The sequence below is a fragment of the Panicum hallii genome, chromosome 2, assembly GCF_002211085.1.
Source record: "Panicum hallii strain FIL2 chromosome 2, PHallii_v3.1, whole genome shotgun sequence".
In the NCBI taxonomy this organism is placed as follows: Eukaryota; Viridiplantae; Streptophyta; class Magnoliopsida; order Poales; family Poaceae; genus Panicum; species Panicum hallii.
In genome coordinates this window covers 41,319,173-41,453,701 of record NC_038043.1, presented here as the reverse complement: position 1 = coordinate 41,453,701, position 134,529 = coordinate 41,319,173, and the positions used below count along the sequence as shown (strand labels likewise).

Here is a 134,529-nt window from a genome sequence, read left to right as displayed (position 1 = left end):
AGCATTAACCAGACTTTCAGAATGCCGGTGCAGCGAATGAGCCACTGCATAATTCACCTCCTGCCGCAAAGCTCTGGTACGATCCTCGGACGGGATAGACAGATCCACTCCATCAAGAGCACCCTCAGGTGAAAAACCTCTCCACCTGATACCATGGTTGCGAGTTCTCTCGAAAGAGCCGATGAGATCGGCTTCAAACTGAGCCTTGATTTCGTCGTACCTTTGCTTGTGCTCAGCAGAAAGCTCCTCATAAGAGATCGGATCCTCCCTTGCCATCTTGTTGACTACCACTGACGGAGTCAATGAAGATGACGAAGTCGATGAAGAAGGTCCCACCGGGCGTGCCAGAATGTGTTGTCGGTCAAAACCCGCCGGCGGGCAGCGACAGGCAACACGAGGAGCCGGGAGGCTTCCGGGACGGCTGGTGGGCCCCGGTCCCTCGGTCAACGGCCCAGTGATCTGGCGCGCGCCCTGGCTGAGAGTCGCTAGGCGTGCCACCTGACCCTACACCCGATCAGGAAGGTGTGACGTGTCGAACTCCTGCATACACAGACATGCGTATAGATCAATCCGAGCCGTAATCGGCTCATTACCTCCTCCCCGGTATCGGCTATGAAGAGCCGATTGCGTCAATACCGGATCGGATCTTTGGAACAGGCAATACGGAAACTGGTATGTATGTATATATTTAAATAAAACTTGCTTCATAAATGCAATCTAATCCAATCCACAACAACTAAGCCCTCACTACACGATCGGAACATCCTACACGTAATTGAGCCTAACAGATACACAAGAGCATCGACAAAACGATCTAAACAGAGAGCAAGAGAATAACGGAAAGCCGATTCCCAAACAACCTCTATTCAAGCACAAGCCGATACAGAGCATACTACCGGATCATTCAATTCGTTTGTAAGGCCTAATCGTGCACATATTGAACCAAGCTTCTAAATACATAGAAACCAGCCATAACAGATTGGATCTACTGACAATTACGAAACAAGATAAAACCATCATACCCACGATTAAGTACGATGATCAAACATGCGAGAACGATGCATAAAGCACAATGAAAGCACCAAAAGAAAAGATTATTCAACGCATGCTAAGATAAATAACGCTACTCGCCATCCACAAGGCTTCAGCACGAGCAACGTATAAGCGAACAAGCAAGGGTAACGCTACCCCGATCACGCAAGACGTGATCGGGGTCGCGTGGCGCTTACCCGATGAAGAACCCTAAAACAGGGGAGGCGATACGCCGAGAGTTGATGATGATTGATTCTCTTTCTCGTTTATTCATGGTACATATTTATAGTCCGTAGACTTGTTCTCTTTAACCAATCCCTAACCTAACACGACACGAATCTTAACTGCTTACTCCTAATTTACGCGGCCTTATGGCCTCCATCTTCCACGCGGGCCCAACTCGCAAGCTTTGTCACGACCGCCTTCCAAGCCCATCTTGCTCCGTGGCCCACTTCTGACCTGGTCAAAATACGGTGATAACACAATGTGAATATTTTATCCGGAAAAACATCCCCATTAGCTGCAAACTAGGGAAGAAAAATAAAGACACTAATAATGATGCAGACATCGTTCTCGACACGAAGAAGGAAATATTATGGAGAGAGGTGAAACTGCACTTTAATTTTCCAGAGGACAAAGAGAAAGTCTTGAAGGATTGGGTCATGATGAAGATGGCTATTGCTTTCCAGACATTCAAGAAAAAACTTAAACAAAGACTACGTCAAAAAGGGCCCCACGCTAGAGTTTAAGAAAAACTACAAGAAGCAACGTCCTTTTTTGTATGAATTCGTGCAGTTTTTGTTGTTCGAGGAAAGCGAGGAGCGAGCAAGACGGAACAAAGACAATGCGAGCAAGAAGAAGCACTTCCATCATCTTGGCCAAGGAGGTTATTCTTCGGCGATTCTGAAATGGCAGTAGATGGAAGAAGACCTAATGGCAAGAGGAATTATACCAGCGACTTTCAATTGGCCATTGCGAGCAAAGTATTTCTTCTATGCTCATGGAAGCATACTAAACATGGAAGATGGATCGTTCGTGACTACCTATCGAATAAGAGAAGCGGCTGACAGGCTCGATACGGCACTAAAAGCTGTTGTTGAAGGCACTTTGAAGCCTGATAGAGAGAAACATGAGTTGGCATACGCTCTTGGGACACCAGAACACATAGGATGTGTCCGAGGCATGGGCATAGTTCCATGGAAGCATGGCTTCAGTGCAGATATCGACACTTATCGAAGCCGATTGCAGAAGGAAGGCTGAACAAGAAGAAAAGATGCGTGCCCTAGAAGAACAAGTAGCTTCAATTGAAGGTGCAATGGCAGCTAGCCAACGACTACAAGAAGCTCCTTCAGCTCCTAATATGCAGAGCAGTCCCGGCTCTCAATGCCGTAGTAGCATCACTTCCACGCAGCATCGGCTTAGAGCATAGGGCCAAGATCGCCAATGCCAACACCCAGCATGGGTCCGCTGTCACCACACGCACAAAGGGACCCCAGCATGGGTCTGCCATCACCACCCGCACAAAGGGACCCCAGCATGGATCCGCAGTCACCACCCACTTCAAGGGACCCCATCATGAGTTCGCCGCCACCTCCTAAGGCGAAGAAGAACCTAGCTAAGAAGAAAGAGAAGCCTCCACCTCCGAAGTTAGAATATGAAATGACTTAAGAGAAATTGAATGAGCATGTGAGAAAGGAGGTTCGAGAACAATTTGTGCCAAGGAAGCCTGAGCCGAAGCAACCAGTGAATCCAGCCGGCAAGAAGTTCTTCATAACCATGTGCCAACCAAGGGCGAAAGAAACACTGTCGGACTACGATCGCTCAATCACAAAGTCTTATCAGAAGAAGAGTAATTGTCGGGGCAAAAACATTCCCCAGCTCGGAGAACAACACCAACAATCAATACCTCCACTCCAAGTGCTTTCAAAAGAGGATGAAGCTACGGCCGAGTTTGTGGTGGAAATAAAACTCATAAAAGCTCAACTCCGAGGGGAGGTTCCAATCCCGATTCACCCATGGGCAGGAAGAAAACCATTTGTAATGAGGGAATCTCTTATATGGCCTGAGTTGCTGAACATGCTACCAACGAGAATGCATGAGTTGCATGAATGGTACATGAGGGCCACTGCAGATGGAGACGTAATGTTTGTAGCTCAAGTTAAAGATAGCGATTTACATCGGGGGCTAGCTGATGTATGGATCGAGTTTGTGAGTCTTTGGTTTCTATACCATCAAGACGTCCTGAACAAGTCCCTCGTCAGTGTAATTCTTATGTAAGTGTTTTCTCTCATTTCTATATTATAGCTCAACTACTTATGTGCTTTCTCATCCCCTCTTTTTTTTATCGTGTAGGATGAAGGTGAAAGAATGCCGAAGAAAGGGGTACTATCACATCGGCTTCATGGACTCGGATGTTATAAATGAGAATAGTGTAAACAGATGGCCAAATCGGATCGAGAACAATGTATTCAGGGTCTTGGATAGGTAACATACTTGTACATTCATTCTGCTGCCGTACAACTTCAAGTGAGTACTTCGACTCTGTTTTCATCCCCTTTTTTTGTATCATGTAGGATGAAGGTGAAAGAATGCCGAAAAAGGGGTACTATCACATTGGCTTCATGGACTCGGATGTTATAAATGAGAATAGCGTAAACATATGGCCAAATCGGACCGAGAACAATGTATCCAGAGCCTTGGATAGCCAGCATACTTGTACATTCATTCTGTTGCCGTACAACTTCAAGTGAGTACTTCAACTCTGTTTTCATCCCTTCAATTTAATAATAAGTATATCCAACACTTAATCTGTATATATATGTATCAATAGCTTTCACTGGAACTTGCTCAATATCGAGATTGATCGAGCCCGAGTTGTGGTGTTCGACGGAAAGAGGACACCAATAACACAATATCAAAACTTTATAGACATCATCCAGAAGGCATGGGCTCGCTTCATCAAAAAGCACATAGGTGTCGTAGACACACTGTATGATCTTTATATCAAGACAGACTTTTTGGTATGAATACAATTCGCACACCTAGTGTCATTTCTTTAAACACCATGAATATTTCATAACCCATCTATATATAGCGTATGAGATAGGCAGAAGGAAACAATTTATGTGGCTATTACGTATGTGAGTGGATCCACGACTTTACCGGCCCAAATAAAATGACGCAAAATGATTTCGATGTACGTATCAAATTAATAATAATTTCTTGCATTTAATTATGTACATGTATGAATTTAAAATAATGATGTTCGCATGTGATAGCTTTGAAAAATGAAAGAAGGCCTCATCGAACCGGAAAGAGTCAGGGCAATTCAAATCACTCTGTGGATTCCTGATGGATAGGGTGATAAATCTTGCCGGTGAATTTTATGCTGATCATAGGATAAGCGTGGGTCAATTGGATGAGAACAAGAAAGACGATGAACAAGAGTAATATTTAAAGTAATTATAATAAAACAACTTATGTGGCTACTTGTAATATTTGTAATATTTGATCTCAAGTGTAATATTTGAAGTGTATATAATATGTATATATATATATAATTAAGATATATGTAGTCTTTGCTATGCGAGATATGAATATAAATATGAATGCTAGCTATACGCAGACAGATACGGATAGAATACGAAAACGAATATCAATTAAAACTAAAAAGGAAAAGGAAAGAAAAAAATACGCAAATAATAAAAAACAAACTTAGTAACACCAGCCGATACTAAACTGCCGCTCCAACTGCTGTGCATGGCGAGCAATTTAGTACATGCTGGTGTTACCAACCGGTACTAAATGCGGCATTTAGTACCGGGCATTCGGGCCCAGTACTAAATGCATATCACTTTAGTACCGCCCAGGGGGTACCGGACGGGGAACGGTACTAACCGGGGGTTGCCGCTCGGTAATGATGCTTGGATCTGTAGCTCTGCAGCAGTGTGCGTACTCTACCCTAATGAATTGGCAGATCTTGGGATCGTATCATTGGGGTCTCGTTATCGACAGTCATTTCACCCAACAAATTGATCGAAAGAATACAAATTTGTTCAACGTGCGTGTACTTTTTCCATTTTCTTGGGAACACACGCCACGGTGCATGCTAGGCTACAAAAGGCAACCAGAGATTTGTGTAATGAGCCCAAAAGGTTTCCATGTGTGCAACGTAAGGAGAACCTAAGTATCTCGAGGCCTAAAGAATATACAATTGACTCCATTTTCTGGTAGGGTAAATTTGCTAGAGGATACACTACTACAATAGAGGTCATCACTGCCGGACCTCCGACGGGAAGCGCCGTTGGAGTGTTGAATATTATTCAGCTCGCAGCGAGCTCAATAGACCAATGCTACACACACCGCATTATGGTAGCTGCATGTACCATTGCATGCATATGACCGATAGATCATCATGACCTTAAAAGGGGGGGCAAAAGTTTGTCTTGCAAGTATCAAATTAAAATGCCCACACACCAAAGACAGAGTGCTGATGAGAGGTCACTGCGCTCTCGAGAGGGAGCGAGGATGCCCTTTGTACATGAGGTAAAGAGTGTACCATAGGTGGGATTGGGAGGCACTGGAATTCGAGGCTATCCGGGGAGGGTAGCAGCTGCCGCCCATGTTAATCTGGAGTCCCGTTCGACGGAACAGCAGAGGTCCCAGTTCTTCAGTGTCCTCTGGCCCATGAGGGGACTAACGAGATGATGTGTTCTCTTTCCTTCGGCTTAGCTGCACTGAATCGCTAGAAAGCTGAGTCTGTCCTCTGCTTATCTGGGTGTGCTCAAGCACACCGTACTGCGCCGACAGTCCTAGCTCCACCGTGGCATGGACGCGGCCATGGTAGCGCCTCACGGAGAGCTGGGCGTGCTGCATTTGTTTCAATTGTGGCTTTCCCCTATGCTACCGGTAGCGCTTGCATGCTTGGTGAATTGAACACTGCTAGGATGCGCACTTGGACACCCTCGCATGGGGCTCACGCGTCGTTAACTCGTTGTATGCACTGCTACGTCTCTCTGTGATCACAATGCAAGCTCCATATTGTCTCTGGGAAAATGCAAAACCGACATTTTTTTCCTTTAGCAAGAGTAAAAATTCTGTAAGCTTTAAAGAAATAGTACCATGACATAGGCACATAGCCGGAATAAAGACTATTTTTTTCTCTCGAAACACCATTGTTTGTCCCGGTTCACCAAATCTCGCAAGATTCAGTGCCAAATTCAGATGACACGCTAAACACGAGAAATGTTCTTAGAAGGAGAAACGCTTGTGTCTTGTGCGTGGATGATATGGAGGAAACTTCGCAGCATTGGTATTATTAGTGGAACACACACCTGAACCTAGTGCACATGATACAAGAGGCAACGGATAAAGTGTTAATCAGGCTTTTCTTCAATGAAATGTTTATAGTTGCCGCAGCCCGGTGCATCTGGAAGCAGAGGTACAGCTTGATCTTTGAAGGCAAGGTTCCAAGCATGGGGTCTTGGAAAGCAGCCACTATTACTAGCTAGGCATGAGTTATCCTGCATTTACCTAGGGTAAAGTTTGAATTTCAACTCCCTTTCTTCGCATGGCCACATGACCTGCTTATAGTTATAAAAAAATATGATTTTTTATTTTACTGGGTGGATTGTTTCCCCACCTCATCAGTGTCGATGCTCCATGCTGCCAGTCAGATGCATGGGATGCTGATGATGATGGATGTGGCCATGATTTATCGTGTGCTATCACCATAAATTTATAGCATGGGTAGTAATTGTATTGGACAAAGTGGTATATAAAGGAGTAGGTTTTCTTAGGTGGACAAGAGAAAATAAAGGTCTGGACTTAACAAGAACGTGACTTCGCGCATGGGACATTGGTATGGTGGTCATATGTAGACTGTACTGTATGTGTCTGCTGAGCTTAAAAACAACATGTAAAAAGGTTATAAAAAGACAACGCAAAAGGAAGCCATCCATCAACCAAGCAACAAAATGCGCACATATGAGTGGCTGGCTGTGTACCCTCAAGAGGGAGAGGGGGGATGCCCATTGTAGACGGGGTGAAGAGTGTATCATGGGATTGGGAGGCACTGGAATTCCGGGCTATACTGTATTCTTGATAGTGGGTTCTCTTGCTAATCTGGAATCATGCAGAGCTTCGGGGACCAAAGGATACAGTGCTGCAGAATTCTCTGGTCCAACCACCATGGAGGCATTAGTTTCCGTTTCCTTGCTCTGATCTGCGCTGTGTATCTCCAAGGAGTCTGCTGATCCTGTTCTATGCTTTCCTTGCCTTGCACGATTTGACCATCCTGAAGACTTCCGTGCCGCGTGCGAAATCCTAGCTGAGGCTCTATACTTAAGTGTTAAAATGAAATAATGACCATTTATGCTATGAGCCTGTGATGTATTATTATATTACGATACAAGATAGAACAAGAATTGTACCTATTGCTTGAAGACACGCATAATATTCACTTGAAAAGCATCATTCTTTTAGTGTTTCTTGAAATGAAATCTTCAATGATACATTCCATAACCAATCTCTTCCAACATGTCACTCTCAAGTACTATTGTATCATGTATATCGTGAGTAGAACTTCGGTACATAGCTTCAATATACAAAAGCACTGTTGTTCTATGGATGCAACAACAACAGTCATCCAATCCGATAGTTTGGGCCTGCATGTAGCTACTTATTATTAAGCCAATTTGGGCGGCCCTGACAGGCAGGGGCGGAGTTAGGGGTATCTGTGGGCGAAAACTTGCTGCAAAATCAATAACAAATCACTGTCACACCGGCTGGCTCCACCCCTGCTGACAGGTGGGGATCCCGTGCGATCGTACAGCCCGCACCTGCTCATGGATGAGCCTGTTGCATAACCACATTATAATCCTCTGCCAGTCCTAATGGTGGCTTGGAGGCTGCCATGGCGCGTTGTATTTGTTCTTATCATGGTTCCCTGTCAGCACCGTTGCAGTAATGCACTTAATTAAGAAACCATTTCTTGTTGGTTTAGAGAGAAAATAAAGGTCCTCAGGGAGCATGCACGTGACTTTGCACATGAAAGCGTGTTATGGTCATTTATGGCAGCTGAGCTTAAAAGACAGCATAGAGGGGTGTCAACCAAGCAACAAAATAGGCACATCACATATACACCAACTGAAGAGTGCGTATGAGAGGTGGCTGGCTGCGCTCTCCAGAGGGAGAGGGGGAATAATGCCCGTTGTGTGCAAGAGGTGAAGAGTGTACCGTGGGATTGGGAGGCATTGGAATTCCTGGCTATGCAGCTTTGGTAACAATGGCGGCGAATGCTGTTCTGGAGTCCTGCGGCACTGGAGTCCAAAGATACAGTGCTACAAAATTCTCTGGTCCAACCACCATGGAGACATTGGCTCCCCTCCTTGCACTTCACTGCACTGTATCTTCATGGAGACAGCAGATGATCATGTCACCTGTTGCAACATCCTAGCACAGGCACGATATGATCGTGCGTGCCAGGCCTTTGTAAATGGTGGCTCGCGTGGTGCCTCGCCGAGCTGCTGGGCCTGTTGCATTTGTTCTTAGCATGGTCCCTGTACTGTCGGTGGTGCATGGATGTTCAAGAACTATGCAAAATGGCACGATTAAGACACTCAGATGTGGCTCCCTGCTCTGCTGTCCCAAGCTCTATCCAGCAATGCTCAACTAATATTATTTTTTCCTTCTGCAAGAGTAATAATTGTTGTGTATGCTTCCGTAGCAGAATGCCATGGCTTGTACGTTTTTCCTTGTTCATCAAACCTCACAAGGTTCAGTGCTAAACACATAGGTTGCCTATGAGGTAGTTACTGAACTTCTGCGCAGTAAGTACTAACTGATCGAGGTGCACAAAGAGTTATCCATTGCCATTGGTTCCAATCATCCAACAAATGGCCTAGCTGATAAAAAGATTTCTCAGATCTATAAAGTAGCTAGGGTTGTGCACAAAGACAAGGGGAGAGGAAGAGGACATGGGGAGGAAGAAGAGGTCGCAGTTAGACCAGATCATATCTCGGCTTGGGGCAAGTTTGGGCTGGGCCAAAAGAGACCTGACATGTTTTTCTGCGGGCCTGAGCCTGACCAGAGCATTGGGCCAAAAATCATGGCCGTGCCAGCCCAATGCGTGTTTCTACGACCCGTCGGCTGAAGTACTCAGATCTGTTGCCCGTCTCGAAAGAGAGAGGAGGGCGCCATCGGCTGTCGCGCAGCCTGGCCGGCGCTCCTCCGCCCCGAGCCGCTGTGCAGCCTAGCCGCCCCATAGTCGCGCGCTCCGCGCATCTTGGCCGCCACTCGCGCCGCGCCGCGCCGTGCCGCACCGCACAGAAGAGACAGGGAGGGCAGGGGCTTGCATTGCCGGCGTGGGAAGGGGGCGGCTGTCCTGCTGCGTGTGTTCGTGCGTTGACGGCCAGGGGAGGAGATGGGGCTGCTGGGTTGGAGGAGGGATAGAGAATTGAGAAATTAGGTTATAAACAACAATTTATATGACACTTTGTTTGGTTGGGCCGTCAAAATTCTATGTGCAGCGGAGAATGAAGGTTTTTCTTCGGGCTGGCCTGTGGGCTAAAATTGCAGGCCAAGCCTGGCTTGAATTTCTATCCGGGTCAAAAAAGTAGGCCCGTAACTTGCCATGCACTTTTCGGGTCGGATCGGATCGGGTTTTTTGAGTGGATTGTTCGGGTTCGTCGGGTTAGGCGGCCCATAATCAGGTATAGTCGCAATAATCGAGCATACCAAGAGATGTTCAGCCGCACTTAGGACGCAGAGGTGTCAGTGGAGGTGGTGATGGTGGCCGCGGAGATCGAGGCAACAGCGATGGAGTGGAAGTTGCAGCTACGGAGCTAGAGATTCAGAGATGCGGAAGCGGTAGCTGCGGAGAAGGAGGTGACGGTGTAGATCGGGAAGAAGGCCGGCTCGTCATGAAACTCACGGCAATGGCAGCAGTGCCCCCGCCCATCAGGGCATCTCTCGCGAGGAGAGCTCGAGACTCGGGAGGGAGACGGGGGAATGCTCCACGGCTTGTGGAGGTGAGGCATGTTTCCCGTGGAAAGGAGGTGGGTCAGGCATGAGAATCCTGTCACATGGTTTTCCAAATGCCCGGTTAAGCTGACCCCATGGCCTTTCCACCCTGGGAAAACTCCGGGATCCCTGCGGGGATTTTAGTTTCCAAATGAATCTCCTAAGAAAGCATCCGGAATGTATGCTTGGAAAAGGTGGATGCTCACGTTGTATAACAAGACTGATCACTTCAATTTTGTACATACAAGTTCTTAATGAAAATAATTTGCAAGTCTATTATTAGGCTGCAGCTGTATGCATGCTCTTTACAGTATGAAAATTGTTTATTAAGGAACTACACATATGGCTTCTCTCTGTATGTGCTTTTGGATACATGTCTTTTGTGAACATTTTCCCTTATGGTCACATTTAAATTTCTTAATTAGTACTATCCAAGTAGTAAATACCAAACCAAAGTTTCCTAATTGGTTTGGTATTTCCCTTATGGTTTGACATTAGGCCAAGTAGTAAATACCAAACCAAAGTTTCAACTGATAACTGAGAAAGTTACACTTCACTTCAAAAACCATAGGCTACTGGTTAGAGAAATTAAATAAAGTTTGGAGGCAGCACAATGCATGTCAGAAAACATGTGATGTCATCCATGAGGTGAGGCCGCTGCATGATGTTGAAAGGCTTTTAAAAGGGACTGGAGAGAGCGTCCACCAGCCAGGCAACAAAAATGCGCGCGCGCACAGAGACTGGAGCGAACCGGTGAGAACTGAGCCCAAGGAGGGACGATGCCCTCTAGGGAGGATTGTAAAGTGGGATTGAGTGGCACCAGGACTCTTGATACAAGGACCGTGTAAAGATGGAGTGCCCGTATTAATCTTGGTTCCTCAAGGATGAGTTGAGAGATAAGAGGTAAAGTGTTCTACCAATGCTACAGAGTTTAATGGTCCGCTACAGAGTTTAGAACATCTGTCGTGTACCAAATCAGAACTAGAATGTCGAGTAAAAGCTAAGTGGAGGCCAATGACATTAACGATGGCTCATTGTGTAGCAAAATTTCGCTGAAACGAGTTTGGCTTACGGAGAATAAGGAAAGTAACGAAAACATTTTGTAGCGCGTGGTCTCTTTCTTAACATTTCCCTTCTTCAATGATCGATCCCAGTCCGTTTCCAATATCTGGTCCAATAAAGATGCTCCTCGCCTCCATTGTCCAGGGCTTGCACTGGAGAAGCACAATCGTGAGCCAATCTCAGATAACTTAGTGGCACAGAAACTGCCTTCCGGCAGCGTATGCAAATGCATGGCCTATGAGCACTCTTAGCAGGTTGCACACTTAAGACAACCTCACATGGCCACATGGGGGGCTCGTACTATCCAAATCCAATGTACAATTGCACAGCTCCACTATCCCAAGCCCCTGTAGTGTTCTTCGTGACAATGCACATAGTAGTGTTATGTTTTACTGAAGAAAAATTAGGAGCCATATTGTACTGCCCACAACCAGATTAGCAAAAGTTACCGAGATTATGCCTGTAGGTAATTGCCGGTGTCAATAATATAGTAAATCATTTCCAAAATATGAGGATGATATTTGGGTGTACTCTTTAGGATTAGAAGGCACGAGGAATGCATGTGTACCGAATTTCGATGCTCATAGTACTTGCATTGATATCTATTTCCTTGGATGACCATACCTTATACTATAGATAGATACTAACAAAGTAATGTTCAAATATCCCAAAGCCATTTTTTCCATTCTACTACATGTCATGGGCATTTCTCTTGTGCGTCATCTTGCTTTGCCGTGTCCGATGTCTCCTTTGCACCTTTCCAAATTCCTTAGAAAAATGATATCATGCATTCTACTACTCACGAATGGTTTGAACTGAAAACTTGGGTTCTGTAGTTTCTCTCATAGTTGTTTCTGTTTTATTTTATGTGGGCCTTTGGCCTTGTACACATGTAAATAGCTTTTTACATCTATATAGTGAATGACCCCAGTAGGGACATTTGGTTCATAAAAACATGAACGGTTTGAACTATGTGGTGGTGGTTACGAAACCAAGTGAGGAACATAATGTGGCTCGATGTATTTACCTGAGTATTGAATGCCTACATGGCTCTTAGCTTAGACCTTGTATTTATAGGCTCCGGAGAGGGCCGAGGGTCATCTCGATCACATTTTTACCCCTGGTGAGCCAGTACAGAGGTGGTAGATTCTTGGCATACCAAAGTAATATATATATAGCAGTGTGCTCTCAGTGCGCGGACCAGTAATTGTGATCTTCAAAGGTACCACAATGAAGAAGGGGTACATTATTCAGCCAAACAGGATGTGGGTTGTGCAGCGAGAAGTGTTCGCTCAGAGAGGAAGTTAGATGGGTTGAAGTGTAGTGTAGGATTTGGAGGCATTAGAATTTTAGGCTATGCTGCTGCTACGGGGACTACTGACAGCATGAATCCATGTAGCTCGCGCACGACGCTCCGGAGCACTACGAAGATTCGAGGGGTGCGTGTAATATCCTGTATTTTAACGAGATGTTATATGTTGAAAACTGGGGATTTTCAAAAAAAAATTTGTGTGCAAGTGCTAATTAGCTAGAAAACTTAAGGACTATATCTCTTCTACCCCGAATCTTAGTAATTAAAAGTTTCCAAAGTAAAGACATAATAAATGATAGTGTGACCTACTTGGATTTATTCGAAATTGAATTGTTTGATTTTATTGGGATTGGATTTAAATTGAGTGGAATTTAAATTGAAGTGTGCCCTTCAATTTAAAATCAAAAACCAAACTAACCCAGCCACACACACATCTACACAAGCCAGCCCACCTAGCCGAACGGCCAAAAGGCCGAACTCGGCCCGTTACACATGCGTGAGCCGTGCGGCCCAAACCAGCTCAGCCAGCCCAACACCATCTCCCCTCCGGCCTTATTCGCCGATGCCGCCTGAGCAACTGATGGGTGGGTCCACCCGTCAGCTTTCCCCAACCTCCGGACGCCGCTCCGCCCCGCGCCTTCACCCGCGCCCGCGTGTCCGCGGTGTTGCGCAGCAGGCCGACACGCCCACGCGTGTCAGAGCCTGTCGGCTCTCGCTCGCGCGTCGCGCCGAGCAGCCCCGCGCCCCGCTCCGCCGCTGCCGAACCCTAGCCTGAGCCACCGTGATGCTGCCGCGTGTCCCCGCGCCGCATCCCATCGCTGCCCTTGACATCCAGGCCACCTCTCCAAACCCTAGCAGTCACCCATAAGAACCCCGCTCAACCGTCGCAAAAACCCTAGAACCCCTTGGGGATTTTTCCCCTATCCGCCGCCGCTAACCGAGAGAGGGAGTGAAGAGGAGGAGGAGGAGCCGAGGAGGAGGAGGAGGACCGTTGCTGCCGGAGCATCACCAAGCTGACGTAGCTGTGCGGCACGGCATGGCCTTGCCTCGTCTGCATCAACTCGCCGATGCACCGAGCCCGACCCCTTCGAGCCTTGACCTGTGAGTGCCGCCGCCGTTCCCCATCACCCTCTTGCTACCGGTGTGCCTCGGCTGCCGATGAACCCGCCGTAGAGCCCTAGGACTTCTGCTCGGTGAGCATGTATGACGGGTTCCTCCTCAAGCGGAAACAACTTGTCTTACTAGATCGACAATTGATTGGTCGTCATCTCAACATGGAGGTGCAGTAGCACAAGACTAGCAAGCTGTTACAGTCTGAAGGTGCAACGCACGAGAAACCACGTGTTTGTCACCTGCCCGATCGGTTAGGTTCGCAACCACGGTTGACCAATTTTTTCTTTTACGAATTTTAGCGATCTGTGACTAAAAAAAATGAAAAACGAAAGAAAGAAAACCCTAGTTTGCACTACCAACCATGATGAGATAAACAAATTTGGCAAAGCAAGGTTAATGTGGAAATTTGTTTTTGATCTCTTATTCTTTCTTTTGTCGGAAACTGCTATCTAAGTTGTTCCTTCGGACATATCTTAAAAACGTCATTTGCTCCTTAAGCAACAACTACTAAAATCTTGCCTTGCTGGAGCTAAGCACATGGAAGGACACATAACTCGCTGAAATATTTGATTCAGAATGCTGATGTATTTTTTCAGCTTAGTGAAACTAAGCTAATACTTAAGTAGGAGCTATTCGCTGGAGTTTGAATTTGTTCAGGAGTAGTAGAGACGCTTAGCTGCCAGAACTACACTCGACAAATTGAATTTAGAATTTGGGACAAGGAACTGTTGGTCAACTCGCTCACCATGGAGCTGCTCCTTTATTTTTTGCAATCTAAATACTCTAGTCGATGACGAATACATATACTAATAATAACTGGCTGGAAGTAAAAAAAAAAATCCGACATTATAATTACGGAAAAGCTATACACAGAGCGCTCAACGTTTTTTATTATTGCAAAACCCACTTTGCTGGCTCCTGGATTAGAATCGACCATCGACAACCAGCTGGGCCACGCATGATTCCTCAGTTATTTTTCTCCGCTCTTGGCAAATAAAAAGAAAAGGCTGCGAATAGATAAGACGATGGCCAGCGCTCCGTCATTTGTGTTGGTGCCTTCGTTGGTCTGGGTTCCTGGATGGGCCTTTAATCCACTCTCGTCACACTTCCCATATGGGCCCATGGCCCGTATGAACCTCCACGCCTTTTTATTTTAACATAAAAAATGGTTTAGCTGTCGACTTATCGTCAGTATTTGCAGTTGGTGACAAATGTTTGTGCTGTGATGGGCAGATGGCCGGACTTTAGTTATGGCCATGTACTACTTTGTGCATGATTGCACGGAGCAGTAACCTTGGCCTTTAAAAGCTAATACTAGAGAGAGGAGCGTCGTCTTCTTGATGCAGTCCAGCAGACGAGCTGATGTGCCCAAAAGATGAAGTGTAACTGTGTATTGTAGGATTTGGAGGCCTCGGGATTAATTTACTAAGCTTGATCACTATAAGATGCCCGGAGAGGTAGCGTCCTCTTCCGATAAAGAGGCCTGGGAGAGGGGCAAGCTAAGGAATAGAGGTGGGCATGTATTCTGTGAAACCGAGACGAAATAACCACGACGTGAAGTGAATTTAGTATAGGATTTGGATGCGATAGGATTTTAGGCTAGGATCATGCTGTATGGAGAGAACTCAGGGGGTCCGTACGTTCAAGTTCTTCCATATGCGACGTTTTGATGGCTTTATGCTCAAGCGAGCTGAAACAGATCGATCAGTCAATCGCAACTCGCCTCCCTTTTGTGGACGGGGGGTTTTCATCTCCTGTGCGTTGTTCAACAAAAAGAGAAAAAGGGAAAAAGCATCTTCTCTGCATCCATGAGTTTCTTCTTGCTGCGTTAACAATGCTTGTCTATGAACCATGGTCCGGTTCAGGCTTAATTTTCTCCAAAGAAAAGCGTCAAATAACACAAAGCTCTCGGTAGGACATTGTTGCATTTTTTATTACGTGGCCAGTTTCTCTTTCAGCTGTGGTAAAACTTCAATTAGGAGAGGCATGTGAACCCTGAAGCTGTGAAGCTGAATAATATATATACATGTGGTTGTTATATGAATGTAGGCCCTTGAACAAGACAGCAAGTTACATTTGCACTATAAGAGGCAGTGGAAGACATGGGAAATGAGATGAGGCATTGCTTTCTCAAAACATGAGCCATGGGCAATCATAGCGAGGTCCAGTTTTCCAATAGCAAAACCATTCAATTGCTCTGTGTCTCCAGTGTCACTCTTAGGACAGGGATGGGAGCCGTCCAGAACTTAGCTGCCTCCGACGCCTTCAGAAGTGCTGCAATGTGGCGGTGTTAAAGCTCCTCTGACCTCTGTTTCATTGTTGTTCATCACTGAACGTACTTTTCTGCCTGTTAGCATCTTCTATCGCACCAACCAGCGCTGCATTCGCACATGTTCTTCTGGTTCTTCGGCCTTGGGCTGCTCCCTGCTGCTAGCTGTTGTTGCAAATTTGCAACAGTTGGAAGCCTCCATTTTGACACGTGTTTTCTTAATTTTTCCTCCCGTTGTGAACCTGTCTGTAATCATCTGCATATAAATAATTTGACTGCCAACCTAGTAATATAGACGTTCATACAGGAAATGTTTTCTTGATGTTAATTAACGTGTATACTTAGGCTTAAGTATTTCAATTATTTGGTGCCATATTGTTTGTTCCTGATCGTTTCTATCCTGGATCAGATATCCTCATCTCCCTCATGTCTATGTCTATATATATGAAAACAGATGCTGCACACGTACGTTTTCAAGTGTATATCAAAGCGTACAATCCCATCTGGCAGACTGGCACAGCGCTTGCGCTTGTGCTAGCCAAGGATGTTGCAATGCAGTCTGCAGTACGACGGCAAACTGAAACAACATGTATCATAAGTTGTTATTCTAAACCTGTTTTCCCTTGCATATAATCTGCAAAATAGAGCGTCTTGTTGTGTGCTATGTCCATCGACATAGTAGATTCAGAGATTGGTTGGCTGGCAATATAATCAAGGCACAGGATGCTCCAGTTGGTGTGAGCATGTGTTAGTACTTGATTGCGCGGGCAGAGAACCCGGGCGTTAAAAGCCACGGATCAGAGGACGCAGACAGACCAAGACGCTTGTACTAGCATATAAGAGATTTTCCAGCCATGGAGATGATTCCCGGCAAGAAGGAAGCTATGGAGTTTTATTTGGGTCACGAGTAGAATGTAGGATTAAGGGGCACCGGGAACTTACGTGAAGCTATAGAGCTGAGAATCTTGTCGAAAGCATGATTGTGTTCGAATGTGTAACATCATCGACGCTCCAACCAATAAAATCGCACCACCGCCGACTATCTACACCGGCGTTGGCGTTGACTGACGTCGATTCCATTGCTTGGTTATTCAAAACGAGAAGAGAAGAAAGCATTAGTCGATTCAATTCATAGCCACCTGGTCGTTAACCTGACTGATTAGGAGTGACATTTTACTGGAGATAGGAGTCTGGGACTGCAGGGAGCCATACCCTGTCTGCCTCGGATCGAATCAACCAGCATTTTGTATGATGTACTCTGTATTCATTTTATTCTTGAGTGATTGAATCACGAATCCTTGCGTGTTAAAAAGAAGGAAGGGGGTGCTCAAATCTTTTTAAGGTTGAGCTATTCCAAATATAAAGCACCAACTGAATCAGTTCAGGTAATAGTGAAGTTTGATTTCACACAGCAGACTTCCAGATATGAAGAGTTAATGAAAATTCACTCTTAAGCAGAGCGTTCAATATCGGTTGTTGCAAATGGACAGATATCTGCACCCTGGATGACATCCAGGTCAATCTCCCTTATGTTCTACGTTTTGAGAGGTTACCATTGTTTATGCCTTTTCTTGACTACCACCTGAGGCACGCAGCATCATGCCTATAAAATGACTTATACAAGCTCAAGAATGAGTAGAACATATAGATCAAAATCACTAGGTTGTCGCCAAGACTTGAGAGCACAGGAGATAACTGAAGCAGCCTCTTCTAGGAGGTTGCATTATTGTATCTAGCAACTGATCAATCAAGCCTAGTAATTAGTAAAGTCGTCCAACAAAAAGGAAGCTCGGCTCAAGGCTTTAGGAATGAGAGGCATCAGTAACTCAAGACGTGCAGTTGTGTACCATCCACTGTCCTGGAAAAAAGAGCCCCGCTAGCTTTTGTGTGGAAGCAGGAATGCGCACATGGCACAGGTTTGTCAATGACTTCAGGTGGGAGCAGGGTCCGGATGAAGTACTGTCTGCAGTGATCATTGCCTGCGTGAGATCTGGAGGTGCGAGGGGGTGCGTGTAACATACCGTATTTTTACGAGATGTCATAGGTTGAAAAATGGAAGTTTTCAAAAAGTATGCAAGTGCTAATTAGCTAGAAAACTTATGGACTATATCTCTTCTACCCCGAATCTTAGTAATTAAAAGTTTCCTTTCCAAGCTAAGGACATAATAAATGATAGTGTGACCTATTTGGATTTATTCAAAATTCAATTGTTTGATTTTATTGGAATTGGATTTAAATTGAGTGGAATTTAAATTGAAGTGTGCCTTTCAATTTAAATTCAAAAGCTAAACTAACCCAGCCCACACACACACATCTACACAAGCCAGCCCACCTAGCCGAACGGTCAAAAGGCCGAACTTGGCCCCTTACACGCGCATGAGCCGCGCGGCCCAAAACAGCCCAGCCAGCCTAACACCTGCTCCCTGCCGGCCTTATCCACCGACGCCGCCTGAGCAATTGATGGGTGGGTCCTACCTGTCAGCTTTCCCCAACCTCCTGACGCCGCTCCGCTCCGCCTTGCACTTTCACCCGCGCCTGCACGTTCGCAGTGTCGCGCGGCAGGCCGACACGCCCACGCATGTGAAAGCATGTCGGCTCCCGCTCGTGCGTCGTGGCAAGCCGACCCGTGCCCAGCTCCGTCGCTGCCGAACCCTAGCCCGAGCCGCCGCGATGCTGCCACATGTCCCTGCTCCACGCCATGTCCCATCGCTGCCCTCGACGTCCGGGCCACCTCTCGGAATGCTAGCGGCCGCCTATAAGAATCCCGCTCGGGTGCCACAAAACCCTAGCACCCCTTGGGGATTTTTCCCCTATCCGCCGCCCCCAACCGAGAGAGGGATAAGAGGAGGAGAAGGAGGACCACCGTTGCCGGAGCCCAGCCAGCCCAACACCCGCTCCCCGCCGGCCTTATCCACCGAAGTCGCCTGAGCAACTGACGGGTGGGTCCCACCTATCAGCTTTCCCCAACCTCCCGACGCCGCACCGCTCCGCCCCGTGCCTACGCCCGCGCTCGCGCGTCTGCAGTGTCGTGCGACAGGCCGACACGCTCACGCGTGTCCGAGCCTGTCGGCTCCCGCTCGCGCGTCGCGCCAAGCAACCCCGCGCCCCACTCCGCCGCCGCCGAACCCTAGCCCAATCCGCCGCTGCCCCCGCTCCGCGCCACATCCCATCGCTGCCCTCGACGTCCGGGCCACCGCTCGGTACCCTAGCGTCCGCCTATAAGAACCCCTCTCGGCCGCCACAAAACCCTAGCACCCCTTGGGATTTTTCCCCTATCCGCCGCCGCCAACCAAGAGAGGGAGAAGAAGAGGAGAAGGAGGAGGAGCCGAAAAGAGGAGGACTGCCGCCGCCGGAGCCCAGCCAGCCCAACACCCGCTCCTCGTCGGCCTTATCCACCGATGCCGCCTGAGCAACTGACGGGTGGGTCCCACTCGCAAGCTTTCCCCAACCTCCCGACGCCACTCTGCTCTACTCCGCTCCGCCCCACGCCTTCACCCGCGCCCACACACGTTAGAGTCTGTTGGCTCCCGCTCGCTCGTCACGCCAAGCAGCCCCGCGCCCCGCTCTACCGCTGCCGAACCCTATCCCGAGCTGCCGCGATGCTGTCGCGTGTCCCCGCTCCGTGCCGCATCCCATCACTGCCCTCGACGTCTGGGCCACCGCTCGGAACCCTAGTGGCTGCCTATAAAAACACCACTCGGCCGCCACAAAACACTAGCACCCCTTGGGGATTTTTCCCCTATCCACCGCCGCCAACTGAGAGAGGGAGAAGAGGAGGAGAAGGAGGAGCCGAGGAGGAGGAGGACCGCCGCCACCGGAGCATCACCAAGCTGCCAACCGTATGCCTACGGCGACGTAGTTGCGCGGCATAGCATGGCCTCACCTTGCCTGCATCAACTCGCCGCTGCACCAAGCCCGACCCCCTTCGAGCCTGACCGATGAGCACCGCCACCGTTCCCCGTCACCCTCCTACTGCCAGTGTGCCTCGGCCGCCGATGAACCCACCATAGAGGCCTAGGACCACCGTCCCGCGTTCTTGTGCAGGAGCCCGCCGTCGCTTTGAACCTCTGCCAGAGCCCGACGCCACCGCGGTCCGGTCCGCTGGCGCACCACGCGCGTCGTGGCCGTGTCGTGGCCTTGGTCCAACCGAGAGCTCGTGCACGCGCATGCCTAGAGCTTGACTCATAGACTCTAGCACCATCGTCACCACTTGCCGCCGCGTCGTGCCATGGACCTGGAATGCCAGTGCTCCGCGAGCAAGGCACGGCCATGCTGCAGCCCTGGACTGCCAGGAGCCCATGCTTGAGCGCATCCTGAACCCAAGTCGGCCGCAAGGCCAAGGCTTTGGCCTTGCCGAAGCCTCGCTGCCGTTGCACCCGGCCCCGGAGTGTCGAAATGCCTAGTGCGCCTGCACGCGCACCTCGCACGGTCGAAAGGCCGGGCCTTTCATCGCCCTCGCCATGCCCCCGGCACGCCATGGCCACGCCACGGGCGTGGTGACCGCGTACGTCCCCGTGACGTCGCGGTCTAGACCGTGTGGGTGCCTTTGCGGGATTTTGTCGAGCACCCCGCGAGCGCACACACACGCACCCTCTGACTCGCCGCACACACGCACGCATCGAACCGCGCCGCACCGGATCTAGCCATCCCCACCAGATCCGGCCGTGAGACTGACTAGTGGGACCCACGTGTAAGAGAGAGAGGAGGAGCGCGGACACGTGGGCTAGAACTGCCAGTGAGAGAGAGGGAAGACAACCGTGCCGAGCCGTGTGCTAGCCCGGGAGCCGCAGGCCGAGCCGGCCTGTTAAGCGAGCCGGCCTTCAATTGCAGGCCGAGCAGGTCCGGTAAGCCAATCTAAGCCGTGGACCTTGGGCCGCGCAAGCCGCCGGCCCATTAACCCGATAGCATTTCTTTTCCTTTTCTTTTTTTGATTTTTACCTGAGGGCCCCACGTGTCAGCCTTTGGGTGACGCTGACAAGTGGAACCGCTGATTGGTGGGACCGTGGACCGGTTGACTGGTCAGCGTTGATCAGTCAATGCTGACGTCAGCAGGGCCCACTATTGACGTTATCCAAGGACTGACGTCACCAAGACACATGGCACGCTCTAGTGCTGCCACATGGTACTGACTATGTGATTTTAATTTCCAAAAGCCTTTATCTTTTTCAGAAATAGATTTAAGCTTGAAAAATTCATAATAAATCAACCGGACCTCCAAAATTATGAAACTAGTTTCATAATTCCTCTAAAATTATGATCTACCCAATAGACTAGGCCTTTGGGTGTTTTGGATCTTCCTTTGTACCTTTTTGTGCGCTTTTGCACTTTGGTCCTTATCATTATCGATAATTACGACTAGGACCTGCCGACGAGGAGTTGACCGACGCCCAGGACTTCCAGGAGATGTGTGAGGACTACGAAGAACCACCAGGTTCACGCCCATCTATGACTTGAATACCTATTAGGCATTGCTCGCTAGAAATGCTATCGCTTTACTTTATGTTACAATGAGATGAACCTGCATGACCCTTCTTGTACCAACTTCCTTGTAAAACCTAAGTTACCTTGTTAACTGAATTGCTTTGGCCTCTACATGCATGTGTAAGTGTTGGGATGGATATGTTACTCTTGGTGTGAGTGGAGATCACTTGAGGAGTTGGCGGATAGGGTTATAGTGGGGGCGAGCATGATTTAACCTGATCCTCGGATCGGGGGCTTGGGGTGTGTATTTGGGCATACCTTATGGAGTATCTGTTGCGGGTACACTTTTTAGTGGATACATGAGGAGTTTGGAGGCTATACCTGTAATGGGTGCTACTGCGGACCATTGCAATGGATACGCCTTATGGCGAAGACGCTCGCTTCGACAAGTAAGGACTAAGTGGGAGTTACCTACGATTTTGTGGGACTATATTAAGCGTGCACACCACTAACCTATTATGCGGGTGGGTCCGGCCCGAAGCTAGCAAGTGCGGTACCAAGCCAGTAGGAGGATAGGGTATCGGTGCAGGGGGAGGAGTTGCTAACCTCACGTTCCCCGAGACGCAGGATCTTGCGGGATCCAAGTGTAGGAGGCTTCACATTCCTGGCGCGACCTCTTGCGGGAGGATGCGCCCAAACCCAGGAAAGTAGAATGGTGTCATAACCCCTAGTTCTTGTTGACTGGTGTCTCGTTGTTCAGTTGGTTGATCCCCGGCTGACTGCAATTCGAGTGGGTCCAGATGTACAATCTCTGCAGAGTTAAAACTATACGTATAGCCGCTTCCGCGGTCATGGACAATCCTACTTTCCGTTGCTCTTACTAGAGTAGTGTTACATGTTTTCTACCTCCCTCTTGTTGGCTTTATCCTGTCCCGAGGGACAGCTGAGATATGAGGAGTGGGAGTCCTCACATCAACTTGGTGGAAGAAGGTTTGTGTAGCCCGGGACCTCGGATGCCAGGACCGCCTGTGTTTCAAGTATTATGGTTGATGATGATCTATTATTGCTTGCCGCCGTGCATAGGAAACCCTAGCCTTTCCTTGGTTATTTTTTATACCTTTAGAAAGTAGGCCACTTAAAGCTTGCATCCAGATGGTGACGTGAACCTATCCCATTCCTTGGAATAGTTTGGGTAGATGCAGGATACGACTCGGACTACGACAACAACGATGACGGATGGGATGATTGAGGCTCATGCTATCATCAAGTGCTCCCCGTGGGAGGAGATCAAGAAGAAGATGAAGGTCCGGAAGATAGCTACCGCTTCCGTTTTCTCTATGTTTCGGTTTAGCCCAAGAGGTTTGTAATGAACCTCGTACTACAATCCTATGGATTATGTAATAATTAAACCCATATAATGACTTATCCTGAGTATGGATGTGATATTCGACTGTTATGTATTCTGTACGCATTTGCCTTTGCTTGTTGATTCTAGGAGCATTTGCGAAGGTGGAGGGATTCGGCTTCTCGTCCCGAGAACCCGGTTCGTTTTAGTGCGGTTTATGAGCCTCGGCCAGCATGAGAAGACGAGTGGTGGCCAGTCGCCTGACCTCACATTTCCTGTCTCAATGGCTACCACCGTGCATTGGCTGGTCCCAGCATAGTTTCAAGCTTCAGCCCTCGAGAGTGTCATGCCGGATCGTACGGGCGGTTTATGTAGATATCTGAGGAGGATACGTACGACACAAGCCGAGTAACATGCAGGCTTGGCCTCTTCCTTGCCATCTGATGATTAAGATAACATATAAAGGTTTTCTAAGCCACTATACGGAAATATTTCATTACAAAACTCCAGAGGAGGTGGCTTTTACATGTATTTGCTTCAATGATGTTTTGCATATTTTTTCATGGCACAGAACGAGAAGTTCAGATCATTATAATAGCGAGAATCTATCTGCATTTCCGTTGGTTGTTTATGCATCCAATATTGTGCGCTGTTTCACAAGCACAAGGACTTTTGGCAACAACAAAGCATCATTCAACTCTACTCTTCACCAAGTATATATGTACTATACTCAAGTCTCAAAACCGGGACCAGTGTTTGCGAGGCAACAAAATGGCAGAAAAGACGTGCCGTCCAGTGCCATGTGCTTGAGTTATGTGCATTCGCAGTCACTGCGTTATTGCACGGACAATGAACTTCAGATTAAAGGGCAATGCAACCCTTCAGCCCAGCACTGTTGTAAACATTATAATTTTTTGAGCTTGACACAGAGTGTGTATGTAGCTATGAGATAATATTCGTCTTTGGCATGGGAGGCTTTGGGATTTTTTATTATGATTGTATTTTGCCATATATATCCAAGAGGCGTCGGTGATCATGATGATTCCTCCTCTGAAGGGCGACACACGATCTTGCTCATCCCAGATAGAAACTGCGCAGCACAGAAGAAAGGATTAGGCAAATGGCAATGGAATATTTAATTTTAGGCAATACAATTGATAATGACAAACGGAAAGTTTTACAGGAGATTGTCTTGATTCTTCCTTCTTTATCTCGTAATGCATTTCACCAGTACTACTATTTGATTGTTGCGAAGGTGCACGAATTTACAGTCGGAAATTTCTCTACCAGCTCCCCTGCGCTGCACAGCCTGCTCACCAACCCAGGGCCAGCTGTGGGGGGGGGGGGGGGGGGGTTGGTCGCCGGGGGCCATGGACCTGGGGGTCTAAGATCATATAGATAATTAGTATATATAATTTCTATTTGGTATAATAAGTTATAATAAGTCTTTGGAAATCCATCACAACCCTCATGTGGCCATAATAAACCTCTAAAAGCCGATCACAAACCTCATAATGGTTATTATTTTTATTTTTTATTATACTATTGTTATATTTTATGAGCTATACATATATTGGAAAGTAATTTTTATTATTCGTACTATATATTGTAATTTTGTAAGCAAAAATTAGTTCAACGGATCCTTATCTTCTTGCTTGCCCAAGGGCCCTTAAAATTATAGAGCCGGCCCTGACACCAACGGTATAGTCGTCTAGAGTACCTGGGATCCAGTTCATGACAAATTTCTGGGGAAAAAACAGCAGAAGTGTGCTGATGAACTACATTTCATTATCCTTGAAATATCTCAAAATGAAAAGATTAGGCATAGGTTGGCCTAAAACACGTTGAATCATTTTTTATGTGCCTGGAATCAACAGCAAGAACTGAGAATCTTCTCAATTTTGCTCTAACGCGATTGTATGTACCACGATCCACATGTCACGGTCTTAACATGGCCCTAACTCTAACTTCATATATACTATGCCTTAATGCAAAGATGCGTATTTCAATGTAGGAAATCCACTTTATTTATGCAGAGCATATGTATTTCACGTGGCCATTTAGTTTGCTGGTGTACCTGTTCAGCCAAATACTTGTCCAGAAGCAGTTATAAGATTCCACTTCTTGTATAACTAAAATTGTTTTATTCAGTTTAGCTGATGCACCGGTGAGAACCATTTGTCAGAAATTGGGCTCACTGCAGTAAAGTAGTTTGACCTTTATTTGCAAGATCGACTCAACTACGCTGCTAATTAGTTGCATGCTAGCTGGCGTCGATCGAGCTGGTGGGTGCATTCAAGGACAAAAAGAACCTTGCCAAAGAGTTTCGATCTTCACATAATCCACACAATTCCCTGATTATTTTCCATCATCTACCAGGCCTGCAGCTGTGTGCAAGACAAACACCCACATCTGGAGGCATGGGATGCGGTTCTCATGATCAACGACGAACAGAATTAAGCATCATGGCCTGAGGTTCAAAGAATCGATCGACGGCCAGCTTGTGCTGTATCAATGCTTGGTGCCATACTGCCATGCATGGACCTTTTGGCCAAGAATGGTTGAACAAATAATGATAGGCTTTGCTTCCTTTGATTTATCCTTACAGTTGCATTCGTTCCCGTTTCTCATGCAAATAGCTGATAATAATAACGGGGTTGTGTGCATTCCGTAAAGGCTAAAATAATATATATATTTTTCTAGAAGAGAAGTAATTCCTAGCTAGTGCAACATGAGATTTCCTAGTTCCTATCATCTAGATTATTTCAGAGAACGATTTGACTGATCATGCCAAATCTGTAAGGTCTTGTTCGTTTAATCCCCTTTCCAAGAGGATTGAGGAGGGTTTTGAATTGTAGAGGTTTTAACCCCTCCCAATCCCCTTTGAACCGAACAAACCTAAGGTAATAATTTCGTTCCACCCACAGCATAGTCTTGGAATATAAGAGAAATGTATGCGATTCTAACACCTTTTGTCATTATTGTTCCACAATTATTTCAGCTTTCCCTTCAATGCGTTCCTTCTGACAAAGTTTTGGCCTTGGCCCAAAAATAAATAAGCTTTCTTCTTAGTAACACCATGATGCATTTAGTCAAGTCAACGTACAAGTTGGACCCAACGCAACTACAGTTTGGTGTTGTTCAAACATTCTTCTCTTCAACGTATGTCACCGGAATATTCTAGGTCTTCCTGAAAAATGGAAAATAGTTGACAGATATATATATGACCAGGCCGTCTGGTCCAGAGGTAGTGCTTATAAAATGACCGTTGCAAGCTCAACAATGAGCAGCATAGTATAGGATACAGATCGCCAGTTACCGTACCAAAAGGCCCTGCATGTTGAGTGCGGGTGAGAGAGCACAAGAGCAAGTTACTACTGCTCGTCGCCAAAGAGATTTGATCTTCATGGAAGATAATGAAGCATGAGAAGCATCAGGAACAAGAAACGTCCTATTTACATTTCATCTTCAAGACATCCAAGACTTCCTGGCGCGCCAACTTTCACCAGTTCTTGGGATGACTGTACTGGTGTCGAAGCAGGCTGAACTACTTCACACTGCCAAACGTTTGGTCCATGACGAGATACGTGAGCATGTCACTCGGGGTTTGCCAGTGCGACCCAAGTGTTTGGAAGAACCGGCGCGCCCAATGTTGAGTGCGCTAGAAAGGTGCAAGGTGGGAGCAAGAATATACTCATGGGCGGAGCTAGCATTTCGATATAGGTGGGGCAAAGTACATAGCATGAACCTCACCTATGGCACACACAATGTATATGCAACGCAACCCACAGCCTCTACTAATTTATCCTATGGGCCATCGAATTGGTTTAATTGTGCATTGTCGATCACTTGACTAGTTCACTTAGTACCTTAGGAATATTAACAGATCGACGCGAATCCTTGGAGGAAAATGGTATATGTTTTCATGAATATTTGATTGAACAATTCAACTTCAGAAAGTTTGATTGTGCATGTCTCATTATCGACAATGTTTTCAGGCCGTCAGCTGTCACGTTCTATGGCCACCATCCAACTTGGGTTGGAGTTTCTCCTTTGGAAGTGTAATTTCCCAACTCCAGAATACTGAGTCTCTGTCACTACTGCTGCTGCTGGGTACGGCACGGCATTGTGGGACTTTTTTTTTTGATCGAATAGCCGCATCATGGGACAACTTTGATCAGAATCTCGGATTTGTTGGCTTCCATCCATGTCACTAGGTGCCTGCCTGCAACCATTGCGGAGCTCCAAACCAGGGGCTGTACGTGTGTGCATATGTTCCTCGGAAGGCGGGTCCCCCTCTCTGCAACTTTGTATCCAGGATACACCACAAGGAATAGCAGCATATATAATGGGTCGCCACACATGTCCCTCGGTGGCCTCATCAGCATTTCCTTGCATGACTCGTCAGATCAATGATTTTTTTTCATTTATTATGAGTTAAAAACATAAGCCTCTATAAATCTCCAGAGGGATACAGGATAGTGTATGCCTTATTAGGCTAGTTGCAGTAGATGTATATATTATCCGTGCATGCCGGGAATACCAACCATCAGGCAAATGGTCGGAATGATCAAACAGATTGATGTTGCCGAAATCCAATAGCGAGTTGCTCGTGGAACCTATATATAGGCTTGTGAAGCATCAGGAACATATGCTGCATGTAATTTGATGATAGAACTAGATGGTATGGCACATTTATTTCTGCAAGAACGACTTACGCTCGTTGTTCTTATGACGTTTATTCCGCTCCTCCAAATTGAGTAGAGTTCCCTTATCCGAGGGCTGCTTGTGTTTCTCTGTTATGTGATCGTGTTTTATTTGCTCTAGTTACCATTTTTATTTCTTGTTAATCTGTCCTAGTCTAAAATCAATCGTGGTTCCGTTTCTCTGAGTTATGCACTGATTGAAATGGTACCATGATCCACGTGTTTCATCAGATGGTCCCAACTCGATACAGCAGGGTTCAATTTTTCCAAAGAACAGAAAGATTGCTGCAGTTGTGCATAATTGCATACGGAAGTAACAAAATCAGGAGATGCACCAATTTGCCCTTTTATTATGGCACTGTTCAGAGCATATATAGCTCACTTGAACAGTTAGCATGCTGAGGTCTAAGTCCAGCTTCTTCTCTCTGATGCAAACCAGATTTTCAGATATGTCATCTGTTGGGGCTGTTCAGGAGTCCAGGAAGGGGCAGCGTGGATAAAAGCAGAAGAAAGTGAATACGAGAGACCACGCCACACAAAACAACAAGAGCACTATAGCTGTACATCGGGCCGGGCCGGCCCGGCCCGACTCTTAAATGGGCCGTGCCAATCTATAAAATACCAACCCGGCCCAGCACAATTACAATAACGGGTCGTGCCGTGCCGCCCATCGGGCTGGCCTCTCGGCCCATGGCACGGCCCGTACACTCTTAAATGGGCCGTGCCAGCCCATTTAGCACGACAGCCCGTTAGACCCATTAGGTCTGTCGGGCCTTTACAGCCCGCTCATCTAACACATGATTTAATTATTTAAACAACAGAATAGAAGATGTATATAGAAAATTTCAAACATATAGCACTCAACTCAACCAGAAAATATTACACAAATACACAATCAAACCGTCCAAAATAGATCACCAAATAGTTTAAGTGATACAAATTGCCCAATTCAGTTATGGGTTGCCTTAATGTTTGGCTGCCTCATTAAAACCTTTCTAAGTAAAAACTCATATCAACTACATGAGAAAACCTTAGAAAGGAAAAGAGTACAGCCAACAACCCACTCTTAGTTGGGCTTAAGACGGCGCTTCGTTGATGTACAAGTCCTCGAATCCAGAGAGAAGCTCCTCATTCTCCAAGTCATGCTGCTGCCGAGATGCTCCAAGCTCCCAGTCCTTCAAACATGAAAGCATCTCCACCATCTCGCATGTCAAGCTTCGACGCCGCTCTTCAATTACCCCGCCAACAAGAGAAAAGGTAGATTCTGAACTAATCGTAGACACAGGAACCATCATAATATCTTTAGCAAGGATAGATAGTACCGGGTATAAGCGCCTGTGATCACGCCACCAGCTCAAAATGTCAAAGTCATCATCAAAATCAGAAATAGGATCACTATCAAGATATGATGACAACTCAGATGACTGAGAGGCAAGCAGGGGGGTTGTAGCAGTAGCAAATGTAGGTGAAGGTGAAGCAGATGTATTAGTACAAGATGATGGGGCTGAACCTCCACCAACTGCATCAGAACCAAAAATCTTCCCCCAAACTTTCCTCTTCTTTCCAGCAATATTAATTTGATGTTGACGATGCGACTGAATGTTACCAAATTTCTGCTCATACTTAGCAAACACTTTAGAAAGCTCAACATGAACAGATTCATAATACCAAGAGTAATCATGATTGGTAAGCTGCGAAATAAGAGAGAGTGCCTTATGAAAGCCTCTAATCTTAGCCCTAGGGTCAAGAATAAAAGCAAATGAATACAACATAGGAATAGTCCTCCAGTACTTAAACAACTTAGCTTTCATAGGCAGTATAGACTCCATAAGCAAAGGATCATTCTCATATTTATTCAGATGAGTAGCAATCTCAATAATATGATGTAACATGATAGGAGCAGTGGGATAGTAAACACCAGACATCTCAACGGTAGACTCATAGAACAATTCAAGAAATGAAAGCAGAGTTTCAGCAACATACCAATGATCTTCAATGAGAAGGGTCTGACCCATAGCCTGCTTATAGTGAGTATGGATAAAAACAGAGAAGGTACTCTTGTAAGGAAGAAGGTGCTTTAACATGAGATAAGTGGAGTTCCATCTCACATCCATGTCCAAGCCAAACTTTCTAGGACGGACACCCATAGCAATACAATAAGATTTGTATGCAGCAATCCTTTGATTAGATGAATTCAAGAAAGATATGGCAGTTCTGAATGCTTCAAGATAAGGTTTCAAACGCTTCAAACCATATTTAACAATCAAGTTTATAATATGACATGCACATCTTTGATGCAAGAAAACAGAACCAATGTATCCAAAGAATTTAGGAGTCAAAGAAGTCATGGCATTAGCACTAGCAGGTGCATTGTCAAGAGTAAAAGAGAAGATCTTATCAGTCAACTTCCACTCATCAAGCACAAAACCAATTTGCTCAGCAATATTAGAACTAGAATGAGAACAATCTATAAGACGCAAGCCAAGCAACCTCTTCTCTAGTTCCCAATTAGAATTAACAAAATGAGCAACCACATTAAGATAATCCTCCTTAGCATTACCATTCCAAATATCAGATGTAATTGCAACAGAAGAACATGCATTTAAACAGTCCATAAGCAAAGTACGAGATTGATTGAAAAGCTTAGCAACATCTCTAGTGGTTGTCTGCCTAGAAACAGGGACAAACCTAGGATTATGAGCACGTTTGATATAATCAACAAAAGCATTATATGCACCAATGCCAAGAGGCAGATCTAACCTAGCAATCATACGACATAATTCAGTACGAGCAAACTCAGCATTGTACTCCCAATTTCTAAGAGAACCATCAGAACTAAACTGAAGCACAGATTGAGACCTTGCAAAATGATCAGCCTTCTTACTACATGAAGCAAGATGCCTAATTAAATGACCAGTACCATTAGTAGAAACACCAGTAAGAACTTTCTTGCAGAGGGTGCATTTAGCACCAGAACATACCCTCTTACCATTCACCTCCTCAAAGATCTCCTCGAAGTTGTTCCAAACGTACGAGGTGCATGCCCTTCTCCTGCCCTTGCTCCCCCGCCCCTGCTGCGCTGCCATGCCGGAGGTCACCGTAGCAGACGGTGCCGTCGGTGACAGCGTCGGCGTGGACGACGGGGTCGATGTGGACAAGGGCACGAGGTCGGCGAACTCGGAGGGGATCCATCGGCAAGGTCGTGGTCGATGTCGGACGGATCGTTGTCGGCATCAGCATCAACAAACGTCATCCGCGGTGGCCAGAACCGGGGTACACGAGGTGGTGGAGGATGATCCCCTAGGCTCGGGTTGGCCCGCGACCTCGATGAAGAAGCCATCCAGGGGGCTGCGCCCGCGCGGGGGGCTGCCGGTGCCAGGGGGCGCGGGGGCGCGGGGGGCCGCCGGGGGGGGGGGGGCGGGCCGCAGGGGGCGGGGCCGCCGGTGGGGCGCGGGGGCCGCCGGACGCCGGTGCCCGGGGGGCGCGGGCCGCGGGGGGTGGGGCCTCCGGGGGGGCGCGGGGGGCGGGGCCGCCGGTGGGGCGTGGGGGGCGACGGGGCGGGGCCGAGGGGCCGTCGGGGGCCGGGGGGGCGGCGCGGGGGGGGGGGGGGGGCGCCGGTGCCGGGCAGCCGGGGGGCGGGGGCACGGGGGCGGGGCCGCCGGGGGAGCGCGGGCGGCCGGGCGCCCGGGCGTGGCGGCGTGCGGCGGTGCGGGACTGCGGGAGTGCGGGAGTGTGCGGGTTAGGGTTAGGGTTCTGGGAGTGGATGGGGGGGCCGGGGGGGCGCGGTTTATATACGACATGGGTTTATTGGGTTGGGCCGTGCCTTATGGGCCGTATCGGGCTGTGACGGGCCGCAATTCACCGGGCCGTGCCGTGCCGCCCATCGGGCTGTCTTCTCGGGCCTGGTCCGGCCCATCGTATATCGTGCTGGGCCTCTTTTGGGCCGGGCCAAAATCACCGGGCTGCGTGCCGGCCCATTTAGCCCGGCCCAAATGTACAGCTATAAAGAGCACACGAGTTGCGGAGTTTTTGCATCACGGCTGACTAATAATTAAATGATCAAGCCACCAGGAGCAGAGCATGGCTGCATTATATTTGGCCCAGCAAAAAACTAGCAGCATGCAGCTTCCCCCTGGATACATTCAGGCTTGAGGGGCATCGGGAATCTACCACGCCCAGTTAGGTGAACCCATTCGTGGCCTCTGCCTGGGATTAACTGATCATGCGGTGGTTTCGCCCTTGTGTGCCTGTAGATCAGGACAGACTGTAGAGGCACAACTGCACATTGCAGTATGGCTACATGATGCTTGCACAGTGCTTGCATTGTATAGGCATGCCGCTACTCTAGGAGATCCACGGTGCTGCACCAGAATTCCGACCATGCTGCTGATGGTAGGTCCTACTGGTATCGAGCATCCTGAAGATCCAAGGCAATAATAGCTTGCTGTTCATCCATCAAGACGTAGACAACCATGACCCGTTTGCATGTCATTACAGAAATGTTTAAGAAGATATGTAACATGAAGTCTATGAGCATATTAATGTGCATGCTTAAAAAGAAGGCTTATTTAATTTGTAGTTTGGTCGATCATCCATCTGAGTGCTTGAAGGATTACATTTGCACACATCAATCTATAAATATACCCCTAGTGAAATGAGAGAGAGAGAGAGAGGGAGGGAGAGAGACGCAGTGCTCATAGCTCAAGTTCAAGAAGCTCTGCAGCTGAGTACGGTGACTTCTTCATTACCAGTAAAAATAATATTAGTGCAGAGTAGAATCTCTTCTTCCTCCATGTATAATTTAGGCTTGGGTGACATCGAGAAGTTAAAAATATCAACTTTTTTATTTCAGTCGAGCGTCAAAGAGAATACCTGCGTCTCCAAATTTAGCAACAGAGCTTCCTTTAAGATGTAAATTAAAGTAGTGTGGTCCTAACATCCGTCTTTTTTGTGCCATGGTAATTCGGTTGTGTGCTTATCGGTCGAACCTTGCCCTGTACTTCAATTTCTGTTTAGCATCTTCAAGGTGGCATATGTGCCGTTCGACAGTTTGCCATTTTTTGGTGCTCATATACTCTTTAACCTAGTATATCCGGTCCATGTGGCATAAGTTTTTTGTGCTTGTGGTGTAAGGATTCAAGTATGATATGTTTGCCTTCAAGACATTGAGCATGCTGCAAACATGAAACCGAGCTTGCAACTAGTCAATAGAGATCATACATGGACAGATGAACCACCTGATGACCTTTTTATAAATTTGGTTAAAACTAAACCAAATTTTACTTAATGAAAAATTAAAACGACTTATAATTTTGGAACGGTGGGAGTAGCTAGTATTCCATTGGAGCTATACTATTGTTGGCTGGTAAAATAAAATGCTGGTTAAGATCAGTTTGCCAAGTGACCATTTCCACTAATACAAAAAATTTGGTTGTTCTTATGTGGACAACAATAGAACTTGATATGTCAACGGTACCCAAACCAACCGACATCACAAATTCAAGTGTGTACCAAGGCATCTTCCAGTAGTAGGCACTCCCTGCTATACATCATATCACCAAATGTTAGTAGGACTTTCACATACCCTCAAGTCAATATGAGCCATCCAATCCTCCTCATCTAATATGGTTTATATTGATCTACGTGCAATGCTCGTCTTAATGCAAATATCACAAGTATCATTTATTTCAGAGTACCATATGAATTGTAGGGGTAGTATTGGGAACAAAATATAGAATAATAAATATGTTTATCTGGTAGGCCAAAATTCAGTGTTCAATTCGATCGGTTTCCATCCATTTCGTGATGCCATGGTCATCCAATTCATTTTCTTCTCATCCCTAATTCCTGCTGCCAATATGAACTCCGCACTTTTACTATAGCATGAAGTGAAGAACAGAAAGGTGTTATCGACAGAGTTCAGAGAAACTCTGAAATTTGACCCTGTACCGTAATACTAGCAAGCTCAGCGCCTGTTGCTATTTTACCCTGGGAGGAAATTTCCAGTGAGAAATAGTGAAAGGCTACAACGTCCCCCTCTTTGTTTGCTTGCCGCGGTGAAAACATATATGAACCGTGCAATTTGCTTCAAAGTAGACCTGATCATCCATCGGGCCGGGTCGAGTTAAAAGGAACCAACGGATTTTTTCTTTCGGCCTGAGCTCAGCCTGACCCGACCACTGAGCTGGATTTTTTGGCCCGAGCTCGACCCGATATGTGGTCAGGTTCAGATCGGGTTGGGTCAAACCCAACTTTTTGTGCATAAATTTTGGGTTAGGTCGGGTTGTGTTGGGTTTGAGATCGAAAAATCCGACCCGTGCATGGCCTGATTTTTGTGTCGGGTCGAAAATTTCAGCCCGAACCCGGCCCACACATTGATCACGTTGGGTTTTTTTCGGGTGGGTCGGGTTGGGTTTGTCGGGTTGGACAGCCCATAATCAGATATACTTAAAGTGAGTTATATAGTTAGTTTCAGGAATTCATAGTGTTTCCTTGCCAATATAATATAGAGTCCTGATGGCTCATCAGCCTTCAAGAAGGCTTTGATATGCTGCAGCTCGGCATGAGTGGAGTTGGTAGGATTCAAACCTGCAAAGAAGTACAATCGTTACTAAAAGGATATCAATTAAAATATGGACCAAAAAAACTACAAGTCAAAACTTAGCTCGAATTATCTTGGTTTTAGGTTTGTAGTAAATTCGTTGCGAATTTAAAATCAAGTTCCAATAGCCAGTTGAGGCCATGCTATTTTGGCAGCAGTGGCAATCAATTGCAAGTATTGTTGTTTTTTCTCGCGCTATGCCATTATTGTTTTCTTTTGGTTAGTGCCGGCAGCATGGTTCACCCAAAAGATATAATTTGTACGAGATGGTGCGCTCAATTTTCTTGGTTTTTAGTATATGTGAACTAATAAGCCCATGTGAAGTGTAAGCCTGAAACCTCACTCAGGCTTAGACAAGGGCTAGCAAACCTAGCTAGATGGGCAATACATAATCTTGCATTTTGCGATGAATTGATCATGGAGAGCTTTTTTTCTTTATTTTAGGATCATTTCTTATCCAAATTCATCATGGGGGCTCCTATTTTTTGTTGTAAGTGCAACAACTTATGCTAGGCTAGTGACTAGCAATCCATTGGATCATACCCTTTATGTTAGGATTAATCATGCATTTTGTGATGAATCGATCATGGAGAACATTTTTCTTCATTTTAGGACCATTCCTCATCCAAATTCATCATGGGGGCTCCTCTTTTTGTTGTTTGAGTGCAACAAACCGGCGGTGATGGCCTTATTGATCTGCTGGTGATGGGGACGTTGGAGTAGTGATAAATTATTTTGCCTTACCTTAGTTTTGATACATTCCCATATATCGGCTGCTTCTAAACTAATTCCGTGAACACTGTCACTCCATATTCGTTGTCATCACACCTGCTTCTAAACTTGATGTTTCAGACAAGGAAAACAAGAAGAAAACTTATCTGGAGGTGGGTACTCTTATATTATATCTTGGTACATAGAGATCTTCATTTCTAAGACGAAGGTATCTCTCTTTTGGGCACATATCATCATAGAGGCCCTGAATATGATGGGTAATAATTTTATTTATACATAAATGTACACGAGGAGATAAACTATAGATATTCTAGGTTTGTTAAAAGTAGGTCAACATTATTCCATCAACCTAGGTCAATAGCCGCCGCTACGTCAAAATACGCTCAAAGTCTTCTGTTTGTCGAATCGCATAAGCAGACGAGAGAGACATTTAGATTCTTTGACCGCGGAAGGAGCAATCGGATCAAAGTCGTTTGGTAAAAAATAACCTTTGAATTCCAGATTCATGGAGCCTCCGTGTACTATGCCATCGATGTCAGAGCGCGATCTGTGAAAACCATGAACCTGGACTGAACTTGAGGTGATTAGCGGGTGCAACGTTTTCAACGCCGCAGGGTTGTTGCTTGAGTCACTACTGCATGGTTGCTGCAGGGCCAGTCTTGATGTTTCCAGGAAGCACGCAGGCAACTGCTGATGACGATTGCGGGTATTCGGCCCAAAGCAGAGAGCTTTGCCAAAGTCTGTGCAACCTTTGGTGAGTTCAGAACCATGGTGAGTGTTGCAGTCGGCTACTTGACAGATCATTTTCACTTGGAATCTGTTGCTCTTCTTCACCAACGTCATTTCCTTCTCTCTTTTTTTTAAACACGGTACAGACGCAGACACTCACAACACGCATGCACTCTGTGTACAAACCAGCGGCATGGGCACCGAAAGACAATAGTGATCGCAAGTTTATTTAGTACTTGGAATGAACACCAGCAACAAGCGTTGCCATCTGTATAGGAGCAAAACTAATTGCTAAGTAATCGTTAGAGAGTAGAGACCATTCTCTCTCCTTTTTTTTCATTTGCTAAACAGTGATGACCGTTCTCTGTCAGCTCATGTGGTATATCTATTGGGTACATATATAGAGGTCATACATGTTACAAACCATCTTTATTTCAAACACAACATTTGGTATTCAACACACGCTTTGGTAGATCTTACATGTGACAGAGAACAAATTTATTTATACAACACAAGTAGGATGCCATAGTCTCTCATGGATAGTTTGCTACGAAGCTACATATCACAGTCTGAGTAGGATGTCGTCGAATCTGAGCCCCCAGCAATGCATGGAGTAACCTTGGCACTGGAGGCATTTCTGGTTCGCATACTCCCTCCAGAAACTGCACCACCTCAGCCATTGTGGGTCGATCAAACTAACTATCTTGGATACACCAACATGCAACTTTGCAAACCCTCTCAACTTCCTCTATGTTCACATCACCATGCAAGTTTGCATCCACAAGGCTCAAAATGTCTCCATGGAGAAGCTTGCGTGCAACTTGAACAGGATAATAGTTTGCATTGTCATCACTGCATTCATGTTTAGGAGAGTTCCTCTTTCCTGATATGATCTCTAGCAAGACCATCCCGTAGCTGTAAACATCGACTTTGGGGGTAATAGCTGTTCCACTAATCCATTCTGGAGCTAGATATCCGAAAGTTCCTCGCATTATAGTCACAACACGGCTGAAGTCCCTCCCTCGAAACTTTGCCATACCAGAGTCTGCAATTTTCGGAACAAAAGATGTGTCGAGAAGTATGTTTTGTGGTTTGATATCAGTGTATGATGCAGTCTCGACAACCATGATGCAAGTATCCAAGCCCTCTAGCAACTCCAGGAGCTATTTGATATCTAACGTTCCAATCCAAAATTGCACCATGACTTTCGAACAGATGAGAATCCAGGGAGCCATTTGGCATGTGTTCATACACAAGTAACCTCCTATCACCTTCACAGAAAAATCCGATCAATTTCACTACATTTATATGCTGGATGATTCCAATTGAATTCACTTCTGCCCGGGATTGCTTCTCTCCTTGTCGGACACCATCGAGCCTTTTCACTGCAATGGCAACCAGAGTCACTAAGCCACCCCTTAAATACAGAACCAAAACCACCTCTACCTAGCTTCTCCGAGAATTTTTTTTGTTGCATATTGCAAGTCAACATATCTGAATGCAATGATGCGAACACCACCCTGATCATTGTCCATTTTGTGAATAGACCACTTCTTGTTTCTCCTTCTCCAAATCACTACTAGAAATATGAAGCCGGCCAAAGTGGCAATGCTTGCACCTACGACTGCTGCAATGATCATTCCACTCCTATTCCTTTTCCTATGCTGCAGCTCTTTGGCGGCAAGGCGAAGGTAAAGCATTTCTCCATTGCCATCAGTAGCTACATTAAGTAACTCGTCATGCCAAATAGAGCAGCTGTCTTTGCCGTAAGAATATGCAGTGCAAGAGCAATTACTCAAACAAACTTGTGCCATTCTGAGGCAACCTAATGCCCGGCATAGAGTAGAATTTGTCTGTCATACCTGTCTTGTTTCCACCGCCGCCGCCACAATTCAGTGGAGTGTTTCTGATGCACCCGCCTATTCTGTCCTCCATCCCCCAATCTTCTGGTGATCTTACGGAGAACCCCTTCATGCAGTTGCAGAAAGGATGTGCATTAGAAGTGCAGGCCGTGAAAGGGCCACATACAGCATACACATCACATTGATATCTTGGTTGGTCGTTAATTGTGAACCAATCCTGCCCGGTCCATGCACGCACCTGCTTTTGCCCAGTGACATCCAACACATTTATTACGATTGCATTCTCATCCAATATGGTGTAGGTAAAGTAAACCTCTTGGCAGGGCCGGCCCTGGACAGGTGCGGGCGGTGCCCCCGCACCGGGCCTCTAGCCAGCAGTGGACCTCCTGTTTATATTACACTTAATACATATATTAAGCCAGGCCTAGCCCACGAGGCCACGAGCAGCCAGCCATCAGGCCTTTGCGGTTCTGGAGTCATCAGACCACGAGGTCCCGAGTCCTGTGCCTTAATAGGTGCCTTTTCGGTTCTGGAGTCTATACCACGCTAGCCGCCTTTGCCCGTTCCTAGCTTCCTGCGCATACGATCAGTCGATCAGGCGACAGACGACGGATCACGGACGACCGATCGGATCCACGCCCACGCCGCCGTTCCTCACTCCTCAGTTCCTGCGCCTGCGGCCTGCCATGCTGGCGCGCCGCCTGCGGCCTGCCCACCTGCGGGCCTGCCTTGTGCTTGTGCGCAGCGCGCGGCCTCCGGCCTGTCTGCTGTCTACGCAACTACGCCCAGGCCTGTCTACGCCGTTCTTGCAGCCCTGCGGTCCACGATCGAAGGTGTGATATCCAATCCAAATCAATCCCTTATCCCTATCTGTGTTTCTAACTATATACGCAAATTTGATTCGATTTTAATCATTGATAATTGTAGGATTAACATCAGTACATCCATGTGCAAAGAGAACTTATTGTAGTGATTCCGAGGCTAGTACAAAGAGTGATGCAAAAAATTTATTTGATCTATTTGGTAACTTTGAGTTCATACTGGGTATGGTTATTTGGTATGACATCTTATTTTCTGTAGATAATGTGAGTAAGAAGCTACAGTCACCCTCCATGTGCATTGACTCTACCTTGCAGCAAATTGAAGGTATAATGCAATACTTTCAAAACTATAGGAATGAAGGGTTTCAATCCAGCTTGGAAATTGCAAAGGGACTAGCAACTGAAATGGGGTGTACAACCATCCTTTCCAGTCAAGCACCAAGGTACTAGAAAGAAACAATTTGATGAATCTGATTGCAGTGAAGAAATATTGCAGGCTGAGAAGGATTTTGAAGTCAATTATTTTCTGGTCATGGTTGATATGGCGATATCCTCATTGAAAAACAGATTTCAAGAACTCCAAGTGTTTAAAAATATATTTGGATTTTTACTAACCTCAAGAACCCTGAAGTCATTGGATGATGTTGAGCTAACAGATTGTTGCAGTAAATTTGATAAAATCTTTTCTTTTGGTAATTCATCTGATGTGAACTTGAATGATCTAATATCTGAATTGAAGGTTTTGCAACTTACTTTACCCGATAGACAAATGTCAGCTATGGAGATATTTGAGTTTGTTACAGAAGTGGACAGCTATCCTAATGTTGTTATTGCTTATCGAATCTTGTTTACTATGCCTGTGACTGTCGCATCAGCTGAAAGAAGCTTTTCGAAGTTGAAGCTATTGAAGAACTATTTGAGGTCAGTAATATCTCAAGCAAGATTGAATGGTTTGGCAACCTTGTGCATTGAGAAGCAGCTATTAGATGATATTGATATTGATTCTATCATAACTGACTTTGCAGCTAGGAGTGTTAGAAGAAATATTTTTAAGTGATCTTTATATTGTAATTTTTCAATTGCTTTTACGATTTGCTATATAGTTGGAATTGATATATAAATTTGCTATATTTATGGTAATATTTGTGGTCAATGGGGCCTCCATTTTTTTCCTGCACCGGGCCACCAAATTCCCAGGGCCGGGCCTGCCTCTTGGTCATTGTTGACTAAAGTAAAGTTGGATAGAGAGGAGCCTGCAGACATCTCCGGTATTGAGCTGAAGAATTTACCCTTCCACTCCCCACTAGACCAATATTCAGTAGATGAGTTCCAGAACATGCATCCTGCCAATTCCATCGAGGTCCATCTTCGAGGAGTATATACCTGAAGATAGATCAACGGAATTCTTTCTTGAAACCATATAGCGGTTCGGACCTGTGATCTTGTTCCATCCAATCTTGGCACCTGGTAGATGGGTGTCTGTCGGGTGGTCAAAGCTCTCCCAGAATATGTGTGAAGAGTTGGAGGAGCTGCGTAGAACAAGGTTGCCACTGTCCAAGAGTAAAGCGACGCTTGTGTCATTGGCTGTAATGTTTGCCTTGGTAGACCAGATGATGGCACCCTGAGCCAAGACAACCAGGTTGCCGTCGCTGGCAATTATGAGCTCTGGAGAAGCCGGACCCGAGATCGATCGGATGATCCCTGTTGGCCGTCCACACGGGGTTAGCTTGGGAATCTTGTTGAACCATATGCCGAGGTACCAGCTGGGGAGGTCGCTGGTGCCCATTTGGAAGAAGCCAAGGGCAAACTTGCCATTGCCGGAGACAAGCCTCTCGTCGCTGGCGAATGAACGGCCGGGTGAGAGTGTGTCGGTGGCATTGGAGTATGAGGGGATGTGCTGCTGGGAGAAAAGGAGCCAGCAAAGGGCGAGGAGGAGGGGACGCATGGCGACAGGAATGGAAGAACCGAGATCAAACCTGACAAGTTTGCTAGCTACCTTGCCGGTATGAGGAATGATGCTTGGTTGAATGCTGTAGCTTGTAGCTTGGCTTTAAAGACTTGGAAATGCGAAAACTCGCCGCATGGTCTGCAGATTGTCGACAACTGATGCTGCAGGAATGAACATGCTTTTCCAGTGAAAACGAAAATACATGTGGAAGACGGGAGCTGAAGATCAAAGTCATTCAAATGTACAGCCCGATCAACGAGCAACAGTCATAGATGTACTTCTGTTCCGCGAGACAGATCGTCCACGGCACGGTGACAACGAAACGTACGCTAACGCACAGTGTTACAGAAGTTAAACTGATGGATTAAGCTTGGAACTTTTGATAACGACCACAAAATATATAGCAATCCTCTGTTTCTTCTTTCTGTGCCAGGGTGTGTGCGTCTATCTGCTTAGGGTCCTTTGTTGAAATCAGTTTTTTTTAGAAAAGAGAGATGTTCCGGCCTCTGCATGCGCACACAGCCAAAGTTTTACAGTATCATCAGCTTACAAGCTGATCAGAAATAAATAGGAAAAAAGTATACAAAGGATATGAAGATATAAAAGCAAAGTCTATTATTGCTTCTCCATCCGTTCTTGGCAAAGATATCCATGGCAACAACATCCTGTTAGCGTCGTGTTTCGACTACTTTGACCGTGGATCGACTACCGCGTGATAGAGTTTAAAGAAATCGAGTAGATCTAAAACAAGTCGAGTGCGAGAGAGATGGAGAGGAGAAAGGGCACGGGAGTTATACCTTCGTGGCCCTGCATCGCGGGAGTTGCAGAGGGGCCCGCCATCGAGCGGGCCCGGTGATGCTTGCGGTAGTCAAGCTTAGGATCACGACCGAGGGCACGGGGATGAAGTCGCAGTGTTGACGACGGCCTGAGGTGGGTCTTCCCGCCGCTGCTGCGCTTTCTTTAGATCGGCTAGGGTTTGCATTGTCGGTCAGGTGGCGGCGGCGAACCTCTTCTGCTGTGCCGCTAGCTCCCACCTTTCTTTTATAGCGCAGTGCGACGGGGGGCCACCAGCTACAAACGAGCTGGAGCGCCCCCGATCAGGGTGCGGGAAAGAGGAGGCCCATCGGGCCTGTTGGGGTCTGAGGGTCCCTGGGAGATCAATCCAACACATCCAACACCTTACTTGCTGTACGGACAGTCTCGCTAATGTCCTCACGCTGTAACTGGGATAAAAAAACGCACCCAGTACGCTCCCATAAGACAGCATGCACAAAGGAGGTGAATCTTTTTTCTCAAAAATCACATCATTACACGTACACCAAATTGCCCACATAAGAATATCTTTGTTGAAATCGGTAGAGTGTCAATATAATCTTCTCTTCTCTTCTCTTCTACTAAAAAGAATATCTAGGATTCTTGATCATATTCCTAGTGTAGTAGTGCCTTAATAATTTGGTAGAAATACTGCCGGGTGTGTGTCTATCTGCTTATGTCTTAGTGTAAATAAATAATTTGGTTAACCAATGGGTAAAGCAAGGAGGACAAAAGAACAAATACTGCTTGTCGACGTGGTGACGACCTCTTTTTGCTAGGCTATATGACTGATAAGAAATGATGTTTTTGACAAAAAAAATTAACCTAAAAATTATTTTCAGTCCTATTCAGGGAACATACTGTCTCCAATTTTCAGTTCAGTTCACTAAGTACACAAAGGGTCTTTCGTCCTCCACGTTTGTCCCGGCTGCTGTTGAGCCTAGGACTAATGAAGACTTTAATCCCGGATCCAATAGCTAGGCGCTGGTAGGGAGCAGAGAGATGCCTTTTGTCTCGGTTGGAAATCTCCAACCGGGACTAAAAGATAGTATTTAGTCCCGGTTGGTGACCCCAACCGGGACTAAATACGTTCACGGGCTTCAACCTCTCTTGTTTTATTTAACTCCAGCTTCTCTCTCTCCTCCATCAACCTTATCTCTTTCTCCCTCAACCACTCCTCCCAGCGACTGCACCCTCAAGCTTCCTCCCCCTCCCTCCCTAAGCTTTTCCCTCCTCCCTTCCTCCCTCCCTTAGCTTCCTCCCTCCCTCCTCGAGTACTTCAACTCATGTCCCTTAGCTTCCTCCCTCCCTCCTCATCTCGACTAGAAACTAGTTGGGAACAAGTCTTAAACTACTCGGCGACTAGCTCTGCACGGTCAACAACTAGTCGGAATCAGCACCGACTAGTCGGCTTCGTCGACAAATCGCCCACGGATCAAAGCTACGCTTCGCCGCCTACTTTTTGTGCAATGCACACTCTCTCCATCGGCAATCCTGAAACCCCCAAACCATGTCCAGATTGGTTTGAGGCGGTTCAACCCAGGACCCTCTCCACATTGGAAGAGGATTTGGATCATCTACCACAACTCGGAGAAGGAGAAGCCACCGTGCCTCGGGGGGGCTATTGTTTCCGACAACTACTTAGATTCAGCTACTCATATGACCCAGAGTCTGGTAAGGGGATCAGATTGGTCGGGCAGGTTTGGACATCGGAAGGGTATGAAACCCTCCAGGTTTCTTAAATCAAGTCCACCACGATTTATTACCACACCCGGCGAACTCCCTTTTCAAGAAGGCAGACCCCTCCTCCCTTCCGATGACGAAGACGAGGGCCAAGCAGACCCCTCCTCCCTTCCGATGATGAAGACGAGGGCCAGGTGGCGCGGAGTGCCAAACGCTTCGCGCCCAATCGAGAAGTTTTCATGATTCACGCCAGCGAGGACTTTGAAGGCTTAGAGCGGGTCCAGCTAGACGACTACGATGACTACCTCGTTGATCCACTCGACGAAGACGTGGACGTAACAATGGATAGTGAATCCCCAGACAACATCAAGGTATAAGATGCAGATGATATTCAAAAGGAATGCCGTAGGCTCATCAATGCGAAGTGCGCCAAACGCAGGCACCGCGCGGTCGAGACAAACCAGCATGAGAGCGGCAACTTCTACGACTCCTCCACGGGCGACATCTGCACTATCATCAACGCTGGTCGGGACACCCGCAATGCAATCATTGTCAGGCAGCAGGAGCGCGAAGAAGTGGAAGCCTACAGCCCCACCCATTATTAACTCCCTCTCGACTACCTAGAGACAACTCGAAAGCGCAAGCTAGAAGCTGGGAAACAATCCACTCGTAGAAAGAAGACTCTCAGTTCAAAGGAACAATTTGAGAAAACTCTCCACCGGTGATGCCCCTGGCACCCGAAGAGCAAGCATTCCATGTTTGAATGCCAAACCCTTCGGAGGGCCCTGGGAGCTCCGCCAAAACTCCGAAGAAAGGTGACGGGACTACTTGAATAATTGAAGCGTCCCCCCATCAGGGAAGACTTAAAAGTGTGAATTTATCAGTCCCAGGAGGCTGATAACACTTTTATTACAACAGATGGTACATCACCGTACAACTCTTCGCGGTAATGGGCAATGAAGCGCCACTATCGCGAGGATTACAACTAAAACCCACACCACTACACTAGTTACGAAAAGAGGATCATCAGAGTCTTGCGCCATGCGGAATCCAACGGTGGCCTCAACCACAGGCAAGACTGGGTGCAGGACGAAACCCTACTCGTTGTCTTCGGGTACGTAGTCTGGGTCTTCCACTGTAAAAGTAAGAAAGGGGTGAGTACAAACGTACTCAGCAAGCCCAATCACACCCACGGAGGGGGTATAACAGAATTTAATGCACAGGATAATCCAAGGGTAAGGTTATGGTTCATTTGCGGAAAACACAGTTATATGCAGGGGTTCGATTTAAAAACATTTCCAAAACAAATTTTCTAGTTCCAAGGAGCACACGGTGTTGATCCTTACGGATCCAAGTTTTAAACTGCTACCGGACTCCCCGTCCGCCGTAGCACACGGCACAACTGCCGGACACTTTTCCAAACGACTCACACCAGCTCAACCATTCCCAGAGAGAAACACTAGTTATGTGACCACACCATAACTTGCCCAATACCGTGGGCACGACTATTCGAATAGATTTTCAACTCTGCAGAGGTGTGCAACTTTACCCACAGGTGGGTACCACAGCACGAACACCTTAGTGCCGGTGCAGATCCCATCAAAGCCCTTACCCACCTTAGCTAGACCTGACTAGCCACCACGGGATCTATCAAGGGGTCATTCGACCTACCACCGAGGTTTAACCGGGGCATAAGTCACACAGAGCTTATCCCGTCTCCTTGATCACCCGTTGCTCCCAGCTCTCCTGATGGCTATCAGACTAACTAGTGGGGTTAGGCCAAGCCGTTGCCCATACAACGGTCAAGTGGTTTGCACGATAGGAAGCTAGGTGAGACGACACATCAACTCGGTCCTTAGGGGTGACAAGATGGATATCTCCCTTCCACGCTCAACCACACAGGTACGAGCACACCAACGGCAATTCACACAGAAATGCCATCCATCCCGTCTAACTCACTTTTCAAAACCGCACTTTATCCCTTCCCACACGCACACACACTTTCTTTGCAAAACCAGGTGGTCAAGGTATGGTTGTCACAGCAAGGGTGGCTATCCTACCATGGTTACGGCACGCAAAACCATGCAATTTTTATAAAACAGGCCATCGGGTTGTGTTTATAAAAACTAGGACAAAAACATGCATCAAAGGGCGGAATTGAACTTGCCATCGTCAAGTCCTTGCGGGAAGTCCTGGTCGAAGCACTGTCCCTCGGGTTCGGGGTCGCGGAACTGGTCCTCGTTCGCTTGGTCACAGTCGGGACCTTCCTCGTTCACTCCGTGTCCTACGACGCAAACAAACAAACACACAATCAAGCACAAAAACTAAAAGCTTTTATCGCTGAGTTTGAATCGGAAATAATTTAGTTACGGAGGTAGGGGTAATATTTTTGGGTGATTTCTTAATGGCACGGTTAAAACTATACTAGAAAGGGCGTGGTAAATTTCGGGTCGATCGGAGGTTGTTTCGCACATAAAATGACGAGTTAAAGGTGGTTTCAGGGGGTTAAACGGGGTCCAGGGGCTTGTTTGTAAATATCTAAAGAGGGCAGGGGCTTATTTGTGAACCCTAGAAATATCCATAGTATGCAAAAGGGTGTCGGGCGTATCTAAGTTTATGTAATGGAGGGTTCGTTTTGTAATATTAGATAGAACGGGGTTTCTTTTGCGAAAGGGCGTGATTAGGAGGGGTTTCTTTGGGAAAACAGGGAAGCAGGAGGGGGTTTTGGGCAAAACTGCCCCCTTTCTTCTTCCCCTTGCTAGCAGGAACAGAGGAGGAGTGGGGGGGGCGCCGGCGGCCAATGTCCGGCCGGCCTAGGGCCTAATAGCGGCTAGGGGTAGGGGGAGAGGGAGAGGGGAATGAGGGGGGCCCATTCCCGGCCTCACCTCGGGTGGGGCGGTGTGAGATGGCCGGCCGACGGGAGGGGGCGGCGGCGGCTCGGGAGCACGGCGGGGCGGCGTTAGGGCGGTGGAGGCGAGGGGCTGGGCGGGCTATGGCGGTGGTGAGGTGCTGGGGGTGCCCCTCGGCCCCTTTTATAGGTGGCCGAGGCGGTGGGGCGGCGGGCTCAGCCGGCGGCGGTCGCGGGCGGCCATTAATGGAGTTTGGCCGCTCGCGGCCGTCGCGACGCGGCGTGGCGGCGGGGCGCAGGCGCCGAGGGCACGTGGGGGGGGTGCTGTGCGGGCACAGGCGCGCGCGCGCGCGGCGGAGCGGGGTGCTAGCGGCGGGCGGCGCGGCACGCGCGGGACCGAGCGCGCGCGTGCGCGCACGGCGCGGCGGGCGGCGCGGCACGCGCGGGACCGAGCGCGCGCGTGCGCGCACGGCGCGGCGGGCGGCGCGGCCACGCGATGCACGCGCTGGGAGCGCGCGCGAGCGAGGGCGGCCGGGCGCAGGGCGACGGTGTGCGAGGGAGGCAGGGGCGCGCGTACGGAGGCCGAGCAGGGGGCGGCGCGGGCTGGGCGGTGCTCAGGAGCAGAGGAGAGGAGGAGGAAGGAGAAGGGAGAAAGGAAGGAAGAAAGAAAAGAAAGAGAGGGAAAAGAAAAGGAATAGGAGGGAGGAAAAAAAAGAAAAGAGAAAAGAGAGAAAGGGAGGGGCGCGTCGGCGCCGATCGCGGCGGCGACCGCGGTCGGTCGGCCACGCGCGTGCGTCGTTCGCGTGCGGCGGGATTCGCGTGCGCGATGCGCGCACGCTGTGCGAGGAGATCAGCGAGGGGGGGAAAGGAAAATGCGTCGGCGCCACCCGCGGCGGCGGCCGCGACCGGTCGGCCACGCGTGCGCGGCATTTGCGCGCTGCGCGGGGGGGGGGGAAACTAATCGCGCCGGTGCTAATCGAGGAAAGCGGTTGCGCGCGTCGACAAGCTACCAAACGGTGCGGGACGGGACAGCGATCCGGTTAGGGCTAGGATTTTGACGACGAGTGATTTCTAAACGAAGTATTCTAGCGCGTGTTTTAATTTGGTGGATTTTCAGGGCGTTACAATAATGATTTACACATAAATTAAGTACCCGATTTAAGGAGATTTTATGAGGGTCTTTTAGGTGTTTCATTTGTTTAAACCATTATTTTGGGACTATATCTCGAAACAAGGGGTTCTGTACACCTAAAAGCACCTCTTTTTACCACTTAGTCAGGGTCGCCATTTATGTTTATTATTTGGGTTAATCATGACTCTCTCGCTAAACTCAGAGAACCGTGTCACAGCTGAGCCATGCGACTGCCAAAAGTGGTCTCCTCATTTGGCAACGACTAGTGGAACCCGTTAATTAGCCAAATAAAGCACCTACGTGATTATCTATCAAACACTACCAGTAACCCTCATATTACTAGTCCCTGACTAGTTTTCTATGTTACTGAAGAGGCATTGCTCCCAAACTTCCAGTAATACTCTGTTTACTAGTTTTCGACTAGTATTACGCTAAGTTTACTGAAGGGGCCTTACTCCCATACGACCTCGCCAACCGTCTCGGCGGAAATCAATTTTTTCGACTAGAAGCAGCCTGAAGCACCCATACCACCCACATGGATGTCAACCATGCAATTGATGACTTGATCCACAACTTGGAACCCCTCAAACCGAATCCGCCTCGGTCCGAGGTCCTGCGCCACAAGTTCTTCTCTTAGTCGGAGGAGGATTTGGATCGTCTACCACAAGTCGGAGGAGGATTTGGATCATCTACCACAAGTCGGAGGAGGATTTGGATCATCTACCATAAGTCGGAGGAGGACCAGCCACCGTCTATCTAAGGGCCCCCGTCTTCCCTGACTACTCAAACTTCATCAACAACACACCATCCTTATCAAACGGCCACCAGGGCCTAAGGGCGCCTCCAACTTGGTCGGGCGGGCTCGGGCATTGGAAGGGCACGGAGTCCTCCAAGCTACCCGGTTCAGCCCACCTTTCTGCGCTTTCAACTTGGTCGGGCGGGCTCGGGCATCGGACGGGCACGGAATCCTTCAAGCTACCCGACCCTAGCCTAGTTTTCTGCATCATCAACCCCGACAACCTGTCGGGCCTGGAACTATTCCAGGAAGGCAGGACCCTCGATTACTCGACGACTACATCACCTTCGCGAGGACACCCGGCGACACGCCGATGACTACTTCGGCTACAAAACTAGCTGGGGGTGGGACTCACTCCATCAGTGACTAGTTGGAATTGATTCTGGCTAGTCAGATCTCATCAACAAACCATCGTGGCTCCATCAACGAGCGATACGGCTTCGTCGGCAATCACCCACGAATCAAGATCGATAACTATCCATGCTCGTCTAGTTTCTACGCTCTGGGGCTGGGCGCAACAAGGCGGCTTCCCACGTGAAGAATGAGACCCGATTCAATGAGGTTATAAGGAGATCTTTAGGGAACTTATTTAACCATTATCTTGAGTTTTATCTCGAAACAAGGGGTTTTTCCTCGAAGAATTTGTTCAACCACTCGGTGAGGAAATCAAGGAATTTCCTCAAGATAGGCTTTTGTCCGTTCATTCATATTTCAGTGCCATCTTGGCCCGCCCAAGGAATTCCTTCAGGCTAGCCAAGACATCTTTGCACAACAACCACTTTCGTAGCAACGCAAGTGAAGGACCTCGTCATCACTTCCTTTGGACCAACCAAGACATTTTCTCATGGCAACATACGACTTGTCTTGTCCTGCCCAAGGAACTATTCAAACCCACATGAAGGACTTCGTCGTCACTTCCTTCGGGCCAACCGTGATGTTTTCGCATGGCAACATGTGAATTCTCATGGCCCATTCAAGGAATCATCTTCAGTTGGCGACTAGAGATCAACACTTCCAGTACAACTCCGTTTACTGGTTCACAACTGGTGTCCATACAAGTTTACTGAAGGGGCCTCGCTCCTATACTTTCACTACAATTTCATTTACTAGTTCACGACTGGTATCCGTGCAAGTTTACTGAAAGGGTCTCGCTCCCATAGTTCCAGTACAACTCCGTTTACTGGTTTATGACCGGTATCCGAGAAAGTTTACTGAAGGGGCCCCACCCCCATAACGCTCAGATTACTAGTTTACGACTAGTATTCTATGTTACTGAAGGGGCCTCACTCCCATTCTTCCAGTACAACTCCGTTTACTGGTTCACGACTGGTTAGTAATGCTTAGATTACTAGTTTTCAACTAGTATTCTATGTTACAGAAGGGGCCTCGCTCCTATACTTCCAGTACAACTCCGTTTTACTGGTTCACAACTAGTACTACGTAGAGTTTACTGAAGGGGCATCGCTCCCATACTTCCAGTACTACTCCGTCTACTGGTTTACGGCTAGTACTATGTACAGTTTACTGAAGGGGCATCGCTCCCACACTTTCAGTAACGCTCACATTACTGGTTTCCGATTAATATTCTATGTTACTAAAGGGGCCTCGTTCTCATACTTCCAGTACAACTCCGCTTACTAGTTCACGACTGGTATCCGTGCAAGTTTACTAAAGGGGCCTCACTCCCATAGCTCCAGTAATACTCAGATTACTAGTTTCTGACTAGTATTCTATGTTATTGAAGGGGCAGGCATTGTCGGGTTTTATCCGGCTGCCCACCAAGGGGTATACCCGAGGTGGTAGGTTTTAGGTTGGGACGCGCCGAGATCAGGAACTCGAAAGTGCAGACAACACAAGATTTAGACAGGTTCGGGCCGCAATATGCGTAATGCCCTACGTCCTGTATGATGGTTTGTATTGCCTTGATGTTGATCTGGTGATCTTATGTTTTTTGAGAGGGGTCCCTGCCCACCCTTATATATCCGGGGGGACAGGGTTACATGAATCCTAGCCTGATACTAGCTCAGGAGTCGTACTCAAGTACAACTCGAGTAGTTTCCTTCTGTATCGACTAGTTCTATTCCGCATGCGAGTAGAATACAACATAAATGAGGTACAGGACATGTCCTATCCCCTAGTCCAATACGGACTCCTTAATGTACACAGCCCCGTGGCCCCAGGTCTGACAAGCCCCCGAGCTCTTCGTAGCTGAGTGCCGCAGGCTCTTCGAGTACTTCTGAAGTAGTCTTCGACTTCTTTCGCAACTCTGTGTTGATATCTTTCTTCGAGTACTCCTTTGGCTGCATCGAAGCTATGAGGTGCTCATGCCCCGAATTCCTTCTTTTACTTGGGGTGCGATGAATAATCGCACTCCATATGGAGTAGCCCCCGAGCCTTAGGTTGAATCAAAGAATCAAGCTAAGGGTCAAATTAGTCTTGAGTCTTCTTCTCTTCTTTATCCTTCGAGTACTTTCGAAAAATAAGTAGTTGACGCCACGTGTCCCACAGCCCCCGAGCCTTGAATCCAAAAAACTTTTTGGAAAAAAGGATCCCAAAGGTCGTGGCAAAAAAGAGTTCCTTTTGAAAAATAAGGTCTAAAAAGAAGAGGCAATTTAGCAAAAAATTAGACTCGAAACCCGAAAAACCTCTTTTTTCGGGAAAACTAACCCAGAAAAAATGGTAAATCGAGTAACGGCCCAAAAAATCTGCTAAAAAACTACCTGTATCCAATTAATCCCATTGCGCGACGCTTCATCTTTCACACAGTAAACCACTGCCTGAACGCTGGTTATTTAACCCCGCAGTCAGTTAGGGTTTTTCTTGTGCCTTCAGATCTGACGCCGCCAGCAAAGAAAAAACAAAACCCTAATTAGAGCCTGACCCGCCTGAGCCCTTCCGCCGCCCAACGTAGTCGAAAAAACTTTCGAGCCCACCACCGTAGCCCCCGAGCGTTGTTCGAACAACTCGTGGCGAAAAAAGGGTGGAAATGGCACCGAAAAAGATCAACCAGAAAGACTTGAAGGAAGCGCAGGCGGCGACCAGCGAATGGTCAATTAGTAAGTGCTCTCGCCAAAATCTTGCGAGTTTAGTACTGGGAGGTCTGCTTCAAGAGAGGGATCTCATTAATTGGCGCCTTCCTCTTCGTGATCCCTTCCCAATGGAAAACGTCGATGAGATTGTTTCCTTTTGCTCTTTTTCTGAACGGGGATTCGCCCTCCCCACTTGCTCATTCTTCCGCGGTCTTCTCTACTTCTATGGGATTGAGCTGCAACACCTCAATCCCAACTCGATCTGCCATATCTCCATCTTCATCCACTTTTGTGAAGCCTTCCTCGGAATTGAGCCCCATTGGGCGCTTTTCCGCTATCTTTTCCGCATGAAGCCCCAACCCACCTCAAAAAATCCGTCTGCAATTGGGGGTGCTGGGATCCAGCTTAGGCAACACGCTAGTGACAAATACATTTCTTACAAATTTCCTTCCAATGTCCCTGGGTGGAAACAGCACTGGTTCTACATTACGAACCATGCCCCCCAACTCCCTGTGCGATCCGGCCGGCCTCCTGTTCAACGCAGCGAGTGGACATTGGAGCCCAGTGAAGCCGAAATGGACCAAGTAAAAGAGCTGCTTGAGTTGATTGCCGCTCACAAAGAAATGGGGGTAACCGGGGCGTCTGTGATGCTATCCTTCTTTAAACGTCGAATTCAACCCATCCAACAGCGCCATACCTTAGGGTTCGAGTACATGGGTACTGAAGACCCATCCCGTATGTGCGCAGAAGAGCTTGGAGATGATGCTGCGCTTGTTCGCGTCAAGCGAATTCTACTGGATGTGGATGCTGTCCCGTATGTTCCAGTAGGGTTCACAGCCCAGAATCGACCACCAGCAGTAAGTATTCGACTTTCTCGACTTCTTCCCTTGATCTGAAGAGTTGATACTAACTAATTGTCGATTTGTCTTAATACAGGAAACATCAGCACTATATCGGAGTTACCCGCCACACCCCGATCTGCCCCGGCCTTACCATACTCTGCCCAGTGCTGCCAAAGCGCAGAAAGAACAAGTTGGCAGCTAATCAGCTACGGGCAGCCGGGCAGCTGGGGAGAGGGTGCATGCCGACGACTCCTCCGGATCATCCGTGGACTGGTCGGACGACGCACCTCTCATTCCCCGGCGACGTCGGGATATGAGGAAACGCAAAGCCAGCGCCACTGACCTTGCCGGGTAAGTGTTTGTCGAAACATGAAAACTGTCAAGTTGTTTTGCTGAATACTGATGACAACCCTGTCTTGCAGCCCCTCGTCTTCTTTGCCTGACTCCCAACGCCAAAAGATAGCGGGAGTGCCCCCCAGCAGCAAAGGTGCACCAGAAGCCGAGCCCATGGAGGGCGAGAGGACCGATCCATCGCCTTCTGCCGCAGGCGATGTGACAATTGCCGTGGCAGGCACAATATCGGGGCGGCTCACGCCCTCGACCGAAGCAGCGCCGCCGCCGGCAATACGTGTCACAGACATCGGCATGTCCGAGCTGCCAGCCCCCTCATCCTGTACACCGACTCCTCCAGCCGCGAGTACCGTGATAAGGAAGCCGTTGAAGCTGGTATGGAGGAAGCCGATAATGACACGATCCCAGATGTAAGTAACGCCTGGACCTTGCCCTTAGTCATGTGTAAAGATCACAGTAAAAATGTTGTGCTTTTGTCGTAAGCAGATCAACAGCTGCGGTGACGCCAGAACTCGAGTTGGCGCCACCAGTCCCCGAGCTATCACCTGGGCGACCCGACGCACGGGAGCTAGCAGGGGGGGCAGACATAATCATGCTTGATTCGCCACTGCCCAAGCTCCAGCGTGCAGAAGCCGAAGCCCCCGGCAATGAGCAAGTCGAAGCTACGACTGCCATTCCCGCCGACGATGCGGGTAAATGATCTCACTGCCTTGTGCTACAATCACTGCTACTTTAACGCTTGTCCTTTGCAGGGACCTCGCAGCCGTTAACTTTGGAGGGTGCGGGTGCTTCTGGCGAGGTACCCGAGTTGCGGACCCCTGTAGGAGAAAACACCAATATGCTCCCAGAGATGCACCTCCCAGGGGATGATCTGAGCCGCCTACGCCAAATGATCAAGGCGATCGACTCATTTGCTCTGGTGAGTAATGGCTGGACCACTGGTAGCTGTAATCGATATTCGCTGACGCCCAAAAACATGTAGGACATGAACCAGAAAACTTCATCGAAGCTGGAAGAGTCCACCAGGCGGATCGATGAGCTGCTGCAGGAGCGAGCCGGCTTTGAGCAGAACATTATCGAGCTCCAGGGCCGACTCAAGGAACAGCGGAAAGCCCATCAAGGTATGTTGAGCTCAATTCTCGGATTCATACCGGTAGTCAATAACTTCATGGTCTGAAACCTGCTTATCATCGCAGAACTTAAACAGCTATTAAATTATAAGGAGGAATTGCTTACTGATTTGAAGAACATGCTATATCGCCGCGCAGATGAAGTCGAAGGTCTGCGAAAGGTGATGGCCGACACGGAGAAGCAACTAGTCGACTGCCTCCAGCAGATCAAGACTATGGGCGAAGAAAAAGAGCAGCACCAGAAGGAACTTGATGACTTGAAGGTGGCCGCCCAAGAACTCGTAGAGATGGTGGATCCCCAGGAAGACGGTGCGGAAGATGAGCAACCACTACTTGACCGTCTTCGTGGGGCACCACAAAAGATCCTTAATTTCGTTACCGAGGCTGCCACATCTTACGTGGGCCATGCCCTAGGCCTTGTAAAGTCCTTCTGGCCAAAGGCTCGGCTAGAAGTGCTCGCGGATGGAGCAGCTGCAGATTGTTCTGATGAAAACTTCCGCGAGTATTTGCTAGAGGTCCGGCCTGTAGCTGAAAAAATTGTAGGGAACATGGTCCAGGATTGAACCGTTATTATTTAAGACTTTTGTAATATAAGAAACCTCTTTTGTTCCTTGGTAGCCTTATGTGCAGACTGATAGCCCCATCTGCTTTGAAGCATAGGCGTGCTACCTCTGAGTGCAGCGACTCAGAGAGTAGTCGATGTAGCCCTTCGCGAGAGCTCATCGGGTTAGCTGGATGCGATCCTGCCAAAAAAAGGATCCACTCGGACCCGGAACGCGCAGTCTATGGCGCGATGACTAGGATGCTCATGGCAAACAGTCGAAAACTACCCTTAGGCGTAACCACCGCAGGAGTAGCCAAACGAGTTAGATAGAACCCGAACCAGACGGGCCTAACCAGTTTGAAAGAAACACGAATAGCATCGCGACGACCCATGTGCCACTGGCAAGTAGTCGTTTTTATAAAATTGAAGCGTGGCCAACAGCCGCCATCGCTGTATTCAAGAGTTTACATTTCGGGTTGTGTGGCACAAAGCCGCCGAATCGACCCAGAAAAGTAAAACTTGACATGAATGCATACATAAATTGGACACGAGTCTGCCTAGGGGTAGAACCGTCGCAAGTGCTGGATGTTCCACGAGTTGGGTACATCCTGACCATCGGGGTGCCGGAGTTGATAAGATCCTGGTCTTGTAACCCTCTTGACGATGAACGGTCCTTCCCATCTTGAGTTAAGCTTGTGCAAACCCGATTCATCCTGAACGCGACGAAGGACGAGGTCGCCAATACTAAATGACCTTTCCTTAATGTTGCGGTCGTGATATCGCCGGATTCCCTGTAGGTAACGGGCTGACTGAACGAGAGCAGAGCAGCGAGCCTCTTCAACAGAGTCCAACTCCAGCTGTCGTGCTTCGTCCACCTCGCCTTCGTTATACATCTCAACCCTTGGGGATTTCCACATGATATCTGCTGGAAGAATCGCCTCGGAGCCGTAGACAAGGAAGAACGGGGTCTGCCCTGTGGCCTTGGAAGGTTGAGTCCTGAGCCCCCAGATGACATGTGGCAACTCGTGAATCCACTTCCCGCCCTTCTTGCTGTTGGCATCGTAGAGTCTCTTCTTGAGACCATCAATGATCAAGCCATTTGCTCGCTCGACTTGCCCGTTTGCCCTTGGGTGGGCCACCGATACGTACTTGACCTCGATGGACGAGTTTTCACAGAATTCCCAGAACTGGTTGGCCGTGAAGTTTGAACCCAAATCGGTGATGATAGTGTTGGGGAAACCGAAACGATGTAAGATGTCGGAGATGAAGTCGACCACCCTGTCTGGAGTAAGCTTGGCAATCGGCTTGAACTCGATCCACTTAGTGAACTTATCGATAGCCACCAGAACATGAGTAAAACCTCCTGGCGCCGTAGTGAAGGGCCCAATCATGTCGAGGCTCCAGCAAGCGAACGGCCAGGAAGGTGGTATGGTGATGAGGGTGTGGGCCGGGACATGAGTTTGCTTACCGAAGAACTGGCAGTTCTGACATCGACGTACCAGATCTTCGGCGTCGGACACGGCGGTAGGCCACCAAAAGCCGGCTCTGTAAGCTTTGCCAACCAGTGACCTTGAGGCGGCATGGTTACCACATACGCCCTCGTGTACTTCTCGCAATATATCCAGACCATCTTCTGTTGTGACGCATTTCATGAGCACTCCGGACCGTGCGCCCCGCCGATAAAGTTTGTCCTCGACTAGGACAAACCCCTTGCTCCGTCGCGTGAGGCGGGCGGCAACAGCGCTTTTGGGGTCCATCCCGGTCGGTAAGAAGAGATCTCGGAGGAAGTCGATGAAAGGTCCTCTCCAGTCCTCACCAACCAGCAGCACCTCCCGTGCTGGTTGTACGGAGCCAGTGGTGGAAACCGGTGGTGAAGGGCTGATGGACGGATGCGTCAACTCCTGAACGAATACCCCTGCTGGGACTTGAGCTCGGGTTGATCCCAGCTTGGATAGGGCATCGGCAGCAACATTGTGTTCCCGCAACACATGATGAACCTCTATGCCAGAAAATTTGTTTTCTAGCTTGCGGACCTCTTGTACATAGGCTTCCATGGTCTCCTTGTTGCAGTCCCACTCTTTGTTGACTTGCTGAACGACCAAAAGTGAATCGCCGTATACGAGTAGCCGCTTGATCCCTAGTGATATCGCCAAACGAAGCCCGTGAAGCAAGGCTTCATACTCGGCTTCATTATTGGATACCTCCCAGAGAATTTGGAGGACGTACTTGAGTTGTTCGCCTCGTGGAGAAATGAATAAGACTCCGGCGCCGCCGCCATCGAGCCTGAGGGAACCATCGAAATACATGGTCCAATGTTCTGGCTTGTCGACCGGTCTTGGAACTTGATTCTCCCTCCACTCTGCCATGAAGTCGACTAGAGCTTGGGACTTGATTGCAGTGCGTGGCTTGAAGTCGATCGACAAAGCCCCCAGTTCTACTGCCCACTTTGAAATACGCCCCGTGGCGTCCTGGTTATGTAGGATATCCGCCAGCGGGTAGTCCGTGATAACGGTGATCTGGTACTCATCGAAGTAGTGACGTAATTTCCTTGAGGTGATCAATATGCCATAGAGAAGCTTCTGGACCGCCGGGTACCGCACCTTAGACTCCGAGAGTACCTCACTGACGAAGTACACAGGCCTCTGCACGCCAAAAGCATGGCCTTCCTCGGAACGTTCGACAATAATGGCACTACTGATAACATGGGTAGTTGCCGCAATGTAGAGTAAAAGGGTCTCACCCGGTAGTGGAGCCGTGAGGATGGGGGGTGACTGTAGGTGTTGCTTGAGATTCTGCAAAGCCTGCTCGGCTTCCTCTGTCCAGTGAAACTTGTCCTGACGCTTTAAGAGTTTGAAAAAAGGTAATCCTCTCTCCCCGAGCCGGGAGATGAATCTGTTGAGAGCTGCCATGCACCCTGTAAGTTTCTGTACATCTTTGATTATGGCAGGTGCCTCCATATCAGTGATGGCGGTAATCTTTTCAGGGTTGGCCTCAATGCCCCGGTTACTAACTATGAACCCGAGCAGTTTTCCTGACGGAACACCAAAAACACATTTAGTCGGATTAAGCTTCCATCGGTACTTCCTTAGGCTGGTGAAAGTTTCCTCCAGATCCGCAATGAGGCCCTCGGGGCTTCGAGTTTTCACAACCACATCGTCCACGTAGGCCTCCACGTTTCGGTGTAGCTGATCGGCAAAGCACATCTGAATTGCCCGCTGATAAGTGGCGCCAGCGTTCTTCAACCCAAAAGACATCGTCTTGTAGGCATAAGTACCAAACGGGGTGATGAACGCGGTCTTGATCTGGTCTTCTTCCTTGAGAGCGATCTGGTGGTAACCTGAGTAACAATCAAGGAAACATAACAATACGCAACCTGCGGTTGAGTCGACTACCTGATCGATGCGAGGGAGCCCAAAGTGATCCTTTGGGCAATGCTTGTTGAGATCGGTATAGTCGACACACATTCTCCATTCTTTGTTCTTTTTTAATACAAGGACGGGGTTAGCTACCCACTCTGGGTGGATTACTTCTTTAATGAATCCAGCCGCGAGGAGTTTAGCTATTTCCCGTTTGATAGCCTCCCGTTTATCGGGGGCAAAACGACGAAGTCGTTGCTTCTTTGGTACAGCCTGTGGGTATACATTAAGACTATGCTCGATCAGCTCCTTGGGCACCCCTGGCATATCCGATGGTTTCCATGCGAATATGTCTCGGTTGGCCCGCAGGAAACTGATGAGCGCGAGTTCCTATTTGTCGTCCAAGCCTGCGCCAATAATGGCTGTCTTGGATGAGTCCCCTTGTTGGAGCTGGATCGTCTTGAGAGCCACATCGCCTGTCGACTGGACGCTCGATTGGCTCGCCTTCTTTGTCGGAATTTCCAGCTCGGCTTGAGAAAGTTGCTGTGCGGCCGCGAGTACTTCGTCGGAAGCATCTGGCACGCGGGAAGTCGATGCAAACTGGATGGCTTCTTGGTTGCAATCATAAGACTTCTTCAAGTCACCCCGGAGCGTGAGCACGCCGCTGCGTCCTGGCATCTTGAGAAGTAAGTAGACATAATGTGGCACCGCCATGAATTTGGCGAGCGCCGGCCGTCCCAGTATAGCATGGTAAGAAGATTCAAAGCTGGCCACCTCGAACTTGATGAACTCGGTACGATAGTTCTCCCTCGTCCCAAAAGTGACTGGGAGAACGACTGTTCCAAGCGGGTGCGCGGCATTGCCGGGGACAATACCGTAAAAAGGAGCTTTGCTCGGAGTGAGCTTGTTGGTAAGGTCCAGACCCATCTTCTTCAGCGTGCTAGCGAAGATAAGATTGAGTCCACTCCCACCATCGATAAGAACCCGAGTAAGCTTGACTTCTGCGACCACGGGATCCAGCACCAGTGGGAACTTCCCAGGCTCGGAGAAGCTAGTCCATTGATCGTCACGGGAAAATGATATGGGGACCTCCGACCATCGGAGTGGTCGTGGTACCGCTGGTTCAACTGACAGGATCTCACGCAGCAGCAACTTCTGTTCCCGCTTGGAGCAAAAATCCTCGTCACCGCCAAAGATAACATTGACGGTCTTGGAGGCATCCTGGAACTTAGGCGTCTCAGATTTGTCCTCCTGTTCCTCGTCTTCGGGCTCTTTGCCCGTCGACTTGTTTTTCTTGCCGTTTCCAGGAGAGCCGAAAGTACGCTTGAGCTGAAAGCAGTCGATCGCTGCGTGTTTAGAGTTGACACACCACGGGCACTTCTTCTGCAGAAGCTTTTCAAACTGCTCCTGCGTGGTCGACTTCTTGCCACGCGAAGGGCGTTCCACAGCCGCGACGAGATCGTCTGGCTTGCGTTTACGGGACGGACCCGAAAAGTCCTGCCGGCCTTTGTCAGTCCGGTTGTCGTTGTTGCGCTTCTGGTTGAGGTCGGTGCGTCTTGGGAACCTCTCGCGCATCTTTTCTTCTTGTTCGGACCAGTCGTGCATCATGTCGCGTAGTCCTGCAACTGTCTTTGGCCTGTTACGCCCAAAGTCACGATATATACCTGGGTCAGTGAGGCCGTTGTAGAAGCAGTCGATGATGTCCTCTTCTGAGATGTTGGCGATGGTAGCCCGCACGTCGAAGAAACGGCGGGTGTAGGATCGGAGGAGTTCATTACGCTCCTGCTTGCACTGAGCAAGGTCGTGCCGTGTTCCTGCTCGAGATATGGCCCCCTGGAAGTTATCGATGAAGACCTTCTTGAGGCCTTCCCAGGAGTCGATGGAATCGCTGGGGAGACTTTCCAGCCAAGTCAACGGTGCAGGTTCCAAAGCCATCGGAAAGTAGACGACCTTGGTAGTGTTGGAGCCGCCAGCCACCTCAATGGCAGTAGAATAACAGCGGAGCCATTGCTGGGGGGCCTGCTTGCCGTCATACTTGGTAATGCCAATTGGCTTGAAACCCTCCGGGTACTTATAGTTGTTGAATCTCGTAGTGAACGCGGGGAAACGATCGCTGCAGTCAGCATCGTCTCGCTCGACTACCTCGCGCTCCCGTCGTCTCGAGTCGAGGACTGATCGGGCATCGCGCCCCTCATTGATCTTCTGACGAAGATCAGGTTGGTGACGTGGGGGATTGGGCTGCCTCGGGTTGTTTGCCGGAGGTGGCTGTCGCCTCCCACCGGTGATCTGGCTTCCACCCACGCCATCATTGTTGTTGCTGCGTTGGGGTTGCGGGCGATGACCCGTTGTTCGACTTGGGGCCTGGCTTCGGCTGTCTCCGACGTGTTCGCCCCTGACGAGCGATGCCGGAGCCTGTTGGTCCAACTGGACCCACGCCCGTTGGGCGTAGATGAGTGCTTGTCGGACATTGGGATCGTTGCTTCGCTCGAGTAGTGCTGTTACCCGAGCAATGTTGGCCACAGGAGTCCTGAAACCACGTTCATCTGCCGCGGCGAATTCGGCGTCGAGTTCGCGCTGTGCAGAACGTATGCGCTCGTTGGCGCGCCTTCTGCGAACCGCACGAGCTCTGTTCCTTGCACGTCGCGCGTCGCGCTCGGCGTCGTTCTCGTTCTCGGCTTCTGCGGTGTCTTCATCTTCCGATATGCCGTCAAGTGCACCAATGGGGATGAGGGCGTCGTCGTCCCCTTCTTCAGCCATCAGGACTTGACGAGTTGCGAGTTCTTCGGAAGGGGCTTCGACTAGCTCAGTCGAGCCCTCGGATATGGCGGCCAACGCCCTGCCCTCTTGAAAAGGCAAAGGCTCCAGATGGGCTACCAATCGGTCTTCATGTCCGAGTGGGTCGGACAAGTTCATCCCCCTCCAATGAACAATTCGTCCTTCGGAGGTGGTGGTGATCATCAGCCCGCAAGCGGCCAGGTGATCCTCAGCCTCCCGACTTGCGGTGGCTTCGGAGCCTCCAGCCTGGAGCAAAGAGTCCAAGTCCTTTTCCAACGTGGAAAAAGGAACAGTAGAGACAGACGCTGCCTCGGTTTCCCTGGCAGAGTCAGAAAACGGCAACTCGTCGAGACTATCGACAAAGTCGTCGAGCCTTGCGGCAAGTGTTTTTAGCTTGAAGGTGTCGTCGACGGTGTGCCGACGGAAACCGCCTGCGCCGTTAGCGACGCAGACCCACGAGCCAAAAACGAAGGTTGTGCCCTCAAGGAACACAGGACTGGGGAACTTAAAAATCGCCATCGAGTTCTCCAGCGGATCTCTGATGCGCACCCCTACCTGGCGCGCCAGCTGTCGGGTTTTATCCGGCTGCCCACCAAGGGGTATACCCGAGGTGGTAGGTTTTAGGTTGGGACGCGCCGAGATCAGGAACTCGAAGGTGCAGACAACACAAGATTTAGACAGGTTCGGGCCGCAATATGCGTAATGCCCTACGTCCTGTATGATGGTTTGTATTGCCTTGATGTTGATCTGGTGATCTTATGTTTTTTGAGAGGGGTCCCTGCCCACCCTTATATATCCGGGGGGACAGGGTTACATGAATCCTAGCCTGATACTAGCTCAGGAGTCGTACTCAAGTACAACTCGAGTAGTTTCCTTCTGTATCGACTAGTTCTATTCCGCATGCGAGTAGAATACAACATAAATGAGGTACAGGACATGTCCTATCCCCTAGTCCAATACGGACTCCTTAATGTACACAGCCCCGTGGCCCCAGGTCTGACAGGCATCGCTCCTATACTTCTAGTACTGTTCCGTTTACTGGTTCACGACTAGTATCCGTGCAAGTTTACTGAAGGGGTGTCGCTCCCATAGTTCCAGTAACACTTAGACTACTAGTTTACAACTAGTACTCTATGTTACTAAAAGGGTTTTGTACCCATCAGTAACGCGCAAATTACTAGTTTCTGACTAGTACTCTATGTTGCTGAAGGGGCTTCGCTCCCATACTTCCACTACTATTCCATTTACTTGTTCACGACTGATATTACGTACAAGTTTACTGAAGGGGCCTTGCTCCCATAACACTGTGTTTACTAGTTTCCGGCAAGTTTTACGTATGTTCGACTACTTTGACTACTTGTCTCGCCTACAAGACTAGTTAAATCAACTCCGACTAGTCAGCTTCATCGACAGTTCAAGATCCAGCGGCACCTTGACCAATGCCTTTGGGCTGGCGCCATCGACTACTAGGTGTATCTTGTGCGACTCATCAAGCTCCCAGGTTCATGGGCTGGATACGACACAGCTCTCAGCGAACAAGGTTTGATTTGAATGGTAATTTAGGACGCTTTTTGGTGAAGTTATTTGTTTAACCTTTTTTCAGGGAAGTTATCCGAACAAAATGGTTTTCAGATTTCTGAACCAATTTTCCCATCTTAACTATCAAATCTTTACCGTCATATATTGCATGCCATGATTCTTTGGATCCTTTATTCAAAACATTGAGGATTTAGATTCAAGGCTCAAGGGCTGTAGGAATACGTGTCATCAGCGACTTATTTTTTAAATCTTTTGGAAGATAAGGATAGAAGACTCAAAACTAAATTGACCCTCAGCCGGATTCTACAAGCCAACCTAGAACTCGGGGGCTAATTTATATGGAGCGTGAGTTCAATCGCACCCCATATAAAAGAAGACTTGAAAAACTACTCGGGGCATGAGTACCTCACAGTCTCGATGCAGCCAAGGAAGTACTCGGAAGACACCTTCAAGATGGAGTTCAGGAGAGTTCGAAGATGCTCTCAGGAGTACTCAGAAGCCTGCAGTACTCAACCACGAAGAGCTCGGGAGCTTGTCAGACCTGGGCCCACGGGACTGCGCACATGGCCTACATCATGAAGGGTGGGACATGGCCCACGCCCTACACCAGTTGTAACTACTCATAGCGTAGTAAAACTACTCATACAGTAGTAAAACTAGTCGAAGACAATAGGAAACTGACCGAAAAGTACTCGGGTAGAACTTCTAAGCTCGTATCTGACTAGGACTTCCATGTAACCCTATTCCCCCAGACTATATAAGGGCGGACAGTGACCCCCTCCAAATATCATATCACCCGATCACCACCGAAAGCAATACAAACCACACAGGACGTAGGGTATTACGCTCTCGGCGGCCCGAACCTCTCTAAATTTTGTGTTCCTTACACCTTCTAGTTTCTGATCTTAGTGACACCCTACCTACAAACTCACCACCTCGGGGGTATCCCTTGGTTGGCGTGGCGGTAAAACACCGACAGGCGGGGACGCTCGCCGCCGTGGATGATTTTTTTCTTTTTTTACTTTTCTGAAATAAAGATGCACGTGGGATTGTATGGGTTGTATCTGTCTTGTGATGGATTCTTTGAATGATTTGCGGAATCTATTGATTTTGTATCGGTCAATTCAATATTTTGTAATTGATTCTTTGAATGATTGTCAGCACTACTGGTGGCGGATGCAAAGGGGAACGGAAGGGGATGCGAGCGGCGTGGACGGCCTGGCCCGGCGGGCTGTGCGGCCAGACCTGGCGAGCAGCGGCGTGGACTGCCTGGCCAGCCCCTACTGGTGGCAGCCAATTTTTTTTGAAAAATTACATTCGTTCCGGTTGAATAGCCGCCGGGACAAAAAGGTTTGGCACATTAATCTCGGATTGGCAGTCCCAGTAGGAAAACCGGGACTAAAGCCGGTTCCCAACCGGAACTAATGAAGGACTCTGTACTAGTGGTTGCAGCGAAATGAAGATCAAGCTGTTCATTATATATGTGAGCTGCATTTTAGAGACAGTAGCAGCACTACATTTTTTTGCCTACCATGGATGGCCATTTAGTTTGCTAACTGGTTATTACATTGGACTATTGTGAATTTGTTTTCTGGGTGTAGCATTTCTTTATCACTTATAATAAGAACGGATTGATTCCTTGTCTTCCGGAAGGCTGATCACTTGATCCCTACACGGCTACTCCGTACACACCAATCGTGGGAACAATGCCCCAGACGAGCAGCCAGGAGGCCAAGGTGGTCCAACTTAATTCATTACGAGATGTATGGTATTTCAATTCAAGGCATGGAGTACAATGGTGTGATATTTTTTCACCATTTGCCAAACAAATATTTTTCACTAGTTACTCATAGCCTAGTTATATTTATGGAAAGCGCAAATTGAATGAGATAAATTTTGAATGTGCCAACGTGCTTACAAATGCGTCGAGTCCTACAATAATAGGCACTAACGTGCAGGGGTGGAGCCTAGTTAGGACCATACTGGGCTCCGGCCCCTTGCCAATCACAAATTTCTGAAAAGTTTAGCATATATGTGTTGTATGCATGCTAATTTTGCATGGCTGCATACATATCTCACACCCATCTCTCTTCGATCGGATCTGCTAGAGATGCGAAAATTAACTTAGCTAATGGAATCTGTGAAATGCTTTGCCAACTGCCTCCCATGGTTTCCTATCACGCTCCGCCGCTGCTGACGTGAGTCATGATTTAAGTGGGTGGAGAACAATACATGGTGCAATTGTATGAGTCATGATTCGTGATGACTACACGCAGGCCATGTTCTTTCCTTAATTTAGTGTACGTAAAAATAATGTGGTGTACTATATGTATATGATTCCATGATCACATAGAACAAATATATCTGCAACCATGAAAGGCAACTAAGAGACAAGGAGTAGAGGTCTAGGTAGGACATAGCCACATAGGAAGAGGGACACAAGGTGGGGATGGCATATTGCTCCTTGAAATGTGAGGCATATGGCGCAAGTTATATAGGATTGGTAGGCACGAGGAACTCAATTATAGGATTCTCAATTCTAAAGGAAATAGTTGCTGAGCTCTCATATGCAGGAGCAGAAAAACATTGGCCAATTTGGTGATAATGTTTTATTCCTCATTTCAGTTTCAGATTATTTGTGATATGCTTAATCCCTTGTCAGTGTGAACCAACTTGAAGTTATCAAGCAGTTTTTATGTATATGCTAAAAGATTCCGCATTTATAAGAATGGAAAATATGTAGTACTAATAAAGTAATAGTGCAAAGAGCTGACTGAATTATTACTCTTTCACTACCAGAAAAAAACTATTTCGTGCGAGTTGAAAACCATCATGAAAATGACAACAATAGTTACAAAAAATATCTGTGGCGGCTGACTGTCACACAAAAACCTGCGCGTCTCGTTCTCTTTAGTTAGTGCCGGCAGCACCACTTCACCCAAAAGGGTTGGCAGTTAACAAGAGATGGTTCCTCGATTTATTGGTTGTCGATTGAAAGCTCATGCATCTGCCCATGTAAAATTTTTAGACCGGCACCAGACTGAATCATAGATGGATGACTTGGTAGCTCGTACCATTTAAACCTAACTGGGTGATACACTAGGCACTACTTACTACTTGGATTCTTCAGGTAATTAACTTTCAAGCCACCCAAACCAAGCTCCCGGTGGTGTGCTGTTCAGGGAAGCAAAGTTCATCATCTCCACGCAATTGCTTTTGTTTCCGTTTCTTAAGCATCATGTAATTTTAATGAGTGCTCATGAACTTGCTCATATTAGTTTGAGTTGGGACTTCGACCAATCCGGGATGTGTTTGGATCCCCTCCCAAATTTTATAAATAATCTTGATTTATGGTCTCACTGAACTAATTGCGAAGTAATAAAACTGCAACTTTTGAGCTTTAAAAAAAGTTGCGAAGAACAATTGAACTTAATAGTAAATAGTCCAGCTGCTCTGCCATCATCTAACAACTCGCGAAAGGCACCGTCTACAACGAGCCAGTGATTGATGTTCACTAAACGGAGTTGCGTGAACTTATGGGTTGGTTTGTGACTAGAAGCTGCAGCAGAGTGCATGTGTTCTTAAATGGTTGCGGAACGAATTACCAGGGACCGAAGCAATAAAAGGCGATTGAGATGTCAAAGCGCCGGTTGGACTTGGCAAGAGGAACCCAACCGTGGGATGTCAAATTGCTTATGGAAATTAGGAAATACTAGGTGGATGTCGCCGTATATCATTGGGAGGCTTCAAGAATCCAGTTGAATTATGCAACGCTCAGAACAGTAAGAGTGTGCTCAGCGTCTATACCAGCTATCAAGACTCTACTTCAGTTCAGAGGTTCAGACCTTCAAAGAAGATGCTTTCATCTACTTTCAGTTGTGTACTTGTCATCAATTTATGTATAATATGAACAGGACTAGTTAACCCGCTTTCCACATACTTCAATAATTTTTTTCATATGTTGGAACAATGGGCACAACAAACTGCTAGCGTTCTAATGCACAGAGATCATCCCTAGTTAATCCAATTGCTTCAGTGACCTCCACTGCAATGCCAACCACAAAACAATTTCCAACTCCAGTCAAGTAGAAACAAGAACATGAACTTGCTAATAGAACCAAGAGCAATGCATAACTCATTTCAATGCACCTCTGGCAGGACAAGACACCATATGGACAAGCTAGTCATTCAGGTACATTAGCGGCTAGCACACTACACAGGAATTCAGCACGGATAGAACTCCACTTTCCAGCCAAAGATCTACCTAGAAATTCAGGTATCTAGCTATCATGATAAATAGGCTTCTTAACATTTGGTGTAGCAACAGGGACACAACACCACTAACAGTGGGCATCAGTGCTCCAGGTGGAAAACACACTCGGTCAAACGCTGCAGTTTGCTTGCGTCAAGCTTCTGGTTGGTCTGAACATTTGATCTCTTGACAGTAAGCATCTTGGTTGATGCATCCAAACTCCAACCATTTTTCCAGAGCATCTGCAATGGGGGAGTGGAACTTGTTATAATCTAATTTAAAGCGGTTTAAGATCAACTGCACTAGCATAGGTAAAAAAACTCAAAAGACTATCCATATACTCCAACTAAAGAAGGCTTTCTACCACAGTAGTTCAGGTAGCTTTCACATTTACAAGCATACAGAAATGTTTCCCCAGCATTACTAATCTGTGATGCCGATAAACTAAATAGTGCAAAGTGCTAACTAAATCTCTAATCAAACTAATGTTTACCCGTAACAATTAAAAGATGATGTGAAAAAACAATGCACTACACAAATCAAGAAAAATGAAAACAATAGTTGATGTGGCAATAAACTATGGGCTAAGATGGCATTTAGTGTCAAATGATGAGAACTGAGAAGGTTTGTACTTAATCATAATGGAAAACTTTCTCAATCATGGTAAACCTGCTTTCCACAACATGATTAATCTACTTAGGGTCACCAAATTGCATCAAGTGACCCAACAGAAAACAAATCACTAACACAGCTGGAGAAAGGAACATCAATGCCGGTCACAGGAAGCTTTAGTGCCGGTCCCTGTGACCGGCACTAGCGTGACAGTCGTCAGTGCCGGCTACATTGACCGGCACTAAAGGGCGAGTGTTAGTGCCGGTCCGAAATACCAGCCGGCACTAAAGTGCCCGACCCCGCCCGGCTCCTGGCAGCAAGGTTAGTGCCGGCTGGTATAACTGGCCGGCACTAAATCTTTTTTCCTATTTATCTTTTGTTTTTCATTTTTATACGTACGGCTATGCGTATTTCTACCGTATGCGACTACATAATCGTACTTTTTGCATTGCACAGTAATATTAGGACAGCATATTACACTAATATTATATATATATTCATCATGTATGGAACACTTAGGAGTTCAAAAGTACTTGAGATATTACAAATTATTAAGAACATCAACTACAGTAATTTATCAGCTTCCCCGTCGTCGGATCTTTTTTGGCGACGCTTGTACGGACATCGCCATAAAATTCGCCCTTAGAATTTATGACTTCATCGAGCAGGAATCCGCATATAGCTTCTTGAATTGCCCTGATCCGAGCCATTTTAATGAATTCTTCTTTCATCCGCCAATGCTGTCACATTTTCGATAAAAACATGAGAATAAAAGATAATGAATTAAAATGATGAGCAGATGTGATTGTGCTCACGTACATTGAATGCCTCCACTGTCATTTGCCCTTTTTCACTTGCAAAAGAGTTGATCCACTCACATACGTAGTATCCACATAAGTTGTTTCCTTGTTCCTGTCTCCAACACTATGGACAAATGTGGGTTAAGATATAGAATTTTTCTGATGTTTATTGCGAATGACATTAGTAGCGAGAGTATATTCATACCGGAAAATCAGTCACCCAACAAAGAGGCTCGATTTCACCTATGGGCAAGCCTATGTGTTTGCGGAGGTAGCGACGCCATGCAGTATTTACCACCTCGATGAGATCTTGGTACTTTGATTTATCTTGCCTTAACGAGTCGTACACCAAGACCTTGTGCTCGTCAATCCGAATACAAAGCAATATCCAATGAAAGCTGTGCATATACATACGCATAACCAATTAATATTGATTATAATAGTTATTAAATAGTATTATTAATACGAATGGATTGAAAAAAAGAGGCTAACAAAGAACGACTCACTGATGGTTGTATGGCAAGAGAATGAAGGGACACATGCTATTCTTACTCAACCCCCTATATATAACATTGACTATTTCTTCAGACTTTTGCTCTACCATTTTCTCGTGTATAATATCGGGGTCGAAGAACCCGACGTTATGGAAGTTCTTCTTTCGGCAAATTTGAATTTTTGACCTACGGGACACAAGAAAAACAGGGATCAGTCAACACACAAGGCTAAAAATAATGAAACGAGAGACAATACTCACATGCACCATACACTCACGAGGGACCTGTGAAGGGCATCTTGATGGTATAAATCGTAAAGTACTTCAAACTCGATATATACATCATCTGCCCCCGCCAGAAATGCTCATCTTTAATCCGAGCTGGGAACATCTCTAATTCATTAGCTTTAGATTGCACGGCATACCATTTGTGTAACTCGACCATTCTCGTTGGTAGGAATGGTAGCAACTCTGGCCATATCAAAAGTTCACCAAGTACAAACTTTTTCTTGCCGCGGGCATTCTGTAGGGCCTTTCCAAGCAACTGAGCCCTTGTTAGATCAGTTTGCAATATCATCCGAGCCATGGTCAACGAATCTCTTGATTCATCAGGACATTCTTCACGCGGCACTATGAACGGAGGGATCGATTGTTTGGACTGCTCTCCGAGCTGGGGAACGGTCTTTGCATTGATCCGTCGATTCTTGGGGTTCTTGTAGCACTTTCTGATCTGCCGATCATAATCCGAATCCCTTTCTTTCTCCTTGGTGGGATCTTTAATGAAGTGTTTAATGAAGTGTGCCTTTGCAACCGGATCTATTTCTAGCTTCTTGTTCGCAGCCTCCCTCAGTAGCTTGCGCTTCAGCAAGAAGGTTTGAAACGATTCTTCTGCCTCTTTCTCTTCTGGAGCCTTCGCTTTCTTCTTTCTTTGCTGCTTATGAGATGGCTGGACCGAAGGTACCGTATATGCCTTCTGTCGCTGACTCTGATTCTGTTGTGCGGCTGGTGATGATGCCGATATTGGCTCGCTTTGTGCGGCTGGTGATGGCGGATCCATGCTGGGGTCCCGTGCAGGCGATGGAGAAGGTGGGCCAACACTAGAATTCCTGTCAGCTGGCGTTGGTGATCTTTGCCTTGAGCACCGAGCGGAATCTGTGGCTGCTTGCACCAATCTTATGTCGCGCTTTGGCCACGCAATCCATGTGTGTACGGCATGTTGTAGTTCTATTTCTTCAGAACCTATAGGGATCGGGAGGTCCAAGTCTTCCCAGCGTTCTTCAGTAATTCAGTCAACAAAGACTCTGGCGGATCCTTCAGGAATTGGCTGGCAATGTATTGTCCTGCCTTCTTCTTGGACTTCCGCATAACCCTCAGCACAAACTTTGAGCTTTTTCCCATAAAGAACCAGAAGCTCACATTGGGTCCTAACGGGGATGTCGTCGATGGGGTCCCTCGTCCTGTCGGCACCCAAATTAGGGTGCTCTGTGGAAGCAACACTGCTACGGCGCTGAGAAGGGGTGCTGAACTCCACATTGGCAGCTGGTTGGTCCGAGCGTTGCCCAACTGCTGCCTCAAGTGACATTATCCAGTTTTCTAGGCTACAGATCTTCTCTGCCACTACTGCCTTGCTTCTGCATCGGCTTCGGTAGGTTTTGAGATCTCTGGAAAAGCCATATTTCCATGGAACTACACCCACGCCTTGGGTCCATCCAGTGTGTTCCGCATTCCCAAGAGCGTAAGTCAACTCGTCATTCTCTCTGTTGGGCTGGAAGGTTCCTTCTTCCGTACGCCTCATTGCATCGTCAAGTCTTTGGGCAGCCTCTCTTAGTACGTCGCTAGTCACAAACATTCCAGTGTCGGGGTCTAGTGTGCCTCCATGAGCATAGAAGTAATACCTTGCTCGTTTGGGCCAACTCAAGGTCTGCGGTACGATTCCTTTTGCAATTAAATTATTTTCCATCTTTTTCCATTTTGGAACAGCAACCTTATAACCTCCAGGCCCAAGTCTATGGAAGTTTGTCTTTTCGCTAGCATTCATTTTGCCTTGAATCGAGGCTGCCATGCTGTCAGCACTGTGCTTGTAATTCACGAATTCATTCCACCACTCTCATTGCTTCTTCCAGACTTTATCAAAATCTGGTGTGAGGCCCTTGTTGACAAAGTTTGCCACCAATTTTTCTTGAACGAGCCGAACTGAATTGCCATCTTCTTAAATGCCCATCCCTTTACTTTGTCAGCTTTGCCTGGGGGAAGTTGAAGTGCAACGACACCTCTTTCCATAACAAATCTTTCTCTGAATCTGGCACGATATCTTCAGGTCGATCAGAGACTTTATTTCTCTTCCAAAGCTTATACTTTATGGGGACGTTCTCCCTAACAAGATATCCCAATTGATTTACAAAGGTCGTCTTAATTTGACCAGGGGCTAGTGGCTCGCCGATTGCTTCGTTGATCTCCGTGATAGTCGTACATCCTACCATCTTCCTCTTGGAGCCACGTTTCCGTTTAGGCTTCGTCGATCCTGATGCCTGAAAGAATCGCAAATTTATCAAGCGGGTTGCTAGCAACTAGTGGACATCGCGGCAGGTATTGACAAAACGTTTATCCTGATGCCTGAAAGAATCACTAAACTTTCATACCTCGGCTTCCTCGACATTTTCTTCTTCCTCCCCACTAATATCTTGCTCCTCGTCGCCATGATAATGCAAGTTTAAAAATTGGCTGTCATCGTTCTCGTCCTCATGAAACTCTGGAGCTATGTGCCCAGTAATACCACAAATGAGCTCGTGCATTAACTCGTCCTAGCAAGCATACTAGAGAAGTAGCCACCCATGAAAAAAAATAAGATTAGAGCTACCATCTTAAACTGTTTAACATAAGTGAAGTATATCAAATCAGGACAAAATGAGATTCCCACAAAAACGGTGATATTTGGAAAAAAGTAAATGATGCTTAGTCCACATAAGACTCAATAATACAATCAAGAGCTAATCATATAAAAAAACATGCAGAATGTAGAAGACACATAATACCTATGTCCCTAAACAAGTGCATTTCAGGCTATGCAACTGGATAGAAATACACTTTTCATTTATTTTTATAGAGTGGATATATGTAGAGGAAACATAAGCATGTTATGTAGCATATTCAATAGACAATGGTGTCCAAGGATAGGGTTTCTCAAGAGTTATAGGATCTAAAATAATGTCATCCCATCATTAAATAAAATAATGTCATCCTCATCCCATGATTAAATATTTATGATGGGAAAAAACATGAATGGCAACCATTTCTTTAATACAACCTTCACAATTTGAGGAAGTGCATTCTAAAGTCTAAATGCAACTAAGACAAAGATATGTGTTGCAAATTGGAAAGAATTTAGCATATCCTAAAAGTGCAAAATTAAAATAGCTCCACTAGAGCTTAAAACAGAAAAAAGGCCATTGAGTATGTTAGAATAATCATACTGAAATTGAAGTGAGCCACATCATGAACGCTGATTGTGGAATACACAGAAGTCAGAAGCTAGGATATCCTCTTTCTGTAGCTTTATGCTTCAGAGCAAATGAAGATCAGATATTCACCTTATCAATTTACATGATCAACATAAAAACGAGCAAATGAAGATCAGAGGAAGAATGTCTTTAATTTGTTGAACTTCGCAGTTTATATTTAGTAAATTCTTCCTCATACTCAAAATTAAGAAGTACTCTTGCTGTCGGTGTTTCACCAGCTGCCCACCGAGGGATATGCCCAAGGTGGTAAGTTTTAGGTGAGGAGACGCCGAGATCAGGAACTCGAAGGTGCAAGGAACACAAAACTTAGACAGGTTCGGGCCGCGAGGTGCGTAATACCCTACGTCCTGTGTGGTGATTTGTATTGCGTTGGGTGTAGAATGATCTGGAGATCTTCTGTTTTGAGGGGGTTCCTGCCCTCACTTATATATCTGGAAGGTTAGGGTTACAAGAATCCTAGTCCAATACTAGATAAGGAATCGTAACCGAATACAACTCGAGTAGATTCTTTCTGTACCGACTAGCTTTATCTTCTATTCATACGAGATAAATGAGGCAAATAAGAGATAAGACGGGCTTTATCTCTTAAGCCTATTTAAACTACGTTATGTACACAGTCCCGTGGCCCCGGATCCGACACTTGCCATATCATCTTACCGAGATACAATGATATTCGCAATATACTATGGTCAGATGACAGTGCCATCTTGAAGAACAATTAATTTTAGCAGGATAATCAACAACCAGATATCACAAGATAAACAAAACATACCCCTGAGAACTTCTCCATCAACTTATCCAATGAGGATATCTGAATCTCCATGCAGCCCAATTCTCTAGATAGATTTTCCGACCGGTCAACAGTCTCCCCATCCATGCCACTAAACTACAAAATCTCTATAGAAGCAAACCGTTCAATCTATACTACATCGCACAGCAAGCATAAGAAAATTGTACGCCATCCAATACAGTAAAAACAAGCACTATACTTAGGAAGGCAATCATAAAGTCAGCAAGGTCAGGGCCCCACTCGAACCCTTGCGCCGCGGTGTAGACACCAGCATAGTCGCGGTTCCAGAGGCACTGGCCGATCCTCGAGACAGCCACGAGCTCCGGCCGCGCATCCTTCACCTCCTGCGGCAGTGACTTGCAGAAGAACCTCGTGTTGTTCCTGCTCATGGCCAAACGCAACCACGGCATCATCATTAACAAGAACCTATCCCATACTCAGTAAAGGATGGGTGGAAAAACAAGAGCAAGGTGCAGCAAATTGCGTACAGGTCGTTGAGGTAGAGGTGGGCGAGGAGGTGGACGGCGTAGGGCTATTCGTCGATGGTGGCTCCCCTGGACACGATCTGCGAGACGCACGGGGAATATCGTAACACGGAGTGCTAAGGCCGGTGTCAGTGGGAAATATTATCGTACAGTTACCAACACTGTAAACTAGGTAACCGAGTTTTTTCATATTGTATAAAATTTTCGCTCCTCTCTCTTTATAATCAATCTCAATCTGTTATGTGAGGAAATTCAATGCTCGTAACGCTGGTACGACACCTCTATTGAGATTTGCCTAAAGCTGTCTGGCTCGCTTTCGGCGGGACACGCACTCGGGCCCGCTCATCATCGACACGCCTCCACCCCCCTTCTCTGTTCCTTTCCTTCGGCTCTCCGCTCTCCGCCCCACCTTTTCCACCGGAGCCGCACCCACGCCCACCGCGATCTCTTCTCCTCTCCTCCGAATCCGCCGGCCGCCGCCGAGCCCAGCCTCCTCTACGACCCGCTGCGTCTCCGGTAAGCCCCGTCGCAGCCCTCCCACGCCCCTATCTCCCGTGTGTTTCGTTTGCGCCGGTGCGCCCTCACATCACTAGCGAAATCTACTCCCGCTGCACAGCCCCCACCCGCGCGGTACGTCGCGCGAGATGCAATCTGCTGCCGCCAGGCTGCTCGCCGCGACCTCGCCGCGCAGCCCGCGCACCCACCTCCTCCTGCTCGGGCGCGGCCTCTGCTCCGCGTCGCCAGGACAACCGGATCCGCGCCCCGGCCCTGGGCCCGGCCCTGGCCCCGACCCGGACCTGCAGCTCGTCGGCGCGCTCTGCCGCGTGCTGAGCGACTTCCGCGGCCCGCGGCACGACCTCTGCGCCGCGCTCCACGCCTTCGCGCCCCGCCTCACCCCTGCGGCGGCGGCGGCCGTCCTCCGCCGCTGCCGCAACCTGCCCGTGCCCTCGCTCCGGTTCTTCCTCTTCGCCGCCGCGGTGCCGGGCTTCACCCACCTCCCGGACTCGCTCCTCGTCCTTGCCGGCTCGCTCGCGGGCGCGCGGCTCTTCCCGCTGCTGCGCTCCCTGCTCTCGGACCTCCCGCGCTCCGCGCTCTCGCGGGACCTGTTCCCGCTGCTGTTCCGCTCGTACGCCCGTGCCAGCCTCCCCGACGACGCCATCCGGGCTTTCTCTTCCATGGAGGGGTTCGGGTTCCCGCCAACAGTTGCCGATCTCCACTCCCTGCTCTTTGCATTGTCGCATAATGGCCTGGTAGAGCATGCCGAGGCCTTCTTTAGGGATTCAGCGTCACAGTTCGGTCTCTCGGCAAAAACCTACACCATCCTCATCTCTGGCTGGGCTGTGGTCACAAAGCCGGAGAATGCCCGGAAGCTGTTTGACGAAATGATTGAGAGAGGCATCGAGCATGATGTGCCCGCATATAACGCGTTAATTGATGCCTTGTGTCGAGGAGGGGATGTTGCGCTTGCACATGAGCAGCTAAAAGACATGCAGCGCCGCCACAAGCTTGTCCCTGATGCTGCCACTTATGGCCCGTTCCTTCGTTCTGCATGCGCGTCAAAGGATGCTCGAGCTGCTCTTCGTGTGCTAGATAGGATGCGTATACACGACCTGACACCAAATGTATTCACGTATAATGCTGTCATCCGGTTACTGTGCGACTTGGGAGAGATTGATGAGGCTTATAATATCCTTAATGAGATGGCAGCCTGTGGGCAAATGCCTGATATTTGGAGCTACAACACTCTGCTTAATGCACATTGTAAGCTGAAAGAGGTGAACAAGGCGCTACGTCTTATTTCAAGGATGGATAAAGACTCATGTCTGCCTGACCGGCACTCTTACAATATGATTCTGAAAATGTTGGTTTCTGTAGGAAGAGTTGATAGGGCAATTGAGGTTTGGGATGGAATGGAAAAACGTGGTTTCCATCCTGGGGCAGCAACTTACGCTGTCATGATTCATGGGCTATCTTGCAAGAAGGGTAGAGCAGAGGAGGCCTGCAGCTACTTTTTGAGGATGGTGGATGAGGGTATCCCGCCGTATCAGGCTACTTGTCAGGTGCTGAGGGATAGACTGCTCAGACTTGGGCTGCGAGATGATCTCGAGATGCTCACTGATAGGATGCGACGGAGCACTTCCTGCACAATACAAGATTTGACAAGTATCATGTGCAGTAAGAGAGCAGATGAAACTAGAAATATGAATAGTGACCATGAATTCTCTGGTGTTGACCTTGATGAGAGTCAGTGGAGGGAGAAATGGAAAATAGGAGACTGAAGAGTAACAATGTAGGGCCTACTTATGTGTCTATGTCTTCCATAATTTGTTTTCCTGGTTCCCTTCCTGGTGTTTAAGTTAGGTAATAAAATTCATACAGTACACCTTATTAGGGGAGGTTAATGTGTACAACAGTTCCAGTGATCCCATTAATGAATGACACTCGTAACATGGCTCTGCAATTTCTTACTGGGTATTTTCTAGAGTATATTTATATTTTCCCCTTGCACTGTTTTGACTTTTGTTATGCACTTGTCTGTTAGGATGCTTGAATGGTTCTGTTATTATGACGATTCTGTATTCTGTAAGGTATTACGTATCTGATCAATTTATAATTCTAGAACTTGTCTAATAAAATTACAACTGAACATGCATTTCCTTATTTTCAGTCATTTTACATTTGCTGGCATGAAAGTGGGAATCAACGAGCTATCCCTAATGCTTTGTAACACTAGACTGAGCTTATTTCGATTTAAATGCAAATCTGTTGCAGGATATTGTTGTTAGTTCACCCATTTTCTGATCTTACTATTGCAGACTAACATGGATTCAGAGCCGTCATCACAGAACCCAGCAGATATGACTGCATTTGTAAGTTCTGATTCTCTATCCTGCTGCACATTGTAAGATCTGTTAACATGCATTATAAATAGATAAGTTTACTGTTTGCTGGCACAGTTGTAGGATAAAACAGAAGAATCAGTATCTCTTGAACAAACATTGGAGATGCTTTATTCAGCATACAAGTTGTACTGCTTCCAGTATCATTTAGTTGCAATGCAGTTTGGACTGGTTAGATAAGAAAAGGAAGCACACTATTAAATTATTAAAGCCAGGGAATATAGTATTTGTGTTAATTTTCTGGTTTTGTATTGCCGAAAAGTTGTACTTTGCTTTTAGAGAACAAGGAATCTGTAATTGCTGATTGCACGCTTTCCATTTCAGGTGCAAAATCTCCTTGGACAAATGGTGAGTGCCTTTGGATGTTTTTATTAACCATCTCCGCCAAATAATTTACCATCATGTCCCACTCACTCAAATGCTGAATATTGCAGCAAACAAGGTTCGAGTCAATGTCGCAGAACATTGTGTCGAAGAATATCCTTATCTGCAATCATTTCACTATTTTCGTTCTGTTCATCTTTTCAAAGAAAATGTTGAAAAGTAGAACATTATAGCCTTTTACTGATACTGATATTATTTGTTTCTGATATAGTAATATCTGATGCCATATTTTTCTATGATGCCATTAGGCATTTCAGATGCTGATATATGTAGGAAAACATTATGTGCATTTCTTTTTGTGGGTGTGTTTGTGCAAGCTTGTGTTATTTAACTATTCAATGTGAAGCATAAAGAAACCACGTATACATGCATATAAAATTCGCCAATATCCATACAATATTCTTGTTGGAATTCAAGAAAATCTGCTTTGCCGTAACCAAGAAGACTAGTTTAAATTGATGTTTCTTTTTTAAACTCTCCTCCCTTTGTTACTGTTTTCTTGGATAAAAGATAAGGAATTTGGTAGTTGTATTTTGGTTAAGCTATTCTTAGGTTAATTTTTTGTGACGTATAAAAGAATAAAGCAAAATTCTGGGACATGCAAAAGAATCTTTCTTACAAGAGTAAAATTGTGTGATTCTTTTGCCTAGCTATCTGCAGAATCGAAACATGCGATTAGAATCGAAGTAAAACACCACTTTTGCTGGTATAATTGTTTCAGCTTGACTTATGAAACTGCGCGGTTACCATTGTTCAGTTACACTCAGCATGTTCAAGAGAAAATGAAATATGGTTAAATGAAGCTATTATTAAGGTATCACTGACATACTCTTGTAGTAATCTCAAATTCCTGATAATGCACCAAAATTCCATGATTGTTGCTTCATTGCACTATCACAGTAAGATCATATTGTACCATCTTCACCATTTAACTTATTGATAATTTGAATCAATTATTTGTGTTTTGACACGGGAATGATAGGAGCTACTGTAAACTATTTTTACATGAGCTATATCTACACTCGTGCACTGTTTTCTTTAACTACATTGCACTAGATGAAATGGGAACCAAGATCGATGAGCTGGAGCAGAGCATCAATGATCTCAAAGCTGAGATGGGCACGGAGATGCCTGCCAAGAAGCCCGATGAGGCAAAGCCTGCTGACTCTGCATAACTTGGCTGTGATCCAGAGACTGGCGAGTTTGTGACAGATTTTTAGAGTTATGCGAATCTCATTGTCTTCCCTGGACCATCTGCATTGCATGAGTGTACTGTCAGCTTTGTAGACTGGAGCCATCTTATGAAATACTGTATCCATAGTTTGGGCGCTCAGCTCTCTACATTTGTGCAAATTCATTGGTGTTTCTTTCCCCTGTGATCGCTCACCAACTATTTGTTTGGCTTTTCTAAGTTGTTGATGAAAAGGTGATGTGCGAAATGTATCCCGTGTTATAACAGGTTTGATGCTGGGTTGTGCTGACGCTTAATCCCTGTGTGAGTTAGTACAGGCTTCTGCTTCTTCATATGCTGATAAGTGAGAACTCAGGCTGTTTGACCGTTGTTGTCCAATTGAATCTCTGTAAACATGTATAGATCTGTAAAACAGTGATCAAATCGTACATTTCTCCTCAGTTACGCATCTGTCTCGTTGGTCAGTCTGATTTTCTGGCAGAATTTGAAGGTGCACTGAAGGAAGAAATCTATCCCCCGTGGTGTTGACGTATTAAGCTTTGGGTTTCAGATGAAAGAACATTATGGTGGCGGCGATGGAATAAACCATGACACGGTCTGAGCTCTGCTGCCTAAAAATACAGCACGTGCCGATCGGATCCAGCCTACAAATACAGAAGCTCAACACGAGCACTGAGCTGCACCACCACGTTGATGGGCGACATCCAGCGATAACAATGGTCATCCTGATTCCTGATCCCGTCGCAGTGCAGTACAGAGGGGAAAGCGCAATTCTGCACCAGAGTTTCTGCTGCTACCATGTTATCTTCCTCGATAAACTTTGATTTGGAGACAGGTTTCTACTGTTACTTCCAAGTTCCAACCAGAAAACCTTGTGTTCCAAACGATACATGAGCACAGAGAATACGATTCACCGTCTCATCGGAGTTCCGGCGGCCCGGCGACCTGCAGATGCTCCGTCACGTGCCCCGGCATTCCCACAGGCCGCTCCAGACCAAACAAACCCCAAAATGCCAGTTGGCCTAACCATAGACGACCAGCAACAGCAAGGCGGCAAACCCCTCGATGACAAGCGGGCCCCACCTGCCACCTGCGGCTCGTCGCCTCCACCAACCCCCGCCTCCTTCAAAATTTATTCGCGGAAACCCCTCGCCACCTCGCCGCCTCCGCCCACCCAACAGCCGCGACGACCTCCCCCACGCCGCCGCCGTCACCGCCGCCATATAAACAAAACCCCGCCGCCTCCTACGCCCCGCCTCGGCATCCTCCGCCTCGGACGCATGGCCCACCCTCACCTCCTCCTCCCGTCCCCCAAGCCCCTCCTCCCAGCCGCCGCCAATCCGTCGCGCCGCGCCGTCGCCGTCCGCGCGGCGCTCTCCACCGCTTCGACGCCCGCCAAGGCGGCGGCGGGCGCGGAGGCGGTGCGATCGATCCGCGCGCGGCAGATCGTGGACAGCCGCGGGAACCCCACCGTCGAGGTCGATCTCGTCTCCGGCGACGGCCGCCTCCACCGCTCCGCGGTGCCCAGCGGGGCGTCCACGGGGATCTACGAGGCGCTCGAGCTCCGCGATGGGGACAAGGCCGTGTATGGCGGGAAGGGCGTGCTCCAAGCCGTGCGCAACATCAACGAGATCATCGCGCCCAAGCTCGTCGGCGTTGATGTGAGGTGAGCTTGAGATCAATATCTCAGGTTGATTTCTGTTCGAATGATGGATCTGTCTATCCGATCACCAGTGTGAATGCTGCGAAGTGGGTAGTTGGGAAACATAATGTGTCATTTGTGTGTGATCCAAGGTCGAACTGCCTCAGTCCATGGGGTTTAATGGATTGACTAGTGACTAGTTTGACTGCTATCTGGCAATGATGTCCGATATTCTGGTGATCTTTAATCCTAAGGATTAGAAGAGAATGTGGTGAAATTGGTGGAAGTGCTCACTTATATCATGCTTTGTTTATTCACATAAGTTGGGAATTTCACTGCGTAGGTGCTGGAGCAGTGTGTTTGATTATATATGAGTTAGGTGCTTTGGGACTTTATTATCTGCATTCATGAGCGACTATTTTTACAGAAAACAAAAACCAGGAGAATCCTAAGGTCCTGGATAACATGTTACATGGTGTTTAGGTCTTTTTGATGCGGGACGCAGAACCTTTACCAGTGTGTGTATTCTTAAGGGTTTGTTCATAACGAACAAAGTACTGGGTAGTAACTAGTAGTCACTTAAGGTTTTTTAGTTAAGTAAATATGGCAGTTGTTTCTACTTTTCTGGTGGTAATGACAATTCATGAATATTATTGAGCTTGCTTCCATACTAGTAATAGAATTTCGTTCAACGCATATGGCTGTTACTACTGATCCTACACATCCAATTTGCCATTGGTTAGAATATTAGTTTGGTGTTCCTTTGCTTAGCATGTTAACTTAGTGAAACATGCTAATTTGTATTGATATAGTTGCGGTCACTAAAGACTTTGAGCGCTTCACCTACAATTTTTCTGGTGCGAAATGTATTTTCTGGTGCTGCATGAAACATTTCTCATGCAAGCATGATAACAGTATTTGAACAAGCCATTATCAAGCAACTTCTGTGCTTTTCTAGTGCAGTTACTGTTTTTTGCGTGATTAGTCAACTTTCGGAGTAACTCTCTGACTTTTGTTTCAATGTCTGCATCTGAGTACAACACATGTGGAATGGGGTTAGTCAATTCTAGATTGAGCAACCACTATGTGTTTGCAGGGGTGCATCTAGTATCGTGGGGTTTCAGCTAAACTCTTAATCTTTCTAAAATCCAAACCATTAATATGCACATTCTTTGTTAATATATAAGCTTAAATGCCACATTTGCACCTGTGTACTGCTTCAGAAATTGATAATCTTTTGCTAGAACACCCACCACAAAAGTTCTACGTCCAGCACTGTCTAATCAGGTAGTATGGTAAGGTCCAAAGACTGTTTTGTCTAGAAGCTTCTGTGCTATTTATGCTATGATGCAGAGAGCATGATTTCCTCAGGTACCAATTTACCATATCTCTTTTTAGTAGACTACCAAAGTTATTGGCATCCAAATGATGTTTAGAACTTATGCAGTTATGCTACAGTTATAAAACGCCCCATAATTTTAATGGCAATAAAATTGTATAGATTACCAAAAGGACATAGGAAGCAAAGCTATGCACTGCCAACTACACTTCTACACCTCATTGCCATCAGAAGGGATGTAAAAGAAAATGGCAATTAGAATATATGATGCTATTTCCACTGACATTTTGTATGCAGATATATGCTTACATGTTGGAAGGTGTTGCAACATAATTATTTACCAACTTTGGCTTTATAGTTGCTATGTCATATCTAATGCAAACTGCACCTGACATTTTATCAGGAACCAGAGCGATGTTGATGCAATCATGCTAGACATTGATGGAACTCCAAATAAATCAAAGCTGGGTGCCAATGCTATTCTTGGAGTCTCCTTAAGTGTATGCAGGGCAGGCGCTGGTGCTAAGGGAGTTCCTCTGTATAAACATGTTCAAGAGCTAGCAGGAATTAAGGAGCTTGTAATGCCTGTCCCAGCTTTCAATGTAATAAATGGAGGTAGCCATGCTGGCAACAATCTAGCCATGCAGGAGTTCATGCTTTTACCCGTTGGAGCAACTTCATTTGCTGAGGCTTTTCGGATGGGGAGTGAAGGTAATGATCTTTTGGTGTTTCTCTATAAGGATTTATACTTTAGTAACTACTTTGTCTCCTTTATGCATGCCACACTTTAATATTTCAGCGTACACGCTAGCTGATAGTCATTTTCATTATATCAGTAAACAAATATATTGGGAACAGTTGCTTCTACTTGTTTCCCGTAGCTAGTAATTTTATCTCCAGTCTCACTGGAATATCCTTGTTCATTTATAGTTTACCATGCCCTGAAGGGCATTATTAAGGCAAAATATGGACAAGATGCATGCAATGTTGGAGATGAAGGTGGCTTTGCTCCTAATGTTCAAGACAACAGAGAGGGCCTTGTCTTGCTTATGGATGCCATTGAGAAGGCAGGCTATACTGGAAAGGTGTGACACCATTTAACTATTTTCATTAGCCATTTACTTGACTGATGTTTTTTATTTTGTTTAATACTGACAAGAGATCCTAATGCAGATAAAAATTGGAATGGATGTTGCGGCGTCAGAATTTCTTACGAAGGATGGAAGCTATGACCTGAACTTCAAGAATCAGCCTAATGATGGAGCCCATGTTCTTTCAGCCCAGCGTCTGGGTGAGCTGTACAGAGATTTCGTCAAGGACTTCCCTATTGTATCAATTGAGGACCCTTTTGATCAAGATGACTGGAGCTCATGGGCTTCATTGCAGTCCTCAGTTGATATCCAAATTGTTGGTGATGATTTACTTGTCACAAACCCAAAACGTATAGCGGAGGCTATTGACAGGAAGGCTTGCAATGCTCTATTGCTGAAGGTAACCGTTTGCTACTATCTTTTGACGTGGTCTTCGAATGGATATTCATACCGTTATCATATTTGGTGAGCATAGTTGGTGTAGGATGTGGCAGCCTTGCTGTAATATAGGCATATAGCTGATAAATATAATTTCTTTCTACTGAGATTAATAAATAGGCTTAAGGGATGTGATGTAAAGCATTATCTACCTTCAATTTTTTTATTTTTTTTATTTTTTGCTTCCTTCCAGTGCAGAACATTATGACATGCCGAACAGGATCTATGTTGAGATAACCTTGCACTACAAAACTAAACGTCTTTTTTGATACTGAATCCAGGTGAACCAGATTGGTTCTGTCACTGAATCAATTCAAGCTGCTCTTGATTCAAAAGCTGCTGGCTGGGGTGTGATGGTCAGCCACAGAAGTGGTGAAACAGAAGATAACTTCATCGCAGACCTGGCTGTTGGCTTAGCTAGTGGGCAGGTAAAAGTCCACCTGAAACCCTAGCTGTCACATTATATTTCTGCTGGTGCAGATGATCATAACGGAAACCAATTGTACGTTTCAGATTAAAACAGGTGCTCCTTGCCGCAGCGAGAGGCTGGCAAAATACAATCAGGTAAAAACATCCTCCTGATTTTACTTCCATTTGTTATATTTCTATTTTAGTCTAGACTTTCTTTTTCCTCTATTGTTTTGCTTGAATCATCTTAATTATGTTCTGTTTCTGCACAGCTTCTGCGGATCGAAGAGGAGCTAGGCAACGTGCGCTACGCTGGGGAAGCATTCAGGTCGCCATAAGAACTATACATGCTTCAGAATGTAGTAGAGCGTAAATTGGCTGTACTGTCGAGTAGAAATAAAAGCACTAGACGGTTGCAAGTTATGCCGTTCATCCATGATCCATGTACGATGCACCACGAGTCATCCCAGTTTTCTTGCGGGGTTATTATCTCTATATGCACCTTAACTTCTGCACTGGCATCAACTACAAAAACGCACCATATGAATTCCACAAGTGCATCTTATTTGCACGCAAAGGCTGGTTAAGTGCATTTCAGTTTTCGCTAAATTTTCAGTTATATGTTTGAAGCGCCTGACTGCTAATATATGCCAGTTGCAAACAGAATGGAACTGACCACTGCTGTTGAAATAACTTTAAACAATTTGGGCGAATGACCTATTCTGGGAATAACTTGTCAAAGTATCAAACATTTCAACTTGCGGCACATTTTCCAGAGTCCAGACCAGCAATGGCGATACGCGTTAGATAGTAGCAAAGCAGTAGTGCGCTGGCTCATCAAATCCAACTGATGCAAGCTGAGAACTGAGAACGTGCTCCTCCCTCTCTCTTCCAAATTATAAGTCGTATATCTAAGTGCATAAAAAGGTACGTATCCAAAAAAACGACCTATAAATTCTATAAATTAGAATGAGAACGGAGTGCCTCGCTCCATCACTTCTACCAATCGAGGATTCCACGGAATTCAATTATACAGAACTAATCTGAGAGAAGTGCAATTCGGTGCTAAAACCAAATAGGTTTGATTTTGCAGTCACAATGCTGCGAGCAAGTATGCTAGCAACCACCATACACTGTTTGAGCAGCTACACAGAATGACAGAACTACTCCAACCACCGTACACTGTTTGAGCAGCTATACAGAACCACCATACACTGTTTGAATATCTACCAACTAGACTCGTGTAGAACGTAGCAAGATTAAACAAGATACATCCCCATGGCAATGGGAAACATAACCCTTGACACATGTTCATCGCTATACCTAGAGTATAGAGTTCTTCAGGCAAGGCATGATTGGTTATTTGGTTATAGCGATGGCGAGCAAATCATGGTGGCTAGGCTCTCTCATCAGACCAAGTGCTTCGCTGCTGGTGTGCCATGCTCTGGCAAATGGTTGGAAGGATCTTCTTTGATGATTAGCTGCTAGGCAAACTCCTTGGGAGATGCCTGACCAACCGTAGAACTGAAGATCCAAAGATTTCACAAATCAGCTTCTCGGATCAGCACATTGTTGGTGTTGTCAAGTCTCTGTGGCCCTCCTTTGAATCTTGCATTGTCTTCTTTGAATGATAGATCAATGCATAGCCTTCTCCTTGTTTGTCTGAACAGTTCATCAATCCGTACATCCTGATGTGGTCCCATACATACTGTTACAGAGATAAACGAAACAAAGTCAGGTCTTGCTCACTCCCATTGCAATGAATGCTAGTGTGATTCGAAAACATTCATTACAGTTTTTTTGAACAAAAATGCCACCTCAGTTCCATTTCTATCCCAGGCTCCCAGCTGTCATACAGAGCCCACGCTATCTTATGAAACGGATGGATTCATTTCTAATGCAGTACATCAGAAAGACAGACAGAGAAACAAAGTTGTTTCATAGCCATGGCAGTCAGTCTAGGAAGCGGAGATGTCCAACAACTAGTGTAAGATATATCAGTCTATGGTCCCGTTTGGATCCAAGTGCTAATAGATGAAGTGCTAAACTTTAGCACTAACCCATCCAAACGGGGGTGCTAATGAGGTGGGCTAAACTTTAGCTAAGACTCAAAAACTTTAGCATGTGTATAAGTGCTAATATGTGCTAGAGTTTAGCACTCAACTTTAGCACATCCAAACAGGCCCTGTAAGAGTTCGTTGAACTAGTTAGTATCAGCTAGTCCCAGGCTTGTCAGTTTCAGGGCAAACTAGAAGGAAATGTCATCTGAACTTCAAACGACAAAGTCAGCACTGATATCACGCAATGCTCTACCGCTAACATCACACTGCATCAATGAAGATGAATGGTGAAATGCTCAAGGCTAGTTAGTTTCCTTGCGCCAAACTAACAAAATGCAGCCACCATTTGCACATGCTCAATATGCTAGTAACTTGCTTCAATATTTTCCAGGAAAAGAATGCATGCCGACCTTAACATAAAAGATTAGATAGCTCCTGTCCGATATATGGTGCATAGAAACCACTTACAGAATATTGGCACGTGGATTATGACAGACATTGTCTAGACAAAAATATAAGGGATTGATCGGTACAATATGGGGGTGCTTTACTGACCGTGAAGTAGGCAGATTAGAAGATGCCGCAGTTGCGAGCAAGCACAAGGAGGTCCTCGGCGGCGGTGGGTGGAGCAGGAGTCGTGGGGATCATAAGCACGGCCCTGTAGAGAGGGTCAACAATGCTACCGGTGCTGGTGCCGCGATTGTCAGGGCTGGGGCTCGGGCTCGGTGTTGGAGTCCTGATCCTGACGCCCCTCACCTTCCTCGTGCAAACCCTAGGCTTCCGGGGCTTGGAGACGGACAGCGCCTGGTCCTCCTTGTCCTCCGAAGAGGGAATGTAAGGGGAAGAAGGGGAAGGCTGGGTGAACGGGAGGGAGCACATGGTGATGGCATCTTCCTCCTCTTCTACCCCTTGATCCTGCTGGCTCTGTTGGCTCTGCTGGCCCTGTGTAAGAGGAGGGGTGCTGAACACCTCTGCCTCCTCCTCCCCGCCGCCGCCGCCGCCGCCAAGGAAGGGGGCGCGGGCGAGGAGGTCCTCCTGCGAGGCGGAGATGTCACCGCACTCGACCTCCACCTCCTTGCCCAGTCGCGATACCCTATCGGCCGCATCCGCATCCCGAGCGGAGGCGGTGCCAGAGCCCGAGCCGGAGGCAAAGGCGGCGGCCATGCCGCCAAGGCACCAACGGAAGAAAGTCGGGAGATTGGGATCAGAAGGAGCCGCCCTCATGCCATCCATGAGGCGCCCATCCCCACCGGCTTTGTCGGTGGCGGCTAGGGTTCGGTTTGGTGGGATGGGATAGGGAGGGCCGGTGGGAGGAGCGGCCGGCGGGGCGGGCCCCGGGCAAATCTGCGGCGCGGTGAGGGCGCTGTGGCGGGGGCTCGGGGCACGGAGGTGGCGGGTGGCGTCGGCGGCGTCGCTCCGTTCGTCTTGCAGCTGCTGCACCCGGCGGCAGGCTCCAGCGATTTCACTCGCCGCATGGGCCGCTTCGAGGCGGATAAGAGGGAAGGGCCCCCTGGCCCAAAATTACCTGCGATGGGCCTCCCCTTCTTTTTCTTGTGTGCTTTTCGATTATGGGCAGGAGGCTCAGCCCAGCCCATGTAGAATTCAAAGGAGCACCCTTGAAAACGGAAATGCTAAGAACAAGGCGTCCGACGCCTCAATTTCCACCGTTTATTTGAACCGCTTAATTCTGCGACTGCAATGACCTTATCCGTCTGGCGCTTCCTTCCACGACACGTCATTTCCATTTCGCACACGCCTCCTCGCCTCCTTCCTCCTCCCCACCGTGAATCCTGCTCCAAGCTGATGCGATCGCCGGAGCCGGCGAGAAGGGCGGCGTTGGCTGCACAAGCGAGCCGGAGATGCAAGGGGCGTCGCGCACTCACGCTTGACATGTGCGGCGAGAAGCCGGCAAGAAGGGCGGCGGAGGAGCAGGGGGCGTCGCGCACTCGCGCTTGACATGTGCGGATCTCGCCGCCCGCGGAGTCGTTCCTGCTTCCCACCCGAGGCCGGCGGTGGCGAAAAATCGAGCGAGATGGAGGAGAAGGGGAGTGCCCTCACGCACCTGCGCTCGGTGAGCATGGCTCTCCAAGGCTGCTGCGATGGCACCAGGCGACGACCGCGGACCAATCGACGCGAATCAAGCGGAGAGAGCGAATCAGAGGAAGATGAATAAGGCCACAAAACCTCTAGGTGAGTTTATCCTTTGTGCCTGCATTCCATTTCCCTAGATCAGTTACATCTGCAAGCTCCATTTCATCTTCGTCATATTCATGTTTGCTCTTCCTCTCCTATGGAGTCCGACGGGAGGACAGAGGCCGGTGGCGTTTGCTGGAGACCCATGTGGTGGAGGCGGTTCCCTGCTGCGGAGCTCTTGGAGGTGGGGTAGTGCACGGTGAACACCAGTTTGCAATGGTGGGGCAGCGCACGGCAAGCTCCGTCGGTATGTAACGATTCCTAGAAAGTAGAGGCTGATTGGAGCGAGGCGGTCCTGGGGAGGCTTATGGCCTACAGGGTCACTGCAACCTTTCTCAGAATTACTTTTGTTGGCTTTACATGAATTTTTGCATGTCACACACATGAATTTAATTTGTTGCAACCGTTTTGTTGGCTTTACATGAAAGCGGGGGAGATTTTTCACTGCGGATGATGCATTAAACAAGACAAAAACAGGTGATTCTTGCAGGATGTTGCGTGAAACATTGATGCTGTGTTGGAAATATTTTCAGTTTGCTCCTGTGCGAATTTTTGATAAAATATTGCATGAAACATTACCTGATGTTGCGGTGGGAATTAGATTAACTTCGGATGATAGGTGACATGAGGAAGGGTCCGACCGCTAGCGCTCGGATCGGACGTTCGGACGTCCGGGCGCTAGCAGTTCCGTTCCGTGTTGAAAAACAAACAAACTTGCAAAGTCTGCACAAATTCTCACTGAAATGCATTTATAAGATACTCATCTTATACATAGGTGTCCAACACTGCTGTCAGACGTACGCACAGTGACAACAATTTCACCGAATCGCCCTGATGCACGGTGACAACAATTTCATACACAATCCTATCCCTCTGATGCAAGGTGACAAGCTCCAATTTCATACACAATCTTCCAGCGAACGAACGACGGCCGCGCGAACTACTAGAGGCCGCCGCCGGTCCTGAAGAGGCCGACGTAGGGTGTGTCGACGGACCCGAGCCAGAGCGCGCCGCCGGGCCGCTCGACGACCTCGCTGACGGTGGCGTTGCCGAGCCCGCGCAGCGCCCGGTCCACGGCGCCGTCCGCCGCGCGGACCCTGACGGCGGCCACGGAGCGCGGCGTCGTGCCCTCCTCCATCCACGCCTTGTCCCGGTTCAGCGCCACCCAGTAGTAGGCAGAGGTGTCGTCCCCACCGTCCCCGGCGGCGAGGCGCACGTTGTCCGGGTAGCCCGGCAGGTCGGCGAAGGGCTCGGTGGCGCCGGCGCGGGGTCCGCGCAGCCAGTGGCGGAGCAGGCGGCAGCGCGCGGTCTCGGCCACGACGAGGTGCGTGCCGTCCGCGCTCAGCGCCACGCCGTTGGGGAAGGCCAGGCCCGTCGCCAGCACGGCGACGCCGCCCGTCGCCGGGTCGTACCGCAGCAGCCGCCCCGTCGCGTCGCCGGTCAGGATGATCATGATGTAGTCGCTGCATGCGCGCGCGGCGGCAGGAAACGATAATATAACAATGTCAAATGTTTCCCACGCAACTGCCGTACGTGTGTGCTGTGGCGTGCGGTGGCCGGTGGCGCGTCCATGTGAGCGACGGAGGCACCGGCACGGGGGTCACGGCTCAGAGCCGTGAATGCTCTGCGGCCGCGCCACGTACGGAGGCCGCCAGGTGTCGCCTCCCGCTTCGCACCAGCTCGGTCGGGCCCACTCGGACCGTGCACACGTCAGACCACCAAATGCGGTGGATCGATGAGCTCCGTACAGGAGATGGACGTGGTGATGACTTGATGAGGATCCAGATGCAGGCAGCCCAAGAGCGATCCGAGCGGGACTATGCGCTGAGGAAGGACGGACGAGTCTCGCCGGCCGTGCTCCACCGATAAAGTTACCGAGGAGGAGCAATGGATGAGCAGAACAATCTATTCGTATTACCTAGTGGACTATCGCGTGTACTTGTCGTCCACGCCCACGTGACTGAAGCCAGGCGAGCACTGAGAAAGGGGAGCGCCGTAAATGCCACCCGCGCCTACCGCGGCACCCACGTGTCACCGCCCCACAGTTTCACCTTTACCTAGTCGGGCCCACGGGCAGCCTAGCCACCGTCCGACGCGCAGTCAATGAGCTCGTGCAGGCTTGCCGGCCAACGGGTGCTCCCCGCCGCCGGTGCCTGGTGCTACGCCTGCGAGTCTACGAGCACTGCCAGACTGCCAGCGCGTGGATGCGGATGGATGGCGGCCTTTGCCATCCAAGTTTATAGCAATAACCCACGGTAAGTTCCATAATTCGGGGCTGGATACAAAGTTACAAACAGCGACCAACCTACCACTTCAGTATTCGCCATCATAGAAGCATTTGTTAGCTGAGGTAAAACACTAGGGAAACATAATGAAAGAACAAAAAAAAAAAGTGCCTATTGCACCTACTTGCTTGCATTGCGCACTTTACAGGATTCAGCAATTCTTTTTCCCAAGTTGTTAGCGTATGGAGTGTGGATGTACGGTGCGAACTACTGTATCGAGGATGTACGCACGTTACGGGACGACACGTCGGCACGAGAATCAACGCACTACCACCACCTCTACGCGAATTTATCACTGCCAGTAACGAAAACTGCCGCATACGGCCGGTTGTAAAAGGGAATGAAAACAAAGACAGGGTACCGGTACGTATACACGGACGTACCTCCGGTGGAACGTGGCGCTGCTGTCCGTGAAGTAGACGTGTCCGGTCTCCTGGTCGACGTCGACGCCGTTGGCGAAGTTGAGCGCCGCGCCGCCGGCCTCCGTGGCCACCGCCTCCGCCCGCCCGCCGCCCCGCCCCACGCGCATCAGCCCCAGGTACGCGTCCGCGAAGTAGAGGTCGCCGGACGCGCGGTGGAACTGCAGGCCCAGCGGCCGCCCGCACGCGCTCTCCGGCGCCACCGCCCTCTTCTTCGCCGCGCACGCCGCCACCGTCCTGCAGTATGCACACAACAGCACCACCAAACCGCCGCCGGTTAGTTACATTAGCTGGCAGATCGATCGATCGACGGCTGGCCGCACGCAAGACGACGACGCGCGCGCGTACTCGTGCTTGTGGTTGTGGGCGAACTCGGTCCACCCGCGCAGCGGGCCGCGCCACCGGAGGACGCGCCCGTTGGAGACGCCGGTGTAGGGCCCGTCGCCGCGGTGGTCGAAGGCGAGACTCTCCGGGCCGAACGCCGGCCGCCCGAGGCGCACGGGCAGGACCCGCTGCCCGACGTACACGGACTCCATCTCCGCGCGACAGGTCACCATCGTCGCCGGCGAGTGCACGAGAAGCAGCAGCAGCGGCAGCAGCAAGGTGGCGGGGCAACACTTGGCGGCCTCCATGGTCTTGGGAGAAGCTCGCTAGCTGTTGGTGGTGTGCCTTTTTGTCTGGGTGACTGACTGACTGTGTGGCCGGACAGTGTAAGGGCATGTGGTTTTTATAGAAGTTGTCAGGCTCGATCATGACCCGGCCGGCGGCATCAGAATTCACAAGGGTAGAGAGAAGGACCAGTCTGGTTCATGGCCATTTTTGCCAGGCATAGCTTGCTGGCATGCTACTTTCTTTTGGCAACGATACAAGTACTATCATTAGTGATAAAAGTAAAGTACACGACATACGTGACCAATATCGGCTGAGGGGCGAAGAAAACTGAGCCAAATCAAGTAGTACTCCAATTCCAAGAGTAGGTGTTGTAGTACTTTGTTCATGGAAAGCCATACAGTTGTCTTCTTTGGAGAACTTGTTTGGGCAAATATTTCATTAAAAAGAAAAGGAGTTTTACAACGAACCCGACCTCAACCCAAAGAAAGAAATTACATAGAAACGAAAAAATGAAGAGAAGAAAGCTAGCCATATTAACTAACAAAAGGCAACAAATTCACCATTCCTACCGCGATCCAACATCCGCCTTCCGCAATGGTATCCTTAGGAGTAAAATACACCGTCGGATCTTACACTTGGCTCGGGGTGTCATCCATATCTCCAAACTTTCAAAATGTATATTCAGATCCTTAAACTTGCTAATCGTATCACATGAGTTTCAAATTTTAGATGTTTAAACTAAATTGAAATTTATATACTTTATTCAAATATTAAATTATATACAAAATATATACACACAAAAAATCATAACTAAATTACTTTTAGAAATATGTTAAAATACAAAAGATCAAAAATTTTATTGCAAAATGAAACTCATATGTTGGAATTTGTAAAAATGTTAGAAAGTAATAAATTTTGGAAGAAATATTGGAAATATTTAGACATAAAGTTCTAAAATAAAATTTTGGAGAAAATTTTGAAAATATAAGAGTTGAGCGGAAAAAATTAAAATAAAATTTGGATCCACATGTAAGCTCCACATCAGCATAAATACTTCCACTTTATAACTTAAAAATGGTAATTTGAACTTCATATGATACAATTAGTAAGATTTTAGATCTGATGTGCATTTTAGAAGTTTATCTACATGACACTACGAAGCAAGTTCGAGGACTGACCGTCTATTTTACTCTATCCCTAATGACACTTGACACATGTGCCGCCACCCTCTTGAACATCTTGTTATTTCTCTCCAGCTAAATTTTCCATACAATGAGCATGAGAAAGGAGTCTAAGCCCTGACGTAGCCCTTCGTGATAGTTTTTCGACCTTTTAGCCACCAGTCCAAGAGACGATCTTCTCCTGGGGCTGAGGTAAGGGCTTGAAGGCTAGAACAGCGGAGAAGTTTGAACCAGTACTCCCTACTAAAGACACAACTCAGCAGAAGATGATCCATTGTTTCCGGATCCTAGGAGCACAAGGTACAGTTGTCTTAAAAAATGGAAAGGCATACAAGAGTTAACCAAAATTTTTGTCACGTAAGACCACCATAGGAAAGCAAAGATATTAGATTATCACCGTGGTTTTAACACTCGAGGAGCTATTTTTAACATGAGCCGTACTTTGTTTTTTTCTTTGCTATTTTATCAATTTATTGAATCGAGGAGCTTGGACTGTCGGACGATGATCCAACGGTCGATACATGATATTCTACTTGTAGCGTCTCTTTCTAAATTGGCCTCCGCCTTTTACCAACAGTTGTTCTTCATCTTGAGCTAACCATGCCACTAGCTTGATCTACTTCCATCGTAGTTGCTTGTCTACTCCTATTAGGTTTATAACATTCCTCCAACTGCGGCAATTAATTCATTAGGGCATGATTGTTTTCCCTCTCTGCCCAGTCTGGCTCGGACCATGGATGCAGGCTCCCGCCGGCCAGGCTAAGCAGATGCATGAGGCCTTTGTTTTTCCATCCAGCCAAGGTTGCGGGAGGTGGTGTTCGTTTGCCAAGATTATGCACAACATTTGAAAAACAGATGCAGGACTAATTTGTTTGGTTTAAATTTTACCTAACCTGTGTTGAAGTATAAGTAAGATGCTCATATTTTTTTTATTAGCTTAAGTTTTGGGGGTGATCAATCGGTGCATGCAACATAACATGGTATATATGTCTCCAGTTTGTGAGTTCTGCCGGGCATGGTTAAATAAACAGCCCTCCGTTCTAAGCCCGGCCGCGGTGGATCTCTTTCACCGGCAGCCTGCTCCTCCTAAAGCGCTGCACATCGCGTGGGAGCTGCTCTCTTTCAGGCGCCTGCAATGCAATGCAGGAGGAGGATTGAGAAATTATGGCTCAGCGCGCTGCCTTCCAGGAGTTTCTACCCTCTTCCTTCACGCGGTAAGCGACGGAGTGTTTGATGCATCGCCTAAACTTCAGCCCCACGTAACATCGAATATAAAACTAATTACACAGATGGAGGCTATTTCACGAGACAAATCTATTAAATCTAATTAGTTCATCATGGACTAATTAGGTTTAATAGATTGGTCTCGCAAATTATCCTCCATCTATGCAATTTATTTTATAATCAGTCTATGTTTAATACTCCTAATCGTGATGAGTAACCAAACATTCAACGAAACATGGGCTAAAGCTAAAGTTTAAACTTCAGATCCAAACAATTTCTAAAACTCTTTGCTAGAGGAACCTCCCATACACGTACAGTACTTCCTATATATGCACCAAGCCAGTGTCTTTTTTCAGCGGAATTTGCACCGAGCTTCTGTCGTTGCTGTCTTGCTTTTTTTAGACTTCATGTTGTTCTGTCATCCAGTCACCCTATATCCATTTGGATCAGGGTGTCTTCAGGCCTAACCGGATGTATCGATGTAACCATTGAATCTGCCCTGCAGTTTGGTTCCGTTGGAGACGACGTGCCCGTCGTCGTGCTGTCACGCGCGGCACTGTGGGCATGTGCCCCTGTCCTGCTGCATTGCCCGCCCGCCTATGGTTCGCCCGGAGTTGTCTCGCTCCGTCGCCGTCACAGATCGCACGCATGCCGCGCTGCTACAAAGGCTGTCACGGCAGCAGGCAAGCCGCCGTCTGGCGGTCTGCCTGCCACCGGCAGCGCGCGTCGTCGTCGTCACGGCCACACCCACACGGCGAGGGCGAGGCGAGCGGAAAGTGTACCAGGTGCACTGGCTTCACTTGTGCGGCTCGCCGTATTTCCGGGCCGGCCGAGCAGAACGCGTCACCGGGTGCACTGGCTTCGCTTGTCAGACCAGTAGGTGCGGGCATTGAAGCTCCTCTCCCGGCCGCTCGCACGGACCAGCTACTGCACGCGAGCCCGGTCGCCGCAGACCGCAGACATGTCTGTTGAGCACCATCAGCTCACGGCACGCAAGTCGGTCTCACCAGCTTCAATTCATGGCCGGCTGACCGGAGTACTAGAAGAGATAGAAGGGATACCATGATGCTGCCTGGTGACCTTTGCCTTGGGGCTCAGATCGGCACGGTGTGCAAGGCATGTTACCAGATCGGATCGAACTACTACTGCTCCTCCTGTTGCTGTATGTACACGGACCACATCCCCGCTGCACGGCGCAAAGCGGGGGCACGGGATTCGGCGCCAAGGAATATGAGCAAACACTATCATCACTCATCCGCTCTGCCGGGCCCGGTTTGCATCGCGGCGTACCCACATGCCCTTGCCCCGCGCCGCCCATCATCGACGACGTGCGAGCCCACGCCGCGCACGGAGAGGGGCCCAGATCACCAGACCAGACACACCGGGCCGCCAGTGCTAATGCGCGCGGGCCGTCCAGCAAGGCCGATCGAGCGAGGCCGCCGCCGGGGGGCGGGCGGCCGCGCGCCTCGCCGTCACCGCCCTCCATCTCGAACGCAGACCGCGCAGAACTAATGCCTCCGCGGACGCGCACGCAGTAGGCGACCGGACCAGCCGGCGTCGGCCCTCTCCCGTACGCCCGTCCGTCCGGTCACGAGTCGTCGTCCAGATCAGCATGTCGTCCTCGGCGTGGACTCCTCCGCGGTCGATCCATCCCAGGCTCGCGCGAATTTAATGGCATGGCCGCCGCGGCGCGCCAGCGGCCAGCGGCCACCGCCCGGTGCTGTAGCCGGCAGCGCCGTACGTAGGGGCGCTGGCGCGGCGCGGTCCGAACCACAGCGACGGCTACAGCGCCCGACAGCGTCTTGGACGTGCGACCAGCCGGGTAACAGCGCCCGCCGGCCGCCATTACCAAGGCCATACCCGGGGTCATCAAGACGTCGCGCACGGAAACCAAACAACCACTGCGTCGTTCCACGAAACCAAACAACCGGCCGCCATTACCAAGGCCATACCCGGGGTTGCGAAGACGACGGCATGGCACATCTATCCGATGCCACATTATTTATCCGTTGTCCGGGTACCCCGGCCGCTCCGCGGGGGTCTCGGTCCCGCGTAGAGATGGCAATGGCACGTGCCTACTGGGTACTGCTTATCTATATCCATATCCGTCAGAATAAAATAGATCCGCTAAGAAGCCCATACCCGCTGCCGGGTACGGATTATATCCCAAACCTGTATCCTCACGGGTGGCGGGTATCCGCGGACTGCCCGTGCCCAACAATCTGTTAAGTACTCAACCACTCAGATATATCAGCCAATAGACACATACATAAAACTGAGACAATAATACATGATAAACATCAATCATAAGACCGATAGAGTGTTTCATAAATCATAACACCATTGATCACATCAAACATCACAAGTTCACAGCTAGATTAATATCCGGTTACTGTGCACCATCCGTAGCGTGGCACCACTAATTTACTACATTAGACATCAAAATTCCAAAATAAAGTTATTGAACCATAATAAAATGAGTATATGATCTGCATACTTTATATTATGTCGGGTTTTAAAAACCCATAGGTTTGCGGGTTCGGGTGCTACGATCCCATACCCGTGCCCGCGTACCCGCTGGGTACAGATTATCACCCATTAAGAAACCCACGGGTATAGATATTAGCCCGTACCCGTATCCTAGTAGAGTAAAAACCTGCCGGGTTTCGGGTGTCGGGTACCTATTACCATCTCTAGTCGCTCGCGAAAGCGCGGTGCGCGCCACCAGGCCAAAGACCACCACCGCGTGATCGCCGTTGGCGCTCGCGGCGGCGCCGTTCGGTTAGGATAGGCACGTCGACGCGGCGGTCTTACCGCAGCAGCCGGCCCCCGGCCGTGCCGTCGTCGTCGGCAAGGGCCACCGCGATCAGCAGGTAGTCGCTGCATCGTGCGCGTGACGCGAACAGGTTGGCATCAGCGCATCAGTGCGATCATAGCCAGTAGCAGGCAGCAGTTCTGGGTGCGATCATGCATAACTCCGCGATCGAGACGACTCGTACGGTTCCACGAGCTTAATCTGAGATCCTGCCGGCAGGTCAAGTCTACATGATTAACGCAAAATTGATTGAGCTGGTGTGATCTGCTGCGGTCCTGGGAATAGGTTTCACAAAATTCTTGAACAAAATATGTTTGGAACAAGGCCGTTTTCGTTTGAACAGAGGTCCATCAGTTTTCGGCTTCCCGCGGGAACAGGGAAGCAAACATCATTAGCGTCCAACGATGTGGTGCTTGTCGGGTTGAGCCGTTGGGGGGTTAAAAGTCACCATGCGGCGGCCAGTGTGACAGAAAGTCGCTGGAGGATAGTAGGACCTACGACAACATGGCAGTGCTTTATTTTTAGTTGCTGTTTCTGTGATTAGATTTCTTGTTCAGTTGGGGAAATTAAATACTATCACTAAAGGGTCTCATCTGTGAGTGGCATTTCTGGTAGGGACAAGGCAAGCACACATTTTCCTCCAAACATAATGGACTGATTCTGCCTTCAATTGGGAACGATGGCATCTTGGTGATCGAGGCAAAGATGGGAGTGAGTATGTATGTATTCTTTTCCTGGACAAATATCAGCAAGGCAAAAACGTCCCGCGGACCTGCGCTGCCTCGTCGGCTCCGCGCCATCCCCGAGTCCCCGTCCTGCACGACCAGGCTGCCGAAGCGTAGAACCCGCGCCATCCCGTGGACTAGGCACGGCAGACAGCTTGTGGGCTCCCGGCCGCAGGGGAACGAGAAAATGAGGAACCCCCGCGCGCACGGCGCCGATCCACTGTGCCGACGGTCGAGGCCGCCCCGGGGTGGTGGCGCCCCGCGGTCGGACGGCACCCGCCGCCGCGCGCCAGACCGGATGTAGCGGCCGAGCTCACTTGAGAGCACCGGTCCCACGCGACGCCACGGCAGCGGATAGCGCATCCCATGGCCAACTCGACCAGAGTCCACTGGCACCGCCGAGCGTCCTCTCCCGTTGCACCGCGCGTTGCCCCTGTGTCCTGCAGGCAGCCTTCCGTCCCTATCGACAGCTCTGCCAGCACGTTGTCCTCGACTCCTCGGACAGACCTCACTGTCGTGGCCGATCTTGTATGCATTGCGTGGCTGCGGCCACCGGCCAGATCGAAGCATCATACTGTATCTCCGATCCTTCCCAGGTGGTTCCTTCATTCACACTGTCGCACGTTGGAGCTGCTGATCGATGCACCGCGCACACGTACCCGTCCGTCCGTGCGTGCCGCGCGCGTGTGCACGTACGCACAGCTCCTCACCTCCTCTATCACCTCGATCGTCCAGCTACGCTCTGCTGTGGTCGTCGATCGATCCGGTCCCGGCCTCGCGCAACCAATCGATCGAGCGGCAGATCGGAGCCCCGACCGAAATGGTCCCTCCGAGGCCAGTGGTCGTGCTCGCGCTTCCGTCCGATGTCCTAGCGCACCGGGGCGAAGGCGCTGGCTGGCAGCTGCTCGCAGTGGGAGAGGTGAGCCCCTTGGCGAAAGCCTTTCCTGCTTCTTCAGGCGGACGATGGCGATGTGTTTGACGCTACTCACCTTCTTGAAGGCGTTGCCGTGCTCCTTCTCCCGTAACTTTGGGATCTCCGGATGAAAATCCTGATCTGGTTCTTCCGGACCGACGCCAGCATCCCCCGATGCCGCACCCTGCTTGTAGGCGTCGTCTATGGAGATTTTTACAGAGTGCTAGCTGTGCACCCTTCTTATTGCGTGCCTATTCTTTCTCCTTACTCTTCATGGTGAGACCGGCACTAGCTGTTGGCTGCTGCCGTGGTTCGGCGAGTGCCATCCTTTGGCGTCTCTGTTTCGTCGGCGCTCTCCTTGCTAATGATGCCATTAAACCAAATATCAGGTGATGTTTCCACCGCTTCTGTTGTTCCCCTTCAAGGATTCCTCCCCTTGAATGACGTTGGATGGCGGTACGTGGAGCTCGGATGTGCCGTCGGATGTCGTCATAAGCTTACTCTTCATGGTGAGATTGTTGGCTGCTGCCATGGTTCGGCGAGTGCCACCCTCTCGCGCCTCTGCTTCGTCGGCGCTCTCCTTGTTAATGATACCATTAAACCAAATATCGGGTGATGTTTCCACCGCTTCTGTTGTTCCCCTTCAAGGATTCCTCCCCTTGAACGACGTTGGATGGCAGTACGTGGAGCTCGGATGTACTGTCGGATGTCGTCATCAGCTTCAAGGGAGATCGTCGTATCCTGGTGAGCTTTGTCTTGCGCATCCTTCACCACCCTTAGTCCTCTTTCCGCTGGGCGGCCCCTCGATGGAGAGCAGCAGCGGGGCGCGCATAGCAAAGAGGAGTGGTGTGGGGTGCAATGGACATGGCGCATTTGGCAAGTATGTTGCTCGGTGGTGGCGCTAATCAGGGATCGGTGGTCGTCTTTCTTCTTGTGTCATGGCTTATCTTTGATTTGTTTGTGAGTTGTATCTTGAAGTGTGTACTGGTTGTACCGTGGTGTCCTCTTCTCTCATCCCCACTTGTAACTCTAGGGTTGTGCCTAATCATGTATTGGCGTCTGATGCCCTCCATTCCCGGTTATGCCGGCATCAGCGTCGTACGTTGGAGCAGTAGCAGCTTCGTACGGCATCAGCGTCGTACGTTGGAGCAGTAGCAGCTTCGTACGTTGGAGCAGTAGGAGCACTCGAGCAGCTAGCGTCGTCCCACCACAAGGATCGAATCGGCCAAATCAAGCGTCGTGGACCGGCGCCCGACAATCTTGGACGCGTCACCAAACAGAGGTCGAATGCCGCCATTAACGTGGCCATACCCGGGCCATCAAGATGAGGTACGGTCGTAGCACGTGATAAACAAGCAACCCCCATTCCACAACAGAATCAAGCCATCACCGTTGCGACGACGAGCGCTGGCGACGGCGGCGAACGGCATGGCACACCCACCGGCCAATCCCAATGTTACATCCACAATTCACACACCACACGTTCTACGCTAGCTGCTGAACACACCACATGTACAGTTGGCACGACGCACCGGACAGCAAGTAACCAATCAGAAGCTGGGGCGCCGCAGCCTGAGCTCGCCGGCGTAGGGCGTGTCGACGGAGCCGACCCAGAGCGCGCCGCCGCGCTCGGCCACCTCGCTCACGGACACGAAGCTGAACCCCTCCAGCGCCTCCGTCACGTTGCCGTCGGGGGACACCCGCACGGCGACCGTGGGCGCCGCGCCCGCGCCCGCGGCGACGCCGGCGCTCTTGCTCAGCGCCACCCAGTACCCGCCGCGGCCGTCGGCGCGCACGTTGTCCGGGTACCCCGGCAGCTCCGCGAAGGTCTCGGACACGCCCGCCCGGGGACCGCGGACCCAGTGCCGCCGCAGCTCGCACAGCGCCGTGTGCGCCACCACCACGTGCTCGCCGTCGCCGCCCACCGCCACGCCGTTCGGGTACGAGAGGCCCGCGCGGAGCACCTCCACGCGGCGAGCGCGCCGGTTGTAGCGGAGCAGCCGGCCCGTCTCGTCGCCCAGGGCCACCACCAGCAGGTAGTCGCTGCAGCGCATTGCATGCATGTTGGTATCATTAAGAGTCCAGCTGAGATAGTGAGATATATAGTACTACGTACTACTACCGTAAGAACCGTATGCGGAACCCAAACAAAAATTCCAAATCAGTTTTAGAAACAAAAAATTCGGAAATCTTCTTGAAAATGACAAAATACTAAACAAACCGTTTTTGGGAGTAATTGTAAACTATTTTGGCTTTGAAACATACTGCCCGTTCAAATTTTACGGAATGTTCCTAAAAAGTATTTTGGTTTTCAATCTTCTTATTTCCTACCAGAAATGACCATTTTTTAGAATTAAGAGCCGTTGGTGACAAACTGACAGTATTTTACCAACTGATCAAGGCAACGGGTGTGTGTGTATATATATATATATGGAAATTCATTCTAAACGTACTTGTAGCCACTCCTACATGTATATCTCATGACGTAGGACGTACCTAATCATACTAGAACATCTACGATGGTATATATTGAATACTGTGATATACATGCAGGACGTGGCCATACTAATTTTTATATACTATTGCTAAGGTATAATTATAATAGTTTAAAAATAGGAGTGTTTTTGAATTTTTTATATTCTTTTGAAGTATTTTAGAATTATTATATGGACAATCTCAGAGTGATAAATAAGTATGCGGATATACGCATAATGGTATACTGATGGTGAGAGTAGCTACACGCGAGTGTAGATAAAACTTATTATATATATATATACACACACATGTGCGTGTTTTCTTTTCTTTAGACAAATATTAGCAGCTAACATCAGTCTTAACACAAAGATCGACGGTTTTCTTCGATTGAAAATCGAGTTAAAAACAAATCGTGCAGTATGCTCGTACCTCCTTTGGTACGTGGTGCTGCTGTCAGTAAAGTAGACGTCGCCGGTCCGCTGGTCAACGTCCAGCCCGTTGAGGAAGTTGAACGGCTCGCCGCCGGCCTCGGCCGCCACGACCTCCGCGAGCCCGCCGCGCGCCGGCACCCTGAGCAGCCCCAGGTACGCGTCGGCGACGTACAGCTCGCCGGAGCGCCGGTGGAACTGCAGCCCCAGCGGGCGCCCGCACACGCTCTCCGGCACCACCAGCTTCTTGTCCGGCCCGCATAGCGCCACGCTCCTACCACGTGTGCTCAGGTTAACATCGTGTCAAACCTGTGTGTTGTGTTGTTGAAGACGAAACGCTCTAGCTAGGCTCGCTCGCTTACTTGTGCTTGGAGTTGTAGGCGTACACGGTCCATCCCCGGAGACCGCCGTCCCACCGGAGGACGCGGCCGTCGGAGACGCCGGAGTAGGGCCCGCCGCCGTGTCCGTCGAAGGCGAGGCTCTCCGGTCCGGACACCGGCTCCGGCAGCGCCATCACGACGAGCCCAGGGTCCATGGACTTGGTCTCGAACGACACCGCCGCCGCCGCAGACAGCACCACGAGAGGCAGCAGGACAAGAAGGGCGAGGAAGGAATGCGATGACGAACGAGGGCCGGAAGCCATGGTCAAGCTCGGCGTGGCCTTCAGCTTCGTCTCTGCTATCTCTACGGCACGAACTGCCGACAGTACCCCCAGCTCGTGCTCGCACTAGTGCAGAAGCACTGCTAGTAACTTCAAATCATGGACAGTTTCAGCACTGCACGCGGTCAGCTCCTCGATCAGGCGTGCATTTTTATAGGCGTTCTCAAGGGGTGTGCACAGTGTTGTGCAGGCTGTACACAGGATACGGTTCGCAGCTGACGGTATTAAATGAGGCGGAGATAATTGAAGGCCGAGCCCTTCGTTTTCGATTTCTGCATTCCTGCCGCCCCGAACGCAGCTGAAGAAGTAAAGGCACCGTCCCGAGTTTCTTCCAAACTTGAGAGGGTAGGGCATCCAACAGCTCCACGTTGGATGATTTTTATAGTATTAATTATATCGTCGTACAGAACTTTTAGCTTATATGATATCGTAATAAATAAGAGAGAGTGTAAAAATAGGAAGAAACTGTATCTCATGCAAGATCCAGTGTCAACACGTAAATCAATACACTAGACACTACAAGTTATACATTGGTAGTGAGGTGGTGTCTTTATAATAAATGAAGAATAAATATAATAGGTGGAGAAAAAAGAGCGAGTTTAATACAATCCATACCGAGACATCATGGTTGTAGAGCGTAGTTTCTAAATATGGTGTCTTAATGATATGACAACATAAACACTACCTATAAATACTATAGGTTGGTATTGGCCTTAGCAGCATTTGATGACTATCATGTTCAATTTATCGACCTAGGTCATCCTCCAACCTCCAACTGATCCTGATCGATCAGCCTCATCATCTTTCGAGTCCCAGCTAAATCAACATTATCAGTTGAGCACAATGGCAGATGCAGGGGGCTCTCCTGTTCTTCTTCCTACTCCCGCCTCCCCTTCCCTGAGCTCAGGAGCTCAGGAGGGCTCTCCTGTTCTTCTTCCTACTCCCGCCTCCCCTTCCCTGAGCTCACGGGGGCTCTCCCGTTCTTCTTCCTTCTCCCACCTCTCCTTCCCTCCTTCTTCCTCCTCAAATTTGTAGGAGGGTCTTCCGGGGGCTCCATGGAATTCCTAGAGTACGAGGGGCTCGAGCCCCCCTCCCTCCGACCCACCGTTATATCCATCCCTAGCGACAGTGATGGGAATATACTCCGCTATAAAGAGGTTGAGGTAAGTGCATATCTATATAGTCCACTCATGCTTTAATTTTTTTGGGTACCTTCTTCATTAAATACTTCTTTGATAGCCGTCTAAAAGTCATTACTAATCCTTGGTACTACTCTCTCTATTTTTATTGGAAAAATTCCCTGGAAGGCCCTCAAGCAAATGACGCTTCCTTCTATTGCCCTGGAAAACTGAGACGCGCTTCTGTAGCCTCCTTTTTATTTTCGTTCCCTTCCACGGCCCTCCCGTTACATCTGCAGTTAAGTCCCAATTAAGTGGCTGTGAAAAGACCATAGTACCCCCGGGCGAAATCCCCTGCAAGGCCCTCAAACAAATCACGCTTCCTTCTATGGCCCTGCAAAACTGCAACTTCCTTGTTTGACCCTGATGAGCTCACAATGTTTCCTACATTTGAAACACAAGAAGAAAAATGGCACATAAAATGAGCAGCCTACTTCCAGATATCATGAAATGGCAACAAAGAAACTTGTGATAAATATTTCTTTGTTTATTAGCTCTAAGATTCCAAACAAGCCCGCAGCCCGCCGCCCGGCGCCTGCAGCACGCCGCTCGCCGCCCGCCGCGCGCCCGCCGCCCGCAGCCCTCCGCTCGGCGCCCGCCGCCCGCCGCCCGCCGCGCGCCCGCCCGCAGCCCGGCTCCCAGCGCCCAACGCCCGCCGCGCGCCGCGCGCCGCACGCCGCTCACGGGATGGATGGGGAAGATGGGGTCGGGGGCGTGTGTGGGAGTGCCAGGGGCAGTTTAGACCAAGATATTTTTCTTCTCACCTCAAATCTTAAACCCTAACAGAATGGGCTAACGGATCTAACGGGAGGGTTATAGAAGGGAATGAAAATAAAAAGGAGGCCACAGAAGGGCGTCTCAGTTTTCCAGGACCATAGAAGGAAGCGTCATTTGCTTGAGGGCCTTCCAGGGAATTTTTTCATTTTTATTTACATATCGTATTAGATTTGTCCAAGTCAAATTTGACCACCTTGATCAAATTTGTAGAGAAAAATGATAATATTTACAATTCTAAATTATTTCATTGAATCCACCGTGAAATAGATTTATAGAAATTTATGAATTTGGTCAAAGTCAGTTAAATTTTACTTAGATAAACCTAATACGATATGTAAATAAAAACTAGGGGTGCAAAGTGGTGACTCTTAGGTGCACCTCCAACCTTTTTTATTCAAATATTTGTGCTAATTTTCTAAAATTGGATCTCATTTTGGAGAAATAGTATAAATATTTGAACTAAAGAGAATTGGAGATGCACTAAAGATCACTAATTTACATCCCTAATAAAAACGAAGGAGGTACATAAGAGTGACAATAAAAATATAAAGGTGTGATTTTCAACCTTTGGATATAAAACCAGACACACCACAACCTCCACCGGATAAAACAACAATCCCCGCCCCCCCCCACACACCCCCCAAAACTTTGTGTTTATCTCACGTGGTGTGCCCGTGAAGTGGTTTAACGTGTATAGTGGCCGGTTTCACAGTTAAACTCTGTAAATAGAACTTTCATGCTGGTGGGAAGTTGAAATATCCAATTCACCCTTAAAAACTGTATTATCCCTTTTCTTTTGAAATATAAGATATATGCAAACACTCACTTATACGCACTCATACTTATCCCTATGAGTACATTATGCAATTGTGAGCATAGTATAGATGCAAATGCTCACATACACACATGGACACTCGTCCCTACAAATATATACACACAACTTTATCTTTAAAAGCACGTTGGAAAGATTGAGCCTGCAAATCTTAAGATTGAAGAAGCTACCACAACCATTAACAACTAGATGGTACGTCGTTTGGTATGTCGTTTACCATCGAAATAATAGTACCAATTGAATCGAGCTGAGAACGAATGAGTAAGTACTTCACCTAAAAATTGTATTATCTCTGCATAGAAAACTTGTATTATCTCTAAAAGTACTTCTGCGGTTACGTTTTCCTTGATCTCCACATCGCTGAATCATTTGAGCCCATTATTTTCATGGCATTCCCTCGATCCATTCCCTAAAACCCAAAAACAAAAAGAAAAAAACTCGCAGGCCGAGACACCCAAAAGCCCAGCCCAAATACCTCCCCCCCAAGAATAATCCCACCCTGTCTTCGTCAACACCTCGCCGCCGCCGCCAGACGTCGACGAGACGACGACGACGACTAGCGACGAGGTACCCCTAGCTGGCTCGCTCCCCACCAGTGCTTCCCGATCTCATCGCGTGTGTTGGCATTCCGTTGTCTATTTGTCTCAGTGGGTGGGTCTCGACGGACGCGAGCGCTAATCTTGGACCTAATTTGTTCTTGCGGGAGCGGGTTGCCCGCCTCTAGGGAACGGGTTGGCTGATTAGGGTTCTTCCTGGATTGGCTGAGTTTCACCTGACCTTTGCACATATTAGGTTCTGTTAAAGCTAGCGCTTTAGTTTCTTTCTTGCTGCTCTCCGTTAATTGGTGAGCTGGAGGGCATGAGAGATGATTGTATTTTATTTAGTGCTGTAATTGTCAATTGATTGTAATAATGATTAAATGAGGGAGATGTTGTGTGATCAGGTGTGGTGAATCCTTGGAGAAATCGTTCGCCATGTCGACGGCGCTCAAGGCCTTCCTCAACAGCCCCGTCGGCCCCAAGACCACCCACTTCTGGGGCCCCGTCGCAAACTGGGGTTTCGTCCTTGCGGTATGCCACAGTCGTATCCCACCGTGTGTCTTTATTTCAATCCTGTCATACTTTGAACATGCTGTGTTTGTGGATTGTAGCTGCAATTCTGGTGTAACATCATGTAATTTCTCAGTGTGCATCAGAATATTGCTTTAGTGTTGCGGTAGATAATCCAAACTAAGGTTTTATCCACTTCATGAAATTTAATGATAAATGTCGATAGTTTCTTGTTTGGTAGTCAGGTGTCGTTGCGATAGCCTGAAACTGCTGATTTTGATACCCTCTGCCTTCCTCTGCCTTCTATAACATGTGGCTTTGATATGACTGTTTAGATCCGCCTTGATAATTTTATTTGTATGAGAAGACGATATTGCTGTTAGCTACTTGAGAGTTGGATTTCAAACAGTTCTGCCACTTCTTAAGGAGAAGACGATATTGCTGTTAGCTACTTGAGAGTTGGATTTCAAACAGTTCTGCCACTTCTTAAGCAACAATGTCTTCTCAACAGAAAATTTTTGTCTGATCACAAGATGCACAAGGCTGAATATATTAGGTCTCTGCTAAACTGGTACCTGGATTGAATCAGTGAGGCACGAGATCCTCCTTTTAACTAGAGCAATATCTGACTGAAAGACATAATTCTTGATAATTGTTTAATTTGTTTCTGATATTGTTCCATGGTTGCTGCCTGCTGGGAACAAAATGGATACAGTCCTTATAATTGGAGAACATATTATAGTGAAATGACGTGTTCCACGGCAAAAACATCTGGTACTTACTCCAGTGGGTACTATACTTAATTGCTTCTATGCACTAGTGGCATACTTCTCTAGGGAAGTTCACCTTATTGGGCTTCTCACTTATATACTGTTACTAAGGACCTTTTCAGTCATTGGTAATCATTTTGCACCAATGGTGTTAGAATCATCATTCTGAACTGCACAATGGCTTGTCAGTTATCTGTGTAGCATTCAGATACCACTTTGTAGATATGACACGAGCAGTCTAGGGACCGTGGTACCGTGCCCATTCTAGATGGAGCATAATTACATGGACATGGACAAGATCGATCATTTGTCAGAATGCTCTTGAGAGTTTTCTTTTCTCTATAAAACACAGTGTCTGCCTGCCTGTTTGCATCCTTTTAGACACAAGTAGTAACTGTATGCGCACAATGAATGTGGGGGCCAAACAGATGCTTTAGCTTTCATTTTGCCTGGCGATGATCTGTGAATCCTCTAACCCTCCAAGGACACTACTTGGTGAAGTATATAAGTTTATCAAGAAAGTGGACATATGCTCATTTTATTAGAAAAAGTTTCCACGGTGTGGTTTGAAGGAAGTGCACAAATACATAGTTCAAATACTTATGTGGCAGAAATAAAATGCTGTTTGGAGTTTTCTTACTTAATACGAGAAAGAAATATTGAACACATCTTGGACACACTGTCGTTGCTTAATCTTTTGTCTTTTAGGCCTAACCAGTAACTGTGTACATTTTTTTTTAGATTAAAGTAACTGTGTACATAGTGCATATGGGGCAAAAAAAATTTCCTTATGTTGTATTTCCAGAAGGAAAACAACGAGGGAGCACTTTAGTTGAAGCTATGGAAATTTTCGTTACATGAAAGTACTCAGTACTAGATAAATTTGCTTGGAATAATTTTATAGTAGAGAGCTGACAGTGTCTTGCATATCGGCATGTCATTGAATCATACCCATGCCTAATTTGTTCTGGCATTCGCAATCCTCAAAGTTTCTTGTCATACCAAGTTCTGTACCAATGTTTATCTTCAATACCCTGCCTGAGTTCAATGCAGCTTTACCTGTGTTTTTTTTAACACACACATCATCCAGTGCTCTGATAAGCTATATTTGTTGCAGGGTTTGCTTGATATGAACAAACCTCCTGAAATGATATCTGGCAATATGACAGCAGGTAAATGAAATAAAAATACTTGAAACATTTTAACTGCAGCAATCATCTGTCTATTCGATGGATACTGATCAAACCGTTCCATTTGGTGCAGCCATGTGCGTGTATTCAGGACTGTTTATGAGGTTCGCATGGATGGTGCAGCCGCGGAACTACTTGCTTCTGGCATGCCATGCATCCAATGAGTCAGTCCAGCTCTACCAGCTCTCTCGGTGGGCTAGGACCCAGGGGTAAGCTTACTGCAGCGCTGAATTCATTTTTCTTCTTCAGCCATCCGCGTCGCAATATCATGTTTGCTGAACTTGCCTATATAATGAGGGATCCTTATGTTCCTTGGGCCATACTGGCCGAATAACTTTATGCAACTCAGATGGCAAAGCTGAAGTTAACGCAAAAGCGCCACTTTCCATATGACAGGTATCTGGAGAAGAAAGAACCAGAGGCTCAGCAGTAAAAGAAGTGTATAAACCTGCATTTACCTTCCCACCCAATAAGAGTGATCTGCAGCTGCAGTTTCGGATGCTGAATCTGGTAGACAAATCCCAGAAAACAAATTCTATGCCATACATGTAGTCTTACAAGTGCCTTTCCCCCCATTCTATGGCGCTCCTATCTCAGCATCAAGTTTCTGAAGATTGCGTTCATGTCTCGTTTTTATTTCTGATTTGATGGCTTAAATACAATCACATGTTTGGAAAATGATGACCCCATCCCCTGTTTGCTGGAAACACATACATGTGGTCTGCCCCCAGGCACTCCATAGCCTCCACATGTGATAGTTTTCTGAAAGACAGTTCGTCATCCTGTTTGCTGGGTGCAGCCTACATCTGGTTGACACCTTGCCATATTTATAATCTCGCATTTCTGGAAAGAAAAGTCACGATGCCAGGCCTCCATTTTGCCCCCAAATTCTGGTGGTGGAGATGGGGCGAACCAAAAGGTCCGTGATGGACGCGGCGCGAGGCTGTGTGTGAATTTCTCGATCTGGCGGCGCCCTGTCCGTCTCGGGCCTGTGCGGCCATTCACCGCCTCCACCGTTCCCCACGAAAGGGACCGGACCGGACCCAGAAAGGGACGGCCGGCGGGGCGGAGGCGCAATTGGTTAGTTGCCAGGCGAACCGATTCGCGCATGGTGCCCCAGCCAAGTTGCGCGCCGCTGCCGTGCGGCGTTGCTTCGGGTGTCGGCGTTTGGTGGTGGTGGTGGGCTTGGGCTAGCTGGAGATGGAGGATGGATCCTGCGCGCCTTCCCACCCCACATGGACGTCGTTGTCGCTTGCAAAGTTGCAGCAGCAGCCACTGGGAGTTGGGAGGTGACAGTTGGGAGGGACGCCGGCGTGTTTTCCTCTGGCCCCAGCTGTTGCTCATCGTACCTGTCAACGTACTAGCTCTCGCGCCGGCGTGCTCGGCTGCTAAGCTGACTTTGTTTTTGGCTTCTGTCTTGGCGTGGAACTCTCTCTGGAAAGGGAGCAACTAATGGGCGTTCCAAATGTTTATTCAGACCGAAACACGCTCGAATTTGATATGCCTGCCTGTAGCCTCCCAATCTTACCCTACGTATTACTTCAACACTTGCCCTATGATTGAGCATCGTCAAAGTTTGAGAAGATTATGGTAGCACGATAATCTGAACGAAAACGATTGCATTTCCTATCTTAAAAATAGTTGCTTGATTCCATATAGCATTTCCCCAGTTGAAAAAGGTATAAGTTTTGTGAAATAATGATGGGAATTTTTAAGAGCATCAGAGTCTTTTTAAAATTTACTTTATAAATCATCATTTCATTTAGAGAGTTATTTGAGTAAAAATTATTTTCTATATATTTGTACTCTCTAACAGTTTTTAGCAATTCTCGCTTTTCATCTTTGCTTAGCGAGAAATTCAGAATAGAGGAGATCTATATTTAAGATATTTGGAGTATAATTTTTTACCAAAATTTCTAGACCTAATAATATAAAAAATCTTTTAGAGACGCTCCCTTCAAAAAATAACTGTCGTATAGGCCGGAGAGCAACACGGCGACGGTTGGTGACAGCACGCCGAAATATACGGGAATATATCCCCGGTCCCTCCCTACGAGGAAAGACACGGCACGGGCCCCGCCCCCATCATCGTCCCCGGTCAACCGCCCCGGCAGAGCACGTCGGCATCGCCGCCCCGGATCGCGACGCTGCCCTCCCTCCTCCCTACGGCGACGACAGCGGCGCACGGGGCCCGCCCCGACCCCCTCCCGCGGCCGCGGCCGCTCAAGCGCGCGCGTCCCCAGCCCATCCCGTCCGCCCGCCCCGCATCCGACGGACCCGCCCGCCCCGCCGACGCCTCGCGATTCGTGTCGCCTGCGCGTGCCGCCCTACTCCTGTCCTTCCCCACCGCGTCGACACGGCGATGCCCCCGCGGCCCCGCGTCAGTGTCACCCACCCCCGCCCGCCTATCGTCTCCCCGTTTCTTGTTCTCTCCCCCACCCGAGACCCGACCCGACCCGACCCCGCCCGAAACAAAAACAAGAGCCGACGAACGCGACCGAGGAAGCGGAAACGGGAGGGAGGGAAAAGGGCGAAGTCGCCGCCCGCCGCCGTCGCCACCACTTCATCGGTGAGGCCGATGCGCCGACCGCCGCTCGGCCGGCATCGTATTCCGCCGCGTTAATCTCCGCCCTCGCCGAGGCCCGAGTCGGGGTCCGCTTCGGTTTGGCCGGCCGGTAGGTTGGTTGGTTCTCTTCTTTTCTTTTGTTTACAAGGACTGGACACCGAGTCGCCTTCTCCTACCATGTGCTGGTGGTGAGTTCGTTGGGGGTCCGTGTGGAGCCGCTCTTGATTTCGCTGGTCCTGGCAGGTCCTCGGGGGATTCCAGAGGCGGAGGGAGGAGTCCTTGTCTCCTTGAGGCTGCATTGGAGCAGGCGGTTGCATCTAGCGGCGCGGATTCAGCGGTTCGATTCGTCTGATCCCCCGCTTTGTTGCGCTGAAGCCTGAAATTGTGCGGTTGTTTCTTGGACTCAAGAACTAACTGCAGGGCCGACCCTGCCTGCGCTGTGGCTGTGGACCTCGGGGCTGTATGATAGGTACATGATGCTTTTGATTGCTTAATTCCCTATACAGATTGCAACTGCATATGAAAAATCAAAATTTTGTTTTGTTATGCTGAAGTGCTGCTATTATTTCGTGGGTGCCTGAACCAGGAGCGTTGGCGCTAGCTTGATTGGCCGGGGATTTTCGGGGGCTTCTCTCAGCCTAGCCTGGAATTGATGGAGCAGAAGAAACCAAGGGCAGCGGAGGAGCCTGCCCGGTTGATGTGCGACGATGCGCTCACGGAGGTCTTCTGCAGACTGCCTGCCCGTGCGCTCGCCGCTTGCAGGCTGGTGTGCAAGTCCTGGATGACGGTGCTCACGGATCCGCACTTCATCCACGAGCACCTTAGCCGCGGCCAGCAGAAGTTGCTGCTCTTTGCGAATGACCGGATGAGCGATAGGTCACTTGCCACGGTGCTCGCGGATGACAACAAGTCCATGTACCAGCTGTCGAGGCCCGCGGCATCTCGGAGCGTGTTTGTGCACAATTCATGCAATGGGCTGCTGTGCCTGGGTGACAGTACAGGAGCCGTGGAGGTGCTGAACCCGACGACCGCCGAATCTCTAATGTTGCCAATGCCAATGTACACAGCAGGGAGCAGCCAGTTCTCATCCTGTAATTGGCACTGCTTGGGGTTTTGTCCGAAGAAGAGGGAGCACAAGGTTGTGCATTTCTATCCAGGAGCACATATTGATTCGTTCAAGGTGTGCTGTGAGATATACACACTTGGAGCTGGTGTCTGGAGACAAGTTGGGAGCTTCCGTGGTGCTCCGACAGATAGAGGGGTGCATGTGAATGGAACAGTGTACTACCTGACAAAGTTCCGCTACATTTCTTCATCTCGTATCAATTGCTTGAATCTTGAGAGTGAAAAATTTGATGTGATGATGCTTCCTCCACGCAAGTCTTATGGAGGGCATTGTTCTTTGACGGAGCTTGAAGGAAGGCTATGCTTGTTAGTTGTGGATGGTGTACTTGAAGGTCCGCCTCGCACGATGGACATATTGATGCTCAATAGCGACGATAAGCAGAGCTGGACTCCCAGATACCACTTCTCTTTGCCTTGGTTGATGCCTTCCTGTTATTTTACTCCGAAACACACACTCTTCCATGACGGGAAAATTTGGGTGCAATTGTTGGCTAGGAACCTCTATTGTTTCGATCCAAGTTCAAATTCTGAAGAATTGACAATAGCATGGCCAGAGCTTGACTTTCCGTTTAGCACACATACTTTCATCGAGAGCATAGTTCCTTTGCGTAAAGACTACTTCATCAAGGATATACAGTGACAGTGGTGTTCTGCCCCTTGTTTTCCAAGGTGGTTTTCAGTTTACAGCATTACAGTGTCATAGTTGTTCCTTTTTTTTTCTTTTATGAACCAAGCTGTTAGTCAGCTTAAGGTGATGTGCTACTCTGGATTCTAATTAGTGATGATAGATGCAATCTCTAAACATTTCTGAGCACTCATGCTCTTCTTCTGGCTTCTAGTTGATCTGCTCATTCCTTTTTGTGCTGAGAAGTGGATAAGAGAGAAGAGCCCTCCATCAGTTCTTATTTTACTCAATATGATGATGAAGATGAAAATTGTTTAGGCATTTTCCTTGGTTTGCCTATTTTTGGGCCTCTGTATGGTACTTTTAATTGTAGAGCTACCTGTGCAGTGGACATTCCTGGTTTCTTGAAGCTTTATATGCGTCTCCGACTGCAGATTTCTCATGATTGCTTACAAACAGAAATTTCTTAAAATAGGAAGGGATTATTTTCGTAAGAAACTGAATAGTTTTTTTCTGAAAAAAAGAGAGAATATAACCTGTGAATTTGGTGGGAAATGAGTTTATTTATTCACCAATAAAAGTTCTTCTGCTATTCACTAATGTTAATTCTGGATTTCTAGTAAACAGTTTCGAGTCATTTGCTCAGTTGTGGGTATGCAGCAGAAGTTTCTGCTTTCCGAATGCAATCTGGACGTGTAAGGATGGCCTGGAAGAACATTTCCTGATGCCCAATGATGAAGAACTGATGTGTTTTTATGTCTCTAGGAGAGATGGGCACTTCAGGTATAGCTCGTGAAATTGCTGCAAATGGAGGGGCACTGCCATCAGTCTATGGCAACAGTTTTAGAGATATTCGATACGCGTAGACCATAAAATGTATGTGTGCTTTCTTTTTTCCCCTATTTTTTAAACGAGACTTGTCTCTGCTGTAAAATTACTAGACGAAAAATCCTCAGATAATCTTCTTTCTCCTGTTTATTTTTTTTTCATTTTTTTGCAACCGCACAGGTGACTTTGACGCCGATGTGTGTGCTTGAACGTAAAGATTTGTCTGGGCAACTTGCATCCACTTTCATGCGATTTTTTTTTCCAGCACCATTGACTCTGGATTAGTCACCAAATGTGATGCCAAAATGCCTCTAGGATTGCGCTTTACAGTAGCTGCACGTACGAGGACTGTATTGCCATCTCGTAAAACAAGGTTAGGTAGTGTGCGGTGCCTAAGTTTGACTCATTGTGATCGTCTTCTATGAGCAGTGAGAACCAAGTTGTTGCTAGCCGTACGAGCGAAGGCGAAAGTGCAGCACAGTCGCACAGGTCAGCAAACTCCAACTGAAATTTCAAAGAATTAATTAATCACCTTTAGTTGAATTCTGCATCTCTAGTTTTTTTCTTAAGCGGAATGGACTTACAGCAATGCCAGCTGGTGACCAGGTCTTCAATTGCATGCCTATGGGCGTGTTCCTTTCCTAGGATCTAAAATTTAGAGAGGTCACATCAAAGAGAATCTTATCATTTAGAAGTATTAAATAAAGTCTAATTATAAAACTAATTGCAGAACCCTAGGACTAATTCGCGAGACGAATCTAATGAGGTATATTAATCCATGATTAGCAGATGATTACTGTAGCATCACTGTGGTAAATTATGGATTAATTAGGCTCATTAAATTTGTCTCGTAAATTAGCATCCATCTGTGCAAAAAGTTTTATAATTAGATTTTATTTAATACTTCTAAATAACAAGATTCTCTTTGATGTGATGGGTCTAAAATTTAGAGGGTAGGAAATGAACGCACCCTATGTCTTGGAAGTAATGAATCACGTACATGCTTAGGGTTGAAGCAAAATAATTTGCATCAATGATCCACTTGCAAGCTTGGATATATTTTAGTTCATTTTGCCTTTTCTAGATCCATAGATTTTAATATATACCTAAACACATATGCATAGCAAATACTATAAATCTAGAAAAGCTAAAATAAACTACATTTTGGCATATATTTTGGCAAAGGGAGTAGCAAATTAGCATAGCATCTTATCCCGAGGATGTTGGCAAGGGAGGGCTTGAAACTTGAAATTGAGGATTTTTTTTTACCCCGATTCAAAATACTTTAGGACATTACATGGTAAAAATTTGACTAATAGTTGCTATAAAAATCTAATATTTTAAAAATATAATTATACATATCTTTTTCTACTGACCCTTTTATAGTATTAATGGCCAAATAAGATCCGATTACATACAAGTTCATATAAAAAAATGTGGAGCTGTTTCTTTTCATTAACCAATTTTGAGTTACTTCATTCGCAAAAAATCTTTTGCCCATTTTTTGAAAGAACTAAAGGGCATGCTCCATCTGTCATCACTCATCAGTAACATAGGCAGCAGGAACCTGAAAGTCACTGTCCGCGTGGACGTGGCTGACCTGCGAAACCACCGGACCAACCGGCAACCGCATCAGGAGTTCAGGACTTTGGGGGACGCGCGGCGTTGGAGTTCGCCGGCGGCGAGGAGCCGAGGGGGAGGCCGGATCCGGAGGATGGGCTGCTCTATTTCTGGGCTCAACGCCCTCTACGAGAGCGCCACGGGCGGCGGCGACGTCTGGATCAACGAGCGCCGCTTCCGCGTGCTCCGCCAGATCGGCGAGGGCGGCTTCGCCTTCGTCTACCTCGTCAGGGAGCAGCAGCCCGCCTCCGACGCTGCGCCCGCAAGGCGCCACGCCGCCCACGTCTCAGGTTCCCCCCGCTCCCCCGCGAGTTCATAATTTCGTCCCAGAGAGCGTACTTGGTGTGCTGGATCAGTTCGTGAAACTGGCCCAAAATGAATAGTACTAGGATTCGTGCTTGGTTTTAGTTTGTGATTTTCTCCAGTTTGATTTCACTAACGTACCTTGGTTCTTCTCCCACTGCGATTACGAGATGCTGTGATCAAATGAGTGGAGGTTGTTCAATTCCACTTGTTACAGTACACAAACACAGCTAATTTGTTTTGCTTCGTGTGTCAATCTCAGAGGATGGAATATATGCCATGAAGAAGGTGCTTATACAGAGTAAGGAGCAGTTGGATCTGGTGAGGGAGGAGATCCGTGTGTCATCATTGTTCAATCACCCCAACCTGTTGCCGCTTATTGATCATGCTATAATAGCCGTCAAGGTAATCTGTTTTGCCTTATTTTCTTTTCTTTGTATGTGCCTAGGGATGCTATGATCAACTGGACATTGAGATGACAAACTATGTGCAAGATTTAGGGAAACATGTTGAGTTTGACTAATTTCACCGTGATTGGTAGGCATTATAAAAGTACACTTTTTTCAAAAGAAAATTCTGAGCCCTTTCTTTTCTCATCTGATATATATGTCAGAGATGTATAAAAAAAATGGATTACAAATGTGTGAATAGTCTGCTGTACTGATGTACTGTCAAGTAAAAATGTTTTGTTGGTTAGGGGACCTAAGGAAAAAACATAAAATTCATAAAAAGTCAAAAAGTCTGAACTATTTTTTTTCAAAAATTTACCTCATTTTGAGAAACCTTGTGGTCTTGATATTTTAGAGTACACAGGGAGATTGGAGCCATGAAGCGTACCTGCTCTTTCCAGTCCATTTGGATGGTACTTTATTTGACAACGCTAACATCATGCTGTCCAGAAAGGAATTCTATTCAACAGCTGACGTTCTGCAAATATTCCGTCAGGTCAGTCCATTGATGAGATTAGATCACTATATCCAAATTTCTTGATGTTGCCATTACTACTTTTAACATTGCTTTCATGCAATTATAATCACAATTGTCGAGAGTCGAGACCAACGTTCAATATGAAATAAGTTATCATGTAAGTCCTTCATAATCTTTCTGAAATAAAAGACTGCTGGCGTTACATTGTTTGTTAGCTTGCATGGTTTGTTTTTACTCGAGTAGAATTATAGCTCATTGGTAACAAACATGCTTTCTACTTCATGTACCATGTATGCCTCATGTCATATTAAATTGGGAAAGCGATGGAAGAGGAAGTTGTAGGATGTGTATAAAGTAACTCTAATCCTATTGGTTTCTTATAGTCTTCTCATGTTGCTGCATCAAAATTACCTTCTTGTTTTGCTAGAATGGGATATCATAACTTGCATGCGAAATGGTTACCCTTGTTCTTTTTCATCCTGTATGTACTTCTGTATAGTGCATGCTGATAGAAGGTTACTGACAGATGTGTGAAGGACTGAAGCACATGCACAGCTTTGATCCTCCATATGCCCATAACGATGTGAAGCCTGGTAATGTTCTTATAACCCGTCGTAAAGGACAAGCACCTGTTGCAACTTTGATGGATTTTGGAAGTGCAAGGCCTGCAAGAAAGCAAATCCGTTCTCGTTCTGAGGCGTTACAGTTGCAGGTTTGTCAGCATTGGCTTCTAGTATTTTTTTCACATAAGACAACTCTTTATAAACTGTGTTCTCATTTTTCATATAATCTCAAAATATGTGTCTCCATAGTCTAGAAATCCATTTTTTTTTCTCTACTCAAATGTACAAACAAGTTTAAGTGATTCTGCACAAACCAAAAAATAAGAAGGAAAAAGCTGACTGTAAGTTCTGTTCTTTCCATAAGTTAGATTGCAAGGCTGTGTAATCTTGTAGACAGTTGATCTTACTTTTTAATATTCAGATTCTAGCTTGAAGAATTTGAAATCTTGGTACATTGAAAGCTATCACTGTCTAAGTATTACTGACCCATATCATGTTTTGTGTAGGAGTGGGCTGCTGAGCATTGCTCTGCACCTTATCGTGCCCCTGAATTATGGGACTGCCCAAGCCATGCTGATATTGATGAGAGGACAGACATCTGGTCTTTAGGATGCACCCTTTACGCAATCATGTAAGTCTACTCGTGGTTTGCATGAGCAAATCTGATAACCCCAGATTCAGTTCCTTTATTGATTTAAGTGTCAGTCTAATTCTTAACTAATTTGTCTGAACTTCTTGGGCACATAGTTAAAATTATATATTTGACCTTTATGATGATCCTATCAGGTTCCTAGCATCCCATTTGGCATATTTTCAAACAATAGTGATATCATGTTCAATTTAGTACTGGAAGAATGACTATCCCATCAAAACTGAAATTGAACAACAATCAGTCGTCTGCCTCTGCAATACCCTTGGTGTGGTTGTCTGGTTGAAGTTTTCCAGGATAACTTTTAAATCTAATTATGTTCCTGGTGCAACTCTAGCATTTCACAGTAGATTCTGTGCTGAAGTCAAAGTAACAAATTTCCTGAGCTTATTATGCAGTCAACAGATCAGATTATTAATGTATCATGTCCATAAATGAAATAGAGCTTTAAGTGCTCGATAAATGGTTGATATCACATTGACTCTTTGTAGGTTTAATGTTTCACCATTTGAGTATGCTCTTGGTGAATCTGGAGGAAGTTTGCAACTTGCTATTGTCAATGGGCAGTTGAAGTGGCCAGCAGGACCCAGCCCTCCTTATCCTGATGAACTCCGTCAGTTTGTTATATGGATGCTTCAGCCTCAACCTGCGATGCGCCCTCACATTGGCGATGTAGTTCTTCATGTTGACAAGCTCATCACAAAATACTTGTCCTAAACCAGCTCGTACTTGCCATTCTGTCTCATTTCTTTGTTACACAAAGTGGACATAGTGTAGAATGGGTTCATGATTGACATCATGCAATCGTTGGATAAGTGCAATATTGATTCTTTGTAGAACTTTCTGATTGTTATTGACATCCATCTAATGTTTTACTCAGTTATCATGTACAAATATGTCAACTGAACATCAGAAGTTGCTATATAATATATGTAACAGAGCGACTTTTCTGCACCCGGCGGCATGTGCATCCCTGGGTATACACCGTTGGATGCGTGCGCTCATCGGGATGTGAGCGATTTTCAAACCTTGACTGTGTTCGCATTAGTGGTGTCAATTGAACTATAAACTTTTTGCTCCTGTGTCCCGCTATTCAAAAGTTTGGCCTGTGTACTGTCACATCAACAAAAAGGATAACAGGGGGGGAGGTTCACATTCGCCTGCAACTGTGGCATGTGGGTGAATCAGGCATGAATGTTGCTTGCAAGGGGGAAAAAAGAGCTCGCCTATGAGTAGAGTTATTATTTCTTTGGAACAAATGCAAATTCAGGGTCCCCAAAAATTATTGTCCGTGAAAGTAAAAAGTAATTACATGTACCACCAGAACTGGCAAGATTTGGGAAACAAATTCAACTTTTTTCTCTCTTTCTTTCTTTCTGAGTTTCACATTCCACTATAACCAATATTGACCAGTCGTTGCCAATTGCATTAGAACATATTATATTTGTTCTCGAGCAACTTTTTACATGTCCAGTTTCTTTAGTTTTTTTTTTCCCTCTAGTTGATATTTCAGAATTCACCCTGGCCAAACAATCCAAACGAGATGACTGATGGTCAGCTGTAATTTTAATTTGATTAAAAAATCATAAATCCAAAAGATTAAACTGCAGTGAGGTCGACCGGATATTTTTCCCTGCGATCTAGAGTTAGCATTGCGTAAAGAACACAATATTTGTATGTAGTAAACATGATGCCCATGGAGACGAAGCACGTGTTACTCGGTTAGTTTGCTGCATTATTATGCACGTCTCCCAGTGCCTCCACACCACCTAAGACACCGTATTAGCAAAAGGCATACGAGCAGGTCTGCCAGTTTCTTACTATATATAAGCAGAGTGAAAGTCTCATACCTTCCAAAAGGTCAAGGATTGCCCATACTCTGCCCACTAACAACGCGACAGGTCCTGTTTGGAAAGATCTGCTTGCTTATCGTCTAGTCAACTCAGGGTGGGCACATGCTGCCTTCGTTGATTGAGTACTTTTGTTAACAAGTGGTATTATCAGTACTAATAAAGTGAACATTGCTATGGTCACGAATTTCAACATCCGCGTGTCGCATGTCTGGGCAGGTGTGCATGTGTCGCCGGGTGCACCGGATGTTTTTCGTATATGTAATAGCATCAAAAGCCTGTGATTGTGGACAAATATGTCAAGTTCTTGCCTATTTCACGCAAATCGAGATAAATGAATTATATTTGTCAAGTTCTCGCCTGTCTCACGCAAATCGATATAAATAAACTAGAAGTCAGATGAAGTTAATTTTTTTTAGCTTCACTGGCTTTAACTTCACTGGTGAAGCCGTTTTGGCATAAGCTATGCCAAACACGATCTTAGAAGGACCACTGGAATAATGCCGCGCTATCTGGAGTCTGGCCAGTGTTTCCGCTCTGTAGTGAGCATAAGAGGCTACAACATATCATGAGTGATTAAGGGAGATTTTCACATGCTTTTATTGTAAAAGCACAAGAGTATTTCATTAGTGCCTTAGTACTCCCTGTCTTGTTTTGTTTGCCCTCTGAGTAAATTAGCTTAGCCGAGACATAGTATGGATGCCTATCATTAGGGATGTAAATTATATTTATTTTAGATCATTGGGTCGATCTAAAAATTTAGTAAAATAAATTAGAATATTATTGTGCGTAATTAATTTAATTTAAAAAGAGAAATGAACTAGTTGATCTATAAAACACTATTAAATACCCACTTACATCTCTACCTGTCCCTCCGCATGTCTCAGCTATTTTGATTGCAGATCAAAAGGTATCTCAAAAACATTTCAGTATCCCGATAAATCTGAAGGGAGAAACATTACTACAACCACAGTAGGCATATAAAATTTTGGCTTTGGACGAAAGACATGATAATCTAGTGAATAGGCATCAAATCCTCGCTTTTACATAATGAGCTGTCATAGAAATCCTCATGCCTATTTCTTGTTGAATTTCTTATTTCTCCCATACCCACTTTGGAATTTCAATTGAGCACCCCCAAGAAGCTCAATTGTCATTGAAGCTCTATTGGCGAAGTTGACATCATGCCTCCTGCTATCATAGTGCTCGAGGACCACTGGTTTTCATAGTGGGTGACAGGGTGAGACTGTATAGAGAAAGAAGAAATAATTTGTAAACACTTTAACCAGATTATATTTAAAAGCAGCCAAAGACAATGACTGACAACTATATACAGCTTTTGCAAGCAGGGGAAATATTTGATGAAGTCAACAAACGAGTCCAGATTAGGACCTCTGGAGTCAAGAACCAAAATCTTCAGAGTGGGTATTGAGGTTGTGAATCTGATAATGATCATTTCCTGTGCCAAAATGAAGATTCGACATTTAATATCCTGCACATAGAAATACCAGATGCAAGAATCGGAAGGCTACTCTTACTTGAAAAGACTGACTTTACTACTCTTACTTGAAAAGACTGACTTTCCAAGTTCAAGTTTGGAAATTCCATACGACAGCAAGCCTAATGCCGTCAATGAGGCGGCAAGAACGTAAGCTTGATCTGATAGGCTTTGGCAATATTTGGCTGAAAGCTAATACTTCTTGCCAAAGCAAACAGGGGAAAGCTTCATGTCCTGTAATTTGTGAAATTTGTCCACGGGAGGCTACAAAGGGAACCTAAAGCCACGAGCCAAAACTAAGCTTTCAACACCGCCTTGTGGATCATCGTCTCCTTGTGTATTTGGTGGCAGCTCTTCTCAACAAGGTCAAGAAGCTTCTCGAGGTTTGTGGCCCATGAGTTGAGTACTCCATTGCTGTCTTGAGCTGTACGGAAGCTCACTACACCCATTGGCCTGTCGATCTTTGCAATCAGAGATTTAGAGTTCACCATGTCTGAAAGATGCTTCTCTGCCTCCTGAAAGAGTAATGCGCAGTGCCAGTTAGACTACAGTTATAAAATGCCTCATAAAATAGGTAAACTGTCATGCATTGGAACATTAACAAAGACGAGATGCCACACTTGGTAACACGACCAAAATACAATATTGCACAAAGGTGAAGAAATACAAACCTGCAAACTCAGGCAGAGAAGGTCCGCAATCCTCTTGAGGGTAATCCTTGAATAGTACTTGGAGACAACCAAGATATTCTGAAGAGAGCAAGAATTCAGATTCAATAGACAAGTATAAAGCAAAATGATTAAGTAAATATTGACCAAACTAAGCAATACATGTTCTATGATCCTCAGCTTCAAATCTTCTTCAGTTTTGGCACCCAAAGCTCCTCCAAGAAGCTTCTCATTCTCATATTCATTTTTGTAGAATTCCCACAAACTTGTCCATTGAATGACCTCCATAGTAACCAGCTGCTTCAGCAATAATCTAATTTTTTCATTACAACAGGAAAAGATTTATTAAGATATAAGCCTGCTAGGGAGTTGCGAGATTGCAATTTCGAAAACATACAACTGACCTGAAATTTGGGATCTCAGAAAGGTTTTTATCCTCTAGAGTAGCGTTGAGAAGGCTCGATTGCATAGGATCATGAGGTGCCAGCACTAAGTACCAACAGATCTTCCTAAGAATCTGCAAAGGAATTCAGTCAGATAACTAAGGGGGAGTGTGTGCGCGCATGTGTGTAGACAGAAAGAGAGAGTACCGGTATCCATTTTGCTGGATCCTCTTTTATAGCTGGAATATCATAGATTGCCTTGTAACAGCGGCAGATCTCCAGGTAATCATTGTTGTGCGAGTAATATCTGGGAAGAGACAATCAAGAATTATGATAGGCTCCATACGAAGCTTAATTGTGAAGCATAACATTAAACAGAACAAAGAGACTGGGCAGGTAATTGGGGGAGAAGAGGAAATGAAAAGCAATTTCCACAGGTGACAGAGCTAACAATAGAAATTGAATAACAGGCCAGTGGTGCATCAATCTGATTGAGCAGAAGCATCGCATACCGAATCATCAGTTCATAGTAGATGCGTTTCAATTCTAGGAGGGAAGGTATTTCCGCAGGAGCATCCTGAACAATGCTGTCACCTTCTTTCGGTTTCTTTTTTTCCTTTGATGGATCTGCATCAAATACTCTAGTACTGATTTTCCTGGATAGAATTTGTGCTCGGACAAAATCTTGACGATCCAGACATAGCCGGACCTGTGACAACAGTAGCAGTAAGTTTCGCATGAACCAGCATTTGGTAACAATCCAAAGTTCTACCTTAGTGATTGGCATAGTACCTGCTCGAGAATGAATGCAATTTTTTCTGTCTTTGCCATAGAACCAAATGTTTCGACCTGATAAACAGCTCGTTAGTCATAGATGGTGAGAACTGAGAAACAATCTAAAGAGTAATGAAACATTGCCACAGAAGACAATAGCACATATTGCATATCCTCAATTTTAGTGCAGTGCAAACTTACAGCAATTTCTTGCATCAAGTCAGCAGCCTCATCAATCTTTCCCTGTTCCTCTTTGATTTTCGCAAGTCTTTTGATCAATCTTGCTCGCTCTATCTCGACATATATCTACAATACATGCACAATTGTGAGATCACACACACGAAGACAATGGATTTGAAAGAAAATAAAAATTATCAAGATGGAAAATTTCTCACTTTGCCAGCAGAGACGCTGCTCAATGTTTTGATTAGCTCAATGCATGTGTCCATGTCTGGCGTCAAATCAATGTACTCCATTGCTTTCTGAACCATGGCGGTAATGGCCTGCGATAAATAACAGAGACCGTGAGATAAGTGTATGGTAAACAAAAATAAAATACTAGCAATTGTAATACATAGATTGGCTTGCTTTACATACATTTATCAATTTTTAAGAACAATGATGGCACATGAATCCGAAAAAACAAGATAGTAGAGTGAAGCAAGTTGTACGGCTTTGGTACAGTATACGCCATAAGCAGACTTTTATTCTTTTTGAGTCAACCAAAAGGAAGTAAAGAACTACATACTTGTAATGGTCTAATAAAGCATTCTCGTCATGGGCAAAACATTATCCAGAGGTGATTGCCAGTTACATGTCCAAGCATCTAAAGAATCCACTGAATTTGGACATAAAGAAAGATTACAGAAAACTGCTTGCAGATGAAAATAGCATTGTGGTTGTTCAACAATGAATAGGGCCAATACAGATACTCCTACAAGTGTAACTCTTCATTGGTCTTAGGAAAATAATTACCCTGACAAACAATCAAATGAAAACAGTTGCTGCAAATGACAATATTATGTTGTACAATGGTTGCTGCAAGGAGTAACAATGTTATAAAGTATGATATAATGTGTTCCTATTGCTTGCAATCCTTACAGATGCAGCAAATGTTATTAGATGAATAAACCATACTCCCTTTAACCATAGACATTTTAAACAGGCGACTTTAATTCAGAAATCTTTCTCGATTCCAGCTTCTTTTAACAGATAATTAGTTCAACATCGGATCAATACCTGAACGAATAGCTACAGTGCCAAGAGCATGGCAACAAATTTACAGTAGTAACATACTTCTTTAGTCACTTCAATCGCATGCGATTCAGAGAAAATTTGAAGTTTAAACACGAATCGACCTTGCAGAAGTAAAGTAATTGCTAAGCCACATCTAAAACGTCTAGTAGACATATGATACAATAGAACCAACCTGCTTGAGCTGGCCTCTCCTCTTCGAGAGGAGAACGATCTGGTCATTCAGTGTCTTCCACGCACCGGCTTTGTAGCAAAGCTCGACGATGTCGATGACGGCCTTCCGCGTGCCAGCGACATCGCCGGCCAGTCTCATCTGCTTCTCGACATTCAGGAGTGACTCTATCGCCGCATCGAGGTTGGTACTGTCGCCCTCCTGCACCCATCCATCAACAGCAGAGTTAGACTGCGGGATCGCAGGAAATCAACGAGATCGAAACCCTAGGGAAGGGGGCGCGGCATGCCGGCTGGCCCAGAGATCAGGAAAAGCGCCGGAGTGTGGAGAGATGATATGGGGATGGAGAAAGGTGAGGGATGAGACCGACGGGGCGCTCACCATGGTCGGAATCGCGGGGATGCGGCGGCGGAGGACGAGGCGAGGCGGCGAGACTTTTTTTTTCTAACAGGGAACCCCGGCGGACAGACTTGCGACAGGGGAAGAACTGAGGTGCTCGTCCGAACTGGCGATGGGGAGATTCATCAGTGACTTGCCACGGCTTAACTTTAGCCCCTCTCCTGACCGCCCGATAGGGAAACACCGGCCAGATCCGCGTGAACAATACCGAGCTACAGGACCAAATGGTACGCGCGAAAACAGTTCCCGTGCTATAAATGATTGCAGTATGAGAGGGTAAAAATGATTGCAGTTTTGAATCAGTTTTTTATTTATAACTTAAGATGAAATATGTGTTGTAGTCAATACAGGAATAGAAGTATAAATATTACCTGGAAGTGGAATAAAACGTTATGAAACTAAATGCAGTTTTTGATGAATATGTGCATATTAAATCAAATTCACATTATATGTACCTTTCGAAATGGGCGAGGCAAAGCTGGCAGCTATGGTGTTTAGAAATTTAAATTTCATACATACAAGATAAAAGGCTGCAGTTGCTAATCTAACATGAGAACATAACTTTTATGGTGTCCCAAATATCTTGGATGCTGGATGAGGTTATATCTAATCACACTGATCTGTATACCTCTTATGTGCTAATTTTGTGGATACTAGAAATTTTGTGGATACTAGAAACTGCATCTCAGCTTGTGGCTATGTACAACCAAAAGATGAGAAACAAATATAAAAGGTACAGAAGCTGCATCCAAAATATTCACGGGCCCAGGATACGCGCTCGGAATGAAGTTTGTAGAAACACTAGCTCAATTGCCTACGGTTGTGGAAGGTCTGGTCAACATCTAACAGATGGGAATGGAAGGTGGCTGGTCAAATGAGAAGCTAGAGTCTCTGACGTATATTAGGGTTTCCAATCTTCCGAAAGATTCTCATATCTCTTGATTTGGTGGAGTTGCTACACAATTCGATCCGGCTTCCGAATAACATGTTCCGAATCCCGCAATTGCAGCACAACGTCTCCTCTGGTTATCGACCGGCGGTGCTCGGTCGACCTCGCCAAGAAGGCTAATCTTTACTTGCGAATCGAAGAACACAAGCAAGAACGAGAAAGAATGCAACCAATTTGCAGATAAATGATTAAACTCACAAGTTGGGGTCTCACGAACCGATGAACGGCGACGCTGTTCGATGACAGATTGAATCTAGGCAAAACCTAAACCTTAAAGTGGCGACGGCTACTGGAAAAAAAAAAGGAGAGTTAGGGGCGTGCAAGTCCCCTGGACGCAACCCTAACGGGCTTCAACACGATACACGGGCCAGCGGTCCAAAAGATGGTGACGCTGCACCGTGACAGATTCTGGACGTCCACTTGTTTCGATGATTTCCGTCGACTCAGAAGAAATTTTGAGGTGGGTCCGGTGCCATTGGAAACCTTATGAAATTCTAGTTCCATCCATAGAACGTCCAAATCCGACTCTATATGTGGCTTGGGTGTCCAATTTAAGGCAGACTGCTTCTGGACTCTGAGGTGGACTCGAAGTCGACTTGGATTGGATCTCCAACTTGGCTTGCACTCTCTTACTGTACCTCCACACCTCTAAGCCCTTCTACATGCATCTCATGATCCTCTCCTTAGCTCCTAATCACAATATAATTATTAGGTAACAATCTATTCTCAAAATCATAAGTTGAAGTGCTTAGGAACGAGTTCACCTCTAAATTCAATTGTCGTGCACGAGCTCTAGTGATTGGACCTTGATTGGACCTTGAATGTCTAGTGGAGGCGTGTTGTGTGCATTTAAATAAGTGATGTTCTCATCAGTCTCTGGGGCAGATTTCGTTATGTAAAGATGAGATCTTCATGTAAAAAGGTACTGGCATAGCACAGATATTATTGCACAACAACGATAGTAAAAAGGTACTCTGTAATCATGATTGCATCTAGCTATTTTGAAACCATTTTGCTCAGATAGTATGGTTGTAATTTGATGTCAAAATAAAATATGTGACACATATATCATCTATCAGTTGTGAGGGTGCAGCAGAAGTTTGTGCTTCTAGGAAATGGTCATATCAGATGTGTAGTTGTTTCTGCAATTGTTGCTAATGGTAGAGGGGAACTGTCGTCAGGCTATGACAGCAGTTTTAGAGAGATCCGATACGCTTAGTATATAAAATGTATGTGTGCTTTCTTTGCCCCCCTCCCTTTTAAACGAGAATAGTGTTTGCTGTAAAATTATGAGATGAAAAATCCTTATAGATAATTTTCTTCCCCCTTCGTTTTCTAACCTAAACTTACCGTCACAATCAGCAATTTGTGTCCTTGAACCATAATATTAGTCCGGTAAACTGCTGACGATCCACTTTAGTTTCCTCTGTTACTCCTTTTTATCAGCAAAATGCTCGAGATCAACTTCTTTCTGGTGATAATTGGAATTGTATTCCATGGATCTTTATTTGCGCGACGAAATGTGAATTCGCTGATCAATTGCAAGGAGATCAGGATTATCTCAGTCAAGTCTTTGTTAATCTTTGCAAAAAAGAAAAAGAAGTCTTTGTACATGCCTTCTAACGAGTATTGAGTAGCAGTGGCAGGCACGAGGCTCGGCACAGTTTTGACTTTGCATCTGCTCCCTCAATCTCCATCGCAAATTATAAATCGTTTTAGCAAATTTAGATACATAACTTTTGCTATGCACCTACATAAACACTATATCTACTTATATCTAGATACATAATAAATACAATATATTTAAATTTACTAAAATAATCTATAATTTAAAATAGAGGAGTACCAAATAGATATTGCAATACGTGCAGGATTAAGATACTGCAGGCATTACTGGCTTCACTTGCAAGGCTCACTTTTCACATGACTTGGGCACCCTCACGAACCATCCACTCTCACCTTGAATCTCTACGACAGTTCATCGCATGATTTTTCTTTCTCCTAGCAGCATTGACTCAGATTACTTACCAAAAATGACGCCAAAATGCTTCTAAGATCGCGCTCCATGGTTGCAGCATCTCCACGAACTATAGTGCAAATTTGCCCTCTTGTAAAACTAGATTTTGGGTAGATATGCAAAGGTGAAACTGCGCATAGTCGCACAGGTCAACAAAACTCCAACCGAAAATTCGAAAAGAATCAATCAATCCCGCACCATAATTGAATTTGCACCTCTAGGTCTTTTTAGCCGAATGGACTCCCATTAAACCAATGACATAGCAATGAATGTCAGCTGATCACCAGATTGTCAATTGCATCCCTAGGTTTTGAAGTAACGAATCACCTACATACTTAGACTTGAAGCAAAATAACGTCTCTAGATTCGTGTAAATGACCCGCTTGCAAGCTTGGACATCAAGCAAATTGGAAAGCGTCTCATCTCAAGAATATTTATAAGGGAGCCGCTGAAATTAAGTATTTAACGTATCCTTGCTCCGATTCAAATACAGCCGTTTAGAGAATTAATACGATCTACACTGTCAAAATTTTGACCAATAAGTTGAACATCTAAAAACAATTCCAATACAATATCATTACATTTCAAAGTATTTTTAATAAAATACTTGTATATAGTAAAATCTATTTGTTATATTTTATTGTCAACCTTTATGACTTTTTTATATTATTAGTGTCCACGATCTACAAGTTCATAACAAAATTGTGGAGCTTTCGTCTATGTTTCTTTTCTTCAACCAACTTATTAAGTCATTTAAATTTTTAATCGCAAAAAAGAATTTAGTTCATTTTTGAAATAAGGAAAAGGCTTGCTCCCTCTGTCCGTCACGTGAGATTATATAAGAAGCAATCCTCTAGTCACTGTCCGCGTGGACGTGCCTGGGGCTGACCTGCGAAACCACCGGACCAACCGCATCAGGGGACGCGCGGCGTGTGAGATCGCCGCCGAGGAGCCGAGGAGGAGGCCAGATCCAGAGGATGGGCTGTTCCTTCTCTGGGCTCAACACCATCTACGGCGCCGCGACGGGCGGCGGCGACGTCTGGATCAACGAGCGCCGCTTCCGCGTCATCCGCCAGATCGGCGAGGGCGGCCTCGCCTTCGTCTACCTCGTCAAGGAGCAGCAGCCCGCCTCCGACGCCGCGCCCGCCAAGCGCCACGATGCCCATGTCTCAGGTCCCCCGCACCACCCTCGGCCCCCTTTGCGAGCGCTTGATTTCGCCTCAGTGTGCTGGATCAGTTCGTGAAATTGGGACAAAAATGAATTGTACTAGGATTCGTGCGTGGTTCTAGCTTGTGATTTCTCCATTCTCGATTTCACTAACGTATCTTGGTCCTTCTCCCACTGCTATTCCGTGATGCTATCATCAAATGAGCGGAGGTTCTTCAGTTCCGCGTCTTACAGTACACAAACACAGCTAAATATGTTTTGCTTCGTGTGTCAATCTCAGAGGATGGAACGTATGCCATGAAGAAGGTGCTGATACAGAGCAAGGAGCAGCTGGATCTGGTGAAGGAGGAAATCCGCGTGTCGTCATTTTTCAATCACCCCAACCTGTTCCCGCTTCTTGATCATGCCATAATAACTGTCAAGGTAATCTATTTTGCCTATTTTGTTTGTTGCATGTGCCTAGCAATGCTATACGCAACTGGACATTGAGATGTCAAACTATGTGCAAGATTTAGGGAAACATGTTGAGTTTGACTAATTTCATCGTGATTGGTAGGCATCAAATAGGCACACTGTTTTTTTCAAAAAAAAAGGGTGTTCTAAGCCATTCTTTTCTCATCTCAGCACCTGATAGAAAGGAAGGAAGCTATATATGTGAGAGATGTAGAAAAAAGAAAGGATTACAAATGTGTATATAGTCTGCTGCAGTGATGTAATGTCAAATAAAAATGTTTTGTTGGTTAGGGGACTTGATGTTTTACTGAACTATTTTTTCTCAAAAAGTTTACCTCATGCTGAGAAGGCTTGTTGTCTTGTTATTTTTAGAGTCCACAAGGAGATTTGAGCCATGAAGCGTACCTGCTCTTTCCAGTCCATTTGGATGGTACTTTATTGGACAACGCTAACATTATGCTGTCCAGAAAGGAATTCTATTCAACAGCTGACGTTCTGCAAATATTCCGTCAGGTCAGTCCATTGATTAGATTAGTTCACTATATTCAAATAAATGATGTTTCCATTACTATTTTTGATATTGCTTTCATGGAATTACAATCACAATTGGTTGAGACCAATGTTCAATATGAAATAGGTTATCATGTAAGTCCTTCATAATCTTTCTGAAATAAAAAAAACGCTGGCGTTACTTTGTTTGCTAGCTTGCATTGTTTGTTTTTATTCGAGTAGAATCATAGCTCATTGGTAACAACATGCTTTCTGCTTCATGTATCATGTATGCCTCATGCAATATTAAATTGGGAAAGCTCTGGAAGAGGAAGTTGTAAGATATGTAGAACTCTAATCTTATTGGTTTCTTATAGGCTTCTCATGTCAGAATAAAATTTGCTGCATCAAAATTACCTTCCTGTATTGGTAGAATGGGATATCATAACTTGCATGGGAAATGGTTACCATCGTTCTTTTTCATCCTATATGTACTTCTGTATAGTGTATGCTGATAGAAGGCTACTGACAGTTGTGTGAAGGACTGAAGCACATGCACAGCTTTGATCCTCCATATGCCCATAATGATGTGAAGCCTGGTAATGTTCTCATAGCCCGTCGTAAAGGACAAGCACCTGTTGCAACTTTAATGGATTTTGGAAGTGCAAGGCCTGCAAGAAAGCAAATCCGTTCGCACTCTGAGGCGTTACAGTTGCAGGTTTGTCAGCATTGGCTTCTAGTATTTTTTTTCACATAAGACAACTCTTTAGAAACTGTGTTCTCATTTTTCATATAATCTCAAATATGTGTCTCCATAGTCTAGAAATCCATTTTTTCTCTACTCAAATGTACAAACAAGTTTAAATGATTCTGCACAAACCAAAAAATAAGAAGGAAAAGCTTACTACAAGTTCTGTTCTTTCCATAAGTTAGTGAAATTGTAAGGCTGAGTAATCTTGTAGACAGTTGATCTTACTTTAGAGTTTAGAATATTCCTGTTCTAGCTAGAAGAATTTGAAATCTTGGTGCATTGAAAGCTGTCACTGTCTAAGGATTACTGACCCGTATCTTGTTCTGTGTAGGAATGGGCTGCTGAGCATTGCTCTGCAGCTTATCGTGCCCCTGAATTATGGGACTGCCCAAGCCATGCTGATATTGATGAGAGGACGGACATCTGGTCTCTAGGATGCACCCTTTATGCAATCATGTAAGTCTACCTGTTGTTTGCATGAGCAAATATGACAACCCCAGATTCAGTTCCCTTATCGATTTAAGTGTTAGTCTAATTTTTTAACGAATTTGTCTAAAACTTCTTGGGCACATAGTTAAAATTTTATAATTATATATTGACTTTATGCGATGACCCTATCTGGTTCCTAGCATTCCATTTGGCTTTCAATTTTTTTCAGGAACACTGATAACATGTTCAATTTAGTACTGGAAGAATGACTATCTGATCAAAAACTGAAATTTAACACTTCTGGACAACAATTTATTCCTCTGCGATACCCTTTGGGTGGTTGTGTGGTTGAAGTATCAAGTCGAATTATGCTTCTGTGCGCAGCTCGTGCATTTTGCAGTCGATTCTCTGCTGAAGTTAAAGTGACCATTTTGCTGAACTTGTTATGCAGTCAACAGACTCAGATAATTCATGTATCATGTCCACAAATGAAATAGAGCTTTAAGTGCTTGATAAATGGCTGATATCACATTTACTCTTTGTAGGTTTAATGTTTCACCATTTGAGGATGCTCTTGGTGAATCTGAAGGAAGTCTGCAACTTGCTATTGTCAATGGGCAGCTGAAGTGGCCAGCAGGACCTAACCCTCCTTATCCTGATGAACTTCGCCAGTTTGTTATCTGGATGCTTCAGCCTCAACCTGCAATGCGCCCTCACATTGGTGATGTAGTTCTTCATGTTGACAAGCTCATCACAAAATACTTGTCCTAAACCAGCTTGTAGTTTCCATTCGTCTTATTCTTTGTTACACGAAATGAATATGTAAAATGGGTTCATGCTTGACATCATTCGATTCTTGGATATGCGCAATATTGATTCCTTGTAGAACTTTAAGATTGTTATCGACATCGACCTAATGTTTTATTCAGTTATGTAATATCAAGTGAACATCAAAAGTTGCTATATAATATATGTAATAGCATCAAAAGCCTACGGTTGTGGACAAATATATCAGGTTCTCTAGTTTTTTTAAAAAAAATTAATCACTCCGTTCCAATACGTGTGCCATTTTTTGCTTTCTCCTAAATCAAAATGACGTAGAATATTGATTTCTAGTTTTTCTACAATACCAAATAAATGCACCATATGAAAATATATTTCGTTGTTGGTTTCAATGAAACTAATTTGTTGGTGTAGATGTTAGTGCGCTTTTATAAACTTGATCTAAATAAGAAAAGTGTGGAACGAGGAGTAATAGTATATCTGTGGACAATTGTGGCAGCAAAACAGACTCGTGCAGAAATAAGAGTGAATAGCGTTACATTCTTCTTGGCAAGTTCTTCCCAGTACTTCCATCATAACGGATGATACACAAGATATCACTGAATTACTGTAGCAAATTACATGCTTTGAAATCAAAATCAACTGTATAGTTACAAAAATGAATGAACAGGAGATTATTCTGTATCTTTTACAAATGCTGATCGACTGAAAAACACAAAGCACTTTTCTTTCATACAAGGACATGAGTGTGCAGGTGTTTTCAGTGGAAATTCACAGATGATGGTTGCCATCTTTGATGCTGAAAGAATGATACGGTCTAATGAGATCTAATATCTGCATGTCTTCTGTAAAAGGGGGTAAAAAAGGTTTTCAGATGGTGTGCCTTGCTGTAGGGAACACCAGACATAGTTCTTCAGTTAAGCATTCAATCTAAAAAGTTAATCTTCATGCTCATCTTCGCCTTCAGAATCTGTGCAAGATTAAGCTGTTTTTAGTAAATCAATAAGAAGATGCTGCTGAAGAGAGATCTAGCACCGTGAAGGAAAAAGAGAAAGATCACTGACCAGATCGAACATCGTCGCCAACACGTCCTTTTGATTGAATTTGTTTAACTAGCATCCGCCATATCAGTATCCACCAATATATGTGAAGAACTAGGAGTGAGAACAGAAGACAATTGAAAACATAGTAGTATATGGGGCCGTAAAATCGATGCTTATTCTTGTCCAGGGTCAGCAGTACTTCATAGCTGGGAAAAAAGATATGAGATCAGACCATTAATCAACAAAATATGCTACAGCGATTTTTGTGGATTAATGCTTCTTTCAAGTACAGTGATGAATGGCAGATGTAGCACTAGATGCCAGATAACCTACAAGCTGAGTTATTGTTTACCTTGTGCTTCTTAGAATCCAAAAAGGGAAAATAATGAGGCGAAGAAGTATCCACGACGCAACAAAAAGAAGAAATGCCACAACAGCTAGCCACTCGCAGCTACTGTACTTGGCCATCTTCCCAATCTCTAGGAATATATCACTTGCATCATGAAGGGCTAAAACAACAGAGCCGACACGAGCAAATCTGTTTAATAGGCACAATAACAACACAACTAGGTCATGATGCTGGTGTCAGTTTGTAATAGAATGGCAGTCATAATCCCCTATGAAAATTTCTAGAAACATACCTGAAAATATAGGATAGAACAATCAGAACAACAGTTGCTACATGGTGAGACATTGAAACTCCAAAATCTGAACGTCTTGTTTCCCAGAACAGAAGAGCAAAGATTGAATATGTGTAAAATCCAGCAGCATACATGTAGACAGCTTTGAGCTTCAGTCTGGAAGAAGGAAAATTCAATGTTGAAGCATGGATCTTGTTGGGGGAAAACAAAATTGGAAAGAGGAAGAGAAGGCCTTTTTGTACTTACTTCATCTTTTGATCAGGCCAGATCTGATCACCAGGCCCTACCCAAAAGTATCTGGTGTTCTTAAACCATGGCTCATTGTATGTTACAGATAATGAAAGCACCTCTCCAGAAAGAAAATAAACAAACTTCCACGCTGATTCCTTAAATTTATTGATTTTCTTTCTACTATCATCTGTTTCAGCAAGTTTGTCATATCCCTTTCCAAATATAAGTCTTCGTGCTAATATCTGCGAATAATATGAGGACTATGAGATCTTCATGCAAGGAAATACTGGCATAACCCAGTTATTGCACTGACACCACCATTGTAGTCATGATTGCATCTACCTAATTTGAAATCATTTTGCTCAGATTGTATGGTTGCAATCTGATATCACAATAAATGTGACACATGTATGACAACAAACAAGACAAGTACATAAGTGCAGAACTTAATTCGTTTTGGTTCTTATTTAGCACAACAATAACATTGGTTTTGCAATAAAGAATGTAAATTAAGGGGATGCTTAGATACCCAGTAAAACAAAATCTGTTTGCTGTGAAGTCTTTGGCATGCAAAAGTGGTTATGGTTCAATCTGCAATTTACTCGGTTTTCTCCCTTTTTCCTCTCCACCTCATTTACCAGCTATCTTCTCCTTTTAAATGGCAACTATCCTTCTAATAAGTCAAAGATTGTTCTAATGTTGCCTTTCTGTTTTTTTTCTTTTTGTGTAAATCACATGGGTACTAACATTTAACTCCAAACAATATATTCATTGCCACTTGCAAGCCAAATACTATAGCCACCCCACCTTTGGTTAGCTATAACCAGTAACCAAAAAGTTTCCAAAAAAGTACAAACATGGTGCGCAGACTCTAGATTAACAGAACAAAGATGCTTACACGTTTTTTCTCTAAAGTGCTTAGACGTGTAACCTTAAGGAAAAGAAGATGTAAATGGCATCTAAAAACGTGCCTCATAACAACCAACCAAATAAAGGCAAGAAGAACAGAACTTTTTAAGGTTTCCGGGCGGAAATATTAGGAGTCACATGTGTGACTGGCAGCCAAACTATCACACGGGCGGAATATTTTTTTATATTGCTGGAACAATTGTTCCAGCAACAAAAAAAATTGTTCCGCGTTCAAAAAAAATGTTCCACAAAAAATTATCCAAGTGTGATCTTGTTTTGAAGATTTCGTCACAAGGAACACAGTGGTGTAGTCGGATTTTGATTTGGATATACAGTTTTGAAAAATATGACTATGTGACACTTTGACTGCTACTCACACGTGCGACTCCTAATAGCCCCCTTTCCGGGGGCACCGGACACACAATCGGCACCCCAAAGGAAGCCAATTTGCACAAAAGCAGAATCTAACAGGTTGTACGCACACCTTTTCCAAACACACTCCAGCACCATCTACACCAAAAGATGGACCATGATGTAGTCTCCAGTTCTACGGCGCGTAATTCATTCATCGAGGATTTGGTATGATGGTTGTTGCATGTCAAAGCCTACACAATGCAGAAAATGAATGCAAAAGAAACTTCTTTTTGATCTGGTTCAACCTGACTGAACAATGGCTAGCTCCAGAACCGCCAGACTATTGGTTAATCGAAATCGAACGCCGTTCCATCCCATCCGTTACAAACCAGCGCAACTTAGCACGGGCATTTCGGATCCAAGGAACCTGCAGCGAGCAGCTGATTACCTCGAAGACGAGTCGGTCGAGGAGGAACCGGACGGCGGGGAAGAAGGCGACGAGCAAGGGGAGCACGGCGAAGTCCCCGTAGGTCGGGTAGGCCTCCGCCTCCCAGTCCACCGGCGCCGACGTGGAGCCCAGGAACAGCTCCACGAGCGCCGCCATTGAGGGGGAGGAGATCCAAGAACTCGAGACCAGTCCTCGGATCCAAACCACTCCGGCAACCAACAGGAACGCGAAATGGGCGCGAGATTCGGCGCGGACAAGGCCCGCCGGCGTCCCTGAGCCGATCCAAGCAGCCACTGAATGGAGGCAGAGGCGAGTCAACGCGAGAAGCTAAGAGCTGGATGGAGGTGAGATTTGGGAGTGGAGGAAGCCAGGAAGGGGAGGGAACGGGGAGGTCGACCTCACGGTGGTGAGAACAAGGAACGGAAGCGGATGAACTGGCGCCTTTTTCTGTGGGGGCGGCAAACAACGCAAGAAATGGGAGGAGGATCTGGATGGGACATGGGATGGGACTCTGCGAGATAAGATCTGCGCGCCGACTATGATGAATCAAATAATTTTAAATTTAACTAACTTTATATAAAAATTACTAATATTTATATCTATAAATAGATTTAGTATAAAAATATATTACATGGTTAATCTAATAATATTTATCTTATAATATAAATATAAATATTATTTTATATAAATTTAATCAAATTTGAAATCGTTTGGCTTATTAGAAAGCGAGAGTTGCATTTTTTATGGTCAGAAGAAGTAGCGATTTGCGGAGCGGCTTACAAAATTTATTTTTGTGGAAAATGCTGTAAAAGTTGTGAGCGAAACTAGTACACTTTCTATTCAATTTAAGAACTATACAGATTAGAAGTTTAGAACGACAAAACAACAACTTAGGAGCAAAAATTTTATGTGAAAAATTTATACAATATTTTTTACATGAATGACTTTTTACATGTCAACTCTGGAAATATGACAAATTTGTATATAAAAGTACTAGTCATGCACTGGTATCACGGCATATTTGGACTAGATTGACGATCAAGATTTTGGTCATGTGTCCGTGTGTTTGTCCCGTATGATTCTAGTATTTCCTACCTATAATCAACAAATCTTAAAAATGCTAGTCATTGCAACTATCTCATTAACTGATCTCTAATCTTTCACTGAAAAATATTATCTATCACTAAAAATATTAATATCATTAAAAATATTACCTATAAATACGAGAACTCATGCAATATCAGATACTCAAACTAGGTGGATATGTTCCAAAAAAAACTCTTAACTAAATGAATTGTATCCAGATTTCTATAGTAGTATACTACTAGTATCAAGATTTATGCTAGACCAAAAAACGGATGTGCGAGATACAAATATCTGAGTGGGTGGGGAGACAATGGATGGCAGGATAAGTCTGTCATGATGGTTGATAGATGCCAAAGCAGTGCAATGAAAGTATTGTGCTCTTTGCATTAGAAGGTATATGTACTTCATATGGTTCCTATGACTTCCATCACGTTCACTAAAAACTACCACAACTTTATAGGTTAGATGTTTGGCATGAGTGTGTCGTGCATGTCCAGAGGACAAAGCTATGCAGCGAGACCGTCGCTCCAGCCATATGTCCCCAATAAATTCAGCTAGCTATATATGTGTCGTGTGTTTGTGTTGTTTTTTATTGCCTTTCCTATGTTGGTCGTGATGGTTGTGTAATCCTGATGTAATTATCTTCCCTCTGCATAATTTATTTTATTATCTATTATTTTATCCGGTTCAAATTACGTGTAATTTTAGTTTTTGTTCTAAATCAAACACTAGAAAATTAATTGTATTGCTTGTACCAGATTGACTCTTTTGATAGACTTGTCATATGACCAGTTTTTGTATTTTAGTACAATTTTCATAGAGAACTAAAGATGTTAAATCACCTTAAGCTTTGATTACGGTAAAGCTCTGACGCAACCTTAAGCTTTGATTGACAATAATTAAATGATGCAAAATACATTATTTGAATCAGATGCAGCACTTCATTTATCCAATAGCAATGTATAAGCAAAAATTATAATTGACTATGAAGACTTTGGTAGCAGGAACTGAATCTCAGGCAACGGTAGTATGAAGCTCCTAATATATTTCAAATTCCAGCACCTAGTAGAGTTGCTTTGTGTCCATTTAAGTAGCTTCTTCATGGTATATTTGAAAATATCTTGCTGGTGCAGCACCGGTTACTGGAACTCCACCGATATTTTATGATCCTTCGCTTAGAGCTAAAAATCTATTTAGAGCACAGAAATGACAGACTGATGTATTATATCACCTTCTAGAAGACCTGAATCGAACAACAAACGAACATGTGAGTGTCCATGTAAATGCCAATTTTAGAGATATTTTCAGCAATCATCTTCTGGATCTTCACCCTTGTCATTACTTCCATATAACATTTTATTCCATTCTTGAAGCTGAGCATGTTCTACCTTTGGAGAAACTATTGCTTTAATTTACTGGCAAGCCATTTGCAATCCGTAGGATTACTGTAGTAGGAAATGCACAGCATGGTAAATGTTCCAGGTTTTATATCTTACAAGCAAAGGCAAAGGAAAAGCTAGGATTTTCCTTTCTCACAATTCGTGCTGGATAGCAATATTTTACTAACTTTCAGTTTAGAATAACATTGAATGTGAAATAACATTGCCTATTTTCCTGTAAAATTTATACAA

General features: G+C 46.6%; 11 protein-coding genes, 1 long non-coding RNA gene and 2 pseudogenes across 25 annotated transcripts in view; 6 read left to right on the top strand and 8 right to left on the bottom strand.

The window, feature by feature from the left end:
• Nucleotides 1–35,876: 35,876 nt before the first annotated feature.
• On the bottom strand, nt 35,877–39,971 carry LOC112881062 (annotated as a pseudogene).
• A 25,194-nt stretch (nt 39,972–65,165) lies between these two features.
• On the bottom strand, nt 65,166–72,111 carry LOC112881061 (annotated as a pseudogene).
• Nucleotides 72,112–72,284: 173 nt separating this feature from the next.
• LOC112882167 (pentatricopeptide repeat-containing protein At1g52640, mitochondrial-like) lies at nt 72,285–76,485 on the top strand. Of its 2 annotated transcripts, XM_025947154.1 has the most exons (5): nt 72,286–73,537; nt 74,579–74,632; nt 74,987–75,010; nt 75,097–75,139; nt 76,100–76,485. In XM_025947154.1, exons 1-5 carry the CDS (start codon nt 72,407–72,409, stop codon nt 76,219–76,221), a joined length of 1,374 nt encoding a protein of 457 aa, XP_025802939.1. In that variant the 5' UTR covers nt 72,286–72,406; the 3' UTR covers nt 76,222–76,485. The 2 variants fall into 2 exon arrangements, with proteins under 2 accessions (XP_025802938.1, XP_025802939.1); XM_025947153.1 differs by lacking the exons at nt 74,579–74,632; nt 74,987–75,010; nt 75,097–75,139; nt 76,100–76,485 and adding an exon at nt 73,638–73,870 and having other exon boundaries at nt 72,285–73,537.
• An 897-nt stretch (nt 76,486–77,382) lies between these two features.
• LOC112879603 (enolase 1, chloroplastic) lies at nt 77,383–81,758 on the top strand. The gene is made up of 7 exons (XM_025943942.1): nt 77,383–77,904; nt 79,623–79,930; nt 80,150–80,304; nt 80,393–80,710; nt 81,030–81,176; nt 81,262–81,312; nt 81,429–81,758. Exons 1-7 carry the CDS (start codon nt 77,519–77,521, stop codon nt 81,492–81,494), a joined length of 1,431 nt encoding a protein of 476 aa, XP_025799727.1. The 5' UTR covers nt 77,383–77,518; the 3' UTR covers nt 81,495–81,758.
• A 1,059-nt stretch (nt 81,759–82,817) lies between these two features.
• LOC112883119 lies at nt 82,818–84,717 on the bottom strand. The gene is made up of 2 exons (XM_025948351.1): nt 83,772–84,717; nt 82,818–82,864 (listed from the first exon to the last, which is right to left on the bottom strand). Exon 1 carries the CDS (start codon nt 84,447–84,449, stop codon nt 83,787–83,789), a length of 663 nt encoding a protein of 220 aa, XP_025804136.1. The 5' UTR covers nt 84,450–84,717; the 3' UTR covers nt 82,818–82,864; nt 83,772–83,786.
• Nucleotides 84,718–86,316: 1,599 nt separating this feature from the next.
• On the bottom strand, nt 86,317–88,793 carry LOC112883118 (protein STRICTOSIDINE SYNTHASE-LIKE 10-like). The gene is made up of 3 exons (XM_025948350.1): nt 88,462–88,793; nt 88,078–88,350; nt 86,317–86,872 (listed from the first exon to the last, which is right to left on the bottom strand). The coding sequence occupies exons 1-3, from the start codon at nt 88,743–88,745 to the stop codon at nt 86,353–86,355; spliced, it is 1,077 nt and encodes a 358-aa protein (XP_025804135.1). The 5' UTR covers nt 88,746–88,793; the 3' UTR covers nt 86,317–86,352.
• Nucleotides 88,794–96,902: 8,109 nt separating this feature from the next.
• LOC112882575 (protein STRICTOSIDINE SYNTHASE-LIKE 10-like) lies at nt 96,903–99,257 on the bottom strand. Its single transcript, XM_025947655.1, has 3 exons — nt 98,849–99,257; nt 98,488–98,760; nt 96,903–97,626 (listed from the first exon to the last, which is right to left on the bottom strand). The coding sequence occupies exons 1-3, from the start codon at nt 99,127–99,129 to the stop codon at nt 97,134–97,136; spliced, it is 1,047 nt and encodes a 348-aa protein (XP_025803440.1). The 5' UTR covers nt 99,130–99,257; the 3' UTR covers nt 96,903–97,133.
• A 3,112-nt stretch (nt 99,258–102,369) lies between these two features.
• LOC112883382 (mitochondrial pyruvate carrier 1-like) lies at nt 102,370–105,711 on the top strand. Of its 2 annotated transcripts, none has more exons than XM_025948678.1 (5): nt 102,370–102,501; nt 102,878–103,004; nt 104,871–104,925; nt 105,017–105,152; nt 105,340–105,711. In XM_025948678.1, the coding sequence occupies exons 2-5, from the start codon at nt 102,909–102,911 to the stop codon at nt 105,374–105,376; spliced, it is 324 nt and encodes a 107-aa protein (XP_025804463.1). In that variant the 5' UTR covers nt 102,370–102,501; nt 102,878–102,908; the 3' UTR covers nt 105,377–105,711. The 2 variants fall into 2 exon arrangements, with proteins under 2 accessions (XP_025804463.1, XP_025804462.1); XM_025948677.1 differs by having other exon boundaries at nt 102,472–102,778.
• Nucleotides 105,712–107,402: 1,691 nt separating this feature from the next.
• Nucleotides 107,403–109,662, top strand: LOC112883621 (putative F-box protein At2g02030). 3 transcript variants are annotated; one of them, XM_025948958.1, is made up of 3 exons: nt 107,403–107,618; nt 107,753–107,978; nt 108,096–109,662. In XM_025948958.1, the coding sequence occupies exon 3, from the start codon at nt 108,162–108,164 to the stop codon at nt 109,272–109,274; it is 1,113 nt and encodes a 370-aa protein (XP_025804743.1). In that variant the 5' UTR covers nt 107,403–107,618; nt 107,753–107,978; nt 108,096–108,161; the 3' UTR covers nt 109,275–109,662. The 3 variants fall into 3 exon arrangements, with proteins under 3 accessions (XP_025804743.1, XP_025804745.1, XP_025804744.1); XM_025948960.1 differs by having other exon boundaries at nt 107,403–107,622; XM_025948959.1 differs by lacking the exon at nt 107,403–107,618 and having other exon boundaries at nt 107,646–107,978.
• Nucleotides 109,663–111,642: 1,980 nt separating this feature from the next.
• Nucleotides 111,643–115,176, top strand: LOC112880176 (probable serine/threonine-protein kinase DDB_G0291350). Of its 2 annotated transcripts, none has more exons than XM_025944683.1 (6): nt 111,643–111,997; nt 112,273–112,415; nt 112,824–112,955; nt 113,464–113,649; nt 114,007–114,131; nt 114,641–115,176. In XM_025944683.1, exons 1-6 carry the CDS (start codon nt 111,802–111,804, stop codon nt 114,864–114,866), a joined length of 1,008 nt encoding a protein of 335 aa, XP_025800468.1. In that variant the 5' UTR covers nt 111,643–111,801; the 3' UTR covers nt 114,867–115,176. The 2 variants fall into 2 exon arrangements, with proteins under 2 accessions (XP_025800468.1, XP_025800467.1); XM_025944682.1 differs by having other exon boundaries at nt 112,815–112,955.
• A 1,702-nt stretch (nt 115,177–116,878) lies between these two features.
• On the bottom strand, nt 116,879–121,282 carry LOC112880173 (26S proteasome non-ATPase regulatory subunit 12 homolog A-like). 9 transcript variants are annotated; one of them, XR_003226255.1, is made up of 13 exons: nt 121,130–121,282; nt 120,752–120,949; nt 119,718–119,825; nt 119,524–119,628; nt 119,341–119,397; nt 119,061–119,257; nt 118,756–118,855; nt 118,570–118,682; nt 118,328–118,478; nt 118,169–118,246; nt 117,538–118,012; nt 117,392–117,458; nt 116,879–117,245 (listed from the first exon to the last, which is right to left on the bottom strand). XR_003226255.1 is itself a non-coding variant. In XM_025944679.1 (11 exons), exons 1-11 carry the CDS (start codon nt 121,130–121,132, stop codon nt 117,794–117,796), a joined length of 1,329 nt encoding a protein of 442 aa, XP_025800464.1. In that variant the 5' UTR covers nt 121,133–121,282; the 3' UTR covers nt 116,911–117,793. The 9 variants fall into 9 exon arrangements, 1 of the variants encoding a protein (XP_025800464.1); XR_003226256.1 differs by having other exon boundaries at nt 117,566–118,012; XR_003226257.1 differs by having other exon boundaries at nt 117,580–118,012.
• A 3,698-nt stretch (nt 121,283–124,980) lies between these two features.
• LOC112880175 (probable serine/threonine-protein kinase DDB_G0291350) lies at nt 124,981–128,391 on the top strand. Its single transcript, XM_025944681.1, has 6 exons — nt 124,981–125,286; nt 125,562–125,704; nt 126,107–126,247; nt 126,756–126,941; nt 127,306–127,430; nt 127,949–128,391. Exons 1-6 carry the CDS (start codon nt 125,091–125,093, stop codon nt 128,172–128,174), a joined length of 1,017 nt encoding a protein of 338 aa, XP_025800466.1. The 5' UTR covers nt 124,981–125,090; the 3' UTR covers nt 128,175–128,391.
• Nucleotides 128,392–128,729: 338 nt separating this feature from the next.
• Nucleotides 128,730–132,298, bottom strand: LOC112882930 (ASC1-like protein 1). The gene is made up of 6 exons (XM_025948129.1): nt 131,813–132,298; nt 130,117–130,343; nt 129,871–130,026; nt 129,582–129,767; nt 129,251–129,435; nt 128,730–129,156 (listed from the first exon to the last, which is right to left on the bottom strand). The coding sequence occupies exons 1-6, from the start codon at nt 131,966–131,968 to the stop codon at nt 129,125–129,127; spliced, it is 942 nt and encodes a 313-aa protein (XP_025803914.1). The 5' UTR covers nt 131,969–132,298; the 3' UTR covers nt 128,730–129,124.
• Nucleotides 132,299–133,766: 1,468 nt separating this feature from the next.
• LOC112882931 overlaps nt 133,767–134,529 on the bottom strand; it is a 2,809-nt gene continuing 2,046 nt past the window's right edge. Inside the window, exon 2 of the long non-coding RNA XR_003226729.1 lies at nt 133,767–134,141. This is a non-coding gene — a long non-coding RNA (uncharacterized LOC112882931). The remainder of the gene's footprint in view (nt 134,142–134,529) is intronic.

Coding starts and splice junctions, on each gene's coding strand:
- LOC112882167 (XM_025947154.1), top strand. CDS start 72,407: ATGCAATCTGCTGCCGCCAGGCTGCTCGCCGCGACCTCGCCGCGCAGC. Junction 75,011..75,096: donor AAAATCTCCTTGGACAAATG/GTGAGTGCCTTT, acceptor TGAATATTGCAG/CAAACAAGGTTCGAGTCAAT. Junction 75,140..76,099: donor GCAGAACATTGTGTCGAAGA/ATATCCTTATCT, acceptor ACTACATTGCAC/TAGATGAAATGGGAACCAAG.
- LOC112879603 (XM_025943942.1), top strand. CDS start 77,519: ATGGCCCACCCTCACCTCCTCCTCCCGTCCCCCAAGCCCCTCCTCCCA. Junction 79,931..80,149: donor TTTTCGGATGGGGAGTGAAG/GTAATGATCTTT, acceptor GTTCATTTATAG/TTTACCATGCCCTGAAGGGC. Junction 81,177..81,261: donor TTGGCTTAGCTAGTGGGCAG/GTAAAAGTCCAC, acceptor TGTACGTTTCAG/ATTAAAACAGGTGCTCCTTG.
- LOC112883119 (XM_025948351.1), bottom strand. CDS start 84,449: ATGGATGGCATGAGGGCGGCTCCTTCTGATCCCAATCTCCCGACTTTC.
- LOC112883118 (XM_025948350.1), bottom strand. CDS start 88,745: ATGGAGGCCGCCAAGTGTTGCCCCGCCACCTTGCTGCTGCCGCTGCTG. Junction 88,351..88,461: donor GCCCACAACCACAAGCACGA/GTACGCGCGCGC, acceptor TGCATACTGCAG/GACGGTGGCGGCGTGCGCGG. Junction 86,873..88,077: donor AGCGCCACGTTCCACCGGAG/GTACGTCCGTGT, acceptor GCGCGCATGCAG/CGACTACATCATGATCATCC.
- LOC112882575 (XM_025947655.1), bottom strand. CDS start 99,129: ATGGCTTCCGGCCCTCGTTCGTCATCGCATTCCTTCCTCGCCCTTCTT. Junction 98,761..98,848: donor GCCTACAACTCCAAGCACAA/GTAAGCGAGCGA, acceptor CACACGTGGTAG/GAGCGTGGCGCTATGCGGGC. Junction 97,627..98,487: donor AGCACCACGTACCAAAGGAG/GTACGAGCATAC, acceptor AATGCGCTGCAG/CGACTACCTGCTGGTGGTGG.
- LOC112883382 (XM_025948678.1), top strand. CDS start 102,909: ATGTCGACGGCGCTCAAGGCCTTCCTCAACAGCCCCGTCGGCCCCAAG. Junction 103,005..104,870: donor ACTGGGGTTTCGTCCTTGCG/GTATGCCACAGT, acceptor TATTTGTTGCAG/GGTTTGCTTGATATGAACAA. Junction 105,153..105,339: donor CGGTGGGCTAGGACCCAGGG/GTAAGCTTACTG, acceptor TCCATATGACAG/GTATCTGGAGAAGAAAGAAC.
- LOC112883621 (XM_025948958.1), top strand. CDS start 108,162: ATGGAGCAGAAGAAACCAAGGGCAGCGGAGGAGCCTGCCCGGTTGATG.
- LOC112880176 (XM_025944682.1), top strand. CDS start 111,802: ATGGGCTGCTCTATTTCTGGGCTCAACGCCCTCTACGAGAGCGCCACG. Junction 111,998..112,272: donor CCACGCCGCCCACGTCTCAG/GTTCCCCCCGCT, acceptor TGTCAATCTCAG/AGGATGGAATATATGCCATG. Junction 112,416..112,814: donor ATGCTATAATAGCCGTCAAG/GTAATCTGTTTT, acceptor TTGATATTTTAG/AGTACACAGGGAGATTGGAG.
- LOC112880173 (XM_025944679.1), bottom strand. Junction 118,683..118,755: donor ATCCAGCAAAATGGATACCG/GTACTCTCTCTT, acceptor ATTCCTTTGCAG/ATTCTTAGGAAGATCTGTTG. Junction 118,479..118,569: donor TCTGAGATCCCAAATTTCAG/GTCAGTTGTATG, acceptor TGAAAAAATTAG/ATTATTGCTGAAGCAGCTGG.
- LOC112880175 (XM_025944681.1), top strand. CDS start 125,091: ATGGGCTGTTCCTTCTCTGGGCTCAACACCATCTACGGCGCCGCGACG. Junction 125,705..126,106: donor ATGCCATAATAACTGTCAAG/GTAATCTATTTT, acceptor TGTTATTTTTAG/AGTCCACAAGGAGATTTGAG. Junction 126,942..127,305: donor CTGAGGCGTTACAGTTGCAG/GTTTGTCAGCAT, acceptor TGTTCTGTGTAG/GAATGGGCTGCTGAGCATTG.
- LOC112882930 (XM_025948129.1), bottom strand. CDS start 131,968: ATGGCGGCGCTCGTGGAGCTGTTCCTGGGCTCCACGTCGGCGCCGGTG. Junction 130,027..130,116: donor TGGCCTGATCAAAAGATGAA/GTAAGTACAAAA, acceptor TCCTTCTTCCAG/ACTGAAGCTCAAAGCTGTCT. Junction 129,436..129,581: donor TGGATTCTAAGAAGCACAAG/GTAAACAATAAC, acceptor CTTTTTTCCCAG/CTATGAAGTACTGCTGACCC.